At 41.8% G+C, this 144,179-nt stretch overlaps 3 protein-coding genes and 1 pseudogene across 8 annotated transcripts; 2 read left to right on the top strand and 2 right to left on the bottom strand.

Annotated features, from left to right (window-relative positions):
- Positions 1-60,743: 60,743 nt before the first annotated feature.
- On the bottom strand, positions 60,744-73,810 carry LOC130428821 (uncharacterized). The gene is made up of 14 exons (XM_056757082.1): positions 73,680-73,810; positions 66,768-66,962; positions 66,403-66,621; positions 65,485-65,579; positions 64,930-64,980; positions 64,329-64,713; positions 63,452-63,730; positions 63,224-63,373; positions 63,016-63,101; positions 62,641-62,691; positions 61,986-62,367; positions 61,678-61,848; positions 61,487-61,606; positions 60,744-60,820 (listed from the first exon to the last, which is right to left on the bottom strand). The coding sequence occupies exons 1-14, from the start codon at positions 73,792-73,794 to the stop codon at positions 60,792-60,794; spliced, it is 2,328 nt and encodes a 775-aa protein (XP_056613060.1). The 5' UTR covers positions 73,795-73,810; the 3' UTR covers positions 60,744-60,791.
- Positions 73,561-86,175, top strand: LOC130428822 (cation channel sperm-associated protein 3-like). Of its 6 annotated transcripts, XM_056757085.1 has the most exons (10): positions 73,561-73,853; positions 74,194-74,224; positions 74,324-74,416; positions 74,589-74,736; positions 74,818-75,045; positions 75,135-75,308; positions 75,594-75,728; positions 76,387-76,494; positions 85,209-85,372; positions 85,707-86,175. In XM_056757085.1, the coding sequence occupies exons 3-10, from the start codon at positions 74,364-74,366 to the stop codon at positions 85,795-85,797; spliced, it is 1,101 nt and encodes a 366-aa protein (XP_056613063.1). In that variant the 5' UTR covers positions 73,561-73,853; positions 74,194-74,224; positions 74,324-74,363; the 3' UTR covers positions 85,798-86,175. The 6 variants fall into 6 exon arrangements, with proteins under 6 accessions (XP_056613063.1, XP_056613062.1, XP_056613061.1 ...); XM_056757084.1 differs by lacking the exon at positions 74,194-74,224 and having other exon boundaries at positions 73,649-73,775; XM_056757083.1 differs by lacking the exon at positions 74,194-74,224 and having other exon boundaries at positions 73,687-73,853.
- A 1,181-nt stretch (positions 86,176-87,356) lies between these two features.
- On the top strand, positions 87,357-103,549 carry LOC130428621 (NACHT, LRR and PYD domains-containing protein 3-like; annotated as a pseudogene).
- An 11,631-nt stretch (positions 103,550-115,180) lies between these two features.
- LOC130428989 (uncharacterized) lies at positions 115,181-117,340 on the bottom strand. Its single transcript, XM_056757320.1, has 2 exons — positions 116,136-117,340; positions 115,181-116,029 (listed from the first exon to the last, which is right to left on the bottom strand). Exons 1-2 carry the CDS (start codon positions 116,139-116,141, stop codon positions 115,256-115,258), a joined length of 780 nt encoding a protein of 259 aa, XP_056613298.1. The 5' UTR covers positions 116,142-117,340; the 3' UTR covers positions 115,181-115,255.
- Positions 117,341-144,179: the final 26,839 nt, after the last annotated feature.

Here is a 144,179-nt window from a genome sequence, read left to right as displayed (position 1 = left end):
GAGACCCTGTCAAATAAGTTGTCTGTGGCATGTACATTTGTAACTTATTTAATGGGGACCTCGTAGGTAAATAATGGACAATACCTAGTTGTGTTAATATTCAATGACTTATTAAACTCAAACCAACTGTAAAGCACAAAAGAGACACTGGGCTTCGTGGTGATGTGTTTTACAGCTCACAGTTGTGCCCCATAAGCCTAAACAAGGTGTGTACATTTCAAACTTACGGGTAATGTGTCAAAAGTGTTATGAGTGGGATGCATTTGACTTATTTGGCCACACCTGTTAATTACAGCGTTATAACACCTTTATTAAGCTTAATATCGGTTTGTCCATTATTTACCTATGGAGACCCTGTCAAATAAGTTATCTGTGGCATGTACATTTGTAACTTATTTAATGGGGACCTCGTAGGTAAACCATGGACAATGCCTATACCTGTTTTACCTGTTAATTACAGTGTTATAAGATGTTTATTAAGCTTAATATCGGTTTGTCCATTATTTACCTATGGAGACCGAGTCAAATAAGTTATCTGTGGCATGTACATTTGTAACTTATTTAATGGGGACCTCGTAGGTACACCATGGACAATGCCTATATCTGTTTTACCTGTTAATTACAGTGTTATAAGACGTTTATTAAGCTTAATATCGGTTTGTCCATTATTTACCTATGGAGACCCTGTCAAATAAGTTGTCTGTGGCATGTACATTTGTAACTTATTTAATGGGGACCTCGTAGGTAAATAATGGACAAAGCCTAGTTGTGTTAATATTCAATGACTTATTAAACTCAAACCAACTGTAAAGCACACAGGAGACACTGGGCTTCGTGGTGATGTGCTTTACAGCTCACAGTTGTGCCCCATAAGCCTAAACAAGGTGTGTACATTTGAAACCTACGGGTAATGTGTCAAAAGTGTTATGAGTGGGATGCATTTGACTTATTTGGCCATACCTGTTAATTACAGCGTTATAACACCTTTATTAAGCTTAATATCGGTTTGTCCATTATTTACCTATGGAGACCCTGTCAAATAAGTTATCTGTGGCATGTACATTTGTAACTTATTTAATGGGGACCTCGTAGGTAAACCATGGACAATGCCTATACCTGTTTTACCTGTAATTACAGTGTTATAAGATGTTTATTAAGCTTAATATCGGTTTGTCCATTATTTACCTATGGAGACCGAGTCAAATAAGTTATCTGTGGCATGTACATTTGTAACTTATTTAATGGGGACCTCGTAGGTACACCATGGACAATGCCTATATCTGTTTTACCTGTTAATTAAAGTGTTATAAGACGTTTATTAAGCTTAATATCGGTTTGTCCATTATTTACCTATGGAGACCCTGTCAAATAAGTTGTCTGTGGCATGTACATTTGTAACTTATTTAATGGGGACCTCGTAGGTAAATAATGGACAATGCCTAGTTGTGTTAATATTCAATGACTTATTAAACTCAAAACAACTGTAAAGCACAAAAGAGACACTGGGCTTCGTGGTGATGTGTTTTACAGCTCACAGTTGTGCCCCATAAGCCTAAACAAGGTGTGTATATTTCAAACTTACGGGTAATGTGTCAAAAGTGTTATGGGTGGGATGCATTTGACTTATTTGGCCACACCTGTTAATTACAGCGTTATAACACCTTTATGAAGCTTAATATCGGTTTGTCCATTATTTACCTATGGAGACCCTGTCAAATAAGTTATCTGTGGCATGTACATTTGTAACTTATTTAATGGGGACCTCGTAGGTAAATAATGGACAATGCCTAGTTGTGTTAATATTCAATGACTTATTAAACTCAAACCAACTGTAAAGCACAAAAGAGACACTGGGCTTCGTGGTGATGTGCTTTACAGCTCACAGTTGTGCCCCATAAGCCTAAACAAGGTGTGTACATTTCAAACCTACGGGTAGTGTGTCAAAAGTTTTATGAGTGGGATGCATTTGACTTCTTTGGCCACACCTGTTAATTACAGCGTTATAACACCTTTATTAAGCTTAATATCGGTTTGTCCATTATTTACCTATGGAGACCCTGTCAAATAAGTTATCTGTGGCATGTACATTTGTAACTTATTTAATGGGGACCTCGTAGGTAAATAATGGACAATGCCTAGTTGTGTTAATATTCAATGACTTATTAAACTCAAACCAACTGCAAAGCACAAAAGAGACACTGGGCTTCGTGGTGATGTGTTTTACAGCTCACAGTTGTGCCCCATAAGCCTAAACAAGGTGTGTACATTTCAAACTTACGGGTAATGTGTCAAAAGTGTTATGGGTGGGATGCATTTGTCTTATTTGGCCATTACCTGTTAATTACAGCATTGTAGAACCTTTATTAAGCTTAATATCGGTTTGTCCATTATTTACCTATGGAGACCCTGTCAAATAAGTTATCTGTGGCATGTACATTTGTAACTTATTTAATGGGGACCTCGTAGGTACAGCATGGACAATGCCTATATCTGTTTTACCTGTTAATTACAGTGTTATAAGACGTTTATTAAGCTTAATATCGGTTTGTCCATTATTTACCTATGGAGACCCTGTCAAATAAGTTATCTGTGTCATGTACATTACTAACTTATTTAATGGGGACCACGTAGGTAAACCATGGACAATGCCTATGTGTTTTTACCTGTTAATTACAGCGTTATAACAACTTTATTAAGCTTAATATCGGTTTGTCCATTATTTACCTATGGAGACCCTGTCAAATAAGTTGTCTGTGGCATGTACATTTGTAACTTATTTAATGGGGACCTCGTAGGTAAATAATGGACAATGCCTAGTTGTGTTAATATTCAATGACTTATTAAACTCAAACCAACTGTAAAGCACAAAAGAGACACTGGGCTTCGTGGTGATGTGCTTTACAGCTCACAGTTGTGCCCCATAAGCCTAAACAAGGTGTGTACATTTCAAACCTACGGGTAATGTGTCAAAAGTTTTATGAGTGGGATGCATTTGACTTATTTGGCCACACCTGTTAATTACAGCGTTATAACACCTTTATTAAGCTTAATATCGGTTTGTCCATTATTTACCTATGGAGACCCTGTCAAATAAGTTATCTGTGGCATGTACATTTGTAACTTATTTAATGGGGACCTCGTAGGTAAATAATGGACAATGCCTAGTTGTGTTAATATTCAATGACTTATTAAACTCAAACCAACTGCAAAGCACAAAAGAGACACTGGGCTTCGTGGTGATGTGTTTTACAGCTCACAGTTGTGCCCCATAAGCCTAAACAAGGTGTGTACATTTCAAACTTACGGGTAATGTGTCAAAAGTGTTATGGGTGGGATGCATTTGTCTTATTTGGCCATTACCTGTTAATTACAGCATTGTAGAACCTTTATTAAGCTTAATATCGGTTTGTCCATTATTTACCTATGGAGACCCTGTCAAATAAGTTATCTGTGGCATGTACATTTGTAACTTATTTAATGGGGACCTCGTAGGTACAGCATGGACAATGCCTATATCTGTTTTACCTGTTAATTACAGTGTTATAAGACGTTTATTAAGCTTAATATCGGTTTGTCCATTATTTACCTATGGAGACCCTGTCAAATAAGTTATCTGTGTCATGTACATTACTAACTTATTTAATGGGGACCACGTAGGTAAACCATGGACAATGCCTATGTGTTTTTACCTGTTAATTACAGCGTTATAACAACTTTATTAAGCTTAATATCGGTTTGTCCATTATTTACCTATGGAGACCCTGTCAAATAAGTTGTCTGTGGCATGTACATTTGTAACTTATTTAATGGGGACCTCGTAGGTACACCATGGACAATGCCTATATCTGTTTTACCTGTTAATTACAGTGTTATAAGACGTTTATTAAGCTTAATATCGGTTTGTCCATTATTTACCTATGGAGACCCTGTCAAATAAGTTGTCTGTGGCATGTACATTTGTAACTTATTTAATGGGGACCTCGTAGGTAAATAATGGACAAAGCCTAGTTGTGTTAATATTCAATGACTTATTAAACTCAAACCAACTGTAAAGCACACAGGAGACACTGGGCTTCGTGGTGATGTGCTTTACAGCTCACAGTTGTGCCCCATAAGCCTAAACAAGGTGTGTACATTTGAAACCTACGGGTAATGTGTCAAAAGTGTTATGAGTGGGATGCATTTGACTTATTTGGCCATACCTGTTAATTACAGCGTTATAACACCTTTATTAAGCTTAATATCGGTTTGTCCATTATTTACCTATGGAGACCCTGTCAAATAAGTTATCTGTGGCATGTACATTTGTAACTTATTTAATGGGGACCTCGTAGGTAAACCATGGACAATGCCTATACCTGTTTTACCTGTAATTACAGTGTTATAAGATGTTTATTAAGCTTAATATCGGTTTGTCCATTATTTACCTATGGAGACCGAGTCAAATAAGTTATCTGTGGCATGTACATTTGTAACTTATTTAATGGGGACCTCGTAGGTACACCATGGACAATGCCTATATCTGTTTTACCTGTTAATTAAAGTGTTATAAGACGTTTATTAAGCTTAATATCGGTTTGTCCATTATTTACCTATGGAGACCCTGTCAAATAAGTTGTCTGTGGCATGTACATTTGTAACTTATTTAATGGGGACCTCGTAGGTAAATAATGGACAATGCCTAGTTGTGTTAATATTCAATGACTTATTAAACTCAAAACAACTGTAAAGCACAAAAGAGACACTGGGCTTCGTGGTGATGTGTTTTACAGCTCACAGTTGTGCCCCATAAGCCTAAACAAGGTGTGTATATTTCAAACTTACGGGTAATGTGTCAAAAGTGTTATGGGTGGGATGCATTTGACTTATTTGGCCACACCTGTTAATTACAGCGTTATAACACCTTTATGAAGCTTAATATCGGTTTGTCCATTATTTACCTATGGAGACCCTGTCAAATAAGTTATCTGTGGCATGTACATTTGTAACTTATTTAATGGGGACCTCGTAGGTAAATAATGGACAATGCCTAGTTGTGTTAATATTCAATGACTTATTAAACTCAAACCAACTGTAAAGCACAAAAGAGACACTGGGCTTCGTGGTGATGTGCTTTACAGCTCACAGTTGTGCCCCATAAGCCTAAACAAGGTGTGTACATTTCAAACCTACGGGTAGTGTGTCAAAAGTTTTATGAGTGGGATGCATTTGACTTCTTTGGCCACACCTGTTAATTACAGCGTTATAACACCTTTATTAAGCTTAATATCGGTTTGTCCATTATTTACCTATGGAGACCCTGTCAAATAAGTTATCTGTGGCATGTACATTTGTAACTTATTTAATGGGGACCTCGTAGGTAAATAATGGACAATGCCTAGTTGTGTTAATATTCAATGACTTATTAAACTCAAACCAACTGCAAAGCACAAAAGAGACACTGGGCTTCGTGGTGATGTGTTTTACAGCTCACAGTTGTGCCCCATAAGCCTAAACAAGGTGTGTACATTTCAAACTTACGGGTAATGTGTCAAAAGTGTTATGGGTGGGATGCATTTGTCTTATTTGGCCATTACCTGTTAATTACAGCATTGTAGAACCTTTATTAAGCTTAATATCGGTTTGTCCATTATTTACCTATGGAGACCCTGTCAAATAAGTTATCTGTGGCATGTACATTTGTAACTTATTTAATGGGGACCTCGTAGGTACAGCATGGACAATGCCTATATCTGTTTTACCTGTTAATTACAGTGTTATAAGACGTTTATTAAGCTTAATATCGGTTTGTCCATTATTTACCTATGGAGACCCTGTCAAATAAGTTATCTGTGTCATGTACATTACTAACTTATTTAATGGGGACCACGTAGGTAAACCATGGACAATGCCTATGTGTTTTTACCTGTTAATTACAGCGTTATAACAACTTTATTAAGCTTAATATCGGTTTGTCCATTATTTACCTATGGAGACCCTGTCAAATAAGTTGTCTGTGGCATGTACATTTGTAACTTATTTAATGGGGACCTCGTAGGTAAATAATGGACAATGCCTAGTTGTGTTAATATTCAATGACTTATTAAACTCAAACCAACTGTAAAGCACAAAAGAGACACTGGGCTTCGTGGTGATGTGCTTTACAGCTCACAGTTGTGCCCCATAAGCCTAAACAAGGTGTGTACATTTCAAACCTACGGGTAATGTGTCAAAAGTTTTATGAGTGGGATGCATTTGACTTATTTGGCCACACCTGTTAATTACAGCGTTATAACACCTTTATTAAGCTTAATATCGGTTTGTCCATTATTTACCTATGGAGACCCTGTCAAATAAGTTATCTGTGGCATGTACATTTGTAACTTATTTAATGGGGACCTCGTAGGTAAATAATGGACAATGCCTAGTTGTGTTAATATTCAATGACTTATTAAACTCAAACCAACTGCAAAGCACAAAAGAGACACTGGGCTTCGTGGTGATGTGTTTTACAGCTCACAGTTGTGCCCCATAAGCCTAAACAAGGTGTGTACATTTCAAACTTACGGGTAATGTGTCAAAAGTGTTATGGGTGGGATGCATTTGTCTTATTTGGCCATTACCTGTTAATTACAGCATTGTAGAACCTTTATTAAGCTTAATATCGGTTTGTCCATTATTTACCTATGGAGACCCTGTCAAATAAGTTATCTGTGGCATGTACATTTGTAACTTATTTAATGGGGACCTCGTAGGTACAGCATGGACAATGCCTATATCTGTTTTACCTGTTAATTACAGTGTTATAAGACGTTTATTAAGCTTAATATCGGTTTGTCCATTATTTACCTATGGAGACCCTGTCAAATAAGTTATCTGTGTCATGTACATTACTAACTTATTTAATGGGGACCACGTAGGTAAACCATGGACAATGCCTATGTGTTTTTACCTGTTAATTACAGCGTTATAACAACTTTATTAAGCTTAATATCGGTTTGTCCATTATTTACCTATGGAGACCCTGTCAAATAAGTTGTCTGTGGCATGTACATTTGTAACTTATTTAATGGGGACCTCGTAGGTAAATAATGGACAATGCCTAGTTGTGTTAATATTCAATGACTTATTAAACTCAAACCAACTGTAAAGCACAAAAGAGACACTGGGCTTCGTGGTGATGTGCTTTACAGCTCACAGTTGTGCCCCATAAGCCTAAACAAGGTGTGTACATTTCAAACCTACGGGTAATGTGTCAAAAGTTTTATGAGTGGGATGCATTTGACTTATTTGGCCACACCTGTTAATTACAGCGTTATAACACCTTTATTAAGCTTAATATCGGTTTGTCCATTATTTACCTATGGAGACCCTGTCAAATAAGTTATCTGTGGCATGTACATTCCTAACTTATTTAATGGGGACCTCGTAGGTAAATAATGGACAATGCCTATACGTGTTATTATTCAATGAGTTATTCAGCTCAAAACAACTGTAAAGCACACAGGAGACACTGGGCTTCGTGGTGATGTGCTTTACAGCTCACAGTTGTGCCCCATAAGCCTATACAAGGTGTGTACATTTAAAACCTACGGGTAATGTGTCAAAAGTGTTATGGGTGGGATGCATTTGTCTTATTTGGCCATTACCTGTTAATTAAAGCATTGTAGAACCTTTATTAAGCTTAATATCGGTTTGTCCATTATTTACCTATGGAGACCCTGTCAAATAAGTTATCTGTGGCATGTACATTTGTAACTTATTTAATGGGGACCTCGTAGGTAAACCATGGACAATGCCTATATCTGTTTTACCTGTTAATTACAGTGTTATAAGACGTTTATTAAGCTTAATATCGGTTTGTCCATTATTTACATATGGAGACCCTGTCAAATAAGTTATCTGTGTCATGTACATTACTAACTTATTTAATGGGGACCACGTAGGTAAACCATGGACAATGCCTATGTGTTTTTACCTGTTAATTACAGCGTTATAACAACTTTATTAAGCTTAATATCGGTTTGTCCATTATTTACCTATGGAGACCCTGTCAAATAAGTTATCTGTGGCATGTACATTTGTAACTTATTTAATGGGGACCTCGTAGGTAAACCATGGACAATGCCTATACCTGTTTTACCTGTTAATTACAGTGTTATAAGATGTTTATTAAGCTTAATATCGGTTTGTCCATTATTTACCTATGGAGACCCTGTCAAATAAGTTGTCTGTGGCATGTACATTTGTAACTTATTTAATGGGGACCTCGTAGGTACACCATGGACAATGCCTATATCTGTTTTACCTGTTAATTACAGTGTTATAAGACGTTTATGAAGCTTAATATCGGTTTGTCCATTATTTACCTATGGAGACCCTGTCAAATAAGTTGTCTGTGGCATGTACATTTGTAACTTATTTAATGGGGACCTCGTAGGTAAATAATGGACAATGCCTAGTTGTGTTAATATTCAATGACTTATTAAACTCAAACCAACTGTAAAGCACAAAAGAGACACTGGGCTTCGTGGTGATGTGCTTTACAGCTCACAGTTGTGCCCCATAAGCCTAAACAAGGTGTGTACATTTAAAACCTACGGGTAATGTGTCAAAAGTGTTATGAGTGGGATGCATTTGACTTATTTGGCCACACCTGTTAATTACAGCGTTATAAAACACCTTTATTAAGCTTAATATCGGTTTGTCCATTATTTACCTATGGAGACCCTGTCAAATAAGTTGTCTGTGGCATGTACATTTGTAACTTATTTAATGGGGACCTCGTAGGTAAATAATGGACAATGCCTAGTTGTGTTAATATTCAATGACTTATTAAACTCAAACCAACTGTAAAGCACAAAAGAGACACTGGGCTTCGTGGTGATGTGTTTTACAGCTCACAGTTGTGCCCCATAAGCCTAAACAAGGTGTGTACATTTCAAACTTACGGGTAATGTGTCAAAAGTGTTATGGGTGGGATGCATTTGTCTTATTTGGCCATTACCTGTTAATTACAGCATTGTAGAACCTTTATTAAGCTTAATATCGGTTTGTCCATTATTTACCTATGGAGACCCTGTCAAATAAGTTATCTGTGGCATGTACATTTGTAACGTATTTAATGGGGACCTCGTAGGTACACCATGGACAATGCCTATATCTGTTTTACCTGTTAATTACAGTGTTATAAGACGTTTATTAAGCTTAATATCGGTTTGTCCATTATTTACCTATGGAGACCCTGTCAAATAAGTTATCTGTGTCATGTACATTAATAACTTATTTAATGGGGACCACGTAGGTAAACCATGGACAATGCCTATGTGTTTTTACCTGTTAATTACAGCGTTATAACAACTTTATTAAGCTTAATATCGGTTTGTCCATTATTTACCTATGGAGACCCTGTCAAATAAGTTATCTGTGGCATGTACATTTGTAACTTATTTAATGGGGACCTCGTAGGTAAACCATGGACAATGCCTATACCTGTTTTACCTGTTAATTACAGTGTTATAAGATGTTTATTAAGCTTAATATCGGTTTGTCCATTATTTACCTATGGAGACCGAGTCAAATAAGTTATCTGTGGCATTTACATTTGTAACTTATTTAATAGGGACCTCGTAGGTACACCATGGACAATGCCTATATCTGTTTTACCTGTTAATTACAGTGTTATAAGACGTTTATGAAGCTTAATATCGGTTTGTCCATTATTTACCTATGGAGACCCTGTCAAATAAGTTATCTGTGGCATGTACATTTGTAACTTATTTAATGGGGACCTCATAGGTAAATAATGGACAAAGTGTACATTCATAACATAGAAATGGTGTGTACATGAGACACCTACGGTGGCACCGTCAAATAAGTTATGACTGGGACTTCCTGTGACTCATCAAAACACCGGAAGTGACAGTCATAACTTATTTGACAGTGGCCTCGTAAGCTGTCATTGGACAATACTTTAAATGGCTTATTTTAAGATTTTTAACAAATTTCATATGACAATCTAACAGATATGCATTCTAGAAACAACCCATAAAGATATATTACACAATTCAGTCTGTTAAAATGCTTTTTTTGCATACAAGTGAACTTTTGATAGAATTATGTCTCTGCCCAGCTTTTTATTCTTATTTATGCTTTATTTTTGTGCAAATGATTTGGGGCTTCGAATGCTAGTCCTTCACATCATTAAGTAACACATATTCAAAGGCCATACCCCTCGCAGTAGGGCAAATGCTCGAAATAAAATCACAAAAAATATTCCCAAAAAATTAACGTCTCACATTGTCCCCAAAACGGGCAATATAGCACATAACGTGGCCGTACGCACTCGGTACGCTAGGAAACGAATGAGGGGGCTGTGACTAGACATAGAATTTGAATTGGGGTCATTTGAAACTCCAGGGTCAGTTCTTTGGTCATCGTACGATAGCCACCTATGAGCACACCAGAATAGGTTACACGTGTCAGAGGCTCCCGTACGGCCCGCGCAGGCCCCAGGAGCCCGAAACCTAAAATAAAGTTGCGTCACGTGGCCCTCGACAACATACTGAGAGGGCTAGGTCGGGACGCAGAGTTAAATATTTTTCCTTATTTTTCATACATGCCATTTCCTCTCGTTGATCTCTATGGGCTGTGGGCCTGAAAATGTTTCATTTTAAGACTTTTAACAACTTTCCTGTGACAATCTCACCGATATGCATTCTAGAAGCACATTATAAAGATATATTACACAATTCAGGCTGTTAAAATGCTTATTTTGCCTACAAGTGGACTTTTGACAGAATTACGCCTCTGCCCAGGTTTTTATTCATATTTATGCTTTAATTTTGTGCAAAAGCTTTGGGGCTTCGAATGCTAGTCCTCCACATTATTAAGCAACACATATTCAAAGCCCATAGCCCTCACAGTAGGGCAAGTGCTCGAAAAAAAATCACAAAAAATATTCATAAATAATTAACTGGGTCATCGTACGATAGCCACCTATGAGCACACCAGAATAAGTTACGCGTGTCAGAGGCTACATAAAGTTGCGGCACGAGGCCCTCAACGATATACCGAGGGGGCTAGGTCGTGACGCAAAGTTAAATATTTTTCCTTATTTTTCATGCATGCCATTTCCTCTCGTCGATCTCTATGGGCTGTGGGCCTGAAAAAAGTTCATTTTAAGACTTTTAACAACTTTCCTGTGACAATCTCACAGATATGCATTCTAGAAGCACCCCCAAAAGATATATTACACAATTCAGGCTGTTAAAATGCTTATTTTGCATACAAGTGGACTTTTAATATAATTATATCTCTGCCCAGCTTTTTATGCATAATTATGCTTTAAATTTGTGCAAAAGATTTGGGGCTTCGAATACTAGTCCTTCACATCAGTAAGCAACACATATTCAAAGCCCATAGCCCTCACAGTAGGGAAAGAGCTCGAAAAAAAATCACAAAAAATATTCCCAAAAAATGAACGTCTCACATGGAACCCAAAACGAGCAATATAGCAATTAACGTGGCCGTACGCACTCCGTATGCTAGGAAATTAATGAGGGGGCCAGGACTAGATATAGAATTTGAATTGGGGTCATTTGAACCTCCAGGGTCAGTTCTGGGGTCATCGTACGATAGCCACCTATGAGGACATCAGAATAGGTTGTGCGTGTCAGAGGCTCCCGTACAGCCCGCGCATGCCCCAGGAGTCCAACACTTAGCAGAAAGTTGCGTCTAGTAGCCCTCGACGACATACCTAAAGGGCTAGTTGGTGACATGCTATTAAATATTTTTTCTTCCTTTTCATACATCTCTCTTCCTCCCATTGTTCTCTATGGATAAGGGGTTAGGCTAAGGGATTGGCAAATAATTCCAGGAAGATATGGGTCTCGGGAAGTGTCTAGAGACAAGGAACTCGAGATCCCGATAGGGGAGCCCCTGGCGGTCAAACTTTTCGCATATCCAGGCCCTGTGACCTTTTGACCCCTGTATTCTTGAGCGTACATTAGTAGTCTATTTATAGGCTGTCGGTGTCTTTTCTGGCAAACAGAGCGGTCAAATAGGTCGGAGGGGCGCGGAACTCCAAGACCCGACCCGGGGGCCTGTGACGGGCCACATACGTGAAAATTAGGCCAATCGGACCATTCTGCGGCAGTGTCCATCATGAGCCTATGAAAATGAATGGGATAGGTTACGAGTGTCGGCGGCCCCCGTAGGGCCCAAGGGGTCTCTAGAGGCCCCCAAAGTTATGTTCTGGTAGTCTATAGGCCCCTGTTTCACATACCAAAAGAGGGGCTTTCTAGAGCCAAAGCAAACATTTTTCAGTGTGATTCACATAAATCTCTCAATTAAGCCTCTTTGACTGAAAGACACAAAGAGGCTCTTTCATTGGCAAAATGAACCAGAGTGAGGTTGAATCTTTTTTCACAAAAATGGCACCTAGAAGTGACCTAGAATGACCACACTCGCTGTCAAGGTTCTTGGGACCCCCATCGTATACCTTGACGGACATCGAGGCCCTGTGACCTTTTGACCCCTGTATTCTTGAGCGTACATTAGTAGCCTATTTGTAGGCTGTCGGTGTCTTTTCTGGCAAACCGAGCGGTCAAATAGGTCGGAGGGCCGCGGAACTCCAAGACCCGACCCGGGGGCCTGTGACGGTCCACATACGTGAAAATTAGGCCAATCGGACCATTCTGCGGCAGTGTCCATCATGAGCCTATGAAAATGAATGGGATAGGTTGCGCGTGTCAGAGGCTACCGTACGGCCCACGCAGGCCCCAGGAGCCTGAAACCTAACAGAAAGTTGCGCCACGTGGCTCTCGACGACATACCCAGGGAGCTAGGTCGAAACGCGAAGTTACATATTTTTCATTATTTTTCGTACATCTCGATAGCTCGCTTGGACCTCTGAGTGCCCGCGCACGCCTGGCGCGGTCGGCGTGCATATCCGACGACTTTTTGTCAGATACCCCACGAGGGCGCGTTTCGGCACTTTCGCGGTGTTGCGCCATCAATAGGCAGCAAGGGGCGTCAAACTGCCAACTCTAGGTGCGCAACGGACGAGAGGAAGACTGTGGTAGAGTTAGTTGGTTAGGGGACGCGAAAGGCACCTTTTGGACATAATGATGAAGATTAGGCAGTTAGGGGGATGTTTAGGCGTTTTGCGGCCAAGCGCCATCAATAGGCAGCAAGGGGTGTCAAACTACCAACTCTAGGTGCGCAATGGACGGTGAGGAAGACTGCTGTAGAGTTAGGCTGTTAGGGGACGCAAAAGGCACCTTTTGGACGCAGTGATGAAGATTAGGCAGTTAGGGGGATGTTTAGGCGTTTCGCGGCATAATGGTACATTTCGCAGTACTTTACCACCCCTTGTGGTGTCCGCACGATGCCTTTGACGGAAAATGGACCCTAAACTACGATAAGGGAAAAAGTGCCACTTGCCATCGCAAAGTGCGCGAATTGGGCGTCCAAATGAGGCATACGATCCCTTCGCACCCCTAGTCGTCCAATGGCAATCAATATGAATGGGGTTTTGTCCACCGTTTACCTAACTTCCCTTACATGCCGCGTTAACGTGAGACTCTTATCGCGCGATAAAAAAAATGTCACCGTTAATCTATTCTCAAAGTTGGGTTGGGAGCTGGGTCTATACTACGCAAGCTATGATGACTTTCACCTTGATATTTTAGCGCGGATGTATACCAGCTTAACTGCACTGTACGGGGCGAGAACGAGATTTTTCAACTCGCGTGATTCGCGCAATTCTCGTCATTCGCGCCTCCTCATCATCTCATAACCAGGGCTTCATTCGCGTGATTCGCGCAGCAAGTAGGTCTATTGGCTCTTTGCATTAACATGTAAATCACTCGCGCTTGACACGCCATTCGCGTTTGGTCTGAACACAACATAACGTTACTGTGAAATTACAACATCAAACGTGACGTGCTAACATGGATGCAGCTATGAAGCCGCCTGGTTTGCTTCAGAGAATATTAATTTTTAAGAAGCTTCCCAATGGAAACATCGACAAGACTAAGGTTGTTTGCACCTTGTGCAATGCGGAATTGGTTTAAAAAAAACTTTCTCTCAACAGGTAGTGGTCTAGCTTTAGTTGAAACCAGTAACTTTGTATTGGCACCTAATGTATTATGGCTCCTGTATGACATATCGCTTGTTGCTCCCTCACTCTTTGTAAGTCGCTTTGGATAAAAGCGTCTGCTAAATGACTAAATGTAAATGTACTGTAGGAGCTCTTCCAGTCAAGTACCACCTAAACGAAAGCATCCCTTAGCTAATGCGGAAGTAAACACAAGTACATCTTATTGAACATAATTTATTTTCATCACCAATTATCATAGTAGAACGGCTTTCTCAAGCAGTTTGTGATGCATTTTGGAAACAGGAGATGAGCCCCTGGTCTAATGCGCCACCTGGCTTGAGAAACCAGTTCTCAAAGACTTACTTTTAGTCATTATTTGGGTAGCACACATATTCTGAATGCCTTCGGCAGAATTCAAATGAGCCATTTTAATCTAGATTTTTTATCTTGATTAAAAAAAAAATCTATGCCCACCACTAGTATTAATGCAAGTGAACAGAGTAAGAAGAATATTTTACCAGAAAAGGCCATCACATAGGCCTTTACGAAAATATTACGAAATATTTTATGTGCTGCTGACGCAGAAAAGCTTATTCATGCATTTGTGACCTCAAGACTTGACTATTGTAATGCTCTACTTAGTGTTTGTCCTGTATCATCGATAAACAAACTACAGTTAGTCCAGAATGCAGCTGCCAGAGTTCTTACTAGGTCAAGAAAATACGATCACATAACCCCAGTTTTATCATCGCTTCACTGGCTACCCATTAAGTATCGTATTGATTTTAAAATTCTTTTAATTATTTACAAAGCCCTGAACGGTTTAGCGCCTACTTACTTAACTGAGCTTTTATCACATTACAACCCATCACGCTCTCTAAGATCTCATAACTCTGGACTTTTGATAACACCTAGAATAACTAAATCCACCAAAGGGGGACGAGCTTTCTCATACATAGCACCTAAACTCTGGAATAGCCTTCTGATACTATTCGAGGGTCAGACACACTCTCCCAATTTAAATCTAGATTAAAGACACATCTTTTCAGCCAAGCTTTCACTTGATGCATAGTTAATGAACAGCGGCTAAATTAATTATTCTCTTTATTCTCTTTCCGCCTCTGCCTCGGGATGCGCATCTTTAGGAATGGAGAAATTCCACCAGGTCCAGATGATCGACATATGCCCATCCCCACCTAGAGATTATGCCAGCTACAGTTGCAGACTGACTGACCATCCCAGCTCCATCTAAGGCAATTCCACCACCACCCAAGAGAAATACGACCATCGGACCAACTCAGGTCAGACCATTCCATCCCAAACCAAGAGCAAAGACGGACTACTTGTCTTATTAATGCTGAAGTTACAATACTTGGTATTTAATGCTAAACTTACATCACATGACAGCAGTTTGAACTTTATAGCTCCATTCAGTGGCCCTGATTGGAGGTTGTTGGGTGGGTGTTTGTGGGGAGTGAGGGGGCTTGTTGGTTGTGGTTGGGGGGATTCATTTGCTGGGGCTGTGTGGGTCCGGTTTGGCCTTGTTTTGTGGTCGATGTCGGACAACACAGGAATAAAGTTACAATATGCCAGTACTATTTTCCCAGGTTTTTCCTCTGTTTTCTGGTGTTCGATCATGGAGTGGGACCGGGTTGAACCTGCACGGTTGTCGGCGAGAGGGACTTTCTGGGTCGCGGAAGGTGGGGTCTCCCTCTTCCTCGTGGATATTTGCACGGTGACTTTTGGTCGGGGTCACAGAGTGCAGCTATGACACGTCAGAGGGGATCTGGCCCTCCCGGTTGAGCCTGGTTTCTCCCGAGGTTTTTTTCTCCATTAATCAATCATTGGAGTTTGGGTTCCTCGCGACAGCAGGGCAGTGTTGGCCTGCTCACCGGGAGACTGCATTCATTCATTTATTTATTTATTTAGTAATTAGATATTATTTATTAGAATGATCTGGCTTGTTTTATAAACACCATGCACTTTGCTGTGTTTTACCTTTTCTGTTTTCCTGTTTGCCCCTGTAAAGCTGCTTTGGAACAATGCACATTGTGAAAAGCACTATATAAATAAACTTGAATTGAATAGACAGACAACAAAATAAAATTAGAAAGAAAATGATGAAAGTGAAGAAGCGATATCGAGTAGGCATACAAGGTTGATCCAGACAGAGAATCAATCTGGTTAATATTTATAGATGGTATTTTCTTTGATTATAAATTACACTACTGTACATATCTGTTTAGATATTGAAATGAATTCATATCGATATCAATGAATCGTTTAAAGCTATACATGTTGGTGTTTGCTTAATAACAAAAACTTTTATTTTCCATAACTCGTGATGTACGATGATGTTATCTGTTCTTAGCTCTGTTCTGGTGGTTGTTAGTGTACAGTGCCCCTTACTGGACAAAAAGGTCAAAACAGGGGCGCAAAACTGTATGCTCCAGGTCCTTTTTTTAATGAAGTTCCCAAAGAGATTCCGGCTCTGGTCACTTTTCACCTCTAGTCCATGTTCTGTTCATCTTATTTTTCCTTTTCATTGTTTCTTCTTTATAATGTGACTATCAAGTTCATGTTTCATCATTTAACTGACAGGGTTCATAGAGTCCAGTTGCATGCTTTCCTATAATATTTTTCTCTATCTTTTACTATTTGCTATTGTTAACTCTTCCTGATTCTTCAGAATGTTTTTTCATTACCTACTCTTTTGTTTAATGAATAAAAATGTCTTTCTTTTAATCCTAGCTCCCAATTATTATTTTTTTCCAATTAACAGCTGTTTTCCATATCATCTTCTTTCCTTCTGAATTGAAAAGTTTGTGTCTGTATTTTCAACACTGTCCATATTTTTCAACACTGATCCCTCTTTTACCTGAATATTTAAGCTGTGTCTCAAATGACATACTATACACTATGGCCCGGTTTCACAGACGCAGTTTAGCCAAGACTGTGCCTTAGTTGAATTTAGATATTTATGTTGTTTCATAAAAATGCTTTTATACTAACCGGACGTATATCGGTTCCCCAACAAACACAGAACGCTCCTTTAGGATTTTGTTTTGAGGTATTTGAGGATCAGGGGTGTACTTCAGAAAGCTGGTTATGTGACATACGGGTAAATTTAAGGGTTAGTTAGCTGATAACCCCAACTTTCGGTTCCAATAACGGAGATCATTTTCAGGGTATGTAAGTAACCATAGCAACTCACTCTCTGAAGATAACCTGCTCCTAGGGGGAGATCATGTTCCAGGGTTAGTTCAATTGAAAAAAAATGTTACTAAGCTTCAGGAGTTGTTGCACATGTGTGCTTTTTTGATGAGCGTCAAGTGGGCCTGAAAGCACAGATTAGGTATAATATATAATCATTTTACAGCAATATTACAATTACATTTCCAAACTCACCCATCGCAATTCAGCATTCACAACCATTTTTTTATTAACTTTATTATTTAACCTTTTAAAATGAAATAATGTAAGCTGTTATTGTTTAACTATATGTATTTATATTAAATACTGTATAAACTTTGAAATTGGTTTATTAAAACATCTCCAAATATCACTGGATAGATATACACACCTTATAATTTCAAGACTGGATGTTAATAGTTAAGTATTTTAACTCCACTGTATATCATTACTCTTGTCCACTTATTATTCAATATTGATGCATTGGGTCAAAGAAATTTTGTGCCCAAATGGTTAGAGAGACAGATTTAAAACGCAAAGGTTGCAAGATCGATTCCCAGGCTGGCAGGTTTTCAAGGCTTTATTAAGTGACCCCCAATGGGATTACATATGGCATACTGTTCACATATTTAAAGTCTTATTATAATTTTATAACCATTTACATAAAAAATACATACAAAATTAGATTTAAGATTTTCATTCTGACTGTTTTTCTGATCCTAAGCCTCCTTATACAGTTTAGTATTGAAAGACCTTTCTCCAAATGACAAGGCTTTTTAGCAAACAAAGTCAAATTAAACTAAATGTATGTGTTATTGAAAGCGATATATAAAGACTACATGATTATTATGTTTGACTGGCCCTACTAACATTTTAAACATCTACCTCTGTCCCAGCAGACCTTCATCCTCTGGTGTAAATAAATTATCATTCATAGTGAAGTCTACTGAAAAGCATTACACAGGTTTTTCCAAAATGATGACCAATGTCGTATTTTCTAGAATTAAAAGAGCCTCCATTAATATGACTACAAGCGACTGTTGCAAATAAAGCTGATACAAGGTAAAGTTAGTTTTCAGAAAACCAAATAAAGGTTGATTTTTTAATGAACATACAGAGAAGGAACAAAAAATAAGTTTTATACTGCCATTAAAATTAGCAATGTGATTAAATACGTATACATAAAACAACTGTTACAAACATCTCAACAAATCTACACTTTGTAACAAATATAGCCATGACGAGTATTATATTTTAAATATTATAGTATAAAAATACTGCATATATTTCAAATATAAACTCAGCAAAAAAAGAAACGTCCCTTTTTCAGGACTTTGTATTTCAACAATAATGTTGTAAAAATCCAAATAACTTTACAGATCTTCAATGTAAAGGGTTTAAACAATGTTTTCCATGCATGTTCAATTAACCATAATCAATTAATTAACATGCACCTGTGGAATGGTCGTTAAGACCTTAACAGCTTACAGAGAGTAGGCATTTAAGGTCACAGTTCTAAAAATGCAGGACACTAAAGAGACTTGTCTACCGACTGTGAAAAACACCCAAAGAAAGATGCCCAGGGTCCCTGCTCATCTGCGTGAACGTGCATTAGGCATGCTGCAGGGAGGCATGTCCGCACTGTGAGACGCCTAAGACAGCGTTACAGGGAGACAGGAAGGACAGCTGATCATCCTTGCAGTGGAAGACCACGTGTAACAACACCTGCACAGGATCGGTACATCCGAATATCACACCTTCGTGACAGGTACAGGATGGCCACAACAACTGCCCGAGTCACACCAGGAACACACAATCCCTCCATCAGTGCTCAGACTGTCCGCAATGGGCTGAGAGAGGCTGGACTGAGGGCTTGTAGGCCTGTTGTAAGGCAGGTCCTTACCAGACATCACCAGCAACAACGCCGCCTATGGGCACAAACCCAGCTTCGCTGGACCAGACAGGAGTGCCAAAAAGTGCTCTTCACTGATGAGTCACGGTTTTGTCTCACCAGGGGTGATGGACGGATTCGTGTTTATCGTCGAAGGAATGAGCGTTACACCGAGGCCTGTACCCTGGAGCGGGATCGATTTGGAGGTGGGGGGTCCGTCATGGTCTGGGGTGGTATATCACATCACCATCGGACTGAGCTTGTTGTCATTGCAGGCAATCTCAATGCCTTCCGGTACAGGGAAGACATCCTACTCCCTCATGTGGTACCCTTTATGCATGCTCATCCGGACATGATCCTCCAGCAGGACAATGCCACCAGCCATACTGCTCGTTCTGTGCGTGAGTTTCTGCATGACAGCAATGTCAGTGTTCTGCCATGGCCAGCGAAGTGCCCGGATCTCAAGCCCATTGAGCACGTCTGGGACCTTTTGGATAGCAGGGTGAGGGCTAGGGCCATTCCCCCCAGAAATGTCCAGGAACTTGCAAGTGCCTTGGTGGAAGAGTGGGGTAACATCTCACTGCAAGAACTGACAAATCTGGTCCAGTCCATGAGGAGGAGATGCACTGCAGTACTTCAAGCAGCTGGTGGCCACACCAGATACTGACTGGTACTTTTGATTTTGAGCCTACCTTCATTCAGGGACACATTATTCTATTTCTGTTAGTCACATGTCTGTGAAACAGTTTTAGTTTATGTCTTATGGTGTTGACTCTTTTAGTGTTCATACAAATATTTACACATATTAAGTTTACTGAAAGTAAAAACAGTTGAAAGTCAGAGGACGTTTCTTTTTTTGCTGAGTTTATATATAACAAAAGTACTTTTTTAAAATTTGGATAAAATGGTTACTCCGTTCAGTTAGAATAAAGACATTTAAGAACTAAGATCTAGTTGCAGAGAACTAAAGCAGAAGGTGGGATGGGTCTGCCTCATCATGCAACACTTCAACAGTTACAGCAAAAATGTACTCTATATAGTTCACATTTTTAAGGCTCGAAGCTTTACTCAAATTTCTCATCCTTCCCTAACCAGCCAACAGATTCACAAATGGATTCACTGTTTTTGAAGAGTCCATGTATTAAAGAAGGAATATCCATTATATGTTATAAACTATCACCGATAGAGTCTCATGTCTCACTACAGCATAAGAGAGCCGTGGCAAGAAGATCTTGAAATAAATATACCTGATAGGCAATGGGAGGGAGCACAAGAACAGGTTCATTCCTCCTGTCTCTGTTTTAGACATGGATTAATACCATTTCAAGTTCTGCACAGACATCATTTATCTAAACTAAAGCTAAGATGTTTTCTTCTGTGGACCCTTCGTGTGAGAGATGTGGTTATCCCCAGCATCATTAGGACATATGTTTTGGAAGTGCCATAAAATGTAAAACTATTGGATTTATGTCTTTCAACTATTTTCAGAAGTGCTGGATAAACCACTTAAACCAGAACCAGTCATGGATATTTTCAGTGTCAGGAGTGCCATCAACACAATAAGCTTGGAGCCGTAACCAGTACTCGAGTTGTAAAAAAGAATCAGGGGGGATGGTGGATTGGATTTAACGTTTAGGGTCAGATCATTTGTGCTGATGACAGCGCATATGGTGGGAGACCAACGGTGTACCCTTTTGTTAATTGTTTAATCACAAAGATAATTATATTATATTACTCTAAAACAACAGGCATGCTATTGATATATTACATATCTGATACTCCTGTCATTGATCTTGACCAAGGCACCATTGGAGTTGGTCCCCAGACTGGCATGGCTACCTGCTCCTCAATAGTTGGAGTAAATACAGAGGACAAACCTTCCCATTGGGTGCAAGTGCAACTTCATACTCATGATACTTATAAATCTATAGGGAATTCATCTATTAAATGTTGAAACAAAACCTCACAAAGCATTGCAAATGAACATGAATCAAGTCAATTTTAATTGAAGTGCAAGAACAAATGGACAATTTACAAAAACTGGAAAATAAAACATATAATACAAATACAGAGCATCACCTGAAAGTTCTTAAACTCAAACAAATGACACAAAAAAGGAAGCAAAATTAATAACTGATCAGTTCACTGCAATGCTGCCTACCCCATTCTCCCCTACAGTATCTCATAGAAGCTTCCAAAGATTTTCATAATGTTTTTTATGTATATTTTCCAGGCTCTTGCTTTCAGATCATTAGCCAAGCAATGGCTTTGAGGCCAAGACCTGACAAAAACATCGGGTTTGAACTTTTGTAGTGGAGGGCCAACAGACTTCATGAAAAGCAAGGCTGACATATTTTTTACCTCTAGGGTGCTTCTAGTTGTGGTTAAAATGTTCATCTGACTGAACCCACGATCGCACTCAGCTGTGGAGATGACCAGTGTGTTCACTGCTTAAAGGAGGGGTTTCAGCTCTTCTGGTGCTGGTGGATTCATTTCATCAACAGTTTTGACTTTGACCATCTAAATATATTCCCTCATTCCTCTCTGAATTTCTCTGACATTATCAAGCTTGGAAATGGAGCAGAGTTCCTGTATTTCCTTTCCGGCATAACAAACACCACACACATCTGGCCAGTTGGATGGCTGCTGTACTTTGACATTATGAAAGCTCTGGTACTCTTCTTTGCTTCTATGTTTGCCAGGCACACATCCCATTCTTGATCCCTTTCTTGTTAACAGCCTAAGCATGAAAAAACTATTTGTGGTTTATTACTCTGCTGTGCCTTAAATTATTTGTCAGTGGCACTACCTTGAATAGCTTTAAACCCATTCTAGTCTGAGCCTCTTCTGCCATTGGTCCAGGGTGCTCTGCCATTGACTTCAACATGCGGACCTGCCGACTGAGACTTGCTTCAGCCTTGGGGAGCGTCATGTTTCTGTCTTGGAGAGAGAGAATTCTGACAACTCTTCTAAAGCATCATACATGACTCCCAAGATTCTGCACAAAGGTTGCATTAGTAAGGCAATTTATTAAACCACTGAACATGCATCTCTCTGTTGAACATCTTTTAGGATCAACTGTGGCATTAGAAAAGTGCTTGTGGAGTGCAGGGTCCTGTTGCCATACATATTTATTGGTCCTGTAACTGGATGCCGCTCATCTAGTGCTGAGAATTCTCCCAATTTTCAGACACTGTAATGCAAGTTCCTGACAACATGCAGTGAGCTCACGGCGGTTTTTGGGCGAAGCATGATAGAAACTGTACACTTGGTCAAAGAAAACTCATTCATCCCTGCAACTTCTTCAACATCTCCAACACTCAACTCAAGACGGTGGGTCATGCAGTGCCACACCACCACGTTGGGAAACTTTTCTACAATTTTGGTTGCAACACCTGATTTACTTTTAAGCATGACAGAAGCTCCATGTGATGCAAAGCAAACAAAGAGCTCCCTCATAATATCTTCAGAGAAGCCATGATGTGATAGGTTATTCATTAGAACTTGATACATGTCACCTGCATTGATATCAGAAAGGTCAACTAGATCCAAGAACAATGTTAGTGGCTCTTCACTCATCCCTAGGCTTGCTCTAATATAAATGATCAAAACTGATTTTTTACTATCAGTTGTAGCTTCATCAACCATAACAGACAATTTTGTTCCACTTTGAAGGTCCTTTCCAACTACTCTATTTCGCATTTCATTTGCTATGTGTTGGCTTATTGTTGCACACAGGAATGGTCTGAATGTAAAGTTCTTCCCATGTCTAGTCCATTCAAGACTTGGAGATCAATATCGGTCAATAGATCTGTGAGAGGCCTTGCAGAAAGGCTTTTTTCCATTACTACTTCATTTTTCAGGCAGGTTAGCTAGCCAAGGTTTTTGCTTTGGCATATTAGCCATGGATATTATTTTTTTTCTCCTTGAACATGTTGGATGTCCAGCATTCAGAGATATCTTGCTCATCATCTCCCTGGTAACTTTGGCCATCAGAATCATTGGCACTATATTGCCCTGCTTCTGCCTCCTCCTATCTTAATTTTTCTTCCACAAAAACATAAAATTTATGTTACAGCCCCCCTTGGTAGGATTAGCTACATTTCCCCCTTAGAATGATCAAAAATATTCCTCTTCCAGCTCTAAGCTCCTCTGCTCTCCGTCCTGCTTCCTGGCCATGGTTATTCCCTATATAGAAAACAATGGCATTATGGTTTTGTTGGAATTAGCAGACATCAAGTATATACTGTCAAGTTAGTTTTTTTAAATAAAATAATAGGACAGTCACCTAACCCATATTCATTTAGAGAAGTGTTTACTATTTCTGTAATGGTGTGTGTTAGTTTTGTTAGTTTTTAATTTCATTTAAGGAAAACATGGCCCCTTTAAGAGATGGCTCAGGATGCATATCTGACAGTCACCACACTCCCATTTTCAGAACTCTTTGCATTCATTTAAGATTTTATGTTACACTTTAGAAGTTATCTAACTTAATCGAACATGTCAAAGCAACTGCTTCAAATCTCGCTTTAATGGTTTAAGAGCCTGTACAAGAGTAAGTACGTGATTAGCACGCTCTAATTTGAAAAAAAATATTGCATGCATTGATGTTGACAGCCCTTGTTTCAATGGGGGCCCATCAGAACCCGCGTGTGTATGTATGTGTCCCCTTAACATGTATGCGGTTGGTGTCCCATTTAAAAAGACGTAAGCAGATCATTCAGTGAAGCGAGACTGGCACTGCAGCACTTCATAGTTCTTTGTGTATCAACATGGACCAGTAGCAGAATATGGTTATGTAATGAGAATTAAGAGAGGTCGAGACAGAAAACGAGTCACCCAGTTTTTAAAAAACAAGGTGATTTACGTTACGTTTCTGTTGTGTTATGGTCCTATAAGCTGTTTTAATTAACATAACATAAACCATCAATTCTAACAATTATACACCCCAATGTTTTGCAACACAATATGCCACGGGTGTATTTTATGCATTTGAGAATCGTGTTGATTGCGAGCTTTAGAAAAGACAGAAGCGCAACAAAGTCCATTTATGTATAATTAACAGCTTTAAGAATCGATCAAAATGTATGCTGTAATCTGCTATAGTTATCCTCTCCATTTCATTTAAGTCATTGTAGAATCTGACGTGGTAGAATCGATCACTTAATGTTGGAAGAATTCACTAAAACCAAGAAGCCAAGTTTCAAGGGTTTCAATCTGTAATTTGTTCGAACAAGTCAAAGAGAGCCATACAGAGTTCATCTGAAGATGTCTGACCAATACATATCTGACTCCATCTCTTATACATTGTTCTCATGTCGTTTAAACCAATCAGGTTTCACATGACATCACCTATTTTTTTTAGTCCATCCTTTTCTGACCTTCCACAGTTAAATGTCAAGCTCCATATTTCAGTTTTTAACTGTGGCAAAACCTTTTAAAAGCTTAAAGAAATGCACATACATCCATCTTAAAATGCAGCTATATGTCACATTGTCATTTACTATACCTGGCTTAGTGTTTAAACATGTGCTTAAATCAATATAATAGTGTATACTGTGTTCGTCTGTGTACCAACTAGTGTCTTCTTGTTCAGGTTTAACCCCTTTAACAGATGCTGTTCCATCCATCCATCCATCCATCCATTTTCTACCGCTTATCCGGGGCCGGGTCGCGGGGGCAGTAGTCTAAGCAGGGATGCCCAGACTTCCCTCTCCCTAGCCACTTCCTCCAGCTCTTCCGGGGGGACACCGAGGCGTTCCCAGGCCAGCCGGGAGACATAGTCCCTCCAGCGTGTCCTAGGTCTTCCCCGGGGTCTTCTCCCGGTGGGACATGCCCGGAACACCTTACCGGGAAGGCGTCCAGGGGGCATCCGGAAAAGATGCCCGAGCCACCTCAGCTGGCCCCTCTCGATGTGGAGGAGCAGCGGATCTACTTTGAGCTCCTCCCGAGTGACCGAGCTTCTCACCCTATCTCTAAGGGATCGCCCGGCCACCCTGCGGAGAAAGCTCATTTCGGCCGCCTGTATCCGGGATCTTGTCCTTTCGGTCATGACCCACAGCTCATGACCATAGGTGAGAGTAGGAACGTAGATTGACCGGTAAATTGAGAGCTTCGCTTTGCGGCTCAGCTCCTTCTTCACCACGACAGACCGGTACAGCGACTGCATTACTGCAGAAGCTGCACCGATCCGTCTGTCAATCTCCCGCTCCATCCTTCCCTCACTCGTGAACAAGACCCCCAGATACTTGAACTCCTCCACTTGAGGCAGGAACTCTCCACCTACCTGAAGTGAGCAAGCCACCCTTTTCCGGCTGAGAACCATGGCCTCAGATTTGGAGGTGCTGATTCTCATCCCAGCCGCTTCACACTCGGCTGCAAACCGTCCCAGTGCATGCTGAAGGTCCTGGTCTGATGGGGCCAGCACGATGACATCATCCGCAAATGGCAGAGATGCAATCGTGTGGTCACCAAACCCGACGCCCTCCGGCCCCTGGCTGCGCCTAGAAATTCTGTCCATAAAAATTATGAACAGAACCGGCGACAAAGGGCAGCCCTGCCGGAGTCCAACATGCACAGGAAACAAGTCTGACTTACTGCCGGCAATGCGAACCAAGCTCCTGCTGCGGTCGTACAGGGACCGGATGGCCCTTAGCAAAGGGTCCCGAATCCCATACTCCCGGAGCACCCTCCACAAGATGCTGCGAGGGACACAGTCGAATGCCTTCTCCAAATCCACAAAACACATGTGGATTGGTTGGGCAAACTCCCATGAACCCTCCAGCACCCTGAAGAGGGTATAGAGCTGGTCCAGTGTTCCACGACCGGGACGGAAACCACACTGTTCCTCCTGAATCCGAGGTTCTACTATCGGCCGGATTCTCCTCTCCAGTACCCTGGCATAGACTTTCCCGGGGAGGCTGAGAAGTGTGATCCCCCGGTAGTTGGAGCACACCCTCCGGTCCCCCTTCTTAAAAAGAGGGACCACCACCCCGGTCTGCCAGTCCAAGGGCACTGTCCCCGACCGCCACGCGATGCTGCAGAGGCGTGTCAGCCAAGACAGCCCCACAACATCCAGAGACTTGAGGTACTCAGGACGGATCTCATCCACCCCCGGTCCCCTGCCACCGAGGAGTTTCTTGACTACCTCGGTGACTTCATCCCGGGTGATGGGCAAGTCCGCCTCTGAGCCCTCGGCCTCTGCTTCCTCAATGGAAGACGTGACGGCGGGATTGAGGAGATCCTCGAAGTATTCCTTCCACCGCCCGATGATATCCCCGGTCGAGGTCAACAGCTGCCCCCCTCCACTGTAAACAGCGTTGGTGGGGCATTGCTTCCCCCTCCTGAGGCGTCGGACGGTTTGCCAGAATCTCTTCGAGGCCGACCGATAGTCTTTCTCCATGGCCTCGCCGAACTCCTCCCAGGCCCGAGTTTTTGCCTCCCCAACCACCCGGGCTGCAGTCCGCTTGGCCTGTCGGTACCTGTCAGCTGCCTCGGGAGTCCCACAAGCTAGCCAGGCCCGATAGGACTCCTTCTTCAGCTTGACGGCATCCCTTACTTCCGGTGTCCACCACCGGGTTCGGGGATTGCCGCCTCGACAGGCACCGGAGACCTTACGGCCACAGCTCTGAGTGGCTGCGTTGACAATGGAGGTGGAGAACATGGTCCACTCGGACTCAATATCTCCAGACTCCCTCGGGATCTGGTCGAAGCTCTGCCGGAGGTGGAAGTTGAAGATCTCTCTGACAATCGATTCGGCCAAACGTTCCCAACAGACCCTCACAGTACGTTTGGGTCTGCCGAGTCTGTCCAGCTTCCTCCCCCGCCATCGGATCCAACTCACCACCAGGTGGTGATCGGTTGACAGCTCCGCCCCTCTCTTCACCCGAGTGTCCAAGACATACGGCCGTAGGTCAGATGAAACAACAACAAAGTCGATCATTGACCTCTGGCCGTATGTCTTGGACACTCGGGTGAAGAGAGGGGCGGAGCTGTGTGTCCTGGTGCCATGTGCACTGATGGACACCCTTATGCTTGAACATGGTGTTCGTTATGGCCAAACTGTAACTAGCACAGAAGTCCAATAACAGAACACCACTCGGGTTCAGATCAGGGGGGCCGTTCCTCCCAATCACGCCCCTCCAGGTGTCACTGTCGCTGCCCACGTGGGCGTTGAAGTCACCCAGCAGAACGACGGAGTCCCCAGTCGGGGCGCCTTCCAGCACCCCTCCCAGAGACTCCAAGAAGGCCGGGTACTCTACACTGCCATTTGGCCCATAGGCGCAAACGACAGTGAGAGACCTATCCCCGACCCGGAGGCGCAGGGACGCGACCCTCTCGTTCACCGGGGTAAACTCCAACACATGGCGGCTGAGCTGGGGGGCTATAAGCAAACCCACACCAGCCCGCCGCCTCTCACCCTTGGCAACTCCAGAGTGGTAAAGAGTCCATCCTCCCTCGAGGAGTGTGGTTCCAGAGCCCAAGCTGTGTGTAGAGGTGATCCCGACTATCTCTAGTCGGAATCTCTGAACCTCACGCACAAGCTCCGGCTCCTTCCCCGTCAGAGAGGTGACGTTCCATGTCCCTAGAGCTAGATTCCGCGTCCAGGGATCGGGTTGTCGAGGCCCCCGCCTTCGACTACCACCCGTTCCACTTTGCACCGGCCCCTTACGGTCCCTCATGTAGGTGGTGAATCCACGGGAGGGTGGCCCCACGTCGCTCCTTCGGGCTGGGCCCGGCCGGACCCCATGGGGGAAGGTCCGACCACCAGGCGCTTGCATACGAGCCCCAACCCCGGGCCTGGCTCCAGGGTGGGGCCCCGGCTGCGCCATACCGGGCGACGTCACGGTCCTCGAAATTGTAGTCATCATATGGGTTTTTTGAACCGCTCTTGGTCTGACCCGTCGCCTAGGACCTGTTTGCCTTGGGAGACCCTACCAGGGGCATATAGCCCCGGACAACATAGCTCCTAGGGTCTTTCGGGTACTCAAACCCCTCCACCACGGTAAGGTGGCAGTTCAAGGAGGGGGGATGCTGTTTTATTATTTAATTTTTTTATTTTGTTTGTGGTATGCCAAATGAAAACATGAAAACGTACAATATATGATTCAGACCTATTAATAACTAATAAGAGTAACATGACATTTGTAAAAGTGCTTACGGTATGCCCAGTAAAGTAGGATAAAGCTACATCAAATGTGTGCTTACAATTACAACACTTACAGGAGGTGCCATCAGTAAAATTTAAGATTACTTAATTCGTGAAATTTCCTGTTGCGCAAAAAGAGCGGCAGAGCTACCGACGTGGCTGTTTCCAAAAAGAATAACCTCATCACCAAGAGTATCACCTCTTGGGTTCTTTACTCTTTGGCTGTGTCTCAATCAGCGTCCTTGTTCAGTAGTCAGGGCACTGATCAGGTAGTCACAAAATCCTTCCAGTGCACTGAAAAGTGTGTTCCCTAAAAGGTCCCACAATGCAATGCAAAAAACAGCGAGCATCGATCCTCTCTATGTGCCCTCTGATGTGACTACTTTTAAAGCAGTTAATCTGATATCGCAGGAGTCTGCCTAATAGTGATACGCGAATGGCGGGTAATAAAAAATACATGAAGATTTATTGCGGGTGGGTCGCAGGTGGATGATATCGTATACAATATAAACAACATTTCTCTAAAAATACGATTGGGTTTTTAATGCATTTTTCATCAGGCACTAATTTAAAACACATTTAAAAGAAATTTGCGCGTGGCGGCGGTAGAGGACAGTCTATTTCTTAATGCAGAAATGTAGGCAAAACAGATCAGAGAAAAATTTAAAGAGGGAGAATTAAAAACAAAACAAAGGGTAGGAAAGAAAAGTACCGTGTGGGAGCGTTTTAGCGAAGTAGTTTAACAAGGATGAATCAAGTGCTGGGTATGTAATATGCAACGTGAGTCATTGTATGTATATGAAAGCCATAAGACTAGCACCTCTAATATGGTACATCATGTGTGTGCTAAATCGAAATATTAGGTATTTTATTAAGTATTTAAGTATTAAGACAAAGACAGTGCTAGAAAATTTACAGGGTAATTTAAATGACGTCCGGGTCGGGTGCGGATATCTGTATCAGAGAAAATTATACATGCGGGAGGGTGGCAGGTGGATCATATATTTGAAGCAGCGGATACGGGTGACATTTTATCTTATCCGCGCATCTCTACTGCCTAATAAACTTCATGAAGGGTGACTAAACAAAATAAGCATTTAGGTAATAAAGGTAAATTTAATAATCGACCAAATTAATGCACGGGTATGTAACGGAATAATTAAAGCGTTTCTCATAAGCATTTCAACCACTATAAAAGTGTCACAACGCTATTTAGCGATCACTTGTTTAAATGGTTTGTATATGGTTTCTGAGGACTGTCAATGGACACAAATTATTTATACCGTACAAATTATGTATTATATTCCCTTCTCATTAAGCTATCGGTCATAGAAAACTTTCCACATTTTAAATAAAAATGAAACGCAATTGTGTTTTTTATCAATTTGGTTAACGAGGACACAGGAAGTGTCCTCGTAAACACTATTTAAGTTATTATATACCTCACAGACCAAGTATACCAGTACATACAAACACACTTGTATATTTATGTGTATAATGACTGTATCATTTTGATTTGAAGTACAACCGTGGACGATTCGGAAGGACCTGGACCACGTCAAAGACCAGTGGAGAAATTGGTAAAAAAAAACGTACAAGGAAACTGCTACCTATCATACAGAAGTATGGCATACTGGGGAGTCAGGTGAATCACAAAAGATTCTTTGTCCAACCACAATCAGGTGCATACCCAGCACAGCGTGCATGACGCACATACAAAGAAAATATATACCGCTACAGGGGAAACCTTACTAAACATTCTCTACAACACAGTTTATGTTTTATTGAATGGAACTACTGGCTTGGGAAAGAACACAAATATGGACCCATTGGCCACTTATTTCGCGTCATTAGAAAAGTATATAGTCTTAAATGAAATAAAACAAGAATCAAGACAAGCATTGTTCATTATCTTGTTCATTATGTGCTGTTGTATTTGTATTCCTACATTTTATGTTTGCATAAGTAATGTGAATAATTTTCTTAAATACATCTTACTCTGAGACATTTGTAATACACATGGCAAATGTTTCTAATGTGGATTTTGTTTCGTCTCCTATAGCTTTTAGAATAATTTAAGTTACTTTTGTTAAGTAATCTTGAATCTTCTTTAAAAAAACATCATATGGTCGTCAGGTAGGTTTTAAAGCATGGTTGTTGGTTTGAGATGGTTTAAACTGGACATTTGCTGGTTAAAATATGGTTTAAGCTGGTCCTAAACCAGCTCAGGACCAGTTTAAACCAGTACGTAACCAGTTTAGGACCAGTTTAAACCGGCACATGACCAGCAACCATGCTTCAAAACCTACCTAACCAGCATTACACTGTTTTTTCAACAGGGTGGGTAGACTTAATGAGTTTCTCCAAATTAAGTTGTTTTAGTCTAAAAGTTATCAAATGATTTCTCTACAACAAAAGTCATTTAAATGAAATTAGGTTTAAATTTGTAATACATTTATTGCTTGAATTTGCTGGTAGATAAACATCATTAAAAATAAATCCTCTATCGTCAATCAATATGCTATCATTTGACTTCAACAATGTTGTGCATTGAACCAACCCCTGTTGGTCAATACGTTGATGTACTTATACTACACACAAAGTTGTGAATATACGTTAAATATTATATCATTACTGTGATTCTCCCAAATTCGTGTTATAGTTCTAAAAGTTGTTGTGGAACGTGTGTGGGAGAACAAGGAGCGTGAAACGAGCTGAATGCTATCCCCTCCGAAGTCCAAAACTTTTGCAAGCAGTCCACGGCCTCATTGGGCTAATGAGTTGGTGGAAAGGGGTTCGAGGACGGTGCGCGTGGAAGCCCCCAGATTTTTCAGGGGTCTGACGCCGGGGTCAATCAAAGGGGAGACCGCCCGGAGCTGACATGGGGCCAAGCGAAGAGCCCTCCAGCTGCGCTTCGGCAGTCGGCCACAGGCTGGTGCCAAGCCTGTCCACGCCCCAATTAAAGCGAATGGGGCTCATTCCATTGGTGTAGTCCCGGGGTGGGAGGTTGGTGCTTCCCCCGGCAGACCACGAACATGATATTTATCCCACTACCCAACTATCTTTAGCCGGTGGTCCCGGGACCCCATTGGCCCTCATGGATTGGTCTCTCATCTACTGGGTGATTTTCCTGTACCACCAAAGCACTATTTGACCACTAACCAACTACTTATGCCAAAGTGGTCTGGGTACCACCCTACATACATATGTTAGCATCAACTCACAGAAGGCTGAACTATGCCCTGATGTGGTTGTCCACCAACTTAAAACAAATGGTCCATTCATATAAATTGCATGTGGTCACTTCCTGTATGACTTGAAGAAAAACGGGGCAAAAGTCCACCTGCAGTTGAGAATGGGCCACACGTATTAAGTTGGAGGACACACTTTATTTGTAGCCTAAAGTGTCTTGCTCAAGGACACACTGGTGGTGGCTGCTGGGATCGAACCAGCAACCTTTGATTTACCAGTTCAGTGGTTTAACCCACTAGACCACCATCTCACATCTTTATAATAATCTTTATAATAATCTATTTTCATTAACGACCTTGTTAGTTAGTTAGTACACTTGAAAAGACGGAATTATGCCCCTAAAGTGGTTGTCCACCAATTAAATACACGTGTGCCATTCCTATAAGCTACAGGTGGTCGAATTAACAAAAAACTACAACGGACTACAAATATGGCACACGACCGGAAATATCCTCCGGTTTTGTGCCATGTTTGCAGTCCTTTGTAGTTTTCTTGTTTATTCGATTCCCCAGCCGTTTATAATCAATTATATGAATCAACAACTACCCATTTCCTCTATTAAACTTTATTAGACACACATATGTTCGCAAGAACTCGCAAAAGGCACGATAATGGCCTTAAATTTGGTTTCCACAAACCTAATACAATTGTCACATTGCTATAAACTGTATTTGGTATTTTCCACCCGCAGTTTATAGTAATAGGCATCACGTATGAAGTTGAAGGACACGCTGCTCAATCCTAAATTGTAACTTTATTTGAACTAATATGAATCACCAAAGACCGTAATTCGCTTAGTACAACTCATTAGGGTGGTCTCGGACACGTAATCAAGAAACTGAGCCACGTTTTTGAGTTAGTGCTGAATGGTTGTCTCCGTAATCCTTGATGCCCGCAGTTCGTCCATCCACTGCATGATCTTCGGAGTGTCGTTGAGCAACAGCATGTTCCCCAGACTGGATTTCCCCTCTGCCATATATCCCAAAAAATGTTTTGTACGAAAAACTTTTGAGGCAACATTGTTTTTCAATTTGGCAGAGGGATCCGATCCCTCCTGGTGGGCCTTGTACTCGATGATATAACTTCAAACTGCTGACATGTGATGTCACATTAATGCTAAAGTTTCAATACTTGGTATTTAATGCTAAATTTACAAGTAGTCCATCTTTGCTCTTGATTGGGGATGTAGTGGTCTGAGTTGGGATGGTCCGATGGTTTATTTCTCTTGGGTGGTGGTGGAATTGTCTTTGATGGAGCTGGGATGGTCAGTCAGTCTGCACCTGTAGCTGGCTTAATCTCTAGTTGGGGATGGGCATATTTCGATCATCTGGACCTGGTGGAATTTCTCCCTACTGCGCGTTTCTTAACATTTTCAGCCAAATTTAATGGCTCACAGTAAATGTTCTGTAAAGAATATATGGACAAACAATATGTCAAATGAAAGAACAGAGTCGTAGCTTTCAAACTAAATAAACCATATTGTTCTATCTTTAATTTTTTATCACTCCGTAGATGTGGGTAGGTTTCTTCAAAAATGCATCATTTTGATTAAACAGCTGAGATAATTATTGTTTTTTGTCAAAGATTCCGCCCAGATTACACTCAGAACCATCATTAAAAACCGCTAAAACATATGTTCTATTTTCTGGGATTCTGTACTTTTTCCCCAAGGTGTGTAATAGCGGCATCTGCTGTACACCAGTACAAACACTGATTGCCGTAAAAACTCGTCTTTGGCGTGGAAGCGTTTTTTTAAATAAGGAGATAGCTCGTCAATGGCAGTGAAAGAGTTAAGGGGGTCTGAATACTTTCCGTACCCACTGTATATACACTCACCTAAAGGATTATTAGGAACACCTGTTCAATTTCTCATTAATGCAATTATGGTGTTGGTGTAATGGTGTGGGGGATGTTTTCTTGGCACACTTTAGGCCCCTTAGTGCCACTTGGGCATCTTTTAAATGCCACGGCCTACCTGAGCATTGTTTCTGACGTTCTCATCCTCTGATGGCTACTTCCAGCAGAATAATGCACCATGTCACAAAGCTCAAATCATTTCAAATTGGTTTCTTGGGAGCTTCGTGCATCCCACAAATTTCCATCAACTGCAAGATGCTATCCTATCAATATGGGCCAACATTTCTAAAGAATGCTTTCAGCACCTTGTTGAATCAATGCCACGTAGAATTAAGGCAGTTCTGAAGGTGGAAGGGGGTCAAACAGAGAATTAGTATGGTGTTCCTAATAATCCTTTAGGAACGTGATTGTAGAATAATGAACGAGAAAACGAGATGCCACCACCACCAGTAGATGTATGAAAACACATGATAATCATGAAACCCTACCAAAACTCAAGTGCATTTGACATATGTATGAAATGATTCCATCGGGATTTATGGGGAGAAGTCTCATTAAATCCACAGCTGAAGTCCAGTCATGAAGTACTTAGGCTTTAGGTTCAGAGTAAATAGATGTGCTAAATTGTGAAAAAACATCATAATGCTTGTATGGAATTGTAACCAGCAGCCTCTAAGTTATAAATGCCCTTTCAATGGTTCGTAATCCACTCTTGAATTTTTTCTTCGCTAAGGGATCAAGGTCTGGCTTGGAATGTGTCTTGTCTTGACAAAAAATGATTGAATCATGTCCACACAAAAGCTATGAAAATCTTTAGAACAAAACAGTATGAGACCATGTAGACTACGATAAAAGGCACTGATGAGAAAGCAAATGTCAGTACAGATTCTGAACATCCCCATTTTCACGAGTACCAGCTGCTGCCATCAGGAAGAGACTGAGAATGATGTTTAAACAATTAGACTTCAAATAGAAAGTTTCGTTCCTGCCTTGATAAAATGTTGAGTTGATAAGGACGAAGTGGTGTGCGATCTTACGATCTTAAATCGCAACCGTCTTGAAGGTGTCCTCAATCACTTTAATCCGGGATCGCAGGGATCATGATCTTTTCTTTAGTGTAACAAGAGGTGTGTCTGCATCGTTCGGCGCCGCACAGACTCGTGCGTATGACAATGGAGCACCGTGAGTCCGGAGAGCTCTTGTATGCTATAGAATCACTCTTGCCGTGCTGCGAGCGGTATGTTTGTGTTGAAGTGTGCTTGTTTATGCATGACGCAAATCGACGGCACGCTGCCCATTCACTGGGTTTTAGTCTATTTGCGATTGAACTCGTTCCCGGCAGCATTGAATCCTGCCATAGTATTCCACCAATTACTCCGCACTGTTTAACTGCCAATCAGAGCACACTTCGCTTTAAAGAGCCATGAACTTTGTAGTGTATTTCGGGGGAAACTATGAGTTTGATCACAGTAAAAGACGTATAATTAATGATGATTAACTAAACCTGTTTTATACACTTTATCGGATTCGGCAGACCTGATAATAGCGACAAACTAAATTCACTCGTCCAGCGAGTGATCTGCAGATCGTATATCAAATCTAAGAAATATTACTTTCCTGGCCTTGGAAACATAACACTCTTACTGTATGTAGTACAGTACCGCTCCAGAAATTATAAAGAAATCAAGCAGTTTAAGTGACGTTAATTTGTGATAAAGAAACACAGCAACAATTCGAGCATGCAGACAAATGCAGGTTTATTGACCACACTAAAGGGAAAACAACCGACTAACTAAGAAATAACAAACAAACATGAAACGTAAAAGCAGTAAAGAAATGGAAGAAATAGACAAAGCAAAGAGTGGCAGTATTACAAACAACTATTCACATGTGCATGAACCATCGAGGACCGTCTCCTTAGTCAAAAGGGGTTACAGCTTAAACGCACCTATTTAGGAAATAGTTGATACTTGCATTGGTTTCCTTTTGAGTGTGCTTGGACAAGGTTTTGTGCCCATGGAAAAGTGTTCTCAAAGTCCTGATGGTTTTAAAGCAAGCGGGTGAGTCCGTCTACTTCTTTCTTAGAGCCGGGATTGGCTGACGAAGTTAGCCGAAGTAATTCTGCCGAAAGGAAAAACTGTCTCTGAAGAGAGAGACAGGTCTCAGGAGGTGTTCTTGAACTGGAACGTGTGAACACATGGAAGAGCTGAGCATCGTTTGCTCCGTTCACGGGTGTTTTAAAGCCGGGGGTGTTCCACGCCCCTCCAAAGTGAGTTGTCCAATGTGATGAGCAGATTATGGAGCGAAGTCAAATTCATTTGTTTCGCCTATTAGCTCATTTGCATTTAGGATTACTTAGGAGTTTGGTGCTGTAAAACTCTTAGAATTACATCAAATGAGTATGGTAGGAAACACCTTACTGTGCTATACATCATCTTTCAAGGAATGAAAAGAGAAACATTTAGATATAAAACATGCCAGTGTTATAAGTACATTGACCTGAAGTTTGTACAAGAATGAAAATATAAACAGAATACAACTAAACACACATGCTTTTGAGGTTATAGGCGAGGCCGAATAACATGGGGACAAACATACAATGTGGAGATATAGAGGTATATCCATTTAGAACATTCTTTTGTGGATAAGGAGAAAAGACAGACAATTTCCAGAGGAGATGAAACCTAGGCCACATTCCTTTTAGAGCAAATGGTCCATCGTTGGAGAAGCACCCCATTCTCCCCGTTGGGACTTCTTTGAAGGAGGTGTTAGAAACTATCCTGACCAAATGATGGATTTTTAAGAGAGAGCAGTTGGATCAGACTTGCTGGCACCGGTTAGACCCCTACAGAGAGGTCGTAGTATTTTACGACGACAAATGGTCACCTTTGATCCGGCCAAGATCCTACAACTTTGACAGTCCATACGTTTCGGAGAGGAGGGGCATAAAGGAGATACGACATGCGCTGTAGTGGAAAATACAGCGTTTTTTAAATTAAATATTGCAACACGTTGCCTTACATCAAAACAATTGATGACATTCGTTTAAGGTGTGTCATATGACCTTTAAATCTTACATCTGGCGGTTCCGGTAAGGTTGATTTTCCCCTCTAAAATTGATCAATCTGCCCGGCTGATGTTAACTTTTCTTCGATAAGAATATGTATGATTGCACATTCCGCGAACATGAATTCAAGGAAAACCACAGAATTTATAGCACTGACCAGCCCAACGTTGTAACGTAAAGCGAGGCCAGACGGAGACTAAATTGAAACAGTCCCTGTATCTTGCTACAAATCTGCCGTCTTAATTAAACTCCGCAGTTAAATGGCATGCAAGTATGGCCGATTTCCTCCGATCGAACAACATGACATGATGAATGCTTAAACGCTATGACATTTCATTTGAGTTTGTAGACTGGGATCAGTTGTCACGATCGTAACACTAACCATTGCTGAACATCCGCCAGAAAGGGAAAAAAACAATAAAAGAAAGTACCTTACTTTTACCCAGTGTCTTAGTAGTTAAAAACACGCAAGGGACAGTTATGGAAAGTGTTTATATGCCCTGTGTTGCTCGGCTGTTCCGATGTAACCATGTGCTATAGCCCCATCAAGACCATTGGTGGTCGGGTCTTGCACGCTTAAATCAGTTCGAAATAGGTGGTAACTTTAAGGAACAAGCACTGAAGTTGTTCATATTAAAGTACTTCAAAACCTTTAACATGAACGTATCTCGGAGTTTAAATGCTGGATGCAGCGTTTTTAGACTTTCCAGCACGGCTGTTGAACGAAACGCCTGCCATCACTATATGAGAGTTGAGTGACGGGATGTATTAAACAACCCAGACGTTCTGGAAAAGCAAGTCCTATATGAGCTTAAAAGGTTGCAGTCGAGTAATCCTATCATGATAAGCAAATAGCAGTGTAGTCATGATTATCCTCTGTAACGTCCTTGATCACGACTAGTCGGAGCACGTGAATATCAGCTGCTACAACTGTAAATACAAACAAGGGTAAGTGGCGATCTTATATACTCCAAGTTTTTTTGGTGTAAGGGTGACATGAGATTGAGTCTTCCCGGCAGAACTTGCGCTGAAGCTTACATTTCTCCATAAGTGGTTTCAAGTAAACCAAACAGCCAAGGGATCCCAGAAGTCCCGGCCATCTCAGCTCCCTACTGTTAATTGTCAGATCATATGAGCTTTCTCCAATATTATATGTATTGGCCCCATGAGTTTTCTGGCCTTAGGGTAAACGACTCTCTCACTCGCATCAAGCTCTTACACCTATGTCCCCATCGAACTGGGTCTACTTGCATTAGGTGCTAGACCATCAGTGTTTCTTGACGTTAAATATAAACCCTCTAGGTTTCTGACTCCCTGACATTAAGTGTAGGTCTAGACCATGCAACTCAGTTGTCAATGCTGTAATTTAACATCGGGATCCTGACATTAAGGAATCGTGTTTCTGCTGCCGACAGGCCACCTTTTATCATTTTCTCAAGGGACTCTACTGTTTTGCTTCACCTGTCATTAATCTCGAATGATAATTACCACCATTTGGGTTTCCGGTGTTGTCGGTGTCGGATGTTGTAGAGTCTGCAAGATGTTTGAACATCGGGCACCCGGATATGCCACTAATTGAACTCTCTCATCTTTAAACTGCAGAACCCTGGATGTATTCAAGTCTCTCACAACTAGAATTTGTCTCAAGGGAATCAAAACCTTTTTCTTTTCATCCCCAGTGTGGTCCAGTCTATGGTGGACACTGCCACCTAATCCCCCTGCTTGTTCAACAGAAACCCTTCTCAAGGGAAAAAGGGAAGGAGAAGGTGGAAGGCAACCGCTCGAACCCCCCAACAACTTCTTTGGGTCCGGTTGTTCCCCTGCATTTCTTTTTTCATCTTCTCATCATCTATAAAAATCCCTTCCAATCCTGGTCTAGATCTTCTAACACTATTGTTTGGAATTGTGGAGCCAGTTCCCCCACCGCTCCCTCTTGCAAGGGTTCATTGGCCTTCGGGAAAGGTTCTCCTGTTTGTGCCTCCTGAGAGGACGACAACTTCGGGGATAGAGATTGTGGTTCTGTGTCCCCTGGCATTAACCACAGTTCGTCTGATACACCCTGGGAATCCTGGGCCTGTAGTCTGGGATTCGGCTGTTTACGGGCCCTGGACCGCGGAGGCATGGGATTCCCAGCCTGCTCCTCCCTTCCTTTTCCCCAGTCAGACTCAGCCGGGAACTCCACCCTAAGCTCCTCCTTCAGTTCCCGGCGGAGCTCTTCCGGCCGTTTTTTTCTCTATAAGCTCCCTCTCAGCCTCTTGCGTCGCCCCCTCTCCTCCTGTGGTTACCTCCATTTCTACCTCCACCTGCTGCTCCTGCTGTCTCCCCAACTGGGCCTCCACCAGGGCCTTGATCTCAACAGACGCCCTCTGAATTGTACCTTCCCTGATATTTCTCAGGTTCCTCCAGGCCCACTTTACCGCCTCCTCCCAGGCCCTGTTGAACTCTGAAAGGTCCAACCGCTTCACCCGCCTATTCATCCCCTCAGGGTATCCCTATACTGTTTGGCTAGAATATGAATGCTGGTCCCCAGACAATTCCTGGAGTTGCCCCATAGCATATCCTGTGTTTCCTCATTAGGCTGGGCCGGTCGCACTCACTGCTCACGCACTCAAGAGCTTGGGCCCGGGTTTACCTCAGTCTCCGTCGAATGGTGTTTTGTTTTTAGGAGACGAAAGAGAACCCAGACCAATCTTTTAAAATCCTACTCCCGATCCATCTTTTAACCGGAGTTTGACCAGTGCAACGCATAAATTCTAAAGTAAAAGAAAAAGCACATACTAGTCCACACATAGTCCAGCTCGGCCATCCAATTGGCCTATAAGATTCTTCTGGGTTGATACATCAGATCCCCCGATCTCAACCCATACTCTTAACCCCACATTAAGAACCTATATCCCTGCATTGTCCCCTCACCGAACTGGGGGTAGGGCCACTCACCCACCCCGTCCCCAGAAGAAGTATCCATGGGTCAAGGTAGGTCAGCAAACAATGCATCCCCCACCCTACTCTTAACCACTCCTCAAAACCTATAAACATCTATTAGACCATCTAATGGTCTAATAGATGGTCACATCACCCGCATTGTTGACGAGGCCGACCGACAGGACTGCGCCGGTCGACCTCACCCCCACCGGACTGGGCGTAGAGCCGCTCACCCACCCTATCCCCAGGAGAAACCCCCAAAGGGGTAGCGCAGGCTCGGGCGCTGTCGGTTACGATGAAACCTCAGTGGTGCAGGGCACAACGGTGCCAAGTCCCATGCACCAGGGCCTGTATTCTCGGCCAACTTGAGCCCTTTTGGTAGTTGTGTTGGAAAAGATGCGCCGGTGAGTTGGTGTGGTGCAGACATTCTGTTGGTCGCCACTTCCCTATGCAGACATTTGGTTGGACGGCATGTCCCTACTGGAGATGGAAGCATGGATGCCTGCACGTTTTGTGATGTGGACGCGGGCGGCTGCTAGGAGGGTCAAAGTGCAGTCCCGGGCACTGTCGGTTAAGATGAAACCTCGGTGGTGCAGGGCACAACGGTGTCCAGTCCCATGCACGAAGGCCCTTGTCCCGCCCAGGATGTCCGCACCACACCATGGATCCTTCCCAAGGGGCGCCTGAACCCATCAGGTTCAGAGATGTGCCCCAACCAGTTGCTGTTCCGAGGCAGGAGCTGAGAGGCGCGAAAGTGAGGGCACGCCACCCTTGGTCCTCATTTCGAGATCGGGAGTTTGCTCCCGGTCAGGGTTGCTGGGTGATCAACCCAGTGTAGAATCGTGTCTTTCCGCTCTTTCCGGAGTCCCACCTGCCAAAAGGAAAGAGAAAAAAAATGTTTACATTATGTTTCCGGGTTGCCATTTCAGCCCAGAAGCTTTCCATTTCAGTTTCCTCCTGCAGGCATATCATTGGCATGGTCTGTTAATTTAAAAGCTCCTCACACCGATGGTCATGCTCCTCTGGCCCATGGTATGGGAAGGGATGTGGAAACCTATTTATGAAAGTAGAGTAGCAAGTTGTTAAGTTTTAGGTAAATTGTCTTCAATCAGCAGCAGTTCATATGCATCTTTGAGAAGTTGTGCAGTTTAGGAGTGAACAAACCTCATCATAAAATGCAACGTATTATAGCTAAGATGATAGACAATAATTAGAGAAAAAAAAAACTTTCAACAAAGTACAGGACATCTTCAATGTCACTTTAAACCCACTGCCATACATCTACGAATTTGGCATGTTTGATCAGTGGCTCTTCAAGTGGCAGCTTTATAAGTGCATAGTTCACAGCTCTTGTCAGGAAACACAACATTGCTTTATGGAATAAATCCACCTGCTGTGGTGTGATGTCACCCTCGTTGAGTAATCTGTTGATTTTAGCCCTGGTTGTGAACGTCTTGGTTACGGATGTAACCTCAGTTCCGTCATGGAGGGAACGAGACGTTGTGTCGAACTGACAAATGGGGTTCACCTTTCAGAACATATCGCTTCGACTGGTTTTGAATCAGGCCAAAGAAATTGGCGATTTAAATTTGCATGCCGGACACTCCGCCCCCGGATATCTGGGTATAAAAGGGAGACAGCGTCCTGCATTCAGAGCCTCTCACGACTGCTGCAGCGGTCGACATGGGTTAGTGGCAAGAACGACACAACGTCTCGTTCTCTCCATCAGGGAACTGAGGTTACATCCGTAACCAAGACATTCTCTTTCTGTCGGTCTCTCGACGTTGTGTCGAACCAACAGATGGCGCCAGTGCCCATGATGAGGCTATACCCCGGGTGGAGTGAGCTCTCACTGACAGTGGAAACAGGCTGTAAGATTCACAGGCGATTCTGCGACTGTTACGCTGTCGTGACAGCATCCACAATCCAGTGCGCTGCTGTTTGGGGACAGCTCTCCCCTTTTGCTGACTTCCAAAACAGACAAAGAGCTAATCAGAGCTCCTGAAGCTCTGCGTGCGGTCCAAGTAGAGGCGCAGTGCGTGTACTGGACACAACACGGATGGGGTTGGGTCTTCCTTCACAGTGGGGAGAGCCTGCAAGTTCACCACCTGGTCCCGAAAAGGAGTAGTGGGAACTTTGGGCACGTAACCACGCCGGGCTCTCTGGATCATGTGAGAGTCGCCGGGCCCAAATTGTAGGCAATCGGAGGACACGGAGAATGCCTCTAGGTCCCCTAGCCTCTTGATGGAAGTGAGCGCTATCAAGAGAACAGTCTTGAGAACAGGCTCACGGGGGGGAAGGCGTACTTCCGCTTGTCCTGCGGCCAGCTGTGCGCTAGAGTATCCGTGCCGAGGGGGGCCTCGTACAGGGAGTAGCATAGCGGGCAATGAGTGGTGTCCGGGGAGGCAAACAGGTCTACCTGAGTCTGCCTGAACTGCACCCAAATGAGCTGGTCTGCACAGGGGTGGAGTCTCAACTCTCCCCCAGGCGTCGACTGACGAGAGAGCACGTCTGCTGTATCGTTCAGGTCGCCTGGGATGTATGTGGCTCTCAGGGAGCGGATCACCTGGTGACTCCACAGGAGGAGGAGTCGGTCGAGTCGTGTTAACTACCGTCAGCGTATGACACCCTGGTTTTTGATGTACGGTACGGCAGTTATGCTGTCTGACTGGACCAGCACGTGCTTGTCCTGCATGAGAGGTTGTAGCCTCTTTAGTGCAAGTAGCACAGCCAACAACTCTAGGCAATTGATATGGCAGCGCAGGCGGGGGCCCGTCCATCGCCCCGACACTGGGTGCCCATTGCGCACTGCACCCCAGCCCTGCAGGGAGGCATCGATCGTCACCATGACACGCCTTGTAACCTGCCCGAGTGGGACCCCTGTCCGTGAGAAGGTCATTGAAGACCAGGGGGTTAGGGTGCATCGGCAGAGAGGTGTAATGACCATACGCACATATGCATGTCTCCAGGGAACTCGACTCTGTAGCCAGTGTTGGAGTTGTCTCATATGCATTAACCCAAGGGGTATCACTCCCGTCGAGGATTCCATGTGTCCCAGTAGCCTCTGAAATTGTTTCAGGAGGACTGCTGACTGTCTGAAATGTTTCACGCAGTTCAACTGATTGATCGAGTTGAGCGAGTTGAGTTCCATACCGAGAAAGAGGATGCTTTGCACAGGGGAAAGTATGCTCTTTTCTCGGTTGACCTGTAGTCCCAATCGACCTAGGTGCTTGAGTACCAGGTCCCTGTGTGTACACAACAGATCTCAAGAATGTGCCAAGATAAGCCAGTCATCGAGATAGTTTAGTACTTGCACGCCTCTGTCCCTGAGGGGAGTGAGGGAGGCGTCCACGATCTTCGTAAGGACTCGTAGGGACAGGGACAGACCGAAAGGGAGGACTCTGTACTGTTATGCCTGACCCTCGAAAGCGGACGGGCGATGACGAGGTAGAATCAAGACATGAAAGTAAGCATCCTTCAGGTCGATTGCCATGAACCAATCCTGACATCTGATAGTCGCCAGGATGCGCTTCTGCGTGAGCATCCTGAAAGGCAGCTTGTATAGGTGCCTATTCAGGGTACGCAGATCTAGAATAGGGCGCATCCCCCTGGCTTTATTGGGGACAATGAAGTACGGGCTGTAAAAGAGGGACCAGCTCGACCTCAACCCGTAGTACGGGAGCATCTCTGCCTCTGACCGAGGTTGAGAGAAACTTGGGCGGAGGTCTGGTGAATTGGATCGAGTAGCCGAGACGGATCGTTTGCAGTAGCCACCGTGACAGTGTGGGAAGCTCGAGCCAAGCGCCCATGGAACGTGACGGGGGACTAGGGTTACGATCTGCTTCATCTCACCCGCAGTAGGTGGTTCGATGGCCAGCAGTGCGGATCTCTCGCCATGGGGAGGCCCTTGTGTTTTCCCGTCAGAGGTGGAGGTTTCCTTTTTGACGTCGTCTTTTGGGGGGCCGACTGGTGGGGGTGCGCCAGAGCCGACATCACAGATGACCGGGGCTGTTGGGGACCAGGCGCCGCACGGGATCTCGAAGGCCTGCACATTCGAGAACTACAGTTGTGTTCAAAATTATTCAACCCCCAATGCTGTAAATGGTTTTAGGGAATTTAGTGTACATTTGTAATGGATTCAGAATGAAATCCTACAAGGACTTCTTAAAGAACCATATGCAACTAAAATGACATCAATTAGTTTTGTAATACAGTAGTAAATGTTTCTTTTGTGAATTCTTCATTGACATAATTATTCAACCCCTTAAAGACTACCACTCGGAAGAACAGAGGTTCAATGAAGTGTTTTCAATCAGGTATTGAAAACACCTGTGGATATCAGGGAGCAGCAATAAAGCCTAATAAGCACCAATTAGGCAGCTTTAAAATGACTGTGATACTCAGCTCCTTCTAGACTTTTACTGGTGTGGTTACTAACATGGTGAGGTCAAGAGAATGGTCCAGGAAGACAAGAGAACAGGTGATTACTCTTCAAAGGAATGGCAATGGCTATAAGAAGATTGCAAAGATGTTAAACATACCAAGAGACACCATAGGAAGCATCATTCGCAAATTCAAGGCAAAGGGCACTGTTGAAACGCTACCTGGTCGTGGCAGAAAGACGATGCTGACTTCGACTGCTGTGCGCTACCTGAAGCGTAGAGTGGAGAAAAGTCCCCGTGTGACTGCTGAGGAACTGAGAAAAGATTTGTCAGATGTGGGTACTGAATTTTCTGCTCAGACTATACGGTGCACCCTGCGTAATGAAGGCCTCCATGCCAGAACTCACAGGCGCACCCCCTTGCTGTCCCCAAAGAATAAGAAGAGTAGACTGCAGTATGCCAAAAGTCATGTGGACAAACCACAGAAGTTTTGGGATAGTGTTCTGTGGACTGATGAAACAAAATTATAACTGTTTGGGCCCATGGATCAACGCTATGTTTGAACAAGGCCTATGAAGAAAAGAACACCATGCCTACTGTGAAGCATGGCGGGGGGTCAATCATGCTTTGGGGCTGTTTTGCTTCTGCAGGTACTGGGAAGCTTCAGCGTGTGCAAAGTACAATGAATTCTCTTCAGTACCAGGAGATATTGGATGACAATGTGATGCAGTCCGTCACAAACCTGAGGCTTGGAAGACGTTGGACCTTTCAACAGGACAATGATCCCAAGCATACCTCCAAGTCCACTAGAGCATGGTTGCAGATTAAAGGCTGGAACGTTTTGAAGTGGCCATCGCAGTCACCAGACTTAAATCCGATTGAGAACCTCTGGTGGGACTTAAAGAAAGCAGTTGCAGTGCGCAAGCCTAAGAATATGACTGAACTGGAGGCTTTTGCCCATGATGAATGGGCGAAGATACCCGTAGATCGCTGCAAGACACTTGTGTCAAGCTATGCTTCACGTTTAAAAGCTGTTATAACTGTAAAAGGATGTTGTACTAAGTACTAAGATTGAATGTCACTTGGGGGTTGAATAAAACTGATAATGATGTGAGCTCAGAAAAGACATTTGTGGTTATTTCATTATAAATGTTATGTTATACTACACGTGCCTCTTTGATTTAATTGTAAGCAGGATGACTGAATGATCATAATCAATGTCAAACCGACCAAAACAATCAATTTCGGTGGAGGTTGAATAATCTTGAACACAACTGTACTTGGAGAAGCCCTCGACAGACTCACCAAACAGCCCGCCCTCCGCGATGGGGCTAGTAATTTCCTAGCAAAACGGTAATATTACTTATAGCACCAAAAACACGTAAACAGAATATCTCAGACTACAACCTGCAAATTGAAAGCTGCACTGTAACTCCAACAAATACAGTTAAAGACCTAGGCGTTATATTAGACAGCAACCTGTCATTTAAAAATCACATCTCAAATATCACAAAAACAGCCTTCTTCCACCTTAGAAATGTTGCCAAATTACGATATATTATATGTGTTGCTGACGCAGAAAAGCTTATTCATGCATTTGTGACCTCAAGACTTGACTATTGTAATGCTCTACTTAGTGGTTGTCCTGTATCATCAATAAACAAACTACACTCTAAAAAAAGGCTGGGTTAAAACAACTCAATTTGGGTTATTTTGGTAACCCAACGTTGGGTCAAATATGGACAAACCCAGCGTTGGGTTATTTTAACCCAGCCAGTTGGGTTATATCTTTGACCCAACTTGCTGGGTTGTTTTATTTAAATCAACTTTTGCTTAAAAATTACATTGCTGGTTTAAAACAAACCCGAAATGTTTAAAAATAATAATAACAAAATCACAGAGAAATACTCGAGGCATCAGTAAGAATCAAAAGTTTTATTAAGGATCAAAATGCAAGACAAAAGGAATTCATAAAAACATGCAATATGTTATGCTAAATGAACAATAAAATGGCATATAAAACACTTTGATGAAATGTATGTTTATACATATTTAAGGAAAATTAACTTCAATAAATTACATTAGTTTAGATTTTAACATATACATTTAACAAGGTTATTAAAGTGGCACAAGTAAATATAAATAGTTAGCAAATTAACCCTTCAAAACACTATAAAAAGTATTTTACTAAACCCTTGTTGATAGAACCGCATTTATATGATAAAATATCAGTCTATGCACAAGTTTTCTATAAAAAAAGAAATAAACAAGCGTTATGGATGTGAAAAAGGGACACCGTAACTTTCCTCTTCATATAAACTCACAAAACATTTTAAAGAGCGTTAGTTCTTTCGGTTTCAGCATTGCTTAACCTGAGATATCCACGGAGCAGTCTTACTAAAGAGGATTCTTTTCCTGAGAGTTGTAGACAACAGTGTGGTGTGCACTTTTGGAAGTGGATGTCCAGCAGGAGGGTTTCTTTATCAATTTGTTCATCTATAAAGAGACAAGAAAAGAGACAAGAGAAGAATGTAAGGAAACTGGCCTACCCAGAGCACAATGGATTATAATAAACATATAAAGAAGTACATTAACATTTTACCTAAATAATGTTTACCTTTAAGCCTGTTATGAAAACATCCAAGTTCCAGTTGACATTCTCTTGAATAGAATGTTCCATTAATATTAGCTGTTATTCTGCAACCTGTCAGTGGGGGAAAAAAGAAGAGTGGGATCTAGTACAGAAAGCGAAATACAGTCTTAAAAAATAATATTATAAACGTTAAAACAACCCTTCACTAATTCGACACACTCAGGAATAAGTATAAGTCTAAAAAGAGCAACAATTGTTCGTCTCATATACCCAAAATTAACTATATCGCATTGTTAACCACTAACGTTATAAGAGCCAGCGGCTATTCCCGAAGCAATGGCCGAGATAGAGCTGCTCTCCACGGAGACACGACCGCTGACAGCCTGAAGCTCACACCTCCGACAGCGTCTTAACAAAATCTCAAAGAGGCGTTATGTTTATATATAAATCACGTATTTGTGTTCTTAACAACTACATTCTCGTCTAAAAGACTCTTAAAACTAAGTTCCCTCACCGAACATTAGCGGTATTTATAAAAAAAAATGAGCTGGATGTTTGCTTTTGACACGACGCTCTCGTGTCGACCATAAACTAATATCAAGATGCGTAAGTTACTGAACTAAATTCCTCACACAAGTCACACATTTCAGAGGAAATGTTGACCAAAAAGGAAGTTTAAATGATTAAAAAGCTGTAAATTAGAACAACGTGGGCATAACGTTACAGACTAGCTATCCAAAGCTAACGAAGCTAGATTGTAACGTTACTTTCAAACCTAATGCGAACAGCCGAATTTTGCATACCTTTGCATTTTTTTTTACAGTAATAGTTTTATACATTAAAAACTCGTAAAACATAGCTTTTATTCTCCGAATAACAGCTTTCCGAGATGAAGTGGATCAAAATGCCCACGAAGGTAAAGTTTGTCTGATAGAGGAGTGGGAGGGGTTTACTCTCTCAACTGTCACTCAATTGGACCAGACTGGTAACCCAGCGTTTGGGTTACTCAAAAAATGACCCAACACTAAGAAAATAACCCAACAAAATGACCCAACAGGCTCAACCCAGCTGTTGGGTTAAATAAATAACCCAGCATTTTTTAGAGTGTACAGTTAGTTCAGAATGCAGCTGCCAGAGTTCTTACCAGGTCAAGAAAATACGATCACATAACCCCAGTTTTATCATGGGGTTTTATCAGCTACCAATTAAGTATCGTATTCATTTTTAAATTCTTTTAATTACTTGTAAAGTCTTTAACCTAGGGTTTACCCCCTACTTACTTAACTGAGATTTTATCACATTACAACCCATCACGCTCTCTACCTAGAATAACTAAATCCACTAAAGGGGGACGAGCTTTCTCATACGTAGCACCTAAACTTTGGAATAGCCTTCCTGATACTATTCGAGGGTCAGACACATTCTCCCAATTTAAATCTAGATTAAAGACACATCTTTTCATCCAAGCTTTCACTTAATACATAGTTAATGAACAGCAGCTACATTAATTATTCTCTTTCTGCCTCCGCCTTGGGATGCCCATCCCGCGGTAGGAAGAAGTTCCGCCATGTCCAGATGATCGACATATGCCCATCCCCAATTTGAGATTACGCCAGCTACAGCTGCAGACTGACTGACCATCCCAGCTCCATCTAAGGCAATTCCACCACCACCCAAGAGAAATACGACCATCGGACCATCTCAGGTCAGACCATTCCATCCCAAACCAAGAGCAAAGACGGACTACTTGTCTTATTAATGCTGAAGATACAATACTTGGTATGTAATGCTAAATTTACATCACATGTCAGCAGTTTGAAGTTATTGCTGGATTTGGTGGCCCTGATTGGAGGTTCCTGAGTGGGTGTTTGTGGGGAGTGAGGGGGCTTGTTGGTTGTGGTTGGGGGGATTCATTGCTGGGACTTTGTGGGTCTGGTTTGGTCTTGTTTTGTGGTCGATGTTGGACAACAGAGGAATAAAGTTACAACATGCCATTACCATTTTTCCTGGATGTTCCTTTGTTTTCTGGGGTCAGCCTAGTGAGCTTGGTTTCTCCCAAGCAGGGCAGTGTTGGCTTGCTCACCGGGAGACTGCATTTATTTATTTATTAGAATGATCTTGCTTGTTCTACACACTGTGCTGTGTTTAACCTTTGTGTTTTTCTATTTTTCTTGTTTGCCCCTGTAAAGCTGCTTTGGAACAATGCACATTGTGAAAAGCGCTATATAAATAAACTTGAATTGAATAGGCAGACACAAGAATATGCTAATTAGCTCCGCCTCCACTTTATCACAAAAACTGAAAGTGAAACTGAGAGCTGACACTGCAGCACAGCGATTGTTTCCTCCCAAATCTATGAGCCATCTTTACATTTCTATCGTTTGAACTTCTGTACACAGCATCAAATGACTTGACTGGTTTATGACATCATTATCCGGGCCAGCATTTTTTTTACTGTCTGTGGCAAACTTCAATTTTATGAAGAAAATACTTGCACATGGGGGTTTTCTTAAAGTATACTGAAAACACAACATAAATATATAAACAATATTAAACACTTTAGTTTATACAACATTTTACAATGTTGACTGTCTCAAATGTTGTGAAAAATAATTGGTTTTGGTTAAAAAAGTTTTACGGTCACTACAACAAGACTATCACATTATTATTAAACTGAATGTGTGAATAATAAGTGCTATCAGTGTGATGTGTTATTGTGTCTTCAGTGTGTGTTAATTGTGTGTCTATGATGTCACTATAGTGTCTTCATCTTAATCATCTGTGTGATCTTCTTGATATTGAAGATCACACAGACACCAGACAGTTTTATTCTTCCATCTGTGAGACTGCTGAACATTCAGAACTGACGTTTATGCGATGCTTTTACACATCACATCCCCACTCTCATGTGATGTCAAACACTTCACTGTAACTCAACTTTAACCCAACACAACTCTTAATATATCATTCACTGCTGATCCTTGAACATCTTTCATTTAACATCTCCCCACATCTGACAGAATATAACAAAACACTACTGCTGTCATCTCCATTGTTTAACTTACAACATGTATGATACGTATATTATCTGTACTTTGTGTAGCTTTATTGTGTATATGTTTTGTGTATAGTATAGCATGTTTTTATGTGTACAGCATTCTGCAGTGTCTGGAGCACTCAAGACTTTCACTCACTGTAAACACACATATGTGGCAATACTGACATTCTCAAAGTGGCTTGACATGTTTTGTTATCCTTCTGCAAAGACCATGCTAGTGGCTATATACATTGAGTGCCAAGTTGATGACATCTACATTCACCTCAGTTCACTTCACTTCTGGACAAGACACCCTCACGGACTCACAGGGACACAATCAAGTTTATATGGATTTCCTTTTTCCAGAGGTGGGTCCTGCCAGAGGTGGGTCCTGCCAGAGGTGGGGCTTGTCTAAAAGGATGCACCGGCCCTACAAAATATGCTTCACCACCTTGTATCCCCCCAACAGCATAGACTGATCAGAGTATAATATCTGCAGGAGTTCTTGGTTCCCCCATGCCACCCCATTAGAAAAATCCTAGAACCGGCCCTGCCTGTGTTAGCTGAGCTTTTCAGATTTATTTTGTACGTTGCTTCATTTTGTAATTTCTTTAAAAACAAATGTTGGTGAATGTAGAAAGGACACTCAGTTTTGTTGTACAAAATAATATTAATATATAATTATAATAATTTTGATACTGAAATGATACTGCTTTTATAGGGTGTGACCCACTTTAACTCTTTCTCTGGTAGTCCATCATCTATGCCCTTGCTGCTTTGGAAAATCTCACCATGCTGGAGGCTGATGAGATATTTCTTTAAGGGCCTGTCATTGACATATGGTATGTATGGATGCTATAAAGGAGAAATGGTTAGGCATGGCATCTTGCCGTTATTTCCAATAATAATTTTGTCTACAACTTTAAACTTAATTTTTTCAGTGAGCGTGTGTCATGATACCGCTATCATGCCATGTTTATTTTTGTTCTTGCAGCGGAGTCATGGCATAGCCTTAAGTTGTGTGGAGGGATTGATAGTTTCCCTAGGGGCATTCTCTCTCTCTCTCTCTCTCCGTGTCTCGTCAGTGTGTGTCCCGCCATCTCGTTTCCTTGTTAACCTTTCCATTTGTGCTTAATCCCCAGCACCTGTCCCTCGTTAATTATCCAGTGTTTGTTTCCCTATTTATATGCCTCATGTTTCATTGTCCTGTGCTGGTTCGTTGCATGTACTTCCGTGTATTTCGTGTTGTACTTCGTGTTCCTCTAGCCTTGAAATTACCCTGTGAACCACCTTGTTTTGTATGTACATTGTACCTTGTTCCCTGTAGCTGTATGTGTTTCACTGTCTCTGCGCCTTGGTTGTTGCCATGTCTGGATTACCTGTTACTTGTCATCATGTTCCTGGTCCTGTCTCTGTTAAGCTGTTGTGTCTAGTAAGTTGCTAGTTTAGTTAATGTCAAGTGTTTATTAGTCTAGTGTTCAGTGACTCTTCGTTCTGTACTTTTATATTATTGTCAGTAAATGTTTTACCACATTGTGGGTCTTTATTTTGTGTTTATTTGTTTAAATATGATGAAACATGATGTAGACAAAACCATTTATTTTCCTCATCAACAATAGCCTATCAAAATATTAGGATAGTCTGTATGCGTTTTTAAAGATGTAGTAACTAAATATGGCAGTGTTTCAGGAGAGACCACCAAGAGTGATTCCACATTTGTTAGCTGGTAGCTATATTTGATTTGTCCATCCATCCATCAATCCATCCATTTTCTACCGCTTATCCAGGGCCGGGTCGCGGGGGCAGCAGTCTAAGCAGGGATGCCCAGACTTCCCCCTCCCTAGACACTTCCTCCAGCTCTTCCGGGGGGACACCGAGGTGTTTCTAGGCCAGCCGGGAGACATAGTCCCTTCAGCGTGTACTAGGTCTTCCCCGGGGTCTCCTCCCGGTGGAACATGCCCGCAACACCTTTCCGGGAAGACGTCCAGGGGGCATCCGAAAAAGATGCCCGAGCCACCTCAACTGACCCCTCTCGATGTGGAGGAGCAGCGGCTCTACACTGAACTCCTCCCGAGTGACCAAGCTTCTCACCCTATCTCTAAGGGATCGCCCAGCCACCCTGCGGAGAAAGCTCATTTCGGCCGCCTGTATCAGGGATCTTGTCCTTTCGGTCATGACCCACAGCTCATGACCATAGGTGAGAGTAGGAACGTAGATTGACCGGTAAATCGAGCGCTTTGTCTTGCGGCTCAGCTCCTTCTTCACCACGACAGACCGGTACAGCGACCGCATTACTGCAGAAGCTGCACCGATCCGTCTGTCAATCTCCCGTTCCATCCTTCCCTCACTCGTGAACAAGACCCCCAGATACTTGAACTCCTCCACTTGAGGCAGGGACTCTCCAACCCCCTGAAGTGGGCAAGCCACCCTTTTCCGACTGAGAACCATGGCCTCAGATTTGGAGGTGCTGATTCTCATCCCAGCCGCTTCACATTCGGCTGCAAACCGCCCCAGTGCATGCTGAAGGTCCTGGTCTGAGCAAAAGAGCAGAGATGAAATAGTGTGGTCCCCAAACCTGACGCCCTCCGGACCCTGGCTGCGCCTAGAAATTCTGTCCATAAAAATTATGAACAGAACCGGCGACAAAGGGCAGCCCTGCTGGAGTCCAACACGCACCGGGAACAAGTCTGACTTACTGCCGGCAATGCGAACCAAGCTCCTGCTCCGGTCATAGAGGGACCGGATAGCCCTTAGCAATGGGTCCCGAATCCCATACTCCCAGAGCACCCTCCACAAGATGCCGTGAGGGACACAGTCGAATGCTTTCTCCAAATCCACAAAACACATGTGGATTGGTTGGGCAAACTCCCATGCACCCTCCAGCACCCTGGAGAGGGTATAAAGCTTTTCCAGTGTTCCACGACCGGGACGAAAACCACACTGTTCCTCCTGAATCCGAGGTTCTACCATCGGCTGGATTCTCCTCTCCAGTACCCTGGCATAGACCTTCCCGGGGAGGCTGAGAAGTGTGATCCCGATAGTTGGAGAACACCCTCTGGTCCCCCTTCTTAAAAAGAGGGACCACCACCTCGGTCTGCCAGTCAAAAGGCACTGTCCCCGACCGCCACGCGGTGCTGCAGAGGTGTGTCATCCAAGACAGCCCCACAACATCAAGAGACTTGAGGTACTCAGGGCGGATCTCATCCACCCCCGGAGCCCTGCCACCGAGGAGTTTATTGACTACCTAGGCGACCTCAGCCCAGGTGATGGACGAATCAGCCTCCGAGCCCTCAGCCTCTGCTTCCTCAATGGAAGACGTGACAGTGGGATTGAGGAGATCCTCGAAGTATTCTTTCCACCGCCCGATGATATCCCCGGTCGAGGTCAACAGCTGCCCCGCTTCACTGTAAACAGCGTTGGTAGGGCACTGCAAAGACCATGCAGGCGCCGGAGGCATGCTTCTCCTGAGGCGCCGGACGGTTTGCCAGAATCTCTTCGAGGCCGACCGATAGTCGTTCTCCAGTCGTTCTCTCACCTCTCCGAGTTTTTGCCTCCCCAACCACCCGGGCTGCAGTCCGCTTGGCCTGTCGGTACCTGTCAGCTGCCTCGGGAGTCCCACAAGCCAGCCAAGCCCGATAGGACTCCTTCTTCAGCTTGACAGCATCCGTTAATTTCCGGTGTCCACCACCGGGTTCGGGGATTGCCGCCTCGACAAGCACCGGAGACCTTACGGCCACAGCTCCAAGTGGCCGCGTTGACAATGAGGGTGGAGAACATGGTCCACTCAGACTCAATATCTCCAGACTCCCTCGGGATCTGGTCGAAGCTCTGCCAGAGGTGGAAGTTGAAGATCTCTCTGACAGGGGATTCGGCCAAACGTTCCCAACAGACCCTCACAGTACGTTTGGGTCTGCCGAGTCTGTCCAGCTTCCTCCCCAGCCATCGGATCCAACTCACCACCAGGTGGTGATCTGTTGACAGCTCCGCCCCTCTCTTCACCCGAGTGTCGAAGACATACGGCCGGAGGTCAGATGAACTGTGCTGCATTAAGAAAGCATCTCTTTAGGCAGAGCTTGAACACAAATAAGCACAAGACCATGTAAAAGCATATCAGCTAAGGTTAGTCGAAATAGTCTTGACTATATAGCGTGTATTATTTCGCGACCCGAACTCCAAATGGCACATGAATACCATTCTGCCGAACGATGGTTCATGAGAGAGAAAAAAAAACTTTTAGCTCGTGGAAAAGTAATCACACATGTACTTGACATGGATGAGTTGCTGACAGAATTCTCTGAAATGAGAGGAAGTTATAAAGCTGTGAACATTATCGTAATATGAATGGATATTTTTATGTTTCCATCAAATCTAAAGTTACTAAATTGTAAAATGTAAAATAAATATAAATGTAAAAATACATACATAAGAATTTAAAAATAAAAATGTAATACAATATTTATATTATAGACCTAAAGTAATTAAAAAAGCGAAATAGTTCTTCTGTAAATAGTTTGTTAATAGGTGGCTAAATAGTTTGGGGTAAAAAAATATATACCGTATAAAGCAAGGCATTATGGGTAATTTTGCGCATTGAGAAAAAGGTGGTTACTCAGAGTCAGTAAACATAGTAACTTACTCTGTGAACCTAAACTGATCGGGAGCAGGTTTTATTTGGTAAACCCTGATTTACTTTCAATCTCCCTTTTTAAAGTGCAAGTGGTTTCCCTCATTCATTCTTTTATCAATATACAATCATTTATGGCACACATTTTGATCGAACAGAGACCATCTTAGTGACTAAAATGTCATATATGCTTTTATAGAGGATTCAGGATGTAATGAGGCTGCATTAATTCATTTGGATGTACTTTGATTTCATAAATCTTAAAGTTTCCAAGAAAAAATGTCTGTGTACAATGCCACCCCAGCAACATCATCTCGCAGGCTAGCAACCGGATCCCCTTCATTATTTTCACGAATGGGACGAAATGACACATAGACACCAAATAAGGATTTCTGGAAAAAGACGACCCGATAGGGAAAATTACAAACCATTATTACAACCTTTCCGTGGTGCATCCCACAAGGGTATCTTTCATGTACTTATCAATAATTGATTTTAGATTTTAGTTATTTCTTACTCAAAATAACTTACGGACTGCCACTTTAAATGACAGTAACTAGTTGTGGCCAGCCGCCACCAGCATGCAGTCCTCGCCAGGTTCGCCATTTGTGGAAGTCATCTCCTCGCTCGGCGGTCTTCACCAGGAGCTATATCAGGCCCTGTTGGGTCTCCGAGAGGACCAGGAGAGACGATTCCAGGCCCTCGTCCAGACTCAACAGGAAGACCATGAGTCGTTCCGGAGCTGGGCGAGCCAGGAGAGAGGCACAAGCTCAACATCTGCCGCTTCCCCAAGGATGCCGCTCCACAAGATGGGAGCCCAGGAAGCCTTCTTGGAACTATTTGAGAGGTCCGCGTAGCTATCCGGATGACAGACGGACACCTGGTCAGCCTGACTCATCCTCCTCCTGACAGGAGAGGCCCAGATGGCCGCCCAGCAGTTACCAGTGGCTCACTTGTTCGTATAGGCGGACCTCAAAAAGGCTATCCTTGCCCGGGTCGGACTGAGTCCCGAGCAACACATGCAGCGCTTCCGGTCACTGGAGCTTGGGGATCGCGGCCAGCCTTTTGCCTTCGCTCACCAGCTCCGGGACGCCTGCCACAGATGGCTGATGGCCGACGCCAGCACCGTCGCTGACATCGTGGACAAGGTGACACTGGAACAGTTCGTGGGGCAGCTCCCCAAGAAAACCGCCCAATTGGTCCAGTGTCACCGACCAACGTCGCTGGCTCAGGCCATCCAGCTGGCGGAGGACCTTACCATCTCTTTTTCTCTCCCTCACTGTATCTCTCGCTTCCTCTCCAAAACCTGTGCCCTTTCCTTGGTCCCGGGGGAATTGGTTCCCATGCCCAGCCCCGCGCAACCGGACGTCACAGGAGAGAGGGACCCAAGGAGCCGTGAGGTATCCGGAAGGAGCCCCCCCGCCTGCAAGGCATCGGATCCAACGCCTCTTCCTTCCCTTCAGCCTCTCCTCGCCAATTTGGGGGTCTGCTTCCTGCCGCTCGGGCGGCGTGGACTTCTGGGCCGGCCTGTTGTGGCGTTATGGGGATCCGGGACATTTTATCGACCGCTGTCCCATGATGGAGGTCGGTGTGATGGTCCGGGTTCCGGACAATCCACAGGCTGCCCTCGGTCAAGACGGGCTGTATCAGGTACCTATGAGTATTAGGGGGGGTACATATCAGGCTTTGGTGGATTCAGGCTGTAACCAAACCTCAATTCATAAAAGCCTGATTCAATTTGTGGCAATGGATACGGGCCGCATGGTTAAGGTGTGTGCACGAGGATGTGATGAACTCGTGCAGCCTGAACTACCCTTTGGTGCCGCTGACCATACAATTTCGGGGTCAAAAGCATAGTGTAGAGGTGGCTGTTAACAAGCACCTCAGGCATCCGCAAATTTTGGGAACAAATTGGCCATTATTTTCGGTATTACTGAGACAATTATGTAAGGATATTTCTGGGCGCAACCAACGGCGAAGGGCAGGGGCCGTCGCGCAGGAAGGAGAGGTTGAGGCGGGACCTCTGATGACTGCCTCAAAGGAGCGGAGTGCTGTGGAGAAAAGGAATCTCTCCCAGGGCGATGATTTTCCTCTGGAGCAATCTCAGGATGAATCGCTCAAACACGCCCTTGATCAGGTCTGTACCATCAACAGCCAACTTCTCCACCCTGCGCAGCCGTTATCCTATCCGTATTTCGCCATTTTAAAAGACAGTTTGTATCGAGTGACCCAGGTCACTCAGTCAACACAGGATACAACCCAGTTAGTCATACCAAAAAGCCGTCGGGAAATGCTTTTCCAGGCGGCTCATTGTAATCCAATGGTGGGGCACCTAGGACAAGCTCCAACAGTAAATCGCCTAACGACCCGTTTTTTCTGGCTGGGCATTCATGAGAACGTGCGCAGGTGGTGCGCGTCTTATCCTGAATGCCAGTTGGTAAAGCCAACGGCCATAACAAAGGGCACCCTTGTGCCCGCTTCCCCTGATGCAGGTCCCCTTCGAACGAATTGGCATGGACCTGATCGGGCCGTTAGAGCATTCCGCACAAGGGCATCGATTTGCACAAATAACGTGGACTACGCAACGCTATACCCAGAGTCAGTGGCGTTACACAGCATCTCGGCGACGAGTGTTGCGGATGCCCTGTTTCGATTAATCTCCCGTGTGGGAGTCCCGAAAGAGGTTCTCACAGAGCAAGGCACGGCGTTCATGTCACGGACCCTCTGCGAACTGTATAGGTTATTGGGGATTAAGACGGTTCGTACCAGCGTCTCCCACCCACAAACAGATGGGCTGGTCGAACGTTTTAATCATACGTTGAAAACCATGATCCGGAAATTCGTTCACAAGGACGCCAAAAATTGGGATAAGTAGCTGGAACCACTGTTATTTGCGGTCCGCGAGGTCCCCCAAGCCTCCACAGGGTTTTCCCCCTTCGAGCTTCTCTATGGTCGTCAGTCTCGCAGGGTTTTAGACGTCCTAAGGGAATCTTGGGAAAAAAATCAAATTCAATATGTCCTGGACCTGCAAACTAAATTCCATACACTGGGGCAGCACTCCATGGAGAATTTGTTGCAGGCGCAGGACAGAAAGAGACGGCAGTATAACAGGGTCGCAAGGTTACGCAAATTTGCACCAGGAGAGAAAGTGCTTGTATTACTCCCAACTTCCATTTCTAAATAACTCGCTAAGTGGCAAGGGCCCTTTGAGGTCACACGGCGTATTGGGGATCTCATTATGAGGTAATTCGATCAGACAGGAGCGGGGCACATCAGATTTACCACCTCAACCTCCTCAAAAAATGAGGCGAGGCCAACACTGTGATGCTGGCAACGACAGTGAGCAGAATGGATGATCTCGGACCAGAGGCGAACATCAAGGTGCAATCCCACGCTCTAGCTCCAGGGGGATAATCTCTCGTCCTCCCAGATCACAGATGTTGCAAAATTAAAAGCAGAATTTGCGGATGCCCAGCCGCACAAATCTAACAGAGCACCACGTTGAGACCAAACCGGGTGCGGTAGTGTGTAGTCGTACGTATAGGCTACCTGAACAAAAAAAAAAATGTGGTTAAGAGAGAATTAGAAGCTATGCTGGACCTGGGGGTAGTAGAAGAGTCCAGCAGTGATTGGGCAAGCCCGATAGTCTTAGTACCTAAAACCGAAGGCTCAGTCCGGTTCTGCGTGGACTATCGAAAGGTGAATGCTGTGTCGAAATTCGGAGCATATCCAATGCCACGAATTGATGAATTACTTTACCGGCAAGGGACGGCTCGTTTTGATCCCTCTATCTCCCTTATCCAAAGAAAAAACAGTCTTTACAACACAGTTCGGTTTACACCAATTTGTCACACTTCCGTTCGGGTTGTTCGGAGCTCCGGCTACCTTTCAGCGTCTCATGTACCGGCTACTCCGAACTCATGCTGCATATGCCGCGGCTTACTTGGATGATATCATCATATATAGCAATGATTGGCAGCGGCATTTGAGAGCGGTTCTGGGCTCGCTGAGGGGTGCGGGGCTGACGGCTAACCCGAAGAAGTGTTCGATTGGGCGGGTAGAGGTAAGGTATCTGGGCTTCCTTTTGGGTCACGGGGAGGTGCGTCCCCAAATTGATAAGACGGCCGTGATTGGACGGAGCAGAGCCAGCAGGGGTTCACCCAGGTGAAGGCTGCTCTGTGTGGCGGGCCGTTATTGCACTCTCCCGATTTTTCTCTTCCCTTTCTGTTACAGGCCGATGAGTCGGACAGGGGCGTGGGGGTAGTCCTGTTCCAGGAGATAGAGGGGGAAGATTGTCCGGTGCTGTACATCATTCGTAAGCTCTCGCAGAGAGAGACGAGGTACAGCACCATAGAGAAGGAATGGCCAATGGCTCCACCGCATGAAGGATACCAACGCGTGGATCACTCGTTGGTATCTTGCATTACAACCCTTCAAATTTCAGGTGATCCAAAGGCCGGGGACACAGATGGCGGTGGCCGATTTCCTCTCCAGGAGGGGGGGGGTGGGGCTAGGCTCCAGGCCGGATGGGGCCCCAGCCTGAATCGGGCGGTGGGGGTATGTGGCAAGGGGGACGTGGTTCAGCACGGTCTGTGCGGAGAGAGAGAGACGGGAGAAGAACGGTGAGTAAGCAGATCAACGACATATTGAAAACACCTGCTTGTCATTGTAGTAATTGGAGAGGAGACGCTTTAAAAGCCAGCAGAGGAGATGGAAGAGCAGAGAGAGACCGGCTGGGAAAAGGACCACGCAAGAAGCCGCGAGACGTTGCGTCCAGAATTATATAAAGGAATCTTACTCGACAGAGAGTTGTTATGAAGGAATCTTACTCGGCAGAGAGAGTTGTTATGAAGTGATATATACGGGTGATATGTGTATACGGGAAGTTGTAAACCCGGAAGTGATTAATAAAAGAGAATCTGACGTTTCCCAGCCACTCCAACCCTGCCTCCTATCTTCCTTGCAAACAAACTTTGTTACACTAGTATTATATAATTTATTACATTTTGAAGGTAACTTGCCAAACACTGGTCCCTACACGCATAACAGTATCCCTGCATGGAAAATAATCTTTGTGAGACCGCATTTCTGCTTTGTGTGCAAAAACGCTGTTTACGAGCGTGTACGTAATTCTCTCTCTGCTGTCGCAACTGCTCAACACTTGCTTGCTCGACCAGTTGACTTCTGAGACTTTGGGGGCGGGACAATGGCAGACTTCTCAAACCTTTTCTTTGGTCACTTTTAACATGCAGAATCTTACCCGTTTTCACAGAAACGTTATCAAACTTGGAAAACAGTATTACGCATGCCCTTCGCTTTATGGATCTTCTATTTGGCATCGTAACAGGAAGTTCAAAATTAAATAGTTTGTTAATGTGTATTCATATTTGGTATTCATTTTCATGAAATTGTTATAAAATGAGCATTAATAAACGGATACAACAGTATAACTCAAAGTTTGTTGAAAACTGTCAAAATAACAATATGATGTACTCTCTAAAATGTCATTTTAATAATTGACTTGGTTTGTTTTGAAAAGTAATAAACTGGGTTATACCAGTAGGCATTACCAATTACCAAGGGTGTTTACACCCAGACACGCGAGTTTAATTGGTAATTTACGGACTACCACTTTAAATGATAGTAACTAGAATTTTACAATTTATTACATTTTGAATGTAACTTGCCCAACACTGGTCCCTACACGCATAACAGTAGGGTCCGAATAAATAGCTCATATCTCGTACCTTCACGTGAATGGAAATATGCATATGTAAATGACTTGCAGATGAAGTCAAACAAGTCGTTATATGCTCCATATATGGTTACATCGGGGAGGAGATTTGGTGGAGATACACGAAAACACAGTCTTCCCCGGACAAGGATTTATAAAGGGAATTGTGCGGAGGTTCTGGCGTAGGCAGGGTTCTACAAATGCTATTTCTAGCGAGAAATGAGTATTGTAGTTCTTAAATATGTTATTGGTTATTGCAAAGACGCTCTGTTTATAATTCAAATATAATTATGTTATGCTATCTTTGAAAATTGCCAGCTGCTATTTGTAATGACAAACGCCGTAAGTTTTTTTACAAAAAAACATTGTTGTCAACTTGTTAACTAACACAATGAAAACATAATAAAAAACATGATTTTTGAAGTGTTCTCATTTTGGAAACAAACTCTTCATATGTATATTCGATGGAGATGTCTGATGTGGAAATGCCCGAGTCAGCAAATTACGATCTTCAGGATCACTTGAAAATGACAGACGTGTGTTGGAGCAGTTTGGAGTTCAACTCTGAAGGACAGATGATCTTCAGGTGGGGGGTTGATTACCTCTGCTGTATATGTAAGAATTACTGTCCTGCACATCTCACAGATCAACTCTAACTTTTACTCCATCATTCTGGCACGTTATGACAGGTTCAGACTATATGAATTCAATCTTTAAGACGATCTGTTTGTCGCCGTGTTTGTCTCCAAAACCTGAGTTAGGGTTAGGGTCCTTGGTCACAAATCTTTCAAATGCAACATTGTAACATCTTTCGTTTATTCCTGAAACCTAGAAGTGCTAAGAGGCTTGAGATCTGTATGAATGAATGAGACGCTTATATTCTGTCATTAGTAACCGTGAATAGTGTTATGATTTATTTCAAATGTCACAATTTTATAAGTTTCAGGACATTTCCACAAGGGCGGCTTCGTCAGCGCATCTTCATCTTCACATTCTTCGTCCTCGCCATTTACGAAGTCAAACAAGAAAAAATTGCCTCTGAAAAATAAATCAAAAGTAAATTGTCAAAGGGATAAGCAGATATTGGACATGTGCTTCATGACAGATTGTTGTGATTTGTAACTGTAGTAGAGTAGGCGGGGCGAGACCGTGGTTCGAGTCCGGTGAGTAATTGTGAATTAGCGCCAGCTGTGCACACACTGGGCTCGAATCACGTAGGAGATAGGGAGCATATAAAACGAACGAGCGACCGGACCGTCGAAGAGAGAGGTCCGGGCCCGAAGTTATGTTAAGTTTGTATTTATGTTCTTGTGATTTGTATTTATGTTTTGTTCGCCGGCGGTCGGCCGTGAGGGGCCGCCGGCTGTTATTATTTCTGTTATTAAATGTTTAAATGTTTGCCGGTTCCAGCCTCCTTCCTTCCATGTCTGAATCGTATTACAGTAACCATTATATGTAAATATGGCCTGTTAATAATACAGCAATGCAATTTATATCGTATTATTATGAAGCAAACCCCCTGGCAACGGATTGTGGAGCACTTTGAGAACCCCTGTGTTTGATGTTGACTGTCATACTCTCAAAGAATCAACTAGCAGAATACAACAACAGATGTGGCCATATTTTAAATAATGATTTTTCATCCAGTGACGGTACTGCTGCGTCTCTCTTGTGTATTCTCTCAAACAGAGTAAGTTACACTACCTGACTCTTCTTTGTGATCCGGCAGATGGACCTGAAACCATTCATGCTCCAAAAGCTCCTGTATTGTTGCCCTGTGGATGACTTTTTGATTCAAGCAGTGGACGCTTAAATCCTGGCATTCTGTTGGTTAGAGAGTTGGTTAGTCAGGTATCATGTGGCACACTGATGTGCGTCTCATTATTGCGTCTCACCTCTGGATAAACTGCTGCGAAAGGTCAGCTTATCTGTTCCACAACCACGCTTAGTGACACGGGGTCGACCTCCATTCACCATGGTGTACAGCATACAGCCGAGAGCACTGACGACTGACGCTTCTGCCAAATATCTCTCTCTCTTCTTTAATTCCACAGGGAGGGCTTTACCTGAAAGCAATGATGATCCTCAACAATTTAGCAAACATATCACTTTCAGAATTTTCATTAGTTCAAAGTGTTAATGATGGCCCGATAAATGTGCAGAGAGTTTATAAATGATTGTAAGATACACGACACACACTCACTTCTGTATAGGCTGCTGTCGTATTCGGTGTCGACGAGCTGCCCTTTGCTGAAGTTATGTAACAGCAGCTTCTGCGTCTCCGTGTTCACCAGGAAGTTGACCAAAGTGATGTCCTCATGATACACGCCCTGGTCAAAGCAGTCTTTCACTGCCATCGCTGCTTGAACCATGAATTCACGGGCCATGTGTTCACTCACACGACCTCCCTTGCGTTTGAGGAACTTTTCTAAGGACTTGCAGGGACCCGGGTGTCTGAAAACCAAGATGTGTCCTGATGTGTCTCTAAATGCGCTCTCCATCAGTAAAACGCCGTGGCTACTCGGCATCTGTTGCATCACCACATTTAAACCCACTTCAGTATCCATGACTGTGCCATAATCAACCTAGAGAAAAGTGTTGAACAAAAGGTTAGCTGACTGTCTGTGGACCATTTGTACTGAGACACAGCGAGGTCCATAAGTCTGGCACAGCAAATGAAAATACTTGTGTTATACATGTTTCCTTTTTAATAGAGAGAAAAATGAATTTGTATTCATTTGTAGCTACCAAATGTATATGAAAAGCAACATTTATTTCCCCTTTTGCTTCATGGATTTTGCTATTGCAATTCTATTGAAAAACTATTAATTTCTTCACATTTCCTAATTTCTACTTACCAAGATAACACGTCGGTCGAAAACTGAGTATGAGGAATGTTTCATGATGAACTGCAAACACAAAATGACATGAAAGCAAAAGTAAATGTTAAGAAACTGTCACATACACATATGCTTGTGTTTATTAGAACTTACAGCAACAGTGCTTCTCTTCTTTTCTTATACAATTATTCAAGTATTTTCTTATGGAAATATCTTAACTTCATTAAAAGCCCCGTGAAATGAAGCAGGCTCACAGACATAGCAAAAATTGTCTATAAAGCTGACACATTAAAATAAAGCTGGGGATATTGCAGACATTTTAACTAAACTAGTGGACACTCATCACTATGTTAAGACTCAAAGAATAGAGGAGGTGAAAAACATGAAGCTTACCTCTTGGCCATCAACTTTCCTAGTACAGCTCCACATTCTGCCAAACTCAAGTGGCTCTCCCTTTTCATACTGCTCAGTAAATTTAGCTAAAAACAAACCAAAAGGACAGTTGTAAAGTATTGACTTTAAAGCAAGAAATGTAACGCAGCTAGGAGACGTACAAAGAAAATCAAATCTTTAGGCTAAATCATAAACAAAGTCTACTGACGAGATTTGGGAAGGGCTTTGTATTGAGATAATGGACACGGCGGTTTGGGCTCAAGTCGAACTCGAAACCACTCATGTTCCAGAATCTGTTGAAGAGTCGCTCTGTGGACTTCACTGCGATTCAAGCAGCGTTGTAATAAATCCTGGCATTCTGTACAAGAGAGAGTTGGTTAGTCACGTATCACATGGCACGCTGATGTTTGTCACATTATTGTGTCCCTCCACTCACCTCTGGATAAACTAAACCTTTCATGCTGGTTCGGTGTCGCTTTTTTCTTCCCCATCATACCTTTAAATTTCTGTTTAAAAGAATGCTTCTCCTTTTGGGTGGATGGAGCTTTGCTTGCAGTGTACTCAAAGATGAGCGTCTCAGTGGCCTTTCTATCTTCATCACAGTAAGGCTCATGTCCCACAAGCATCATATACAGTAAACTGCCGAGAGACCAGACCGTTTCCACTTCCGCGATGTATCTGGCTCTCTTCTTATACTCCACGGGGAGGCTTTTACCTGTTCATGAGAGCAAGTTTTGTACAATTTAGCAAACAGATTTATCATTACACAGTACATGTTCAGTCTAAGGCCTGTTTTTCTTATATCCCATGTTAACAGATGAAAGCATTCATATGGCATGCGTGAGCTCCTCGGCTTTGCTTCGCAGGAGCAGCACTAAAGTAGCGTTTGTTTTAGAGTTGAGCATATGACGCTCACCCTTAGTTAAAGTGACATGGCATAGGTAATGTTTTATGCTTATATTGTATGCTGTCAATCGCTCTTCTGAACCCTCCATCGTCTATTATCGTCTTCTTCAAAGCACAAGATATATCGTGATGGCTATTAATGTAAAAGTTATTTAAGTTATAAAATCTACATGGTCAGTTAAATAAGCATTTTAATGAGGGGATTCAAGAGTTTTGCTCAATGTTTTTAATATAACTTTATGCTGATTTGCATTGTGTACTGTGGTACACAGGCAGCGTGGCATAAAAGGACAATTAAACTTTCAAAATGCAGTAAACGCAGAAGTGTGCTAATCCTGATCATTTTGGATATGCTGTAGAGAGTTTGTGAAAGGATCATGTACACAGGATACAAGACACACACTCACCGCTGTATTGGCTGATGTCAAAGTCAGCAGTGTCAACAATAGTCCCTTTACTGAATTCTGTGATATGGAGCTTCAGGTTCTTGGGGTTGAACAAGATGGTGTCCAAATAGAGGCCTTGATGAAACACACCCCGATCAAGGCATTCTTTTTCTCCCATCACTGCCTGTCTCATGATTTCCTGTGCCATGTCTTCGGTCAATAAAGACTCATTGCCTTGAATAAACTTCTTTAAAGTCTTGAAGGGTTGCAGGTTTTCCATAACCATGATGAGTGATCTTTTTGTGTCGAACCACTCGCACATTTGTTCCACGTGCTGGGCTCTCGGGGGTTTCGACAGCAACACGTTCAGTGCGACTTTTGAGTTCAAAGGCTTGTCATACCCGGGCTAATAAGAATTAAATGTGTTAGCTTACTACAATCATATACTGTCATCAAAAATCATTTGTATTTCACATACGCTAGAGTTCAATTATTACAATATTTTCATTTCATTATCTGTATATCAGTTTGAGCTGAAAATGTATATTGCAGAATGTCTCCCCATTTCTTTTATTTTCCACAAAAAATTTGATCATCATCTTCAGAAGTTTTTTATACTTACAATGGTAATAAATCTGTCACTTGTCTTCTTTTCAACAAATCTGATGCCGACCTAAAAAGACACAAGGTGTGTGAGCGGAAGTAAACGGTGTACATATAAGAAACTGTGCCACATACAGTAAGCACACGCCTCTGTACATGAGGATTTCCAGCAACAGTGCTTCTCAAATTGAAAGCCACGCAAGACAGTTTATTACTTTCATCAGAAAATAATCAAACTGCCTTAAAAAACACTGTGAGATAAAGCAGTCAAACAAATATAGCAATTAAAGCAATCCTGTCATAACTAAAGGAGTCCCGAAAGATAATGTTCTCAGTCAGATTACTTTCTGATGGATGAATGAACTTTTTGAGGCATTTGAAAACATGAGCACCATTCAATGGCATTACAGAGCTGGAAGTGTCCGGATATGATTAAATGTAACCAACAGAAAACAGAAAGTCATAAATATCTGGGATGTCGTAAGGGCGAGTAAATGATGAGAGAATTTTCTTATTCTGATGAACTTTTCCTTTGAGACTCAAAGAAAAATGGGTGTGAAAAAATGAAACTTACTCGTTGGCCATCAGATCTGCGAGTTACGCATGATTGGGGGGCATCGTAGCTTTCAGGATGGTTTCCATAGCGCTCTATAAAGTCTTCTAAAAAACCTATAAAGTGAAAATTGTTCAAATATTAAAGGCTGTTTTACAGGAACTACAAAACCAGCGTTGTCAGCAAAGAAATATTCATCTAAAAAATCAAATGCAAGTCTGCTCACCTGAAACAAAATGATAACAAAACAAGAGTTTTGGAGTGGAATGATGGGAGAAAACTTTGATTTATTTGACTAGTTATCTCGTCAATAAAAAAAAAACGCTTCCCCGCCAAAGACGAGTTTTTGCAGCAATCAGTGTTTGTACAGAAGGACAGAATTCCAGAACCTAGAACGTATATGTTTTATCTGTTCTTAATGATTGTTCTGAGTGCAATCTAGGCGGAATCTGTGACAAAAAACGTCAATTATCTCAGCTGTTTAATCAAAATGAGGCATTTTTGAAGAGACATACCCACATCTAAGGAGTGATAAAAAACAAACAAATGAAGATAGAATACGGTTTCTTTTGTTTAAAAGCTAAGACTCTGTTCTTTCATTTGAGATATTGTTTGTCCATATATTCTGTACAGAACATTTACTGTGAGCCATTAAAGTTAGGTGAAAATGTTAAAAAACGCTGGCGTAGGCAACTTTTTTTTTAAAAGGCTGACGGCAAATGAGTTAATGAGACTCACTGTTTTGTCATGACATGCGATTCACCGCTTGCAGTGCTGCGGAGTTCAGCGTGTGACATTAAAAATCATCACTAGAGGAACTCACCAATACCGCTTTCTCACGATGCTCTGATGTCAGATGCTAGTCGATCTGCACCTCATGAAGTCTAGTAGTTCTTGGATATTTTAATGCAAAAATCTCGTAATAATTTAAAAACTCACCAAATGGTCTGGGGTCAGTTAAATACAATCCATGAGGGGGCTCTGGATCGGATGGATGCGGGACAGGTCTTTCGTAAAAGATATGGCGCTCGTAAGGCTTTCGTTGAAATACGCGTTTCCTGCGCTTGGGTTTGGTAAGATGTTGGTCGGGCTCTGTGCTGACGCTTTGGTTGCCCTGCCGGGAAACTTTACAAAACGTCCAAAACATACTATGCATACCTGAAAAGACACGTAAGAGAAAGCCACATTGCAGATACGTTTGCCCATTCAAAGTCTTAATAGGTTAAACAATCAAACAGTGTGACACAGTGCATTCATGCTGCCTGCAAGGAGAAAAAGTGTACAATAATTGAAAGCAGACTCACCAGCTGGACTGGGATCAGCTACACATGTGTCAGTTCTTTGTTCTAAATGAGCCGAACCAAGGCCGGATGGAACAGGCTGCGGCTCATCTTCGTTTTGGTCACTGTGTATGCTGACCACTTCGTCGCCTCTGTGGGAAGTCAAGCTTTTTTCTGTCCGCCATTTCTTCTGAAAGAATGAAACTTCTTTTTTCTCATCTAAAAAATAAGAGAACAAGTCACTCATTTCATAACTTCAAAACACTAAATATCAAAGAACCGAAAATCTCACGTTAAACACTGAATGAACACATGATACATTTTAATTCATGACAATTTACCTATAGCTTGTAAAAAATACCCAAAAGGAAAAACGTCTTGGTTACGTATGTAACCTCAGTTCCCTGATGGAGGGAACGAGACGTTGTGTCGAGAACGACAGAGGGGGTTCGCCCTTGAGAACCAATCAACTCTGACTATTATAGAAAAGGCCAATGAAATTTGGATGCCGGTGCATAGAGCATTCATTTACCTCTTGTTCTGAAGAGCCTGAGAGCCTCTCACCACTGCAGCAGAATACGATACGTGTTTGTGGCATAAGGGACACAACGTCTCGTTCCCTCCATCAGGAACTGAGGTTACATACGTAACCAAGACATTCCCTTTCTGTCTCGTCGTTGTATCGAGAATGACAGATGGGGTTGCCTAAGGAAAACGCCACAACGCTGTATCCCGTCACAATCTCTAGTGAAGCGACGGTAACAGGTCTGGGCGTGTCAGCTTGATGCTTTAGCGAAACTGTAACCTTCCAGTGCGGTAGTCAGGGGGGTTCCAGAGCTTTCTTGGAGAAAGATGGGTACAGCCCTGACCGGTAACCTTTCACGGACGGAGGCCTTAGCTCTCTACTGGCGAGAGGCCGTCCGGCTCGGGTTTACACCGGGTAAGCGCAACTTCCTTAATTAGGGATGCGCTGCAGAGGCCACCTCCTACCCGTGGGGAGGAATATGGTGGATACAGGTATGATCTCGTCCTTGGAGGAGAACATTTACATTTTACATTTACATTTAGTCATTTAGCAGACGCTTTTATCCAAAGCGACTTACAAGTGGGGTAGGTAATGGAAGCAATTGGGATAGCACAAGTACAACAAAAGCATAAGTGCAATCAAAAAGAAGACTGGTCTCATATAGCCTAACACAGTATACAGAATCATTCATACTTTTTTTATGGGTAGAGAAGAAAAGAGTAGAGAAGAAAAAAGAGTCAGAACAGATCAGTAAGATGTTGGCGGAAGAGATGTGTTTTCAGACGTTTCTTAAAGATGGCTACAGAATCTGCGGATCTTGTAGCAGCAGGTAGATCATTCCACATAGATGGAACAGATCCGGAGAAGGTGCGCGAGAGAGATTTTTTACCTTTATGGGATGGCACCACAAGACGCCATTCGTTTGCAGAGCGTAGGGATCTGGCGGGTACATATGTCTGCAGTAGCGAGTGAAGATAAGGTGGTGCCGAACCACTGGTGGTCTTGTAGGCCAGGAGCAGAGTCTTGAATTTGATGCGAGTGACTATAGGGAGCCAATGTAGCTTAATGAATAGAGGAGTGACGTGTGCTCTCTTCGGTTCATTAAAGATAACTCTTGCCACAGCATTCTGGATCATCTGTAGAGGTTTGGTTGTGCAAGCTGGAAGTCCACCCAGTAGCGCATTGCAGTAGTCCAGTCTGGACAGGACCAGAGCCTGTACTAGGACTTGCGTAGCATGCTCTGATAGGAAGGGTCTAATTTTCCTAATATTGTAGAGGATGAATCTACAGGACCGGGCGGTGCTAGCAATTTGATCTGTGAAGTTGAGCTGATCATCGATCACCACTCCCAGGTTTCTTGCCTTTCTGGAAGATGTGATGGTTGATGAGCCAAGTTGAATGGAGAGGCTGTGATGAGTCTTTGTATCGGCCGGGATTGCAAGCAGTTCTGTCATTGAAACTTTCAGCTGCAGGTGATGGTCATTCATCCAGAGCGGGATGTCGGCTAGGCAAGCTGAGATGCGTGCAGAATCTTTTCGTCTGGGCGAAAAGAAAGGTATAGTTGTGTATCATCCGCGTAGCAGTGATCGGAAAAGCCATGTTTCCGGATGACAGAGCCTAGGGATGTCATGTATACAGACAATAGCAACGGGCCAAGCACTGAGCCCTGAGGGACACCTGTGTCGAGATGTTGGGACTCAGACACCTCACCCCTCCAAGATACTCTAAATGACCTGCCCGAGAGGTAAGACCTGAACCATTGTAGCGCCATTCCGGAGACCCCCATAGCCTTGAGAGTGGATAGGAGGATGTGATGGTTAACAGTGTCAAAGGCGGCAGATTGATCCAGTAGGATGAGAACAGATGAGTTAGAGGAAGCTCTTTCCAGTCTCAGGGCTTCAATAACAGAGAGCAGCGCAGTCTCAGTGGAATGACCGGTCTTGAACCCAGACTGGTTGCTGTCCAGGAGGTTGTTCTGGGTGAGGAAGGATGAGAGCTGGTTACATACAACGCATAGAACGCATGGAACGTGTGGACTGAGTAGTTAACCGCGAGGTGGAGGTCCACCTGGGGAAGCTCATGGGTTACCAGGAGTGGGAACCATTCTCATGAGGATACATCAGACAGAACAGCCCACGGAGCGGGTGTTACAGACGTCCGGTAGCACTAGGTCGAGTTAGAGCTATCTGTGATAGTTCATATGGTATCCCGGCCTAAGGGGGATGGCTGCTCTGCCCAGCCAGTCCCCAGGGTGTGCTTGCTTAGTGATGGATGGAATGCCTGTTCTTAACCAGTATTTGGGTAAGAAGGGAAGTTGGTGATATACCTATTTTTAGCCATATGTTTGGGAAAGAAGAGAGGTAGATAGCACACTAACCCAACCTACTGGAGGGTGACCCAACCTACCTTTCGCAGGCATACGCCCCCCCGGATGCCAGTCCTACATGTCGCCACGTAGGACGTCGGCTGACACCGGGTTTACGCGCAGGTTGTTATCCCTTGCGAAGGTGTTTGGGCGTAGCCCAACCCGCAGCTCTACAGATGTCTGCTAGGGAGGCGCTTCTGGCCAGTGCCCAGGAGGTGGCTATACCCCATGCAGAGTAAGCCCCTGCCAATGGGTATGGGAGATTCTGAGATTGGAATGCCGTCGTAACAGCATCCAGGACCCAGTGCGCCAGCCTCTGCTTGGAGACAGCCTTCCCCTTCTGCTGTCCTCCAATACAGACATGGAGCTGGTCAGAGCTTCTGAGCTCTGCGTGCGGCTCAGGTAGTAGCGCAATGCATGCGCTGGACACAACACGAATGGGGTTGGGTCTTCCTCCCCGATGGGGAGCGCCTGCAAGTTCACCACTTTGCCCCGGAAGGGAGTAGTGGGAACTTTTTGTGCACGCATCCGGGCCTGGGTCTCAAGATAAAATGAGAGTTTCCAGGGCTGAATTCAAGGCAATCCGGGGACAAGGAGGATGCTCTGAGGTCCCCTACCCTCTTGAAGGAAGCGAGCGCCATCAGGAGGGCCGTCTTACTTGGGTGAGGAAGATTGGAACCTCCGAGGGGCTCTTGGGGGACCCAGAGGCCACCACGACCACTATAGGGTCCCAAGAGGGTATGGAGCGGAGATGAGGCGGATTCCGCCCTCTCGCGCCCCTTAGGAACCTGGTGATCAGGTCGTGTCATCCTAGAAACTTTCCATCAACTGAGTCGTGATGAGTGCCGATAGCGACTACATAAACATTCAATGTGGAGGAGAGATGTTAGTCTCCAGTCTCGTAAGAAGGACAACACAATCCTGATAGAGCACCTCAGTGGGTCTTTCTCGTTGAGAGAGACACCAGGACGAGAAGAGGTGCCGTCTAGAGGTGTGTAACCGCCTAGTAGATGGGGCCCTAGCCTGGGTGATGGTCTCCGCCATACAGGGGGAGTAGCCAACTCAGGATCTTCTCGTCCCGTCTAGAGACCAGACATGGGTGTTCCAGACATGGTTAGACCAGTGCGGTGTAAATACCAAATACCAATAGCGGGCAAATGGTGGTGTTGCGGGAGGCGAACAGGTTTACCTGGGCCTACCCGAACAGCATCCAAATGAGCTGGGTCACGAGGTGTAAACTGACGAGAGAGCACATCGGCTGTCTAGTTCAGTTTGCCCGGGGTGTGTGGCCCGCAGGGAACGGGTCCCCTGTTGACTCCACCAGAGGAGGCGTCGAGCAAGTTGTGTTAGCTGCTGTGAGCGAACGTCACCCTGACGATCTGATGTACTCTACAGCTATAGTGCTGTCCTCAGACCATCACGTGCTTGTCCCGCACGAGAGGCCGCAGCCTGCTCAGTGCAAGTAGCACTGCCCACAACTCTTGGCAATTGATATGCCAGCACAGGCGGGGGTTCGTCCAACGCCCGCCCTGCGTGCCCGTTACACACTGCACCGCACCCCTACAGGGAGGCGTCCGTTGTCACCCCGACTTGCCTCGTAACCTGCCCAGAGGGACCTTAGTCCGTCGAAAAGTCATGGAAGACCAGGGGTTATTGTGCGTCGGAAGCAGGGCATCATCACCATGCGCCTGCTGCTGGTGTGCCACGCTCTCCTCGGAACTCGACTCTGAAGCCAGTGTTGGAGCGGTCTCATGTGCATCAACCCGAGGGGTATTACCCGGCGAGGACGCCATGTGCCCAGGAGCCTCTGAATTGTTTAAGGGGACCGCTGTCTGCCTGAAATGTTTCAGGCAGTTCAACACCGGCTGGGCGCCTCCTGCGGACAGTCACTGGCGAACTGGATCGAGTAACCAAGACGGACCGCCCTCATTAGCCACCGAGACAGTGTGGGCAGCTCTCGAGCTCCCAGGGACTGTGACAGGGGGATCAAGGGGACGGTCTGCTTCACCATTCCCACGGAGAGTGGTTTGATGGCTGGCAGAGCTAACCATGTCACGGGGGGAACCCCTGCTTACTTACCTACCTGGCGGGACAGCTGCACCCACTGTCGGTTTGAGAGTGGTGGCAGCTGTCGTGTGTACGACCCTACGCCTCGCCAGGGCATGAGGTCAGGTTTGCCGGGCACAGTCCAGTGGAGTGTGCAATCGGCTAGAAGGAACACCCAGGGGGAACAGAAAAACTCTTTGTGAGTAAGTGGGCGCCAGGCCCTGAAAAGGGCCCAGCTTTGGTGACGAGGCAGGAGCCGTCCAGTACCGATCGATCAGAGCCGTAGCTGTGAAAGTCGGGCCCGATGTTGTTCTCCATAGGGTCTTCCCATCAGTGTCACTTCTCTTGCTGACGTTGCTGACGGGGTGGAGGTTTCCCCCTCGACCTCCGCTTCCGGGGTGCCGCCTGTGGGGGCACAGGAACCGGAGCCGATGTCGAAGGGGTCCTGGGCTGCTGGGAAACAGACACCACGCATAGTACCAAACATGGTACCCGGGTTGGGCGCGGTTTTCATCGCGCTCCGACCACAGGAACCACGTATCCCCGGGTTAGCATGGTTGACATCACTTCTGCAGTGCGGGCAAGATGTGTCAACGAACGCTGCTTCAGCGTGCTGGACGCCCAGACACCTAATGCAGTGATCGTGTCCATCCCACTCCTCGATGAGGGTGCCGCACCCAAGAGAACAGCGGGACATGCCGCGCTGGAGATTGCTCAGTCCTGAAAAGGACCTTTTTAGAAAAAATCTCTAACACCTCCGGATCCACCGAGACGCCCAGGGGAAGGACGCTGCAGGTAGGGACGATCCGCTGCTCTACATCGTAGATCCACCAATGTAGAAGGATAATTTGTTGAATTTTTTTTGTTCGTAGTCATGAGTGAAGGCTCTGAAGAACAAAAGGTAAATGAATGGTGCACGCTGGCTTCCTTTTATACCGGACATCCGGGGGTGGAGACCGGCATGCAAATTTCATTCGCCAAATTTCATTGGCCTTTTCTATAGTAGTCAGAGTTGATTGTTTCTCAAGGGAGAACTCCATCTGTCGTTCTCGACACAACGTCGAGAGACTGACAGGAAGGGAACATATATTCAAGAAGAACACCACAAACAGATGACAGCACGTTTATATCAATGTGCAGCTTCTCAAAATGCAAAGTTACCAAGCAACAACGTTACTGATTACAGTTTTGTTAAAGTCTAGGAACATGCTTCAACCTTCCTGAAATGTTTGGGGTCAAGCTGACTTTTTAAAAAAATGCTAAATATACATTTAAAACTTGATTCTTTTTTACTATTTCTAATTTCATTAAAACAATTCATAGACATGTTCATCTGATGTTACAGAGTTTTCAGAATGTCTGTACACATTTGAACCTATGTTAGTTCTTTCTATGCTAAATATTTTTTCTTCTATTTGACATTTTCTTGATGAATCTCTCTTGCCAACATAAGTAAATATTAGTTTTAGTTTGTACTTATCGTATCAAACATCACACACACTCGCACGCGCGCGCGCGCACAACACACACAATCTCCAAAACAGATTCCCAGTAGCAAAAAAATACTAACTGTTGTTAAATTGTATTTAGTGTTCAGTTTACATTTACAATTGAGCATTTTGGAGGATCTTTTTATTCAAAATGACTTGCAGTGAACTGCAGTGTATGAGACCCATGACCTAACGCTCTATAAACTTAGTAACAGGGAAACTCTTGAAGGTGTTGAATGTGTGTATATATCTTTACATATGTATAGCCTACATACACAAGTGTTTCTGTAGCTCCGGTGGTAAAGCATGAGCAGTGCAAAGGTCATTGGTTCAAAAGCCAGGGAACACATCCTGTTTATAAAACAATGTTTACTGTAGATACAGTAAAAAAATAATGTACAACCAAAATGCGACTAACTGACGTTACAGGGATTGGCCGTCTAGGCTTGGTGGCTCGTGGCTGACTTGCGTTCAAGTAAACAGCTCAAGCCCCCTCTGATTTCACAAACCTGGTGGGATGTTGACGGTCCAGGCATCTTTCGGGTGCGACTTCCGCGGCTCGATGCTGCTCACCTCCTGCTGGCTGCTGGTGGAGGACATTTTCGGCATGTTTTTACCACTCATAATAGCCTACGATGAGTAAAAACGAGTCGATGATCGTAATGCACAATCGAGTGTTGACAGTGAGTCTTTGTAGAAGTCGCAAAATGCCTGCGCTAAAACTACCACTGACTGAACTAAAGCGAACCTGCAAACGGCGTCGTTTTCGTGTTGTAATGCTTCAAGCTTATTCGATCAATCTAACGTACTTTTGTTTTTGCTTGAAATAACAAAGTACTCTTTACAATAACAAATGTCATTTTCAAGGAATTGGCTTGTTGTTAGATGTTGTCAATAGCAGATTCATCAAAAATGTAAAAGGTTTTCGATTATCTTAATCATTTCTACTTTCGTCCTCGAAAATAATATTTCAAATGTTTTAATGTATTTTATGTTACACTAACAATTGTTTATTAAGTGCAGCATATTGACGTAACAACACTGTCCACGGGAGGTGCGACTAGCAACCCATTGTAGTGACATGTATATGACAGAAGATGTCGCCAAAGCCTGTTTGTTGATTGTAATTTTGTTTTTCTAACTGTTACTATAGCAAGCAAAACTAGGACTAAGCGCACGACGGATGTCCAGAGATGGAAGAGAAAGAAGAAAGCAGCGAAATTCTGGCTGTTGGTGAAGAGGCTGGGTATATAAAAGTGTCATTTTTGTAAAGTCTGATAACAAAAAGAGAACGATGCAACGTGTGGTGTTTTTAATATGCTTCAAGGCAAACCATTTAAATGCAAATTCATCAGATCTTATTTCCCTTAAGTCTTTTTCCCTCCAGTTAACAACTAATTATATCTTTTTTCTTGCAGGAACAATAATTTCCGCCTTTACATTACATCAGTTTGCCAAAGTAGACTGTTTGCTGGATGCATTCATTTTTTCATTGCATTATGCAATGTAGCTCTTATCCTTGAAAGCGTTCTTCAGGATGTTCCTCTGAAGGAGGCTTTGTATGAGGTAAGAGACTACTAACACATTGCTCTCAAAACAGATATCTTACAGTAGATCATAAATGTAAGCGTTACGTGTTTTCCATAGATGGGCCACAACTTTTTCCTGTTGGTTTACCTCACTGAGTTCACAATGAAGGTTTTTGTCCATTGGCGGGATTACTGGAGAAGCCCTTCTAACATCCTTTCTTTCACCGTGGTTTTGGCTTTATGTATTTGTGCATGTGTGGGCATCAGATGGCAGGATGCCAGCATACTGCACGTCTTTATGTCCCTCAGACTGTTGAACACCTTACCTCACCCAGATGTTTTACAAGTCAGCATACAACAAACTCTTTAACCTTTTTAACTTCTTGATGTCGGCCGTAGACTTTTATATGGTCTTTTTTTCTGGATTTACTGTAGGCAATTATAGCAGCATACCTGAGGGCAACACAGATTTCCATAATTTTTTTTGCCCTAATATTGGAGGTGATGCTGATATATGCAGTTGTTGGACACGATTTGTTTGCTGCTGCAGACCCTGACAGCTGGGGTAGTCTCAGCGGAGCTCTCCTGACTCTTTTCCGCTTGGCAATAGTAAGATGGATCTTTAAAACTCAGCTAGAAATGATCCATTATTCTTTGGATTCATGAATGGGTTGCACCACACCACACATTTAGAAGATAATAACTTTGGATAAGGCATTACAAAATGTGAAATATCAATGTTCTGTCATTAGTTACTTACTCTCGTGTCATTTCAAACCTATTTGGCTTGCTTGCTTTCATGGAACACAAATGGAGTCGTACAGGTTTAGTCACTAATGTAATCATTTTGATTTATAGGTAACCTAACTAAGCTTTTGTCAATTTTGCCAACAGTTGGATGACTGGACAGAAGTTCAGCAGAAACTTTGGGAAGATGGCATGAGCTCCAGTTGGATCTTCACCACATCCTTCATCATTCTTGTCCACTTCTTGCTCCTCAGGATGATCTTTGCAGTCTACTCACTGAGTGTAATATTGTCTGTTGTTACTTTTCAATTTCCGATGTTCACTAGTTTAAAGCAGGTTTACAAATACTTTTTTTACAGAATTATTACACAAAAATGATTAGTAAGAATTCAGCAAAAGGCTTGCCTAGGCAGGCCAGTTCTGTTTATGATGTATACACAACATAAACAGTGTCGCCAGTTATACACTTTAAAGCGGCTGTGCAACGGTGTTTCATGCATTCTTACTTATTTACGATGTTAAACGTGCTGTCTTCTCATACTTGACATGGTCAACTTGTCAAAAAACGGTAAATAATCATACAGCTGTATCTGTCTTTTATAAATGTGATCAAACTAAAGACTCATGGATATTTGAAGATATTCAAGATTAACATGAGATATGCAGAAGCTGCCCGAGTGACTGCCACTTTAACAAAGAAGTGATAGTGACTAAAAAGCACTTTCAATAAAAGCAAAGTAGAAGGCTTATGTGTAATACAGTTTATATGGAGAATCCTCTAAAAGCTTAATGTAAATATTTTCGTTGTTACTGTACGTACACCCATATAGAGGGAGCAAACCAAATTGTGTGACTATATACAGTAATTACTTAAATGATTGGTAAAGAAGTACTTCTTCTCTCTGTTTTATATGTTCTCACAGAGTTTTATTTTTAACAGGGTGGTTGTGTGAAAATCAAGCAGAAGACCCCAACGAACACAGCAACCCAAACAAAGCTTCTATCCCTGGAGCAAGAATCAATCGCCAGAGAGCTGCTTCAGGGAGAGGTTAGCTAAAGCTTAGATTAGGCAGTTGGAAAACATGGACATTCTTAACATGGAAAATGTCTAATGCTTATTACCAGAACATAACAGCTAGTGAACTACAGTTGAAAGAAAAAGTATGTGAACCCTTTGGGCTTACTTGGATTTCTTCATAAATTGGTCATAAAATGTGTTCTGATCTTCATCTAAGTCACAACAATAGAGAAACACAGTCTGCTTAAACTAATACCGCACAAATATTATACGTTTTCATGTTTTTATTGAACACAACATGTAAACATTCATAGTGCAGGGTGGAAAAAGTATGTGAAACCCTAGGCTAATGACTCAAGAGCTAATTGGAGCCAGGAATCAGCCAACCTGGGGTCCAATCAATGTGATGAGATTGGATGTGTTGATTAAAGCTGGCCAATAAAAACACACACCAGTTTTGAGTTTGCTGTTCTGAAGAAGCGTTGTCTGATGTGAACCATGCCTCGCAAAAAAGAGCTCTCAGAAGACCTACGATCAAGAATTGTTGACTTACATAAAGCTCGAAAGGGCTACAAAAGTATATCTAAAAGCCTTGATGTCCATGTGTCCACGGTAAGACAGATTGTCTACAAATGGAGAAAGTTCAGCACTGTTGCTACACTCCCTAGGCGTGGTCGTCCTGTAAAGATGACTGCAAGAGCACAGCGCAGAATGCTCAATGAGGTGAAGAAGAATCCTAGAGTGTCAGCTAAACACTTACAGAAATCTCTGGCACATGCTAACATTGTTGTTGACAAATCTACAATAAGGAAAACATTAAACAAGAATGGACTTTATGGGAGGACACCACGGAGGAAGCCACTGCTGTCCAAAAAAAACATTGCAGCACGTTTGAAGTTTTCAAAAGAGCACCTGGATGTTCCACAGCACTACTGGCAAAACATTCTGTGGACAGATGAAACCAAAATTGAGTTGTTTGGAAAGAACACACAACGCTATGTGTGGAGAACAAAAGGCACAGCACACCAACATCAAAACCTCATCCCAACTGTGAAATATGGTGGAGGGGGCATCAGGGTTTGGGGCTGCTTTGCTGCCTCAGGCCTTGGACGGATTACTGTCATCGATGGAAAAATGAATTCCAAAGTTTATCAAGACATTTTGCAGGAAAACTTAAGACCATCTGTCCACCAACTGAAGCTTAACAGAGGATGGACGATGCAACAGGACAACGACCCAAAGCATAGAAGTAAATCAACAACAGAATGGCTTCAACAGAAGAAAATACGCCTTCTGGAGTGGCCCAGTCAGAGTCCTGACCTCAACCCGATTGAGATGCTGTGGCATGACCTCAAGAGAGCGATTCACACCAGACATCCCAAGAATATTGCTGAACTGAAACACTTTTCTAAAGAGGAATGGTCCAAAATTTCTCCTGACCGTTGTGCAGGTCTGATCTGCAACTATAGGAAACGTTTGGTTGAGGTTATTGCTGTCAAAGGAGGGTCAACCAGTTATTAAACCCAAAGGTTCACATACTTTTTCCACCCTGCACTCACCGGCGGCGCCAGGGGGGGTCTTGGGGGGTCTCAAGACCCGCCCAAAAAACGCCTTGACCCCCCATTTGACCCCCCACCGCCTCCGTGATTAAAAAATATTTAATATATATTAAAATATATATATCCGGGATAAAGATTTAACAATGGCCCTCTTCAAACTACGCAGAACAATAATAATTCATTATTTATTCGACATATAAAAAAATATAAACAAGAATCACTGCGACGCCCCATGAACGCTGCTGCCGCTGCGCCTTGCGTCATTGCGTTCAAGGCGCTGCCACGAGCCCGCAAGTGCTGCAACGCACTTTATATCTTTAAGCTAAAAATGGATCGCTTCGTCATACCTAAAAACATATTGACAGCAGACAGAAATAGGACTGAAAATATACCCATTGCAGTGGAGGGGGAGCCCTGCTTGATCGTAGAATTAGAAATAGAGGACACCGAGGAATTAGGTCAGTGGTTCTCAACTCTGGCCCGCGAGATCCATTTTCCTGCCGAGTTTAGCCCGAACTCTGATATAAAATACCTGAACAAGCTAATCAGCGTCTTTAGGAATAGACGCGTTCAACTTAATGCGGCGCTGCGCAAATCTATCAGAGTATGAGATTTAAGTACCGCGAGAGCAATTCAAGTGCAGATTGTTCTGTACGGATTTGAATCGCTCTCGCGGTACTTTAATGCGATATGCCAAACAATCTGTGCAGCCCTACATTAAGTGGCTAAACTCTGCAGGAAAATGGATCTCGCGGGCCAGAGTTAAGAACCACTGAATTAGAGGATGAGGAGGTGGGACCTGAGCAACTCGCATATGGAAGCATATGTGTTGCAAAATTCTATTTGCAATGTAATATGCAAAATGGCAATGCAGTATGTAAATTGACAATGCAATTGTGTATCTAAATATACATTTCAAATAACGTATGTGCAACATTAAGTGCAAAATGAAAATAAAAATTCAATTATATCAATTACATTTGGGAGTTCCTACAGGGGTTTTATGATTACAAATGTAATTGATATAATTGAATTTTTATTTTCATTTTGCATTTAATGTTGCACATACGTTATTTGAAATGGAAAGGATTTAACCGGGGATTTAAGCCATGGCCCAGACGAGACACCAAGACAGCCTAAATTAAAATCATAACCGTGTCGTTCTTTTGGATCGCAGGGGCAGCATCCAGGGGTTTAAGTTACTCGTGGTTCAAACAGTACCAGTGTCTTGAATATTCTGTCAAAAGACGCGGCTTTTTGTTTTGCCTGTCGTCATTTTTTTCACAGTGTGCATGGATATGGTTTTATTTGTTTAGTAGCAGTAATATGCAGTTATTAGCCATGTCCACTGTATTTTTTGGGGGTTTTCATGAGACCCCCCTTGAAATGACCAGGACCCCCCATTGCCCCCCCAATCAAAAGTGTCTGGAGCCGCCACTGCCTGCACTATGAATGTTTACATGTTGTGTTCAATAAAAACATGAAAACGTATAATATTTGTGCGGTATTAGTTTAAGCAGACTGTGTTTCTCTATTGTTGTGACTTAGATGAAGATCAGAACACATTTTATGACCAATTTATGAAGAAATCCAAGTAAGCCCAAAGGGTTCACATACTTTTTCTTTCAACTGTATATATGTTATTGTTAAAGGGATAGGGTACTTCACCCAAAAAATTTAATTCTGTCATCATTTACTCACCTTTAAATTTTTGTTCCAAATCTGTTTACATTTCCTTGTTGTGATGAACACAGAGAAAGATATTTGGAAAAATGCTTATAACCAGACAGATTTTGACCCCCATTGACTACCATAGCAGGAACAAATACAGTGGTAGTCAAAAGTGCCCCAGAACTGTTTGCTGTCCTACATTCTTCAAAATGTCTTCTTTCAACAAAACAAAAAAAAAGATGATAAAGTAATTTTTCCTACTATGGGGGTTAATGTAGGAAATTATCTGTCTGGTTATAAGCATTCTTCCAAATATCTTTCTCTGTGTTTATCACAACAAAGACATTTATACAGATTTGGAACCACTCGAAGGTAAGTAAATGTAATGAGGACAGAATTGTCATTCTTGGGTGAAGTATCTCTTTAACCTCTAAATGCACACATACATTAAAAGTCAGAATATGCAGTTGTTAACAGATTGTATAACGGGTCAATGACGCATAAGGATTTTCAACATGCCAATAACAAATAACAAACCATATATTTTGCGGTTAATCTAACATTAAGTATGTGGTGTACACATAAATTATAAAAACATTTAATTGAGTCATTTAAGTGTTTTTCAATTATGAATTGGCCATATACATAAAAAATGTTACGTGGTGCTATCGTGATTTATTTTAAAATGGATTAATTTCCTTTACATTGTTTAACATTTTTTCTTACAAATCCTTAGTATTTAAGAAACAATTATGTTTGTTCATATGTTCATATCAAGTATTGTGGCGAACCACAAGTGTTATGTTATTAAGAGACATTCACCAGGGTACTGTACCTTTAAGGGAGGGAGGAGTTAGTTAAGTGATGTTCCGGTTTTTACGTGTGTGTTTGTTTTGATCTCACTCGCTGTTCTGCGTGAGGAATATTAAAGTGGATACTAAGCTGACTCAACGCATCTTCGTCTTTTGTCTCCTCATACTTGTACTCCACAATTGGTGACCCCGACGCGTGTTGGATACGGCTTACTTATGTCACACCACGAAGGTAGTGAAAATGCTATTGCTAGCAGCGCTGCTAACGACGGTGCTACCTGCGCCGCGACCGTAAAATTACCGGACTTTTGGAAGCACAACCCACGGCCGTGGTTTCAGCATATTGAGGCTCAGTTTCAGCTGAGAGGAATAACGCAGGACGTTACAAAATATTTCCACGTGGTAGCAGCATTGGATGCCTCGACCACGGCCAGGGCTATGGCGCTGTTAGAGGCTCCTCCGGTTGACCGTGAATACGACGCACTCAAAACATTCCTCTTGAAACTTTTTGAACTGTCGGAGCTGAGGAAAGCAGTTGTCTCTGAACGGCCTTGGTGAAAGCAAGCCGTCCGAGTTAATGGAGAGGATGCTAGCTGTGCTGGGCGCCGCGGATCCTTCTTTCCTTTTTCGCACACATTTTCCTGCGGCAGCTCCCAGTACCTGTGCGTACCGCGCTGGCCAGTTCCACCCTCCCTTCCTCGAGTGACTACCGGGCGCTGGCTGTGGAGGCATACAGGATTTTTCTCGCCAACCGGCAGCAGTTTGTCCATGCGCTGTTGCCTCCCCAGCACACCGCTGCCCCGTTTGGACCAACGGAGGATGACCTTGACACTGCAGCTGCCGTGACGGCCCGCCGACAGCGTGAGGACGGTTATTACCATTGTTATTACCATTCCAGGTTTGGGGCCAAGGCCAAGCAGTGTCGCCAACCTTGCAGTTTCAGAGCCCAGGGAAAAGCCAGGGCTGGCGCTCATTAACAGCTATGGGCGCTGGCCGTGACTGCAAGCTGTTATTCATTACTGACACCTTGTCTGGCCGGCGGCTGCTGGTTGATTCTGGGGCTCAACGCAGCATCCTGCCGGCGACAACTGTGGACACTATGGTTGGCAGGCACGGCCCCCCGATGGATGCTGCCAACGGCACACCCATTCGTACCTATGGTACAAGGTATGTGGAAGTGTATTTTGTAATGGCCGCCGTGTCTATGTCAATCCTTGGGGCAGATTTCCTTTGCGCTTACAGACTGTTGGTGGATGTTACAAACTGCCGCCTAATCGACGCCCTATCTTTTGCTTCATACCCCTGCACACTTGGAGGGGTGGGGGCGCTTTGTCTGTCGAACACGCTTGCCACCGGGGACTTATATCCACGCCTGCTATCTGAGTTCCCTGATATCACCACGCCCACTTTTTCATCGGCGGTGGCTAAGCATGGCGTGGAGCACTACATCACCACTGTTGGTGGTGGGCCCGGCGCCTCGACTCTGCCAAGCTTGCGATCGCCAGGGAGGAGTTCGCTACCATGGAGCACCTCGGCATCGTGCGCCACTCTAACAGCCCGTGGGCCTCCCCCCTACACATGGTGACCAAGGCTGATGGCGGTTGGGGTCCCTGTGGTGATTTTCGTCGCCTGAACAACGCCACCACTCCGGACCGGTACCCAGTGCCGCACATACAGGATTTCTCCGCTCACCTAGCTGGTGCCACCATCTTTTCCAAGGTGGACCTGGTGCGCGGTTACCACCAGGTGCCTGTCCACCCACAGGATGTCCCCAAGACAGCAGTCATCACACCCTTTGGCCTTTTTGAATTCGTTCGGATGCCTTTCGGCCTCAAGGGTGCAGCGCAGACGTTTCAGCGCCTCGTGGACTCTGTGTTGAGGGACATGCCATTCCTTTTTGTTTATTTGGACGATATTCTTGTGGCCAGCTCGTCCACAGACGACCACCTGACACATCTCAGGCAGCTATTCGGCCAGCTCAATGAGCATGGTCTCATCCTCAACCCGGCTAAGTGTGAGTTTGGCCGGTCGTCCATCACTTTCCTCGGCCACCACGTCACCCCACAGGGGGCTGTTCCCCTCCCTGCAAAGGTGGACACAGTCGCCAGTTTCCCACGCCCACGCACTGTGAAGTCCCTGCAGGAGTTCCTGGGTATGGTAAACTTCTACAACGATTTCCTCCCCCATGCAGGCCAACTCATGCGACCCTTATACGACGCCTTGCGGGCTGGGAGGCCGGCGGACATGTTGGATTGATCCCAAGAGATGACTGATGCTTTTGAGGCTGCCAAAGCCGCGCTAGCCAACGCTGCTCTGCTGGCGCACCCGTCTCCGACCGCCCCTGTTGCTCTTACTTCGGACACTTCTGATTATGCCGTGGGGGCGGTGTGTGAACAGTGGGTGGGTGGAGCTTGGCAGCTGCTTGCCTTTTTCAGCAGGAAGCTCCGTGACAACGAGAAGAAATACAGCGCCTTCAACAGGGAGCTTCTGGGTCTTTTCCTCGCCACCCGTCATTTCCGGTTTCTGTTAGAGGGACGGCGTTTGACGGCTTTCGTTGACCACAAACCGCTAACGTTTGCTATGGCCAAGTCTTCGGAACCATGGTCTGGTCGACAGCAGCGTCAGCTCTCTGCCATCTCAGAGTTCAAAACTGACATTCAGCATGTGGCAGGTAAAGACAATTTCGTTGCAGACTGCCTTTCCCGGGCTGTTGCTGGGTCCGTCCATTTAGGCCTCGACTACGCTACGATGGCTGTGGATCAGACCGCGGACGCTGAGGTGCAAGCATACAGGACGACCCCCACGGCGTTGCTCATGGAGGATGTGGTTTTCGATACGCCAACGCTACACTCCTCTGCGATGTCTCCACTGGACAAAAGCGCCCTAAGGTACCTGCTGGCTGGAGGCGTAAGGTTTTTGACGCCATCCACAGTCTTTCCCACCCAGGGGTGAAGGCCTCTACAAAGCTGGTGGGGGCCAAGTTTGTCTGGCCGGGCCTGCGGAGGTATGTCAGAGCCTGGGCTGCTGCCTGTGTGGCATGCCAGCGAGCAAAGGTGACCCGTCCAACCAAGGCCCCTTTGGCACCCTGCAAAGTGCCAGAGAGACGTTTTGATCATGTGAATGTGGTCCTGGTGGGCCCATTTCCCCCCTCCCGTGGTTACACCTACCTCCTCACCATGGTGGACAGGACCACCAGGTGGCCTGAAGTGGTTCCCCTGTCTTCCACTACATCAGCTGAAGTGGCCCGGGCGTTTATTTTGGCTTGGGTGGCCCGTTTTGGCACACCATCCGACCTCTCCTCGGACCGAGGTCCGCAGTTCACATCAGAGCTTTGGACTGCGGTCGCCGAGGTTCTGGGGGTGAAGGTCCACCGTACCACAGCCTATAACCCAGGGAGCAATGGACTTTGTGAGCGGTTTCATCGCGTCATGAAGGCCTCGCTAAGAGCTCCGACTGGGTTGACCGCCTCCCATGGGTCATGCTTGGCCTTCGCTCCGCCCCCAAAGAAGATCTTCAAGCCTCATCGGCCGAGCTTGTGTACGGACAGCCTTTGCGCGTTCCGGGGGAGTTTCTTCCTGATGCCACGGCTCAGTGATTGGTGGCCTCTCATCGTGCTAGGTCCCGGGACATTGCTGATGCTTTTGCTCCTATTCCCACATCTCACCATGGCCTCCCCCAGTCCTACGTGCCCAAGGATTTACTGTCGGCCAAATATGTTTTTATCCGCCACGATGGTCATCGTACCACGCTGTGGCCCCCCTACGATGGACCCTTCCGCGTCCTGGTGGGGGGGTCTAAGAACTTCGTTGTGGATATGGGGGGCAGGCCTGAGCGGGTGCAATAGATCGTCTCAAGCCTGCTCATGTGGATATTGGTGCACCGTTTCAACTGGCCCAGCCTCCACTGCGAGGGCGCCCCCCTGCGGCGGCCTCGGCCCCTGCCCTGCTCTGCCCCTGGCCCTTCGCCCTTCTCCTGTTAAGCGAAGCCGTTATGGCCGTTATGGCCGCCTGATCCGCCCCCCTGTCATTGATTTTCCTTAAAACTGTAAAATCTGTTCAGTTGTGTTATTATGTATAGAGACCTATGTTTTATTAGGGGTGAATTCTGGGGGGGGGCATGTGTGGCGAACCACAAGTGTTATGTTATTAAGAGACATTCACCAGGGTACTGTACCTTTAAGGGAGGGAGGAGTTAGTTTAGTGATGTTCCGGTTTTTACGTGTGTGTTTGTTTTGATCTCACTCGCTGTTCTGCGTGAGGAATATTAAAGTGGATACTAAGCTGACTCGACGCATCTTCGTCTTTTGTCTCCTCATTTCTTGTACTCCACAGTATGTTCATTTCTTTGAATTTTGGTAAGTAAACATCATCTCATATTTTTGTTCTATAATTTTGTCTTCTTAAATGAACAAAATTAACAAACTTATTTTTCCTGAAAATTGCACACAACTGTTAAACTTTTTTAAAAATACCATTCACTTAAGCATCAGAGATTCATATTTCAGCCACAAAAATGTGAAATATTTTATTTTTAATGTATTACGAATATTGATATTATTGGTCGCACCACACAAGTGGTTGTTATATGTCATTGACCCTAACACAAAAGAATAGTGAAATATTCAAATAATGGTACATACACTAGATATAATCAGGCATTCATAAAAAGAATAATACTTAGGTCAATACTCCTTGCAATACAGAGAGACGTGGACATTCAGAAAGACATGAAGAAACTGTTGAAGAAGGTGGAGGTGTCTGTGTCTTTGCACAACAAAACAGTTGTGACCAAAAGCTGGTCCACTACGCCAGAGTACATCGCACAACAGATCGCACTGCTGAAAAAAATGAATAAAATCAGAACAGAGTGAGTAACTAATTCAGACCACCTTTCTACCATTGCTATCACAATACATCTTGTGTGATCACTCCCTTTAGTCTAATAGTTTTCTTTTTTTTTGATGATTGTATTTTTTATCAGTACAACTTTTTCATATAACGCATCCTATTATCTTCCTTTGACAAACATCAATCCAAACTGCACTAAAATATTCTGCATTACAAAGTACAATGTTAGCTGTAATATGTACAAACTGTTTGTATGTAAACACAAATGCACTAATGATTCAACATAGAAACGATTGCAATGATAAGTGTAATTTTAGGCAAAATCTTGTCTTCTTGTCATAACTTTGTTGTAGGTTACAGGCGTTAAACTCTGAAGTGTTGCTTGTTCTCAAGGAGATGCTAAACCTGAGGAATCTCCCCGATGGTGTTGAAACGTCCAACTAATGAAAAACTGTGAAATTTCAACTTTTTTGTAATTGTTCCTTGTTGTTCTTTGTATGCTCTTTGTTAATATGTCATCTGACCTCTGTTCTTGATGTTTATGTTTATTTGATTTTGTTCTTCAAACTCTACTTTGGCAGGCGACCTTTGGTTTTGAAAGGGCGCTATATAAATAAAATTGATTATTATTATTATTATTAACTCTGTCTTATGGCATTGGCCGCTTGCTTCTTCTTTCTCTAACACTTTCTCAGTGCAAAAACAACCAGCTTTTATTTCACATCCCGCATGCACTTTTCCTCTATTTGCAGACTTATTAATGTTGTGCTATTATATTGCAACTATTGTAGATATACTGGAAAATGACTACACAAAGCAAAATAAAAAATTGATTAAGCAAATAAGAAGACATCTCATCCTATTTTTGCTAGCCCACAGATCATTTTGGTGTCTGAGAATTGTATGTAGACCCTCATCAGGAAAGGTTCAGTAAGAGGATAGTTAGGGCTCATAGGCATGAGAGTCATGGATTTGGATCACAGCCAGCAATAAGGTCGATGTGTCCGGTAGGGATGACTGGTAGTGGGTGTTTGATTCACCCTCTTTGCTCCAGTGTCATGAGTCAAAACTCAAAACATAAGTCCAGGCAGGAATTCATTATGTCAGAGAATGTTGGACACACCGCTGCTGCGTGGCACCACAGCACACTTGACAAGATATTGCTTAGTGAAGTTTGATCTGTTTGTGTGTGAGGGAATACCTACTGCTGTTGCCTAGCCCCTGTAATGATTATTAAATAATCGTCTCCTCACCATTGTTTGACCTCATTTATTGCACATCTCTATGGAGGACACAAGGGGGAGCAGCAGTGCCTGCATATATATTCATCAGATCATATTTTAGTGTATATATTGTAACTTTAGTATGATGATACTGGTAAAATATACCAACAATAATTTTTAAAGCATATACCACAAAAACCTGTAGTACAATTTAATATTATTTAAGCTAATCTCAACGTGAAAACCAGCCTACCAAAATGTCATTAACATAGACGTAAAATTTGACTGAAGTCTTTTAAGTTAGAAAAAAACAGACTAGAAGCTTTTCTATGACTGATAGCAATTCAATGGGAGATTCAATTCACTCCTGATAAAACTAATTTTACACGTACATTTAGTCATTTAGCAGACGCTTTTATCAAAAGCGACTTACAAGTTGGGTAAGCAATGGAAGCAATTGGGTAATAAAAAAAACGCATACTTATATTCATAAAAATATCCTTGTTTCAAAGCCGAATATAAATGAATGAGAATTAAATGTCAAAGCCCAACAGACAATCAACGTCAGCCAAATTTCATAATCGTGACAGCTCTACTGTGGGTTATCGTGCCATGGTTGGCAGCAGCAGGGAGTCGTAGGGTTGGGATTTGGGGCGTGGCAGTCTTTACCACGACAGGAAAAGTCAGAGCGGACCTGTGCCATCATACCCCAAATTCATAGAGGAGGAGGATGGAGAAGGGACATTCTACTTGCCGGAGGAGATTCTGGTGGTGTTGGACATGGACGAGGGAAGGCTCGGGTTCTGCGCTGATGGGAATTACTTGGGCCTGGCGTTTCGTGGGATGAAAGAAAAGAGGCTGAACCTCATTGTCAGTGCCGTGTGGGGTCACTGCGGGGTCACCATGACCTACATCAACGGAGTGGACCATGCGTATATCTCACATTATTAAAATCTCACACTGTAGTTGTTCAGTTTTGTGTTGCTTTCCCTGTTTTCTTTTCTTTCCCAAAATATATTTATATGTGAATGTTGGTATCTCTTTATTGACTTTTATGGACATTTCGCAAAATATCTTCTTTTGTGTTTCATTGAAATCAGTCAACTACAAGTTTTGAACCACATTGGGGTGAACTTTCCCTTTAAGATTTGAGAATGTGTCTTGGTGGATATCTGATATCCTGTTCTTTGAGCCTAACTTGACCCCACAGCCGAAACCCTGCCCCTGATGGAGTTCTGCAGAAGGGCCGTCCGGCAGGCTCAGGGTCGAAAGCGGATTCATCACATCCAGATTTTCCATAGATGCTCAAAAACTTCCTGCAGACTAAACACAGGGTCAGTGATGTCATGAGAAATTTTGTGCTGTGTACAGACGTCTGAAGAGCGTGTTAGAGTTGAACGCTACAGAAATGACTCGCTAGAGGAAAACTATCAGGTTTTATACCAGAGGTTTCATTGGAGATTTATCTGAGTGTGAGACAAGTTCATGTCTTCCATGGAAATCATTTTCACAAACTGACCTCTTCACATGTTTTACTCTTAACACTAAGAGCCTGTTTCTTCAATGTGGATGCATTGTAACTTTATATAAAATATGATTTTGTTGCTGTTTCAACTAATGCTTCTTGTTACTGGGTGTGTTATCAGAACAGAGGTCCTTAATATATGTGTTTCTGTGAATGAGATCTTTGAAAGCATTTGTTGCTTGTGTTTAGTTTTAGATGATGAAGCTTGCTTCAATTGGTTCTCAAATGTTTTTAGCATCGGAACTTGAGTATTGCTACTTTCTGTAAACTACTGAAGTATGTGTGAGGCTGATTTTTAGAGGTTGGATTTGTATATGATGTTTGACACAACTTTGTTCTTGTATGACCTTTGAATTATTCTTACGTCTATAGTATAAATATTGTATTACATTTTTATTTTATATTCTTATGTATGTATTTTTACATTTATATTTATTTTACATTTTAAAATTTAGTAACTTTAAATTTGATGGAAACATAAAAATATCTATTCATATTACGATAATGTTCACAGCATTATAACTTCCTCTCATTTTAGAGAATTCTGTCACCAACTCATCCATGTCAAGTACATGTGTGATTACTTTTCCATGAGCTAAAAGTTTTATTTCTCTGTCATGAACCATCGTTTGGCGGAATGGTGTCAAAACCATCAACCGTCAGGTAAACCACTAATATTTGATGGTGGAATAATTATTCATGTGCCATTTGGAGTTCGGGTCGGGAATTAATACACGCTATGTAGTCAAGACTATTTGGACTAACCTTAGCTGATATGCTTTTACACGGTCCTGTGCTTATTTGTGTTCAAGCTCTGCCTAAAGAGATGCTTTCTAACTGCAGCACAGTTCATCTGACCTCCCGCCGTATGTCTTGGACACTCGGGTGAAGAGAGGGGCGGAGCTGTCAACTGATCACCACCTGGTGGTGAGTTGGATCCGATGGCGGGGGAGGAAGCTGGACAGACTCGGCAGACCCAAACGTACTGTGAGGGTCTGTTGGGAACGTTTGGCCGAATCCCCTGTCAGAGAGATCTTCAACTTCCACCTCCGGCAGAGCTTCGACCAGATCCCGAGGGAGTCTGGAGATATTGAGTCTGAGTGGACCATGTTCTCCACCTTTATTGTCAACGCGGCCACTCGGAGCTGTGGCCGTAAGGTCTCCGGTGCCTGTCGAGGCGGTAATCCCCGAACCCGGTGGTGGACACCGGAAATTAAGGGATGCCGTCAAGCTGAAGAAGGAGTCCTATCGGGCCTGGCTGGCTTGTGGAACTCCCGAGGCAGCTGACGGGTACCGACAGGCCAAGCGGACTGCAGCCCAGGTGGTTGGGGAGGCTAAAACTCGGGCCTGGGAGGAGCCGTCCGGCACCTCAGGAAGGGGAAGCAGTGCCCTGCCAAAGCTGTTTACAATGGAGGTTGGCAGCTGTTGACCTCGACCGGGGATATCATCGGGCGGTGGAAGGAATACTTCGAGGATCTCCTCAATCCCACTGTCACGTCTTCCATTGAGGAAGTCGAGGCTGAGGGCTCGGAGGCGGATTCTTCCATCACCCGGGCTGAGGTCGCCGAGGTAGTCAAGAAACTCCTAGGTGAGAGGGCTCCGGGGGTGGATGAGATCCACCCTGAGTACCTCAAGTCTCTGGATGTTGTGAGGCTGTCTTGGCTGACACGCCTCTGCAGCACCGCGTGGCGGTCGGGGACAGTGCCTTTGGACTGGCAGAATGGGGGGGTGGTCCCTCGTTTTAAGAAGGGGGACCAGAGGGTGTGCTCCAACTATCGGTGGATCACACTTCTCAGCCTCCCCGGGAAAGGTCTATGCCAGGGTACTGGAGAGGAGAATCTGGCCGATGTTAGAACCTCGGATTCAGGAGGAACAGTGTGGTTTTCGTCCCGGTCGTGGAACACTGGACCAGCTCAAAACCCTCTCCAGGGTGCTGGAGGGTGCATGGGAGTTTGCCCAACCAATCCACATGTGTTTTGTGGATTTGGAGAAGGCATTCGACTGTGTCCCTCGTGGCATCTTGTGGAGGGTGCTCCTAGAGTATGGGATTCGGGACCCCTTGCTAAGGGCTATCCGGTCCCTGTTTGACCGGAGCAGGAGCTTGGTTCGCATTGCCGGCAGTAAGTCAGACTTGTTCCCGGTGCATTGTTGGACTCCGGCAGGGCTGCCCTTTGTCACCGGTTCTGTTCATCATTTTTATAGACAGAATTTCTAGGCGCAGCCAGGGGCCGGAGGGGGTCGGGTTTGGGGACCACACGATTTCATCTCTGCTCTTTGCGGATGATGTCATCGTGCTTGCCCCATCAGACCAGGACCTTCAGCATTCACTGGGAAGGTTTTCAGCCGAGTGTGAAGCGGCTGGGATGAGAATCAGCACCTCCAAATCTGAGGCCATGGTTCTCAGTCGGAAAAGGGTGGCTTGCTCACTTCAGGTAGGTGGAGAGTTCCTGCCTCAAGTGGAGGAGTTCAAGTATCTGGGGGTCTTGGTCACGAGTGAGGGAAGGATGGAACGGGAGATTGACAGACGGATCGGTGCAGCTTCTGCAGTAATGCAGTCGCTGTACCGGTCTGTCGTGTTGAAGAAGGAGCTGAGCCGCAAGGCGAAGCTCTCGATTTTCCGGTCAATCTACGTTCCTACTCTCACCTATGGTCATAAGCTGTGGGTCATGACCGAAAGGACAAGATCCCGGATACAGGCGGCCGAAATGAGCTTTCTCCGCAGGGTGGCCGGGCGATCCCTTAGAGATAGGGTGAGAAGCTCGGTCACTCGGGCGGAGCTCAGATTATGTCCGCTGCTCCTCCACATCGAGAGGGGCCAGCTGAGGTGGCTCGGGCATCTTTTCCGGATGCCCCCTGGACGCCTTCCCGGGAAGGTGTTCCGGGCATGTCCCACCGGGAGAAGACCTAGGACACGCTGGAGGGACTATGTCTCCCGGCTGGCCTGGGAACGCCTCGGTGTCCCCCCGGAAGAGCTGGAGCAAGTGTCTAGGGAGAGGGAAGTCTGGGCATCCCTGCTTAGACTGCTGCCCCCACGACCCGGCCCCAGATAAGCGGAAGAAAATGGATGGAGGGACGGACAATTTCACTAACGCATTTACTAGAGACATAAAAAATATTTTTCAATCTAAGAAAAAGGTGACCCAATTTATTGTTGATAACTTTCGCTAAATCTTCTTCGACAGCAGGCTCACATAAATTACTTCCATAAACATCAGCGTCATCATCATCAGCAGGGGTTTGACATGGGTATTTCTGAAGGATTGATGGTTTGAAATGTTCTTGTAAATGATGAGTGTGCTTACGAGTTTTGTGTGATGCAAAAGTTGAATATATATTTGTTTATTAATCAAAATCCTTAAAAACGCAGGTCACAGTTTCGTACTTTCTCAAACGTCCACACAGTTGCTCGAAGAATTGCTTTTCTGAATGATAATGGCCTAAATCGCAAACACTACATCTAAAAGACAGGATCTGCCCTGAGTCCAAAGAATTACTATGATTTCTGGACAAATGGGAGTACAGGGCATTCCAGGTGCCAAAACAACAAGGACAGTCTAGGTATACACAGGGAACTGACTGGTTTCGTGTACTGCTGCAGTACTTGAGTCTAAATGCTTCAAAAGTTGCAAAACGTTTTGATGCAGTAAAAGGACATGTTTTGCAAAGCCACCTCATGCAAAAAGAAATGTGGGGTTACAAATCGATTCCTGAATTCCACCTAATACAGTCTGTCAGGGGAAAGTTTTAATCTGACGTCCAGTCCTTTTGAAACCCCCCTCAATCTCAAAAAATAAAGAGAATAAATGTGAACTTCTATTGACCTCTTTTTTAAATACTTTAGTTTTTTCTTGCCTTAAGGCAAAGAATACATAAATTTCTTAGCAGGTCACATTTACAGTATATAAAAGGATGTATTTAAAATAATTTAATATCTAAAGAATATTAATTATAGATAATCCGTGCAAAAATTAATACATGAGTATTCATGAACATGTAGAAATGACATATATAAACATGTAAAGATTACATACAAGGCAGATCTGTACAGATTACAGAACTTCAGATCAGACTGTAAATGTGACCGTTGCTAGAAGTTTCAAAGTAGGCCTATGTCTCTCTACACTTTCTATTTTATAACGTTTATTTCCAGCATTTTAAAAGGTGTGGTCAATAGCTTAGTTTTATTCACAAAAAAGGACAGCTAAACCTATGCAACCATCGATATGGATTGTGTACCAATCAACAGCAATGTAAACGTATGTGAAGAAACATTTTGTTGCTACAGTCGGCCAGGGACTATTTATTCCAGCGGAAGGATGGCCAGTAATGATCTTACTTCATGAGAAAGCAAAGAAGGGGTAGCAGGCACCACGCGAAGCGGGAAAAGCCCTTCAGACATGATTTATTCACGATACAACAGAGCCTCCTCTAACTTATTTGCTTACTTAGGCACACTTTAATGCTCCTTACCTGATCAAATGTATTACTGGATGATCAATCAGACACTGTGCCGCATCTGAAGAGATAAGTCCATTGATCAACCGATGCACTTGGTTGAGTAAACTGGTAATCTTGATGCCATGTAGGAGGTCTCAATGTCCATTTTGGTTTAACAACATCCTCTTTATCCATCCTAGCAGCCTATCCGGGTCGAAGGATCATGTGAAATATATTTAGGATAAAGGGATGGTTCAGGATGGCGTGTCCATTAAAGCACAATAAATCCAGATAATCCAGTTGATTCTATAATCGTAATTTATTATTGACAGAAATGGATCAGGTCATGATCCTGTCCTTCTTGTCAGGAGTTTTCTAATTCTGTGGACAGGGTGGTGAGAGTTTCATGTCTTTTGTGCTTGTTCTGTGTTTGTGGGGAAGCACATAGCCTCTGTTGTTACTTTGCGCCACGTGTTCTCCTGTCGCATGCCTTAGCCCCACACAGTAGTTGTCTTCTCAGATGGTTTATATTCCTTTATAAACACACTTGAGAGTTCTGATCTCAAAACATTACGGTAGGATTTTTATAACTTAATACATTTACTTCTTTAATTTATGTCATAATCTGTTTGCAGTTATTCCAGTCAGCGTGCTAGAGTGCAAATCACACTCAAATCACATCTGAGGAAGAAGTTTGAGTGTTTGTATGAGGGAACATCACCGCAGAGAAACCCAACACTGCTGAATGAGATCTACACAGAGCTCTACATCACAGAGAGTGAAAGTGGAGAGATCAGTACTGAACATGAGGTGAGACAGATTGAGACACAATCCAGGAGAACAGCAACAGAGGACACACCAATCAAATGCAATGACATCTTTAAAGCTTTACCTGCACAAGACAAACCCATCAGAAGTGTGCTGACAAAGGGAGTCGCTGGCATTGGAAAAACAGTCTCTGTGCAGAAGTTCATTCTGGACTGGGCTGAAGGGAAAGAGAATCAGGACGTCCACCTCATATTTCCATTTCCTTTTAGAGAGATCAATCTGATGAAGAACCAAACACTCAGTCTTTTACATCTTCTTCATCTTTTCTTCCCAGAGACAAAAGAAATGGAAATCTCGAGCGGTGAATATAAAGTGTTGTTTCATCTTTGATGGTTTGGATGAGTGTCGTGTGTCTCTGGATTTTCACAGCATTGTGAGGTTGTTTGATGTCAGTGAATCAGCCTCAGTGGACGTGATCCTGACAAACCTCATGGCGGGGAATCTGCTTCCCTCTGCTCTCATCTGGATCACCTCCAGACCAGATCACCTCCAGATCATCGCCTCTGAGTATGTTGATCGAGTCACAGAGGTACGAGGCTTCACTGACAAACAGAAGGAGGAATACTTCAGCAAGAGAACCAGTGATGAGAGTCTGAACAACAGAATCATCTCACACCTGAAGTCATCCAGGAGTCATCCAGTTTTCTGCTGGATTTCAGCCACTGTTCTAGAGAGAATGTTCAGTGAAGCAGAGAGTGAAGGAGAGATCCCTATGACTCTCACTCTCTGCTTGTATGTACACTTCCTGATCATTCAGACAAACGTCAAACATCAGAAGAACTATGAGAAGATAGTGAAGAATGTTGAAGACATGATCTTCAAATGAGCCAAACTGGCTGTTGAGCAGCTTGTGAAAGGCGATGTGATCTTCTCAACTCAACTCAACTCAACTTTATTTATATAGCGCTTTTTACAATTTTCATTGTTACAAAGCAGCTGTACATGAGACACATTTAATACAAGTATGAATTCTAAAGCAGCCCCCCGGCCAGGCAGATAGTGCAAAACAATATGCAAACGGTGGTGAGGAACCCAAAACTCCCATCGAGAAAAAAAACCTCAGGGGAACCCAGGCCCAACCAGGGGATTCCAGTTCCCCTCTGGCAAAAGCTGCTGCCTCTGCACAAGCTCATCAGTGCTTGCACAACAAGGCTTAATAAAAATATAAAAATTAAAGATTATCATTAACAATCTAATAGCATTTGAAATGTTGTAGAAAAAAACAAAGTTGTCGCGTCCTTTATCCAGCTCTATCCTCTTAGCACTTGTCAGGTCACCGCTTCCCATTCTCAGCTCTGCCATCAGGTCTGGGCATGAACTGCATCCTGCGGTAACCTTGGAACAAAGAGACAAGACTGGCTGAGAGTAGAGTACTGTTCTGCACTCTTTGATGCAACAAGTACATCATTTGTTGTTGGATGTGTTCCTGGTTCCGGTTGATCTAAATAATGCAGCCTAAATCCTCTGAGGATTAATATTATGGAGGTGTAGTGTATGCAAGATTAAAAAGATGAGTCTTTAGTCTAGATTTAAACTGACAGAGTGTGTCTGCCTCCCGGACCGTGCAGGGAAGAATATTCCAAAGTTTAGGCGCTAGATAAGAAAAGGATCTACCACCTGCACTTGATTTTGAAATTCTAGGTATTACCAACTGACAGGACCCCTTAGAACGTAATGTACGTGGTGGTCTGTAATACAATAGAAGTTCATTCAAATACTGCGGCGCTAGACCATGTAGGGCTTTATAGGTAATAAGCAAGATCTTAAAGTTAATGCGATGCTTTATAGGTAACCAGTGCAAGGTTGACAGAACCGGGGTTATATGCTCATACTTTTTTGTACGTGTAAGAACTCGAGCTGCCGCGTTTTGAACCAGTTGCAGTTTTTGTAATAGGCCCGCAGGGCAACCACCTAGAAGTGCATTACAGTAATCTAGTCTTGATGTCATGAATGCATGAATTAATTTCTCTGCATCTGACAGTGACAGCATATGTCGTAATTTAGATATATTCTTAAGATGGAAAAATGCAATTTTACAGGTGTTTGCGACATGGCTTTCAAATGAGAGAGTACTGTCAAATACAACGCCAAGATTCTTAGCTGATGACGAGGATTTTATGGAGCATCCGTCAATCGTTAAGCAGTATTCTTGGTTGTTACGCATAGCAGTTTTCGGTCCAGTAAGTAACACTTCTGTTTTGTCCGAGTTTAGTAGTAAAAAATTGTTACTCATCCACATTTTTAAGTCAACTATGCAATCCTTTATTCGATGAAACTGCTGGGTTTCATGAGGCATCGAGGAAATATAAAGTTGAGTATCATCAGCATAACAGTGAAAGCTAATTCCGTGTCGCTTTATTATATCTCCTAGAGGTAGCATGTATAATGCGAAGAGCAGGGGTCCCAAGACTGAGCCCTGTGGTACACCGTACTGGACTTGTGATTTGCGGGACACCTCATTGTTTATTGCTACAAATTGAAAACGGTCGGATAAATAAGACTTAAACCATTTCAATGCTATTCCGTTAATGCCGACGTAATTTTCGAGTCTATGTAGAAGTATGCTGTGGTCAATGGTGTCAAATGCAGCACTGAGGTCTAGCAGCACCAATAACGAAATACAGCCACGGTCAGACGCTAAAAGCAGATCATTTGTAACTCTGATCAAAGCAGTCTCTGTACTGTGACATGCTCGAAATCCAGACTGGAATTCATCATTAATGTCATTCCTTTGGAGGAAGGAGCATAATTGAGTTGAAACTACTTTTTCCAGAACTTTAGATATAAAAGATAAATTCGATATAGGCCTGTAATTCCCTAGTTCTTTGGGGTCGAGTTTGGTTTTTTTTAAAAGAGGCCTTATAACAGCCACCTTAAATGCTTTAGGCACATGTCCTAATGTCAGAGATGAGTTAATAATACTAAGAAGAGGATCTATAATTTCGGGGAGCATTTCTTTCAGTAGTTTTGTAGGTATAGGGTCTAGCATGCATGTTGATGATTTAGATGATTTAATGATTTTAGACAGTTCATCGTGATCTACTGTAGAAAATAATTGCAATTTCTCCTTAGGGGTGCTGTAGTTAGTTTGTTCAGCGGATTTCACTACAGGTTGCATTGTTATAATTTTTTCTCTTATATCTTGGATTTTACTTGTGAAGTAGTTCATAAATTCATCACTGTTATGCTGATAATCAGAATCTGACGTCGATGACGACTTATTTTTTGTTAATTTAGCCACGGTGTTAAATAAGAACCTAGGGTTGTGATGGTTTTCCTCTATTAGTGTTGAAAAGTAGGCGGATCTAGACGTTTTTATTGCATTCCTGTAATTTCGAGTACTATCCTTCCATGCTATACGAAATACCTCTAAATTCGTTTTCTTAAAGTTGCGCTCCATTTTACGGGATGCTTTTTTTAGAGTCTGAGTGTGTTCATTATACCACGGTGTTGGGCTGCTATTTTTAATTTTCTTTAAACGCAGAGGAGCAACTGTGTCTAATATTTCCGAGAAAGTAGAGTTAAAATTTTCAATAGTAGTGTCAAAATCGTCAACGTTATTACTCATGCTGGATATTTTAGACAATTCAGGCAGATTATCGAGAAACGCATCTTTGGTAGTTGAAGTAATCGTTCTACCATATTTGTAACAAGGAGTTTGATTTGCAGCCGTAGGCCATTGAAGCAAACATAATATCAGATAATGATCCGAAATATCTTCACTCTGCTGAACGATTTTAACATCGTCCACATTTATACCATAAGAAAGTATTAAATCTAAAGTATGATTACGAAGGTGAGTGGGTCCTGACACATGTTGACTAACGCCCATGGAGTTAAGAGTGTCTTTGAAAGCCAGTCCCAAGGCATCTGTATCATTGTCTACATGGATATTAAAGTCACCAACGACAAGGACTCTATCTGCGGCCAGTACTAGTTCTGATAAGAACCCACCAAAATCTTTAATAAAATCTGTGTGGTGCCCTGGAGGCCTATATACAATAGCTAGAATAAATTTTAAAAATGTTTTGTCCTTAGTATTAGGTGTCGATACGTGAAGTACCATGACTTCAAAAGAATTGTATTTAAAATTAGACTTCTGAGAGGTAATAAAAGAATTCTTGTAAAGTGCAGCGACACCTCCCCCTCTACCTTTTAGACGAGGCTCGTGTTTATAGTAATAATCATGGGGAACGGATTCATTTAGAGTAATAAAATCATCTGGCTTTAGCCATGTTTCTGTCAAACAAAGCATGTCTATTTTATGATCGGTTATCAAATCGTTAACAAAAAGTGCTTTATTTGAGAGAGATCTAATATTAAGCAATCCGAGTCGTAACAGCTGATTATCTGTATTTTGTTCATGTTTGATTTGTTTAACGTTTATTAAATTACTTTCAAGAGGTTTACGCAATATCTTATGTATGCTAATCCGGGGGACAGACACAGTCTCTATTTTATGTTGTTTGTAAGAAGGGATTATTACATGTTGTATATTTTGTGTATTCTGTAACGCGAGACGGCAAGCAGACAGTTGGTTAAGCCATTCTGTCTCCTTCCTGACCTGGGCCCTAGGTAGTCAGACTTTAGCATTATTAAGACTGTGTGCCAAATTTCTAGAGAGGAGGGAAACCCCATCCCAGGAGGGATGGAGACCATCTCGTTTAAACAGGTCAGGTCTGCCCTCAAAACTCTTCCAGTTATTTATAAAATCTATATTATTCTGCAGGCACCACTCAGACAACCAGCCATTTAGTGATGATAATCTGCTATAAATCTCATCACCACGGTAAGCAGTAAGGGGGCCAGAGAATATTACAGTGTCTGACATCGTTTTTGCGAGCTCACACACCTCTTTAATATTATCTTTAGTGATCTCCGATTGACGGAGTCTAACATCATTTGTGCCGACATGAATAACAATCTTACTGTATTTACGATTAGCCTTAGCCAGCACATTTAAGTTTGACTTGATGTCAGGCGCTCTGGCTCCCGGTAAACATTTGACTATTGTGGCTGGTGTCTCTATGTTAACGTTCCGGACAATAGAATCACCGATCACTAGGGCACTTTCAGCAGGTTTCTCAGTCGGTGCGTCACTGAGCGGGGCAAACCTGTTCGAGACTTTAATCGGAACGGTTGAGTGATGTTTTGTCCTGCGACTATGCCGTCTCACCGTCACAAAGTTTCCCAGCTGCAGGGGATTTTCAACCGGAACCGAGCTGTGTGCGCTAACATTGCTCGCATCCGAAGTGTTTTCTACGGTTCTTACACTCTTACTATCCTCAAATAAAGATTGGATGCGAGACTCTAATTCTAAAATCTTCTCCGTCAGCCTAACTACTTCCCTGCATTTATCACATGTAAAACCCTCGCCGCTGACAGAGAAGGCTAAACTAAACATATGACATGAGGTGCAAGTAACAACAATAGGAATAGAAGCCATAACTCACCGGGTATGAAGTGCAATCCTAACTTACCAAGGTTGCTTGATGAGTCTTAGTATATACACTTAAAAAGAGAAACAGTTAGCACACTGGACAAATAGGGGGAGATGATATTCCACAATGTAAACAGAAGGCAAGCTAACACGCTAATATGCTAGCGGCGTTACGTTTCAATGAATATAGGTTTAAAATATAAAGTTATAAATAATTCGGCAACGACAGTGATATGTAACGATAGTAAAATACACTAATAATAAGACCAAGAACAAATGTGAGGTGAAGCAAGTGTCAGAGGATACAAACTAGCCGCCGGCAGCGATGCAATCAGGAACCGGAAACCGTGCCCTAGTGCCACGCGCGTGCAGGTAGTGAACTGATGCGTGACTCTATCTTCTATGATAAAGACCTTAGAGTGTGTGGCATTGGTGTAGCAGAAGCATCAGTGTACTCAGAATTGTGCACTCAGATGTTCAGAGAGGAGTTTGGCTTGTATCAGGGGAAAGTTTACTGCTTTCTTCATCTGAGCGTCCAGGAACATCTGGCATCTCTTTATGCTCACGTCTCATTTACAATCAACAACTCAAATGTGTTTGAATCTGAACTTGTTGAACCTGAACCTGGTTGTTTTTTCAAAAAAAATGGAATTAGTGAAACCTAAATCATCAGATCAGATTTTATTATCTGAGTTTCATCAGAGAGCCGTAGAAGAAGCTTTGCAGAGTAAAAATGGACATCTGGATCTTTTCCTGGGGTTTCTTCTGGGTCTCTCACTGGAGTCCATTCAGACTCTCTTACAGATGAGAAGATGCTCCTACAAGAAAACAGAAACTGTTGAGTACATTAAACAGAAGATTGAGAAGAATCTGTCTCCAGAGAAATTCATCAATCTGTTTCACTGTCTGAATGAACTGGATGATGATTCACTGGTGGAGGAGATTCAACCAGATGTGAAATCTGGATCAGTTGGACACTCAAAATGTTCCTCTTCTCAGTGGTCAGCTTTAGTTTTTGTGTTGCTGGCGTCTGAGCATCATTCGTGTGAACTTGTTCTAAATCAATTTATTGGAAGAGAAAACAAAGTATATGAAGTTCTTTTGAAACTGCAGCCTGTGATTAAAGAATCCCCAAAAATCCAGTAAGTAACAACAATGAGTTTTAACATATTAATATTGTGACAGGCTGAACAAGACACAGACACAGATATTCCAAAATTAAGCCCCGGAGGGTGATTTAATGAGCACACAACACAGTGCCACACGGTGAGAAATACAAATGGGGAAAATAACTCTGAGGTGCTTCGTGGTAGCTGTGGGGGTGCTCGTACCTCGTGGTGCAGTGTGTCCAATCTCTTTGGTTTCCAGTGTAAAGATCCTGGGGTCGTCAGTTACTGGTCTCTGTCAATAAACCACAACAACACGTTAGTCAACCAGACATAGAACTGAGAGCAAACTCACCTTTTCCTCTTCTTCCTGGGTTTATAATGGATGAGCTTGATTGGGACCAGGTGCTGACGACCCGCTCGTCACAATATATTTAGTGTAATTATTATATTTTACCATTCTTATTTGAGAGAAACCATTCTTACCAAGATATCAAGGCAGAGACTGTGTGGAGTTAAAGCACTGTGTTGTTCTTCAACAAGAACTCAATAACTCTGCATGTTTTTCATTTACCTCTTTGCAGGTTAAGTCATTGTTCTATCAAAAATGAAAGTTGTGTTGATCTGATTTCAGCTCTGATATCAAACCCCTCACGGCTGAGAGAACTCAATCTGTATAAGATTCATTTTGAAGAGACAAGTTTGGACCTGCTTTCAGGTGGACTGGAGAATCCTCACTGTGAACTGACGTCACTCAGATACGAGAAAATGAATGAAAAATTTAAAAGGTGAACAGATTGTGAATAAATGTGTAAATAAAAGAGGATACTGTATGTGTTGGAGCGCTGATGTTCGTTGATGTGCTTGTCTTAATATGTTTCTCAATCCTCTCTGTTGCTTCTCGGTTTTCTCATTTCTCCAGCACATTTCAAAAACAATATCATAACAATTAAGTGAATGACATTCAGGCATACTTCCCTCTTTCATGTTTTGGCTGCTTTGTCACAAACTTGCTGATTGCAGTAATAGTGTTTTTATTGAGCTGATTTGTGTCTTCATTAAGGGAAGTGTGTGTCTGTTCTCCACTGGTTGAGTCATTGTTCTGTCAAAGATGAAGATTATGTTGCTCTGTCTTCAGCTCTGAGATCAAACCCCTCACAACTGAGAGATCTGGATTTGTCTGAGAATAAACTAGGAGATTCAAGAGTGAAACTGATCTCTACTGTACTGGATAATCCTCAGTGTTATTTGGGTTCTCTCAGTTAAGATGAAATATTAGAAAGGCAAATAAATTGTTTCCAGAGGAAAGTATGTAGATTTGTGGAATAGATCAGAATGTAACACCTCTGCAATGACATTTAGCTCTTTGGTACACACATGCATTGGATGTGATGGACACAAGCAACATCTATAGACAAGTGCACATGTAAACAATTAATGCAGATTGAGAGTACATTTACACGATGAAAACGTAAAAGTTTTTCCTTATCAAAACATTCTGCATTTATATGGATCCGGGAACCCGAAAAACCCTGATGTATAATGCATGCCAGGCCAGTGGATGGCGCTGTTACGCCATAAAGAAACCCTACACGCCTGCGCACATCCACATACACTGTTTTTATCCAAAAGCGCTTTTAATACACTTTTTCGTGTGTATGTGTGTATATAGCAGTGTGTATATAAATAATATGTCACCGCTGGTTGTATTGGTGCAGTAGTCTCGCATAGCCAGACCTTATCGGCAAGGAACTTATCGGCACTTTCTTTGGCCAAGCCCACCCAATAGGCCATATGAGTGACAGATAAAGCAACCAATCACGTTTCGCCGAGGCGTGGAAATGTCCCCACAGTAAGTTAACATCTTTTTGCTGGAGAAATGATAAAAAGTGTGTCACATGCACAAACATACAGCATGGCGGCCGCCATCATTGTTTGGGGAATACTCGCGCATGCCAACAGACTGAACACTTAATACACATGCGTGTGATGTCATCGTTTTCTAATTCTTGCGTTTTCGGGGTTCACATGGATAGGAGAACGGTGTCGTTTTCAAAACTTGCACTTTGATAAAGTTTTCAGTCCCTTAAAATACAGTTTTCCTGTAAACCCACAGCCAAAATGCATAACTCGAAAAACCTCGTAAAATAGCAAAAACAATAGGCAAATTCAGTCAGGTGTCCATTTATATAGTTGGTTATACTCAGCAATGTAATTTCTGACCACAGTTATGTTTGAGGTGTAAGTTATTCAACTTTTAATGAGCTGATCTACAGTAGAATATGTGTCTGAAACCGAGAGAGTGAAGTGTGTCATTATTCACTGCAGATTGGAGCGTTGTAAGATCGCAGCTGAAGGTTGTGTTGCTCTGTCTTCATCTTTCAGATCAAATCCCTCACACCTGACATATCTGGATCTGTCTAATAATAATGTAGGAGATTCAGAGCTGAAGCTGATCTCTACTGTACTGGAGAATCCTCTCTGTAAACTAGAGAAACTGAAGTAAGATCATGAACTCTCAAAAACAAATAAAAATAGAATATATCTTATAGTGAGTCTAGATTATAACACCTCAATTTAAGCAGTAATGTGAAGTTGATATTATTGAGACACTTTACCGAATCCTGAAAGTAACCTTTTTATACATAGATAAAACAGAAAATGAAATATAATGGGTAAAAAGTTAAGGTTTTTCAGAAACAGATCTCAAGAGAAAAGACTGTCATGTTTATAAGAGAAGCACATTTTATTTACTGTTGTATAAGTAAAGCACTGTTAGTTCAGCTCACTGTAGATTTGATCTGTGTGAAAACCGACTGTGTGTCTTTACAGGTTGAGTCAGTGTAACATCACAGATGAAGGTTGTGCTGCTCTGTCTTCATCTCTGACATCAAAGCCCTAACATCTTAGACATTTAGATCTGTCTAATAATAATAATCTACGAGATTCAGGAGTGAAGCTGATCTGTGATGTACTGGGAAATCCTCACTGTAAACTGGAGAAACTGGTGTCAGATAAAATAAACATTCTTCTCCACTAATGACATTGAATCTTATAATAAAAAAACATGCGTCCGCGACTGAGCCAAAGTGAACCGTGTGTGTCTCTGTTCTCTACAGGTTGAGATGTTGTAATATCACAGATGAAGGTTGTCTTGCTCTGTCTTCAGCTCTGAGATCAAACTCCTCACACCTGAAACATCTGGATTTGTCTTGGAATAAATTTGGAGATTCAGGAATGAAAATGATCTCTACTGTACTGGAGAACTCTCTGTAAACTTGAGACACTGAGGTAAGTTTGTCTGAGTGTAAACGCAGTTACTAGGTTCTGTACGTTTAAACTGTTTCTTGCTGTGTTAGTTTGATGTCTCATAATCCCTTTGAATACATGACTGCTAAACAAATAAATAAAATAACGAAATATTGATAAAATTATTTGTTTATGAGAAATAGGCAATAAGAGATGAATGAAACAATCAGTGAAGTTTTCCAGAGAATCTGATCTGTGTGTATGAACTGAATTGTGTGTTGTTATTCTCTACAGTTTGATATTTTGTGGAATCACAGATGAAGGTCGTGCTGCTCTGGATTCATCTGAGAGGTCAAATACCTCACATCGGAAAGATCTCAAACTTTGAATTTTCTGAAATATTATAAAGCATATTATTCGCATTAAAGGTGGCATGTCTTGTTTATTGTTTTATACTGTTGTATGAGGTCTACTTATGACGTTCGCCTGGACAATAAGTCAATGAGTAATAGGCTATTTTTTTCCGGGTTTTGAGGCGGCTCGACAAACGCTCAGTTGGAGCCTTCTGTGAATTTGGTTAGGGATGTAGCTTTAGTTTACACATTCCGTATTACACATCTGTATTTCATGTGGTTCATTGAAGGGGAAACATTTCCAGAGCGCTTGTCTGCAGCTGCACTGCGGGATAATTTGCCATGTTTGCTTACTTGTTGCTTGTTAATCTGTATCTGTGTTAAGTGTCTGGAGAGAAAGGAGCACGGGTGGAAAGACGAATAAGAAATTTGAGAGGAAAGAGCTCTTGATTTTGATTGTTTGGGCGATCTGCATGTGTGGATTACGTGTAACAACACTCTAAAAATGGCTGGGTTATTTTTTAACCCATACCGCTGGGTTGAGTCCGTTGGGTTGTTTTGTTGGGTTATTTTTCCACATGTTAAACACTTTTTGGGTAGTTTTAGTTTTCAAGGTGTTGGGTTAAACCCGCTGGGTTAATGTGCTGGGTTGTTTCTGCTCACCGCTGGGTTATTTGAAGAGTCTCGAGCGCTTACCGCCCTGAAGACGTTGAGTGTACTTCGCAACTTTCATTTTTATAAAGAACAAAGGGGCAAAGTCACTGGCTGGAGCAATTTAAAGCTACGTTTTTACGTTTTAATTGAATATTTATTGAAATAAGCATAATTTGTAACGTTTTGCAAGGCAACAGTGTCTTAACTAACATTAGTGATGTAATTTAGACGACCAGCAATTTACCTCAGATCACCATTACAGATAAATTAACTCGCATAGTCCTGTGAAGATGTGTGAAAATGCGAATTAATAAAATTTTAGTGTACCCCATCACATGTAAGCTAAGTTTATGAACTTTAGTGAGAATTTAACAAAATTTGAGTCAAACCGGCGAGCATTCACGGTTCAGGAACGCCTCTCTCGGTGTTCACTCTGGATATTAAGCGGCCAGTCAATTATGTTGCTCCCTCTGTTTTAAACCAAATATTTAAAGGTTTGTGCACATATTAAAGAAAGACGAGTGTGGTAGCATGTATTTAATGAGTTAATTTGCTGCACGTGTGGTTTCTTAGTGTATTAAGTGGTGTAATTCATAATGTATTATACATCATTTATATGTCTACTATGTTTTATTAATTGACATTTGTTGCTACATATTGTGGAGTATGTTTATTAGTCATTTATAATGTTATTTATAATGCTTGTTAATGTTTGATATGAAACATTTTATTTATTATAATTAAACTGTTTTCTTTTAATTATGCAAATCTAAAAATAATGCTGTTACTGGGTGTAAAAGTTGACATTTTTATTAACAATTACAGTCAAATAAAAATTATTTTTTTTAAAACACATGTCAATTTTCTTGATTGACAATGAAGTACAGAATAAATTAAGAATAACCCAGCAAGAATAACCCAGAATTAAACACATGAATAGTTAAAATTACTACATTTTGGGTTTTTTCTCATGTGTAACCCAGTGTGCTGGGTTACTTTAACCCAGCATGTGTTCTGTCCAATATTTACCCAGCGCTGGGTTGCCAATTGGGTTGTTTTTAACCCAGCCATTTTTAGAGTGAATACAATCTCCAAATGCATATGAACCTTTATGGGGACACGAACACACGAACGCCGATATTTTCAAAACCGCTGTGTTTTCTAAACTGTTTGACAATTCCTCCACACGCAAACGCAGTACCCGAAGACTTTTCAAAATTTAAGCACAGAATTAAAAAAAACGTATACAGATCCCGTATGACCCTCGTATTGAGTAATGTAATATCCCACTGAAATGAAAATAAAACTGCACATCATAATTTCTGTGAGTTAAGTCTAATAATCACATTGCAGGGTGATTTAAGGTGTGCCCTTAAGGTTTTATTTTTTGATTCTGTAGTGAGTCTGAATCCTTACTGTCCTTTCCAGTGCCCAAATTCATACCTGATATTCTAATTCACAACCTAGGGAGTAGATTGAGATGCAGCTATGGTGGAGTAGATAGTCATTTTATAATAGAGGTTAATTCCAGGGCTAACTCAGTTGCATTTTCTTATGAATTTTAATTGAAGATTTTTTTACATCATTTTCTTTTGGGTAAAAAATGTTTTAATGTTATACAGCATTGAAGCTCAATGTTGGTCTCTTCGTTTGTCATGTTTTTTTTTTTTGTTAAAAATGCATTTCCCAAATGGAGAACAAGAAAATTGCTTCTAACAGTTAATTAATTGATCTAACAACTTCCCCAGTAAACTTTAGGATTTCACCTATAATATGGTTTGTAGCACCCTGAAGGGATGCTATGTTTTTGTGTATTTGTCACTGTCTTGTAACATTCGGGCTGAAACTTAGGGTAAAGTCTAACCAACAATCTTTACAATGTGTCTACAGGATTCTGCTGATCATACTATCATTGTGGAAGAGGAGTTGGCAGAGGAGGCTATTAAAATCTACATCCTGCAGAGCAATGGGGCAGTCACCGATGTAGGAATAGTGATTGAGGGCATCACTGTCCTCAAAAATCTTGCCAATCTCATAAGAGCTTGCTGCCATCTTTTGGGTCTCACTTACTTGCTGGATCGGAGATATCCCAAGACTCACAGATACTCATTTGAAGTGTTCCAAAAACTTCTTCTTGAACTGGATCTAGCAAAACTGTCTGTTAAGGTTCAGAGACTAAAAAAACCAGCTGCTTGGATAGACTATTCAAGATCATCCCACAAAATGGGTACCTGTTTGAAAGTTTTACAATATTATCGATTGTCTCCAAGTGATAGTTCTTGATCTTGAACAGCTTTAGTATTCAAGATCATCGCAATGAATGGGTATCCCTGTTGAAATGTTTTTGATTGATTGTCTTAACGGATAGTTTGCTTAAAATTTTGTTATGTTTTCATGAAACACTCACCCATAAATTGTTCCAAACCTGAACATGTTTCTTCTGTTGAACACAAAAGAGGATATTTTGAACAATGTTCGTAACATTCTGATATTTGATGAACATCATTTACTTTACATAGTATTATTTTATTACCGTGGAAGTCAATGAGGCCCAACCATCTGTGTATAAACATTCTCCAAATATCTTCCTCGGTATTTAACAGAAGAAGACAATTATACAGGTTTGGAACAACTTGAGGATGAGTACATAATGACAACAGTTTCATTTTTGGTTGAACTATCCCTTTAATGAGGCAGTTACAATAGTAATTAATTTATTGCTTTAAAGTTGGGTGATATGGTTGGTATTCACCAGTAAGGTTTATTCTATAAGGCTATTTTACATGCAAAATACTTAAATGTTATGATGATTTTTAGAATGATTTCACATTGTCAAATGTTTAATTCACAAATACATTTTGTAATTTAAATAATGTGTGCACATGTGCTTTCTTTATAACTTGGTTTTATTATTCATTGTAAAGTACTCTTGGAGTAAAGGGTAAATACAATTTAAACAAGTTAATGCAACATTTTGATAATTGATAGTCCAATATTACATTAAAGCACATTGAGTAAATAGTGAAAATTTTAACAAATAATTGCTATATTTTCTATTATATCTATTCATTTATTTTGGTGAAACAATTTACACTTAAAAAAATTAGTAAATTTTATAGCTGCAAAATCAATGAAATTTACTGTTCAAACAGAGTAAATGCAATAACAAAATAAGTAAATCTGAATAACTCTACTCGATTTTATTTTTCATATAAAATAATTAAGTTCTTCAGATATCAAAAATAAAATAAAGTAGATCTACTCGATTTTATTTGTCGTATATATAAATGGAGTTACTCAGATTTACTTAATGTATTTCATTTGATTTACTCAATATAAACAGTATATATATGATTGAATTCACCGCAATAAAATTTACTCATTTTTTTGTGTAAATTGTTTCACCAAAAAAAATGAGTAAATCGCAGTAAAACATTTTAGAGTGTGTAGGATGTTTGTGCTTGATGGCGCCGCAGATGGCTGCCTCTGTGTGGAGCTCTCCGGTTGTTTTAGTGTTTTTGTTAGTTTGTCCTGTTTGCTGTTTTTCCCATACAGTCACTTCCCAAGAGATGAACTGCTGAACATTCGGCAGTGCACACCATCTGATATTTTACCGGTTTTTGATGATTCGGATGTTTTATTAAACATCGTAGTCGGAGGCGCAGCAGCACTGCCAAAGCACTCCAGGACGCGTGAGCGTGTTAAGCGAGCGGCTTTAAAACTGCTCAGCCTAGCATACATCTGGCGAATCTGTGCTCTTTGCCAAACAAACGGACGAACTTCTTCTACTCTGCCGAACAAATAAGGATTTTTCAAACTCTGCTGTTTCGTGTTTCGTGGAAACGTGGCTGAATGACTTTATACCGGACAGCGCGTTACATCTGCCCGGCTAACGGGAAAATCGCGCGGAGGTGGGGTATGTTTCTACATCAATGAAAAGTGGTGTATAGATACAACAGTGATGAAGAAGATGTGCTGTCTCGACCTAGAAGCACTCTTCATGAACGGTAAGCCCTTTTACTCGCCGAGAGAGATTTCCTCTTCATTCTCGTGTGTGTTTACATTCCCCCTCAGCATATTCGAATTATTCGAGTCTCACCTGCAAACTTCAATACTGGAAAATGGCCACTAGGTGGCGGAAAAACACCATGATAATTGGAGGACGTGTTGGCGGTGTCTATAGCAATTGATTGACAGCGCTCTGCACTCATTGTTTAAAAATGTTACAGAGTGGGACGCGAGGGTCTCGATCAAGAGAATAGAAATGGGATTAACACATTCCTGGTGAGTTGACTTTTAAAAGTCTCTCTCAGCACAGCGCAAATATAAAGGAAGTGATTGTTTGGCCTCGGTAGCGGAGGTATGCTGGGTTTGGATTCGTGGCGGAAGAAAGTAGTTCCCTATTTCCGTTAAAACCGGAGGGGTTTAAAGACACTCCGACGTTGTTTCTGGTTTATCTACACACTTGTGCGGTCGAACTGATGTATTCATGCAATATCGCTCGTGTATGTTGTGTTCTTATATCTGCGTGACTGTGATTGCCTCGTGCCTCTGGCCTAATCACAGCCATGATGATATAAAAACACTACACGCACTCCTGCTCGAGCGATATTGTATTAATACAGAAATAAATTGTCATGTATGTCTACATGAGCCTCACACATGAACATACAGGACTAAGAAAAAGGTTTCTATGAATAAATGGATTTGCCGATCGAAACACATTCATTAAAATTGAAATAAATTTTAACCAAAATTGACACACAGACCGCGTTTCCACATTTGACCACGAGATGGCGCTGTTGTGAACAGTTTTGAAAAGCTTCGAGTAATGAACCATTTTATGATACACTTGAGGGAAAAGCTTAATTTCAACATCACTAGTCTGGGTTCTTGTCAGAAAGGGGCATCAGCTGCATTCCCCAATAAATAAAATATCGAAAGTTTCTCTCGTGATTTACTGTTTGAACTGTTCATTCGTTCAAATTCCTTCCTTCAAGGGCGCCGCCGTGTTTGTTTACGCTGCAAAGCATTCTGGGAACTGGAGTGTAGGGATATGTGAGGGGAACGCAGTAAATCATTGTTTGTGCACGTAGTCCAATGCACATTCGCGATATATAAATATATTTAGTAGTTCATTATATATACGTTGAATAAAAAGCGACTTGCTGACCTAACGCACGGAGGTACTACAATTCCCAGAATGCTGCCGCGTAAACAAACATGGCGTCGCCCGTGCCTGAATGACAAACAACCCACAACACAACTTTAAGGTAAGAATCATTTGTTTTAGTGAATGTCGAAAATAAAAAAACACAAAGAGCACAACATGAACTATGAATCTTTCTTGTGTTAGGTTATTGTACTTGTTTGTTGTTAACTGTCATTGTCCCGTATATGGGAAACATAACGCGCAGTTTGCGTCAATATTGTGCGTTAATTTCTAATCGAATCACGACAAACTATATATTATTGGAAAGCTCTGAGACTCTTGAATACACATCTGATCAGTGTCTCGAATAATAATCTATTTCTGAAGAGAAGTTGATACAGAAATGATAATTGATTCATAAATTAATGTGCATCAAAAGTATAGTTTCATACACATGTATTGTTTTATATTGTTTCTGTGCTGTTGTATTTTTTAATGTGTCTTTTAATTGGAAAATTGGAAAAAGTATCTTAATGTCTGTTGAAATCAAATTTCAGACCAAGTGTTTATACCAGGGTTTTTCAACCGGTGGTCCGCGGCGGCATTGCATGTGGACCGTGACATGCATTCCAGCCTACCTAATTTCACTATTAAAATCACTTTTTTTCCATAATTTATTTTTCCAAACATTTTCATAATATTTGCCCATTGGTGTGAATTCTAAATTTAATGAAAATATTTAAAATAGTTTGAGTTGCGATTCAAACTTACACAGGATAGGCTAGCTTTGCACCTATCAGGTCTATATTATGCTTTGCTAACGTTGTGTTTTGCGTCCCCAACGTCATATACGTACAGATTCATTTTGTGCGTGAAATAGACCAGCATCTCGGATTAAAAGAAAAACATTATTGAGGTGAATTTAAATTTGAAGTGGAGCTGTCCAGCATGGATCGCTTTTTTTGTGAGGAAAGTGACAGGTGTCAGGACAGATGGACAGGCTTCTGCTGCATGCTCTTCAGAAAAAGCTACAACTTCGGAGGAAACAGGGAAAAGTAGTGGGAAACGAAAAAGAAAATACAGTGAAGATTATGTTAAATATGGATTTACAGTAGGGATGCACCGAAAGGAAAATTCTTGGCCGAAACTGAAAAATAGGAAACCAAGGCCGAAAGCCGAAACACCGAAAGAAATTTGGCCAATTATTAGTACCCTTGCATTCATGGCTATTACTGTGTACTAACTTTACTAAAATCAAGGCATTGCAATTGCATAAATATTAAAGTTTCAAAGAATAAATCAATTACAATTTATGCAAATATTTATGTAGCACTTTGCAACAATGCACAGTATAAAATAAAATTCAACTAAGATGTTTAACTTGACCCCAGTCATGTGTATATTAAATAATAATGTACTGGGTACTGGCCTGCTGAAAAGTTGTACAATTAAATGTTCTCTCATGAAAACAAAGTGCATTTAGGTCAAGTGCATTTTACATTTTTCTCTGTAGGACTACTACAAGAAAGTCTATTCAGAACAAGTGCAACTGCTTAAAGATACAACAGTATTTTCTCTGTAGGCCTTCAACATAATAGTGTATCAAAACAAAGACTCCCATAGCCCATATGTTAACTGTATAACTTTAACAACAACAAATGCACCAAGAATTGCAGATGTGCAAAGTTGATAATAGACTTTTGGCATTTGTGCGTTACGAGGATAATAGTATGATGTGCGAGGAATTTCTCTTTTGCAAACCACTGCCAGGGCCAACTTCAGGTGCCGAGATCTTTTCAGCCATTGATGACTTTTTCAAAGAACACAATATTTTGTGGCAGAAGTGTGTGGCGCTATGTACCGATGGAGCCAGAGCAATGAGTGGCAGCCAGACTGGATTGATTGGGCACGTAAAGAAAGTAGCTGCATGATTCATAGAGAAGCTCAGGCCGCCAAAGATCTCAGTGTTGAGTTCAGTGAGGTGTTTAATGCTTAGGAAGTGAACACGCCTCTCTCATTTACCATTCAGAGGTGAGATGGCTGTCTCGCGGCGCGGTGCTCTCCCGTGTGTTTGAACTACGTGACGCTATCTATACTTTCTTGTGCGAGAAGGAGTGCACTTAACTGGCTAACATGTTCAAGGACAGCCACTGGTTAACTAAGCTGGCGTATCTCACCGATGTTTTTGCAGAGCTTAACAAGTTGAACAATTCAATGCAAGGGAGAGATTCAAATGGCCTGCAGCTCTACGAAAAACTAGAGGCTTTGTTAAAAAATGTCAAGATGGATAGAAAGAGTGGAGAGTGGTAACTTGGCTATGTTCCCTTCAGTTGAGGAATATCTGACAGCACTGACATCAAAGACATTGTGTGTGAGCATTTGAGGAAGCTTGTGCTTCAATTCCGAAAGTACTTAAATGATTCTGATGAGTGGCGCTGTGACAGCAAATGGATCCTGCTCCCATTCAGTGATGATGCAGCAGCAGGGTCAAGCTTAACTACTGTAGAAGAGGATCAGCTCATAGAGATGTCCACAGACTCTGTCAGGAGGCATATGTATGATAAACAACCACTTGTGACGTTCTGGACAAGTTTCCAGACAGAATTTCCAGAGCTTACAGTAAAAGCAGTGAGGTGTCTTTTACCCTTTCCAACTACATACCTCTATGAGAGCGGTTTTTCCACACTGGCATATCCGAAGGACAAGTACAGAGCAAGGCTGGAACCAGAGAATGATATGAGGCTGTCACTATGTACCACTGTTTCACCACGAATAGACAGACTGTGTGGAGGTCACCATGCCCAGAAATCCCACTAACAGGTAAGGAGTACCCCCCACACACACAAACAATAGTGGGCCGCCGATTACTTGTTAGTCAGAATGATGGTCCATGGCACAGAACCAGTTGAAAACCCCTGGTTTAAACCAATGGAAGCCTATGGGCCCCCTAGTGGATTTTGGTGGTAGGGCGGCTAAAAGACTCTCAGACAACTCCAAAAATGTGATGTACTGTTTCATGATCAAACTTGATACAACACTTGGTGACCCTTTGTTCATTAGGTCCAAAGTCTGGTGAAACTGAGGCTCATGTGCACTCACTTGGTTTGGTAAAATTTATACAAAAAAAGTCACTTTAACAAAAATACAAGTATATGTACTATAAATTAATTTCACTTCATTTTAAAACTTTTTTGAAACTGAAATGACTGATGAAGCCCCTCCCAATTTCAGACCCTCCCTCTCAGGTAGATATAAACGAGGAGACCCCACAGGACCAGTCACCCACTTTCTGCTAGAACATCCGACGCAGATTCTTTTGCTGCAGTTTTTGGATTTTGATTTTGGAAAAAAATCTTCTTCAATCAAGAATGCTTCTCAAAGGTAAGTTGACAAGATTTGTATAGCATTTTTGTCTTGTTTCCTAGCAAAAATAAATAAAAGCTCAAGAGTTTAAAAGGGTTTCAAATGGGTGAAAGTAACAAACTTTTTTTTTCTGTCAAGATAAATATTTGTCGATGTTTAATGTTCAGTTATCTTTGAACAAACTACTGCCAGTAATACTGTAATGTCTACAGAAATGGTTAACAGTGTTTTTAATTCATTTATTTAAGAGCCGTAAATCAGTCATAATTTGATCAGCCCTGGCCCTGGACTGATTCTGACTCGCTAATGTCTCCATTCACATGATCATTATATCAAGCTGCAGCTTCATTCACACATCTGAGGCCATCGCTGAGCTGGTGGAGAAGGCCAAGGCCAATTCTCTGGAGATTCTGCAGTCTGGCATAGTCTTCAGTTCTGGCCACTTGGCAAAGATCATGTTGTACTCCAGTCCCATCGACAGGTTGGTGAAGCAGAAATGTGTCGTCTTGCTTTTTGTTTGTGTGATTTGCAGGAGCTGTGAATTTAGCTTTGTTTCAATTCTTTCTAAAAGGTGGATTGAGGTGGTGGTGACTGATGTTCCTCCAGCACTGACGGGTGCAGTGGCGCCAATGTCGTCCACGGGCACCACCCCAGAACCACCAGCTGTGGCAGAGACTGAGGAGACTGAGCCCTCTGAAGTTTGCAGTGACCTTTCAGATGTGAGAATAAAGCTCTTTGTTTTGAACGTTGTTCTACTCACTTATATGCACTTTTATAACATGCTTTGTTTTTCACATTTCAGCGAGCCCGACATGCAGTGGAAGAGTCATGCGAGGAAGCTGATGGCAGAGAAGGGACTGTATCAGAAACACTCCCTGGATCATCCGCTCCTGAAAGACTTTGCCACGTACCTGGAGAAAGACCTCCAGAATGAAGATTTCAAACAGGAGGTGAGAATATCATTTGAAAGTGTTTCGTTTTAACATTGCAAAAAGTCTCATCTGTGTGGTCATGTCAAATCCTTTTCTTTCTTTTCAGGTAGATAATGTGGCTAGTTTTCTCCCCTTCATGGACCCACAACGGCCGTCCCTGTTGTCTGTGAGGAACAGGGAGAAATCAAAGCTTGATCTCTGTGAGCTCACTGAGGCCAAATCGACCAAACAGACTCCACTCAAATACCTGAAGAGCCTGAAAAGGTTAGTATGTCGGATGTTTTTTTATATTTGGACACTTCATTGGGCTTAAATGCGTGTCATGACTTTAACACTTGTCATTCTTTCTCCAGTACCACACGGTCAACACCGACCTCATGCACAGCAAAGAGCTGCCGTACATCGAGTACATCGGGTCTCTGCAGAAAAGCTGTGCAAAATTGGTCAGCAAGGAAATCGTCCAGAAGAGTTAAGCATCAGCCCTCGTGTGCAGCCCTCCTTGTGTGAAGACCGACGAGTGTCAAGACCTGCGACTCTTCCAGCGCGACTCCACCGAGCTAAGACACAGGCAAGGCACATCAGTATATTTAAAGGGGTGATTTTTTTTTTCTAGTTTTACACAAATGAAATATAAATCATAGGGGTCCACGTAATGTGTCTGAAAAGTTTCGGCTCATAATACACCACAGATCTTTTAATATACCATGCGCTACATTCCCACTTTTGCATGTGTGGAGAAACACACTGTTTTGGTGTGCGTCTCCACCCCTTGTCTCCGCCCCCTTTTCAGCAGAAAACGTGCTGTGAGCCTGTGCTTCCAGCGACAAATACAATAAAGTTGAGTCACATAAAGTGAACGAGAAACAAGGTCTCGTCTTTGAAAACCAAACACATTGTTTTCGAAAAGCTCACCGGCTTACCCCAGGGCCATTCGTGAAGCCCCTGTGGTTTCCGAGCCGCTCCCGTCCGGCCTCCCTATGTGCACCTGGACTCATCCCAAATATTTTTTTGGGGGGGCGCCATACGGGTGGGATGGCCTGATCGGTGCAGCCGCCACCCTCCAGGCCTCCCGAGCGGCTAGCCCCCCAGGATTAAAGAAAACCTGTTTTGTTATCTGCTGGTTTTGAGAGTTTCCTGCAGGAACAAGTGACAGTAGTGTGCCGTTTCACTGAGGGTTTGCGCGTTAAACATTGACGGATGTTTCATCCTCATTTATTCATTTTTGGTTGGATTATCCCTTTAATGCATAATTGTACTAATTATAATAGTCTCTTTTTGCATCTTTGTCCATTTCTTTATTTCTTTTAATTTGACATTTTCTTTCATCTTATCTGTGCGCAAAAGACAGTTCACCTAAAATTCATAAGAGTAATTAAATTGTGTTTTTTACCTCTTCACACAAATACATACTTTATGATAAGCTACTTGACTATTTTCAATGTATTTGTAAAGTGATTTTATTGATTTTGAATCTTTTTTTTTAATCGAATATTCCAACAAGTAGTTAAGTTGCAATTGTATGAAATTGTATGAGAAGGTTGAATATAAATAAGACAGATTCATAGTTATAAGGAACAAACATTTATTCAAGAACTATGTACATTATAGACACTAAATATAATCTAGGATCTGCATGGATGTCACAGGCAGGGTCTCTTCCTCTGTGGTGCGTATGGCAGGGGTTCACCACTAATGTCCACATTTATACGAGGGGCAGATCTCTTTAGGCTTGGTCTGGAGAACATCTCTTTAACTTGGATGAGTCCATCAGGCTGCTCTTCTTCAAGCATGGTGGGGCAGTTTAGAGTTTTCCAGAGGCGTTGCTTCACACGAAGCCCTAACTGTAGGCTGTAGTTAAGAGGCTTGCCAGAGGATTTCTTTAACATAGAATCCACCACAGCACGAGACATTCTTTGATGGTCTTCTGTGCTGTTCCCATGGATTAAAAGAGGTTCCTCTGGGCTGGTGTGCACCAGATGGGCTACGGTGTGAGTCTTTGTAAGTTCTGGGCAAAACTCAGGAATTACAGCTGCGTTATTAAAGAAGTGCTTCTCTAGCTTCATGCCCTTTAGTTGTTTCGAGTGAGAGCTGCCAGACTTAGAGATGTAGTTGTGGTCCAAGCTGACTGTATGTGCTACAAAATGGGCTTGTGTTGGAGTGTTTGTATGTACTGGAGATAACTCTGGAATTACAGCTGCGTTTTTAAAGAAGTGGTTCTCTAGCTTTATGCCCTTTAGTTGTTTATGTGTCGAGTGAGAGCTACCAGACTTGGAGCTGTACTTGTGGTCCAAGCTGACTGCATGTGCTATCACTGCAAGGTTGTCAGACAGGTTGGGATCCTTCAGAGGGCTCGAAGGTTTTCTGCTCTTTCTCAGGTTATAGCCTGGACCAGAGAAGGTACCATCTGCACTTCGCTTTAAAAGTGAAGCGACAGATTGAGTACAGATTGATCAAGGGGATATATCTTTTTTTTAAGTGCCTTAGTATTTTTTATGTTACCACAAGGTTGGATTAACATACCTTCATGGTGTTGAAAGTAAACTGCTCAGAGAAAAGTAGTGATTGTTTGTAAAATCTCAAGGGATATCTCAGAGAAGATGCTGTATGCTCTTTCTTCAGTGTGCTTTAGGTCATGAGTGTGGTGGCTTCCAGCAAAACGACACAGTATTTTAGAACACTGTTCAGCCAATCACGTGGGTGCTTAGAATTCTCAAATATAAACAAGGTTATTAAATAACCTTAAGGTTCATTTAAATGTAAACAGGAAGTGATGTCACCTGAAAGCGAAATAAACAACACTGTTCAGCCAATCATGTGGGTGCTTAGAATTCTCAAATATAAACAAAGTTATTAAATAACCTTAAGGTTCATTTAAATGTAAACAGGAAGTGATGTCACCTGAAAGCGAAATAAACAACACTGTTCAGCCAATCATGTGGGTGCTTAGAATTCTCAAATATAAACAAAGTTATTAAATAACCTTAAGGTTCATTTAAATGTAAACAGGAAGTTATGTCACCTGAAAGTGAATTAATCAACACTGTTCAGCCAATCACGTGGCTTCTTGGGATTTCCAGGTATAAACTGGGTTATTGTCTCTAATCTTGAGGTTCATTTAAATGTATAACTTGATATCACATGAAAGGTGAAATAAAGATTCATGAGTTATAAAATAACTTCTGTGTCACATTTTCTAAAAAGCCTGCATTTAAAATACAGACGGACAACACCAGTATTACCGATTACACAGCATAAGAAAATAAATTCATTATTGACGTTCAGGTTCTATGTTCTAATTTTGATCTTTTATTTCAGTTTGTTACACATTTCTCTTTCTTTGATCGAACCAAATGGGTTGAAAGATTGATTTTTTGTTTTTTTTATGAAAACATGCCATTAAAGATCTTTTATTAACAAAACGGTTCGTGAGGTTTTGTTTTAGATGCTTGTGCATCTACAGCATGCAAAAATGTTTTACCACCAACAATTACTACAAAGTAACCAGAAATGAAAGTTTGATGAAAGGATATTTAATTTATGTTTTAAATAACACTGTGGTGGCTTAAAACAAGCTTTACATTAACTAATGGTATACAGCCTAAATACAGAAAATAAAACCGCTAAAAGAAGCATTAATTATATATATTATATTGCCAAAGGTTTTGGGTCGCCCCCTCCTAATAAACAGGTTTGACTACTTAAGGCATTTCTGTGGGTACCAATTTTAACGTTATAGCATATAATGATATTCTATGGAATTGAGTGCTTCTAATTTTATAGCAACAGTTTTGGGAGTGCCCTTTTCTTTTCCAACATGACAATACCTCTCTGTGTATAGGGCAAGGCTCAGAAAGAAATGACTGATTCAGTCAGTGTGTAAGAACTTGACTGGTCTGCATAAATCCATGTCTTAAACCCAGATGAACAACTCTCATGTCTCACAGAGATGTCCACTTCTCTCTCTGTGGTGGCCTTCAGGTCGTAAACCAAAAGGCCCAACAATGCATTTATTCTTGCAGAAGGAAAGTGCTTTGTGGCCATTGAAGAGAGAGATGAGTCGGATGATTCAGGTAAACCGTTGCTGATGTGAAGATGTTTTGAAAGATCTGAACCACTTTTCAGAGATCCACTAGACTCTTGGATGTTTAAAACTCCAAACAAGACATTTAGTGATGAAGCTCATACCAGAACGCAAGCTAACAAAAATTGCCATCGTGATAGAAAAAGGCCAGAAGTTGATTTTCTTGGCAGTCCTGCATGATCACTGAGCACAGGAAAATTTTCTCTCTCTCACTAATGTGATGTGTATTTTTTGTGGTTATATTTTTTATCGGAATTATGTTGTAATGTATAAGAATTGTAAAATAAATGTTTTGTTAAAATGTTGTTTTGTTCAAGTTGTGGGCATCAAATCTTGTCGGCATCTAGGATGAACAGTGCTTATGTTTTGTTCCTAGATGACGTGAATAAGGTTAATGATTTAGTCGCTAGTGGAATTGTGCTGAATGATTCGTACACACTGGTAATGCCTTTGATGCAACCGGCGAAAAAGATCTTGTTGTCGAATGTTCCACCTTTTATAAAAGATGAAGTGATCCAAAGAGAACTGGTCAGGCACGGAAAAAAATTTTCACAGTTAAAAAAAATTACATTAAATTGCAAAAGTGTGAATCAGTGAGTTCAGCTGACTCTCAAAGAAGATCTGGGAGGAGTACTTACACCCTTGAAAAAATGTAATTTTTTTTGCAGAACACAAAAGGCATGAGTACAAGAGTACACTGTAAAAAAAATCTGTAATTTAACAGTTAAATGATTGTATATTTTAACGGATATTTTCCGTACTACATGTTTCACGGGTGTTTTTACATATTTTAACAGAAATTTTCCGTACTACATGTTTTACGGGTGTTTTTACATATTTTAACAGAAATTTTCCGTACTACATGTTTTACGGGTGTATTTCCGTTTATATACATTTTCGAATTGCATTATGGGAGTGCACTGTAAAAAATCTGTACATTAACAGTTAAATGGCTGTATATTTTAACGGAAATTGTCCATACTTATATGTGTTACGGGTGTTTTCCGTTTATTTACATTTTCGAATTGCATTTTGGGATCGTGATCGAGGCTCCAACAACTTTTGATGGTCATGGACGCATAAGCACAGCCAACTCAACATTTTTTCCCAAGTTTTTCAACTGGTAAGTAATGTTAATAGAAGTCAACACGACATTTCAATCAAGCGACTGCCTTATTTAAATTTTTTTACTGAACCGGTCATGTAAATTGCAAAAGTGAATTTCGTTTAATGAGAACAGATTTTTTGTTAATTAACAGTACAATGAGTGATTATTTGTTGTACAAATGAGCATTTACGTATCGATTTTTATTTGTTTATGCCTGCTCCTCATCAGTAAATATGCTATCTGTTAATTTACAGATTATTTGTCCGTATTTTTTATCTGCTTGTTGCGCGGGTAGAAACGTCCCTCCCATTCCCCGCTGCACTGTCTGACAGACATTGATCTCGGCACTTCATCTTGGCTCTGTTTGTAAAAGGTATGTTAACTATTAATTGGAAACATAACATTACTGTTTGTATTGTACTATACAATTAATAATGGCTCGCATTGAAAGATAGCGATATTAGTTTGGTTGACAGTTGTTGTGCTGGTGGTGTATTTCAAATTAATTAAAATGAATGTTATTTTAAACGTTACGCATACATTAGGCCGTCTGTGTTTCTGTTTGCATATTAATAACTTACTTTATATTTTAATTACATAATCTACTGTTCGCTTTAGTTAGACTTGACAAGTCCCTCTATCTGAGGCAAAGTTCCAGTGCGAAAAGAATGTTGATTTTTTTTTTCAGTAGGGACTGGAGTGCATTGTAGACACTGTGTGATGCTAATGCTATATGGGGGAAATACACACACGTAAGGTTAATATTATAACAAAATAACCACAGACAGGACATCTGTGTGTAATCGGACATCGACGCGAGGTTCTTTTTTGTTTTCTTCCCTGTTTCCTTTTCGATTTCAACATGGCAGCGGAGTGAAATCAGAACAACCCTTTCTTACTCCCGACTCGTCACACATTGACGCTCGGTCAGCGAAAATCGGCGAAGCCTTTGAGGTATTTTTTAGACGAACGGGGAACTACGTTGCTGTAGTACGTGACCCAAACCCCAAACACTTCTAAGCCTTGTAAAAAACACGCGAATAAAAGTAGTCACAGGTATTTATTGAACAAACTGACAAAAGCATTAAACACAACTCGTGTCGCAGACCTTTTTGCACCAAAGTCGTACGATAGCTAAACTTAGGCTTGCATGAAGGTGTCTGTGGCTTGAATGCATAAAGTTTGCTACCGTTTAAAGATTACCCGCAGATGCAATCAGTCGCGGGAGCCAATCAATACCGTTTCTCTTTCAATGCCAACGAAATGACGCGATCAGTCACGGGAGAGCCAATGTCATCGAAGGTAACATAACTGTTCCTCTGGCGGCAATTTTTGAACATGGTTTTCTGTCGCCAGAATCAGAAATTTTCAACGGACGGTGACAAACTGTTACACTATCTATTAAAACTGCCTGAAAAGCGTCATATAAACGCAATTATACTGGCTATTAAACTTGAATTAAACCCCAAAGCACCATCATTGCAAATTATATCAAATAAACATTTTCATGTGGATGCCCTGCACGTCAAATAGCGATGCCAGAGTGGTACCCTGCACGTTAAAAAAAAGACCCCGAGGGGCGCGGACCGCGCATCAACATGTGATGAGTCGGGAGTGAGAATGTGTTAAATAATGTGTGATATATTGGAGTAAGAGTAAATGTACATGCATTTCAGTCAGTAAATAAGAAAATATGTAACATATGGCATATTTCAGTGTTATTTTCAGAATTATACCAGCAGAAATTTTTGGATGCCCTGATGACACATACAGAACCCATACATTCTTTATTCCCTTCAAATCTGGCTCTGTTTGGGACTTGCCTGCTTCCACTATGATATTTTATTGTGATATTTATGTATCAAATATATACATTTATGCATTTGGCAGACGCAGCGACTTACATTGCTTCATCCTATTCATTTTACGTAGGTAATTGCAATCCCCTGGGAACGAACCAACAACCTTGCGTTGTTAATGCAGTGATCTTACCACTGAGCTACAGGAAAGCTGTTGACGAAGTTTCAGTAAACAAAAACAGTGGCTGTTCCTGATTGCTCTCAGCTACATGTTCAGCCTCTTTTATGTTCTGAACTTCATGAATCCAAAGGGAGCAGCCCTGACTCTGGAATTTATCCAAAGGTGTTGTGACCATTTAAAGTTTATTTCATTTTTCCAAGCCAAGTAAGGTGATACTTTTTTGTTGTGTTTTTAACAGGAGCCTATTGAGTATTAATCCACAACGTGGGTCCAAAGCTGAAAAGAAGGGTGCAAAGCACTACAACATTGGTCCTAATGTTACATGACTTTCAGAATCCTTGGAGGCTTTAAAGGTCATCATGCACACTTCTTTCATCATACTGCTTCTGTCTTGCCCACCTACATTGTTCCATGTACTGTTGTCAAAAGTACCTACCAAAGATAATTATGTCATCATTTTATCAACCTCTTAACATATCAAACCTGTATGACTTTCTTTCTGCAGCACACAAAATAAGATGGTCTGAAGAATGTTGGAAACTGACTAGTGGTGGCACCCATTGATTTCCATTGGTTTTCTCTCAGTTTGTTTAAAAAACATCCTTTTGCATGTTCATTATTGCTGTTGTTTTATGTTATTGTAAATGTATAAGGTGATGTGTAGTGTTTTATGTTTTCATTTGGATAACTTAAAGTATCCATATTAAAAAAAAAGATTTACTATTTTAAATTTTAAGCCAATTTGATATTAAGTTACCTGTTCAAGACCTTTCACACATGCACACACTCACATTCTCTTTATCTCTAACACACACACACACACACACACACACCAACTCACTTTCTGCATATCTAACATACGTAACATTTAGAAACAATAAAAAAATTGAAATAAAGTTATTTGTTCAAGACCTCTTTTACTTGTTTCTTAATTGCGGTATTTGGAATTATAAATGATTTGTATTAATTAAAGATTCTGTTTTTATTACAAAGTTGTTGTTTTGTAATAATAATTAATATAATCCTTGTAAGTACGAAGTTAACTAACAATTCTTGACGGCTTCTTTACACGTATGTGGGTCAATGACGTGACATGTATTTTTTGTGTCCAAATTCATTATTTTCCTAAAATGAATTTGAATAAATACATGTCATATATCAAATGAATCTACAATATGTCCTTTATCAGAAACCCTTTTCATTTTATTGAAATTCAATAGATTTTTTGAGTTTTGGTGTTTGAAAGACCAAAAATGTCAGGTGGTGCGACCGTCCGAACATACAAACAGAGAACAAAACTGAGAAATAAATGTTAATTTTCTCAATAAAATTCTTAATAAAATATTTTGGCATGATTTTATGTTAAATTTCTTATATATGAGGGGAAAAATACTCAGTGCTAAATACATTAAATGTATATTATTTTAAATTAATATATGGTCGCACCACCTGACATTTTCTTATTTGTTATTGACCCATGTACTGATATACAGTAGAAAAAATGGTTTTGTTTTACTGTAGACAAACCATAAATTAAGAGTATTTTCCATTTTAATTAAGGGAAAGTCAGTGAGCTAATATAATTAACATTTGCCGTTTGTATACTGTTGGTTTTTTTAACATACATAAACTTTTAAATAATAGAAAATGTTTCGTGTTTTTACAGTAGTTATACCTTTAAAAAAACAGATATTTTTTTGTTATTTTAATGTGGCCACTCCGTCAATTAACAGAATATAAGTTTTTTTATGGATTTTTTTAACAGAAAATTTCCGTTTTAAAATTACGGTAAAAAGTCTGTGTAATTTGCTGCCAGTACTTTTTCCGGTATTTTTCCGGATTTCTTTTTTACAAAAGAGTTCTTTCCTAATACTGAAATGTTCATAGAGGCTGCACGAATGTCAATGAAAGAAATTGGTTTAGGAGGTCTCACAGAACAGGAAGTATATAGGTTAAAGAAATTAGTTCAAAAGGTGAGAACAAATAGATTAAAAGATGAAAAGGAAATGTTTAAATTTTTCTTTTTTCTTTGTCATTTTCTTGTTTTTGTTTTGCACAGTTTCTTTTTTTTCTTATTTATTCATGAGTAATTTAAGACTGGGTAGCCTGAACATGAATGGTGCAAGGGATTGTAGGAAAAGAGCAATACTTTATGAGTTGATAAGACAAAAAAAGATTGATGTTATGTTTCTTCAAGAAACACATAGTGATATAAAAAATGAAAGTGAATGGATGATGGAATGGGAAGGAAAGGTGATAGTGAGCCATAAGACTACCACTAGTGGAGGTGTAGCAATTTTACTAAGAAATAATATAAATCCAGTATCATGTGAAGTAGAGCATGTAGTTGGGGGACAGTTGCTGAAAATACGGCTTGTGTTTGAACATTTTTCTGTTGTGTTTATAAACTTGTATGCCCCAGTATTGGGAAGTGAAAGAGTGTTGTTTTTAAACAAAGTTAGAGATATTGTAAAGAGTTGTAAATCTGAAGAGTTCCTATTTCTAGGGGGGGATTTTAATTGCACAGAAGAGGATAAAGTTGATAGAAATCACAAAGAGCCACATTTGCCTTTGCAGTGTGTTTTAAAACAAATGCTGAAAGAATGTGAATTGTATGACATTTGGAGGGCTCTAAATAAAACACAGAGGCAGTACACATGGACACAAGTAAGAGAGCAGTATGTGACAATGGCTAGACTAGACATGTGGTATTGTTTTAAACATCATTTTAACATTATTAAACAATGTGCAATTTCTCCTGTGGGCTTCTCAGATCATGGTTTAGTCCGTTGTAATGCTTTTATCACTAATGTAAAACCAAAAAGTGCTTATTGGCATTTAAATACGGTTTTATTGCAAGATAATTTTTTTCGTGAGGTGTTTGGCCAGTTTTGGCAACAGTTTAAGAATAAGAAGTCATCCTTTGAATCTTTGAAACAATGCTGGGACATTGCAAAAATAGAGATACAGCAACTGTGCCGTATGTATACTTTCAATACTTCGAGAGACATTTCCCGATCCATGAAAGATCTAGAGAAAGAGATAATTGAAATGCAAAATTTAATGAAATCTGTCAGAGACAGAGAATGTGTCAAAGTTTTAAAGGATAAAAAGAAAATGTTAGATGATTTGTTGGGGGTTAAAGCACAGGGTGCTCTGGTACGCTCGCGTTTTCAGAGTGTAGCACTGATGGATGGCCCAACCAGTTTCTTTTTTGGACTTGAAAAGAAAAATGGCCAAAATAGAATCATGCATTCATTGTTATTGTTGTGGCGAATCGGCCTTCCATCGCAGAAAGAAATCTCAGAGACAAGGGTTCCAGGTGCCAAGAGTTTAAACTTTATTTGCCCGGACAAACAAAGTGGGATATTCAGAGTTCATCTGAAGGGATCCAACGAATACATATCTGACTCCATCTTTTATACATTGTTTTCAAGTTGTTATCACAGTTTAAACCAATCATGTGTGCATGACATCGTCTTCTTCCAATCAGGTTTCATATGACATCACATTTTCATTAGCCCGTCCCTCTGAGCTCATAGTTCCGGCCTACCATATTAGGATTTAATGGTTGCGTGAGCCTCTCAAAAACAAGTGCCTCTTTATCTTGACACTTTCCTGGGGGTTTCGGACGATACATGATTTAACCATGTTTTTATCAAAGATGAGCTCATGGTTTAGCGATAATGAGCTACCGGTGTCCTCGGTTGTATGCCATTTAATTAAACTTCTCTACAAAAGTGTGTGGGGAGTTCGTCTTAGTGTTAAAAGATATTTGGTGTGTGTGCAGATGTTCAAGTGTTCAGACTCTTGTTAAAATGAGCTCACTGTTTAGAGATACCAGCGTCCTTGACTCTATGAGACAAACCAAACTTCCTTATTAAAACTTATTTGTGGTGTACGTGCAGCTAAGATAAGATGCTTGTTGTTCATGCAGGTGTTCATGAGCTCATACTTATACACGAGGCCCAATCTTGTTTCCTAAGAATACATGAAACCTATAACTAACTAAATGTATTATTTTATATAAGAAAACTCAATACTATAATAGAAAAACCACTATATTATCTGAATCGGGCACAGAAATTATATAGGATAAGGAAATAAGAAAAAGAGCGGTAGGTTTTTATTCCGAGTTATATAAGAGTGGACACGTGGAGGTGAAGGATGTAGCCAGTAAGTTTTATGTGAGTCTGCCTAAAGTTCCGGATGAAGCGAACGCTGAGCTTTTACGAAAGGTGAACTGTATAACGCCTTTAAAGAGTATGGAGTGTGGGAAAGCTCCAGGGATCGATGGAATTCCTGTTGAGTTTTATAAATCACTCTGGGCAGTGTTGGGTTATGACTTTCTGGAGGTGATTAATGACAGCTTGACCAGAGGGTCGCTGCCGATAAGCTGCCAGAGAGAAGTAATCACCCTGTTACCCAGACCTACTGTATTCCCAATAGATCGATCTTTGACAACATTCATTTAATTAGAGATATTTTGGACGTCTCTAGATCATTGGGTTTAGATGTTGGCCTTATTTCCTTGGACCAGGAAAAAGCTTTTGACCGGGTTGAGCATAAGTACCTCTGGAAGACTCTGAGTGAGTTTGGTTTCAGCCTGGGTTTTATCAAAATGATTGGAGTGTTGTATGCAAACATTGACAGTATACTTAAAATTAATGGACGGTTGAGTGTTCCTTTTAAAATTACAAGAGGTATTAGACAAGGGTGTGCACTCTCTGGCATGTTGTATGCTTTAGCCATTGAACCTCTGTTGTTAAGGATTTTGGCAAGCAATGATGGGTGGAGTATACCGCAATCTGAGTGTAAGAGTAAGCAATCAGTGCATGCTGACGATATTGTGGTTATGATAAAAAATCAAGAAGAAGTAAACACTTTACAGTCAATTCTAAATGAGTTTGGTCAATTGTCTTCAATCCTCAGTAAACTGGGGATAAGAGTGAAGCCATTGTAGGCGGAAAATGGGAAGGTAGATGCCTTCCAAAACTACCAGCTGGACTTGAGTGGAAGAAAAGTGGTTTTAAATATTTGGGAGTTTATCTTGGGGATGATTCAATGTTGCAAAAAAAACTGGGAAGGGGTTTTGGAAAAAACAGAAGGATGTCTGGAAAAATGGAGATGGTTGTGGCCAAAAATGTCCTTTAGAGGACGTGTGACAATAATTAATAATCTGGTGGCTTCAACGTTCTGGCATCGTTTGGCATGTACTGAGCCGCCGAATGGACTTCTCGCAAAACTGCAGGCTGTAATAGTGGATTTTTTTTTATGGACTAAACTTCACTGGATACCGCAGAGTGTACTCTATCTTCCTAGAGAGGAAGGGGGACAAGGACTGATACACCTGGTCGGCAGAGGAGCAACCTTTCGTTTACGGTTCATTCAAAGACTTTTGACGGGTCCGGAGGATCTGGTTTGCAGAAATGTTGCTGGGTCTATTTTGAAGCAAGCTGGAGGTCTGGGTTTGGACTTTTTAGAGTGTGGAGTTTTTTTAAAAAGAGAAGAGGGGTTTCTGAATCATCTTTATTTTGGTTATTAGAAGAACCAACTGTGTTTGGAGCCAGGTTGGATGTATCAAATGAAATTGCATGTGGATTTGAAAATGTAATGTGTGCTTCAAAAAAGGTTAAGTTGGGTGATCTGATAGTTGAGGGGGGTACTGATTTAAGTAACTCGCAAGGGGTAGCATCTGGTCTAAAATTAAAATCGGAAAGATTGGCAAGAAAATTGTTGGAGGTTTTAAAACAGAAACTTACGATGGAAGAAAAGTCTCTACTTGTGATTTATGGGGAAGCGAAAGTTACTCCAAACAAAAAGATCCCATTCCAGAAGTTTTCTTTACTCCTGATCTTAAAGGAGCTAATGGGGGGATGTTGGAGAACCTGGAAGATTTAAGTATTCACGAGGCTGACCATAAGAAATGGTATCGAAACTGTGTTAAAGTTTTAAATAAGAAAGTTTTAAATGGAAGAGTAGACACTGTTTGGAGAGACAAATTTGGCTTGGATCAGAGTATAAAACCTGTGTGGAGAGTTTTGTATAAATCTCCTTTGGGAAAAAGAGTGGGGGATCTTCAATGGAGGATTTTACACGGGGCAGTTGCTGTGAATGCTTTTATAAGTGTTATTACTCCTAATGTGTCTAATGGGTGTCCTTTTTTTAAAAAAAAGAGAGACAATCTTTCATTTCAAGATGATGAACGACTTGACGTTTTTTTTTCAAATCAATGGTGTTACAATGATGCAGTTTGTTTTGTTGTAGATGATCTTTTAATTTGTTCTTGTGCGTTACAATAAGCATCACTAATGTGATGTGTATTGTTGTGGTTATATTTTTATCGGAATTATGTTGTAATGTATAAGAATTGTAAAATAAATGTTTTGTTAAAATTTTGTTTTTCTCTCTCTCTCTCTCTCTCTCTCTCTCTCTCTCTCTCTCTCTCTCTCTCTCTCTCTCTCTCTCTCTCTCTCTCTCTCTCTCTCTCTCTCTCTCTCTCTCTCTCTCTCTCTCTCTCTCTCTCTCTCTCTCTCTCTCTCTCTCTCTCTCTCTCTCTCTCTCTCTCTCTCTCTCTCTCTCTCTCTCTCTCTCTCTCTCTCTCTGTGCGCATGCGTGAGCGTCTGAGCTGAACGAGTGTGGGAAGTGCGAGAGCGTTGGCCTGCGGGCAGTGTGAGTTTTTCAATCTTTTCATTCTTTCTTTCTTTGGCAAAGTTTGTATTGGTGTATTTGTGGAGGTTTGTTAAAGTTTAGGGAGAGTGTTCAGCGTGTGCTGTCGGAGATGGCAGCAGCGGAGAGTGTGCAGCTTGATAAGCTAACACGGCGGAATGGCATTAAAGTTATCTCCGCGGAGCGCTGCTCTATAGAGGACTGCAGCATAGCAGTTGCTCAAGTTGTGGGATATAAAAGCATCTTGTCGGCATCTAGGATGAACAGTGCTTTTGTTTTGTTCCTAGATGAAGTGAAAAAGGTTAACGAGATAATCGCTAGTGGAATTGTGCTGAATGATTCGCACACACCGGTAATGCCTTTGATGCAACCGGCGAAAAAGATCTTGTTGTCGAATGTTCCACCTTTTATAAAAGATGATGTGATCGCAAGACAACTGGTCAGGCACGGAAAAATTGTTTCGCAGTTTAAAAAAATCACCTTAAATTGCAAATCGGCGCAGTTGAAGCATGTTGTTTCTTTTCGGCGGCAGGTGTATATGATTCTGGAAAACGAGAGTGCGGAGTTGAATCTCGCAATAAAGTTTAAAGTTGATGAGTTTGACTATGTCATTTACGCTACATCGGAGACAATGAGGTGTTTTAAATGTAGACAAGGAGGTCATCTTGCTCGTGATTGTCCTGAGAATGTGGAACAAGATGTAGTACGGAATAATATTGAAGGTGAGGGACAGAAAGATGGAACGGAGAATGGAAATCAGGAAAAAAGAGGGGAAGGTTTTGAGAATGGTGAACAAACTAACCAAAAAGAAAATGTGAACAGGAGTAATGGGGAAGTAGCAGGAGAAGGGGAAATTGAAAAAACAAATGATGCTTCTGGCCCTTATGTGAATGTAGAAGTCTCAGGAGACATTGATATGGTGGAGGGGGGAAATCTGTTCAAAATACCGACTTTAAAGAGAAAAACAAGTGGAAAAAGTGAAGGAAAAAAAGCTAGGAAAGAGCAGGTTCAAGAAGACCAGACAAAGGAAAAAATGGTTCAAGAAACCATGTCTGACATTGAACAAAGTAATTCAGATGATTCTGGGTCAGGAAGCGAGTGTGAATCAGTGAGTTCAGCTGACTCTCAAAGAAGATCTGGGAGGAGTGTTTACACACTTGAAAAAATTAAATCTTTTTTGAGAACCACAAAAGGCATGAGAGGAGTTCAAGTACAAGAGTTTTTTCCTAACACTGAATTGTTTATAGAGGCTGCACGGATGTCAATGAAAGAAACTGGTTTAGGGGGTCTCACAGAACAGGAAATAATGAGGTTAAAGAAAGTTGTTCAAAAGGTGAGAACCAATAGATTAAAAGATGAAAAGGAAGTGTTTTAATTTTTCTTTTTTCTTTGTCATTTTCTTGTTTTTGTTTTGCACAGTTTCTTTTTTTTCTTATTTATTCATGAGTAATTTAAGACTGGGTAGCCTGAACATGAATGGGGCAAGGGATTGTAGGAAAAGAGCAATACTTTATGAGCTGATAAGACAAAAAAAAATTGATGTTATGTTTCTTCAAGAAACACATAGTGATATAAAAAATGAAAGTGAATGGATGATGGAATGGGAAGGAAAGGTGATAGTAAGCCATAAGACTACCACTAGTGGAGGTGTAGCAATTTTACTAAGAAATAATATAAATCCAGTATCATGTGAAGTAGAGCATGTAGTTGGGGGACAGTTGCTGAAAATACGGCTTGTGTTTGAACATTTTTCTGTTGTGTTTATAAACCTGTATGCCCCAGTTTTGGGAAGTGAAAGAGTGTTGTTTTTAAACAAAGTTAGAGATATTGTAAAGAGTTGTAAGTCTGAAGAGTTTCTATTTCTAGGGGGGGATTTTAATTGCACAGAAGAGGATAAAATTGATAGAAATCACAAAGAGCCACATATGCCTTCACAATGTGTTTTAAAACAAATACTGAAAGAATGTGAACTGTATGACATCTGGAGGGTTCTAAATAAAACACAGAGGCAGTACACATGGACACAAGTAAGGGAGCAGTATGTGACAATGGCTAGACTAGACAGGTGGTATTGTTTCAAACATCATTTTAATATTATTAAACAATGTGCAATTTCTCCTGTGGGATTCTCAGATCATGGTTTAGTCAGTTGTAATGTTTTTATCACTAATGTAAAACCAAGAAGTGCATATTGGCATTTTAATACGGTTTTATTGCAAGATAATTTTTTTCGTGAGGTGTTTGGCCAGTTTTGGCAACAGTTTAAGAATAAGAAGTCATCTTTTGAATCTTTGCAACAATGGTGGGACATTGCAAAAATAGAGATACAGCAACTGTGCCGTATGTATACTTTCAATGCTTCGAGAGACATTTCCCGATCAATGAAAGATCTAGAGAAAGAGATAATTGAAATGCAAAATTTAATGGAATCTGTCAGAGACAGAGAATGTGTCAAAGTTTTAAAGGATAAAAAGAAAATGCTAGATGATTTGTTGGGGGTTAAAGCACAGGGTGCTCTGGTACGCTCGCGTTTTCAGAGTGTAGCACTGATGGATGGCCCAACCAGTTTCTTTTTTGGACTTGAAAGGAAAAATGGACAAAATAGAATCATGCATTCATTGTTATCTGAATCGGGCACAGAAATTATAGAGGCTAAGGATATAAGAAAAAGAGCGGTAGGTTTTTATTCCGAGTTATATAAGAGTGGACACGTGGAGGTGAAGGATATAGCCAGTAAGTTTTATGTGAGTCTGCCTAAAGTTTCGGATGAAGCGAACACTGAGCTGGAAAAACCTTTTACGAAAGGTGAACTGTATAATGCTCTAAAGAGCATGAAGTGTGGGAAAGCTCCAGGGATCGATGGAATTCCTGTTGAGATTTATAAATCACTCTGGGCAGTGTTGGGTGATGACTTTCTGGAGGTGATTAATGACAGCCTGACCAGAGGGTCGCTGCCGATAAGCTGCCGGAGAGCAGTAATCACCCTGTTACCAAAAAAAGGAGACCTCAGAAACATAAAGAACTGGCGACCGGTGTCACTCTTATGCTCTGATATAAAAATCTTATCTAAAGCCTTAGCAGTTAGGTTGAGAGAAGTGATTGGTGGGGTCATACATATAGACCAGACATACTGTATTCCCAATAGATCGATCTTTGACAACATTCATTTAATTAGAGATATTTTGGACGTCTCTGGATCATTGAGTTTAGATGTTGGCCTCATTTCCTTAGACCAGGAAAAAGCTTTTGACCGGGTTGAGCATAAGTACCTCTGGAAGACTCTGAGTGAGTTTGGTTTCAGCCCGGGTTTTATTAAAATGATTGGAGTGTTGTATGCAAACATTGAGAGTATACTTAAAATTAATGGAGGGTTGAGTGTTCCTTTTAAAATTACAAGAGGTATTAGACAAGGGTGTGCACTTTCTGGCATGTTGTATGCTTTAGCCATTGAACCTCTGTTGTTAAGGATTAGGGCAAACATTGATGGGTGGAGTATACCGCAATCTGAGTGTAAAATTAAGATATCAGCGTATGCTGACGATATTGTGGTTATGATAAAAAATCAAGAAGAAGTAAACACTTTACAGTTAATTCTAAATGAATTTGGTCAATTGTCTTCAGCTAAAGTAAACTGGGGTAAGAGTGAAGCCATTGTAGGAGGAAAATGGGAAGGTAGACGCCTTCCAAAACTACCAGCTGGACTTGAGTGGAAGAAAAGTGGTTTTAAATATTTGGGAGTTTATCTTGGGGATGATTCAATGTTGCAAAAAAACTGGGAAGGGGTTTTGGAAAAAACAAAAGGATGTCTGGAAAAATGGAGATGGTTGTGGCCAAAAATGTCCTATAGAGGACGTGTGACAATTATTAATAATCTGGTGGCTTCAACGTTCTGGCATCGTTTGGCATGTACTGAGCCGCCAAATGGACTTCTCGCAAAACTGCAGGCTGTAATAGTGGATTTTTTCTGGACTAAACTTCACTGGATACCGCAGAGTGTACTCTATCTTCCTAGAGAGGAAGGGGGACAAGGACTGATACACCTGGTCAGCAGAGGAGCAACCTTTCGTTTACAGTTCATTCAAAGACTTTTAACGGGTCCGGAGGATCTGGTTTGGAGAAATGTTGCTGGATCTATTTTGAAGCAAGCTGGAGGTCTGGGTTTGGACTCTATTTTGTTTTTAATGGATTCCAACAGGATTCCAGTGAATGGACTGACACCTTTTTATAAGGGGATTTTTAGAGTGTGGAGCTGTTTTAAAAAGAGAAGAGGGGTTTCTGAAGCATCTTTATTTTGGTTATTAAAAGAACCGACTGTGTTTGGAGCTAGGTTGGATGTATCTAATGAAATTGCATGTGGATTTGAAAATATAATGTGTACTTCAAAAAAGGTTAAGTTGGGTGATCTGATAGCTGAGGGCGGTACTGATTTAAGTAACTCGCAAGGGGTAGCAGCTGGTCTAAAATTAAAATCAGAAAGAATGGCAAGAAAATTGTTGGAGGTTTTAAAACAGAAACTTACGATAGAAGAGAAGTCTCTACTTGTGATTTATGGTGAAGGGAAAGTTTCTCCAAACAAAAAAGATCCCTTTCCTGAAGTTTTCTTTACTCCTGATCTTAAAGGAGCTAATGGGGGGATGTTGGAGAACCTGGAAGATTTAAGTATTTACGAGGTTGACCGTAAGAAATGGTATCGAAACTGTGTTAAAGTTTTAAATAAGAACGTTTTAAATGGAAGAGTAGACACTGTTTGGAGAGACAAATTTGGCTTGGATCAGAGTATAAAACCTGTGTGGAGAGTTTTGTATAAATCTCCTTTGGGAAAAAGAGTGGGGGATCTTCAATGGAGGATTTTACACGGGGCAGTTGCTGTGAATGCTTTTATAAGTGTTATTAATCCTAATGTGTCTAATGGGTGTCCTTTTTGTAAAAAAAGGGAGACAATCTTTCATTGTTTTATGGAGTGTTCAAGGTTGGGGTATTTGTTTGATTTTCTTGGATTGTTGTTTAATGAATTGAAGGAAGGTTTTACTGTTCAGAGTTTTATTTTTGGTTACCGTTATGTAGCAGAAAATAGAATAAAAAGTCAACTTTTAAACTTCATTATAGGTGAAGCAAAAATGGCAATATACTTAAGCAGGAAGAACAAAGTTGAAGGGTCGGAAGGATGTGAAGTTGTGTCTATTTTAAAAAACAGGATAAAATCAAGAGTGTGGATTGATTTTAAATTTTTTAAGATGATGAACGACTTGACGTTTTTTACAAATCAATGGTGTTATAATGATGCAGTTTGTTTTGTTGTAGATGATCTTTTAATTTTTTCTTGTGCGTTACAATAAGTATCACTAATGTGATGTGTATTGTTGTGGTTATATTTATATTGAAAGTATGTTGTAATGAATAAGAATTGTAAAATAAATGTTTTGTTAAAATTCAAAAAAATTCTCTCTCTCTCTCTCTCTCTCTCTCTCTCTCTCTCTCTCTCTCTCTCTCTCTCTCTCTCTCTCTCTCTCTCTCTCTCTCTCTCTCTCTCTCTCTCTCTCTCTCTCTCTCTCTCTCTCTCTCTCTCTCTCTCTCTCTCTCTCTCTCTCTCTCTCTCTCTCTCTCTCTCTCTCTCTCTCTCTCTCTCTCTCTCTCTCTCTCTCTCTCTCTCTCTCTCTCTCTCTCTCTCTCTCTCTCTCTCTCTCTCTCTCTCTCTCTCTCTCTCTCTCTCTCTCTCTCTCTCTCTCTCTCTCTCTCTCTCTCTCTCTCTCTCTCTCTCTCTCTCTCTCTCTCTCTCTCTCTCTCTCTCTCTCTCTCTCTGCATGCTGGGAGTGTGTGGAGGTGCTGAGCGCGTGTTGAGAGTGAACGTGAACTTTTTCATTGAATATCTTTCTTTCTTTTCTTTTTTCATTTAATTAGTTTTCCCCTCGTATGTTAGATCACTTTTAGCGTAAGAAGGGAGTTTTTCTTTGTGTGTGTGCGGCTCTTAGCCGCCGGAATGGCGTCTTCTCATCCCCAAGGTTCTTCAACTCTGTCACTCAGAAATGGCTGCAGGTGTGTCCCTGAGCCTGGAGTGACAGTGGAGGAACTACTCGTGATAATTGGCGAAAAACTCGCGTTTGAAAATATTATCTCGGCCTCGCGGATGAACAAAGCAGTAGTTGTGTTTTTAAAATCGGAAGCGTTGGTTAATGAGTTGACTGTTAGCGGAATATGGGTGAAGGAGACCTTCGTCCCAGTGACCTCGCTATCCGCGCCAGCAACTAAAGTCACAGTTTCTAACATTCCACCTTTTGTTTCTAACGAAGTTATCGTTAAAGAGTTGATGAGATTTGGTAAGATCGCTAGTCCCGTCAAAACTGTGCCCCTAGGATGTAAGAATGCCGCCCTAAAGCATGTGACTTCTTTTAGGCGACATGTTTACATGTTTCTCAATTCTCCAGAGCGAACATTGGAGGTTTCTTTCCGTGTTACTCACGGTAAAGATTCTTTCATGGTGTATGCAAGCACTGAGAATATGAGATGTTTTGATTGCGGTTATTTGGGACACAAGCGCTTTGCGTGTCCGCATAAAAACGTACAAAGTGCGTCCACATCTGGTGCTGATGGAGACAATACGGATCAGATCAATAAGGCTGAATCTCAGAGAGCTGAAGAACAGGATCTAACAGTTACACAGGAAGTGAAGGGGCATCAAGAGGTGAGTGTTATTAATGTCAATACATTCAGTGTGGAGAAACCTGAATGCACTATTGTGCCTGATAAAGCTGTTGTGAGTGTTGATAATGTTAATGATGAGAGAGATGCTGAAGATGTGTGTGCTGACAGTGAAGTCGCTCAGTCAGGTGTTTCTGAGGAGAATATGGCTGATGAGACTGAGAGTCTATCACAATACACTGATGATGGAATAAGAGATGATGAGCAATGGTCTGATGTGTCTAACAGGGTTGAGACAGATCTGTACACTATTGATCAGATCAATTCATTCCTTGATAAAACTAAAGGAAAATCAGGTGTAGAAGTCGGTGATCACTTCCCTGATATTGAAAAGTTTATTGCCTCTGTAATTCGAGCTAAGAAAATAACAAGTAATGATGAACTTAATCAACAAAAAAGATTTCGTTTAAATAAATATCTAACTGTACTCAGAACAGGTAGAAAGATAAGTAAGGCGAGGGGAAAATCTAATAAAAAATAATGGCTGTTTACTCTTCTTGTCTGGGTCGACTTTCTTTTCTGCTTTTTTCTCTCTTTCTCATGGAGTTTTTGAGGTTGGGATCTCTTAATATCAACGGAATGAGGGATGGGAGAAAGAATGTACTTTTATCAGAAATTATAGATTTAAAAGATTTGAGTGTCACTTTTTTACAAGAAACTCATAGTACTTGTAGTAATGAAGTAAACTGGGGATTATGGTGGAAAGGAGAGTATGTTCTGAGTCATGGGTCCAATTTAAGTGCTGGTGTAGCTGTTCTTTTTTCTCCTTCTTTAAAAGTGAATATTTTATCTCAAACTGAAGTAGTGCCAGGAAGGTTTTTAGCTGTAAAGGCCGAAATTAATAACATTACATTCTTGTTTGTAAATATTTATGCCCCTAATGTTGGAGCAGAAAGAAGACTATTTTTTACTAAACTGGCGAGTATAGTTAAAGAAGAAAAGGAAGATGTGTTTATTGTTGTAGGGGGGGACTGGAACTGCACTCTTGACTTTACACTAGACAGGAATGGAGAAGAACCTCACACACAATCAGCCTCAGTTTTAGCTGGTGTTTTAAAAAAACTAAGTCTCTTAGATGTATGGCGAGAACATAATCCCTCTACAAGGCCATACACATGGGTGAAAATTTGTACTGAAAGGATTTCTGCTGCACGTTTGGACCGTTTTTACATATCTTGTAATTTAAGAAATAGAGTTTTTAGTACAGAAATTATTCCCAATGCTCTTTCTGATCACAAACTTATTACAGTTGGTTTTACCCTGTTTCAAAGCACACATAAAAGTTGTTACTGGCATTTCAACACTAAACTTTTAGAAGATACTTTTTTTGTGACGCTTTTAAGTCTTTTTGGGAGACATGGCAAACAGAACAAAGTCTTTTTGAAAGTATTATTCAGTGGTGGGAAGCGGGCAAAGCATATATAAGGGATTTTTCACAGAAATATGATGCACACTCCTCTGTACGCATAAAAAATACTTTAAAGTGGCTGGAAACAGAGATTACCAACATTGAATTGAATATGACTGTTAATGATTCTGCTAACTTGAAAGATATTTGGACGGAGAAGAAAAGTCACCTGAGCTCAATTCTAAATGAAAGAGTTAAAGGAGCCCTGCTAAGAAGCCGCTATTCGTCACTGAAGGATATGGATGCTCCTACGGCGTATTTTTTTAACCTGGAGCGGAAAGTGGGTCAAAAGAAACAAATGTTTTCCTTGAAAGACAATAGTGGACATGTTACAACAGACCATCTGGAGATGAGAAGAATTGCCGTTGGTTTTTACTCTAATTTATACGCTGCTGAAATTTCTGATGAACTTTGTCGAAATGAGCTTCTAAAGGACTTACCTGTTTTATCTGAAGAAAAAAAAAAACTGTTTAGAGGCTGACATCTCGTTTGAAGAAGTTACCTTGGCTGTTAAGGGACTTTCACTAGGTAGTAGTCCTGGATTGGATGGACTACCATCTGAGTTTTACAAGACTTTTTGGACTACCATTGGAAATGACTATTTTAAAGTTTTACAAAAATGTTGCAGTGAAGGAATTCTCCCAACCAGTTGTCAACGTGCTGTTTTGTCTCTGCTCCCAAAAAAGGGAGATTTAACACTGTTAAAAAATTGGAGACCCATAGCAATTCTGTGTTCCGAATATAAAATTTTATCAAAAGTTTTAGCCAACAGACTAAACAATGCATTGGACGAGATTGTACATAAGGACCAGTCATATTGTATAACAAATAGATCAATTTCAGACAATCTTCATTTAATGAGGGATGTTGTCGATTTTGCTCACTATAATGATGTCAATATGGGATTGGTCTAATTGGATCAGGAAAAGGCCTTTGACAGGGTTGATCATGTGTTTCTGTTTGATACTTTAAAAGCTTTTGGGTTTGGGGCTGAAGCTATATGCATGATTAAAATGGCTGACAAGGCTGTCCTATTTCAGGTCAACTGTATAAGATTGCAATTGAACCCTTGCTGTGCAAATTGAGGCGAGAGCTTACTGGACTGCATATAAACACTTCTAACTGTTCAATCAAATTATCTGCGTATGCAGATGATGTCACAATTATAATCCGAAAGCAAAGTGATGTGCAGTTGCTAACAGTGGCTTTAGAGTGTTATGCAAAAGCCGCCTCAGCAGCAGTTAACTGGGGTAAAAGTGATGCGTTATGGTGTGGAAGAGATCTTAAAGTTCCAATACTTCCTGGTGGGCTCCAGTGGGGAAAAACAGGTTTTAAATACTTGGGTGTTTTTATAGGGACAGAAGAGTATAGGAAGAAAAATTGGGAGGGCCTTGTGGAGAAAGTGTGTGCTCGGTTGTCTCGCTGGAACTGGTTGCTACCCCAGTTGTCCTACAGGGGGAGAGTTCTGATTTGTAATAACCTGGTTGCCTCTTCATTATGGCACAAAATGTCAATAATCGAACCACCAGAGGATCTGGTGAGAGGAATACAACAGCGATTAGTGAATTTTTTTTGGTCGGGACATCATTGGTTGAAGGCGGCGGTGTTGTACTTACCTAGACAAGAAGGAGGCCAGGGGCTGATTGATATCAGATCGCGACTAAAGGCCTTCAGGATTCAGACGGCAAAGAGACTGCTCTACGGAGTGAATGTGTGCTGGACTGAAGTGGCCTGCGCCCTCCTTAGAAGAGCAGGAAAAATGGGTCTGGACCGCCACCTCTTCCTCATGGACATTAAAAAACTGGATTTGAGTGGACTGAGCCCTTTTTATAGATCACTTTTAAGCTCATGGACGCTTTTTAATTTTTCTCGAGATGCAAGCAACACCCTCAAACTGTGGATGAATGAAGAGCCATTATTTTTCAACCCTGCTCTAAATTTGGATGTTTTTAAATCGGACACCCTCAGAAAAGCCATGTTGGCAGCAAATATTACGAAGATTGGACATTTAAGAAATAAAAAAGCATGGATAAACCCTGAGATTCTTGCTGAAAAATTGGGAACAATATCAATCCGGGTGATACAGACCATGATGACACGGATGATAGAATCTCTGCCTCAGGAATATAGGCTTGCATTAGAAACCTTTGATGAAGAGGCAGGGAAAAAAGTTTTTCCAGAGTTGTTTTTTTCAGCTGGGATTGGACTTTGGGAAGAAAATCAAGGCTGCCTATTAACTTTTAAGACGCCTTACCTGAATTCTTTTATTGATGCTGACAAAAAGGCTATTTATATTATGTGCTTGAAACTAGGTCATCTTAATGCATTAGAGAGTGTCCGAGAGTCCAAATGGCAGGTTTTTTTTGGGCCAGGTGTCTCCCCCAAAGGAAGCTGGAGGGCCCTGTACAAACCACCTATTGAAAAAAGATCTGGAGATCTTCTGTGGAGAATTGTGCATGGGATTATAGCTACAAACAGATACAGAACACGCATTGATCCACAAGTAGGGGAGGGTTGTTCTTTTTGTAGTGAAGAGGAAACTGTTTTTCATTTGTTTTTAAAATGTGACAGACTTCAGTCAATGTTTTACATATTAGAAGAGTGGTGTCATACATTAGGAGAAGTTTTTACGCCAGTCCTTTTTATTTATGGGCCAAAGTATTGTAGAAGTAGTAGGGAAACACACATGTTAGTTAATTTTCTTTTTGGGCAAGCAAAGTTGGCTATATGGCTGTCAAGGAAAAATCAATTGAATGGTACTGGGTCAACAGATAACGTGTCAATTTTAAAGGGCCTACTCAAATCTCGTATCAAAATTGAGTTCACTTACTATAAACTGGTTAATAACATGGAAATGTTTAAATATAAATGGGCTGTAAACCGGTGTCTGTGTGATGTGAATAATGATGGATTTCTGGAAATGTATGTCTAGGTGTTAACTGTTAATATTACTATTTATTCCTTTATTTTTTTTATTTTTTATGATTTTGGACTAATGTATTTTTAATTTTTTTGTAATAAATGGACTCTTAAAGTCAAAAGTCTCTCTCTCTTTCTCTCTCACTCTCTCTCTCTCTCTTTCTCTCTCTCTCTCTCTCTCTCTCTGTGAGTGCATGCTGGGAGCGAGTGAACGTTGGCGTGAGTGAGAACCTCTCTGTTGAAGTGAGAGCTATCTTTCTTTTTCTTTAAAGTTTAAAACCTTTATTTATTTATTTATTTATTGGGTGTGTTAGTGTAGGTTTACAAACATAGCCTTTGCTGGCTGTGGTCAGCGTGTGGGGTGATGGGGTCGGATGTAAGAGATTTCTCGCGGCTGACAATCGGGCACGGCTGCAAATGCATGCCTGATGCCGCGGTGTCGGTGGAGGTTTGTCTGATAGCCTTGAGTGCGGCGGTCGTAGGCGCTAACATTAAAGAAGGCGGTTGAAGAGGCGGCCGGGCCGAGTCATACACCTGCTGCTCAGGTGGCAGAGACGAGCACTGAAAGGGTGTTCCCGCAGTCTGTACCTGAGACCGTTACGCTTCATGAGAAACAAACACAACCTGACAAAACTGATATTCAAGCCACCGATGACTCAGAATTCAGTCAGAATGATATTTTATTTCAAGAGCTCATGGATTCAGAGCCTCAAATACATGATTCGGATAACGAATACGAGGATATTGAGTTCAGTGGAAATACCGCGATGGATTTAAAACCTGCCTATGAAGGTAAGATCAAATATTACACTGTTCAGCAAATAAATCATTTTCTTGATGCCACAAAGGGGTTTCGCAAACCCAAAATAGAGTCTTATTTTCCTGATTTGAAACTGTTTTTAGTGTCTTGCACTGTGGCTATGAGAAAGACTACGTTTGATGAGCTTGATAAACCTAAACGGTACCGCCTTAAGAAGCTGCTCAGCACTGTCAGAAGTATCCTGCATTCACGCAGTAAAACATGAATATGGCCCGATTACTTCTGACGCATTTTAACGGATTGTTATTATTGAGTGTTTACTTTATTTCCATTTTTATGACACCGTTGAGACTCAGTTCTTTTAACATCAATGGATGTCGTGATGCGGTAAAACAGGCTTGTCTCTTTGATTACATAATGTTAAAGAGCGCCAGTGTAGTTTTTTTGCAGTAAACACACACTGATGATAAAAACCAGATTCAGTGGATGACTGAATGGAAAGGGCAGGTTATACTGAGTCATGGCTCTAGTGTGAGTGCAGGAGTCGCTATACTGCTGGCACCTGAGTTTCAAGACCTATCTCTGAGTGTTTTTGAGCTGGTTTCTGGTCGTTTGTTAAGAGTTGATGCAACAATTCGTGGTGTAAATTTTTCATTTGTTAATGTTTATGCTCCCAACGTTGGTTCAGAACGAATCAGCTTTTTTGAAAAACTTAAGATGGTTCTAAGCGATGTTTCACCTGATAGCATTATTGTTCTGGCTGGAGATTTTAACTGTACTCTAAATCACACTCTAGACAGGAATCATGATGAACCCCACAATAAATCAGCTGATGTGCTTAGGTCTTTGATCACATGTCATAATCTTATAGATGTTTGGAGAGAATCTTTCCCCCTGGATAGACAATACACCTGGTTAAAAATAAATTCAAATAGGGTATCTGAGGCCAGGCTGGATAGGATCTATATACAAAAAAGGACAAGAGATAAATTCTTTAATTGCTGCATTTCTCCTACTGCCTTATCTGATCATCATTTGATGTCTGTTAATGTTACCACTGCACAGAGCACTTTTAAGCATCCTTATTGGAAATTCAATAGCAGGTTGTTGCAGGATCACATCTTTGTGCACTCTTTTACTCACTTCTGGGAGGTCTGGAGAGAGAGAAAAACACAGTATAAATCCCTGAGCCAGTGGTGCGACATCGGGAAAGTTCAAATTAAACTGTTTTGTCAAAATTATTCTGCTTATAACAAGAGCATTCTGGACAATAAATTGGCACATCTCGAGCAGGAAATCCTTCGTCTTAGTCTTGAAAGAGATGTTGTGGAGTCTACAGAGGCCTTGGAACGTAAAATATTCATTTTGCGGAATTTGCTGGAGGAGAGGGCCCAAGAGACGTTGGTCCATGCTCGGTTTTTAACTTTTAACAATATGGATGCCCCAACTTCATTTTTCTTAAATTTGGAGAAACAGACTGTGGAGAAAAAAGTCTTATGCTGCTTGAAACGTTCTGACGGTGGAAAAATTACTGATAGTCATGAGATTATTTCCCATGCACTGACTTTTTACGAAGATCTTTATAGGGCAGAACCCTGTGATGAGGAGATGGCTGACCTACTCCTTCAGGACCTACCACAGTTTTCAGAAGAGGAAAAAGCGAGCCTTGAAAATCTGTTCACTTTTGATGACTTGTCTGTTGCGGTTCAGGAATTGTCCTCCGGCAAAGCTCCAGGTCTGGATGGATTAAACTTTTTATAAACGGTTTTGGTCGGTCATTGGAAAAGATTTGTTTTTAGTTTTTATGGAGAGTCTTAAACAAGGTACACTACCACTTAGTCTACGAAGAGCTCTGATCACGCTATTCCCCAAGAAAGGTGATCTCGAGGACATCAGATGCTGGCGTCCCATCTCACTTCTTGGAGTTGACTACAAGATACTCTCTAAGACTTTAACAAACAGGATCAAGCTTCATATCTCTTCAATAATTCATGCGGATCAGTCGTATTGCATCCTTGACCGGTCTATTTTTGATAACATTTTTCTGATTTTTCTGACGTTACCGTTATTCTTAGATCTGTTAAAGACATTAAGTATTTAAGTGAATCTCTTGAGGCTTACCAGAAAGCCTCATCCTCACGAATTAATTGGCAAAAGAGTGCTTTTTTTTACTGGGGGAATGGAAAGATGGGGGTCCTCCTGAACTTCCTCAGCAATGTTCCTGGAGTATGGATGGGTTTAAGGTGTTGGGTGTTTTCCTCAGAACTTACCAGTTTATGCAAAAGAACTGGGATGGCGTCTTTGAAAAAGTTTCTGGACGTTTGCAGAGATGGAGATGGATACTGCCCCAGTTGTCATACAGGGGAAGAGTGCTCATTGTGAATAATTTAGCAGCTTCCATGATGTGGCATCGCTTAAATGTGCTGGACCCTCCAAAAGATCTGTTGCAACGCTTGCAGAAGATTTTTGTGGACTTCTTTTGGGATGGTTATCATTGGCTCCCTCCAGCGGTTCTGTATCTATCAGTCAATGAAGGGGGTCAAGGGTTAATTGATTTAACAGCTAAGGTCAAAGCCATGAGGTTAAAGACTGTCCAAAACTTACTGTACCCCATTGAATTCAGGCCATGGGTGTCTTTTGGTCTGGATTTGCTCAAAACTGTTGGCGGGTTTCGTCTTGATATGCCACTGTTCTTAATGTCTTGTCAGGGTGCATGTTTTTTGTCTGATGTGACCTTTTATGATTCAGTGATAAAATCTTGGGCACTTTTTAAGATATTTAGGCAAGAAAATCAACATTATGGCCTAAATGAGCCACTGTTTTATAATTCCTTTTTAGGTAATGATTTTTGTGCATCCAACAAAATGGTGCAATCTTTTATGAATAGAGGATTGACCAAAGTGCCACATTTGGTTGATTTTTCCTCCAGAACGTGGAGGTCAATAGTGGACATCTGTGGTCAAGTGGGTTTCAGATCAATCAGAACAGTAGAGCGGTTCACAGAGGGGTTGAAAGCAGCCTTTCCCCCCTCACTCCTCCAGTTTGTAAACTGCTTTCTGTCAGGAGGTTCCTCCAATTACATTTTTCCCAAATTGGTTGTGTCCCCAAGAGTCTGTTGTTCAGAAGATGATCGCAAAGGGAAACTGTTAACGTTTAAAAGGTTGCAGGATTTTGATTTCCAGACAGCAGGAAAAAAAGAACTTTATTTGACTTGTGTTAAAGTAGATTATTTTGAGAGCATTAAGGACAGATGTGATACAAAATGGAGGGATATTTTAACAGTTTCTGCTGACCTTTCTCCTTCCTGGAGGCTTTTTTATAAAGGCCCACTTCCCAAAAGATCTGGGGATTTACAGTGGAGAATACTGCATTGTGCTTTGCCCACAAATAATCATGTTAGCAAGTTTAATCCTAATGTTTCAGCAGCTTGTTTTTTCTGTTCTGCACCAGAAACGGTTTACCATGCTTTTACTGAATGTTCTAGATTGGATTCTCTGTTTACATTGCTGGAAAGAATACTTGGACAATTGGGTTTTCTTTTTAACAGGACACTTTTTGTGTATGGCTGTAAATATTCAAAAACGTACAAACAGCAGAGTACTGTGGCAAATTTTGTAATTGGCCAGGCCAAGCTGGCCGTTTGGAAGTCTTGTAGGCTGGCTGCTGAAGGGCGAAATATCAATGTTCTTCAACTGTTCACTGCTCTAGTTGAATCCAGAATTAGAGTAGAACACAGTTTTTTTCAAATGACAGAGAACATTCTTGAATTTGAGTTCAAATGGTGTATAAATGGAGAATTATTGTCCCTCGGGGAAGATGGAGATATTTTGTTTAACTGGTGATATGTGTGATGCTGGGATCTATTTATCTTGTATATATTTTTTTTTTTTTATTTTTTTTTTGTTTGTTTTTTATTTTTTATTTTCCTTGACATTATGTTGCACTTTGTCTGGGGGATAATTTAATGCCTGTTTTAATAAAGTGTGTCAAAAGTCAAAAGTCTCTCTAAGAATCCAGTATTCAAGAGTGTAATTTAATAATTTAAGTGTGAATAAGTAACTTATTTACGATAAAGCACAAGCATCAAGTATGTTAATGCTTTTAAAAAACAATTACTAAATATTAAAGTCGAAAAATATGAATGAAAAAATGTAAACAGCAACAGAATATTTTGTTGCTGTTTACATTTTTTCATTCATATTTTTCGACTTTAATATTTAGTAATTGTTTTTTAAAAGCATTAACATACTTGATGCTTGTGCTTTATCGTAAATAAGTTACTTATTCACACTTAAATTATTCAATTACACTCTTGAATACTGGATTCTTAGAGAGACTTTTGACTTTTGACACACTTTATTAAAACAGGCATTAAATTTCATATTGTATCCATAAAACAACATCAAAACACTATGCACTTTTCATACATACATAAAGCAAGAGTTTCTGCATCTATAGGTTGAAAAAGAAACAGTGGACACCACAAGAACAAAAAAGAGGGCACAGAATAAGCCAAAGAGATTTCTGTCAGAAAAAGATTCCTCCTCAAGTGGTAACAATTCAAATCACTTCCAAAACCAGTATTCCCACTCTTCAAAAGACTGAAACATTTCTTAAAACTATAAACAGTATGAAACAAGTCACTCATTCTCTAGTTTACTAAATGCTATTAAAAAATATTTTTCCCTGAAGCACATATTCACATAAAGCTTTCTGAGAAAACAAAATTTAAGTTGTGACATTTTGGGCACTTCAATAACCCTAAAATAAAACCTTTTACCAATTGTGATTTGTTTGATTAAAAATAAAAAATATATATTAAAGGAAAGAATGTCATTGTCCAATAAAGACAAGTTTCTTTGGAGAAATCGTATTTTGCTACTTTGTTTCAGATATTTAGATTTGACATAATTAGATTTAAGATACAATTTGAACGGTATTTG

The sequence above is a fragment of the Triplophysa dalaica genome, chromosome 9 (assembly GCF_015846415.1).
Source record: "Triplophysa dalaica isolate WHDGS20190420 chromosome 9, ASM1584641v1, whole genome shotgun sequence".
NCBI lineage: Eukaryota > Metazoa > Chordata > Actinopteri > Cypriniformes > Nemacheilidae > Triplophysa > Triplophysa dalaica.
This window is presented reverse-complemented; position numbering and strand designations above follow the sequence as displayed.

What these genes read in the sequence shown, in the direction of transcription:
- LOC130428821 (XM_056757082.1), bottom strand. Translation starts at nt 73,794, where the DNA reads ATGAGTGGTAAAAACATGCCGAAAATGTCCTCCACCAGCAGCCAGCAG. An exon ending in GACCGTCAACATCCCACCAG is followed by an intron (nt 66,963 to 73,679) that starts GTTTGTGAAATC and finishes CTTATTTTTTAG; the next exon opens with ATGAGAAAAAAGAAGTTTCA. An exon ending in GTGACAGATTTATTACCATT is followed by an intron (nt 64,714 to 64,929) that starts GTAAGTATAAAA and finishes AATTCTTATTAG; the next exon opens with CCCGGGTATGACAAGCCTTT.
- LOC130428822 (XM_056757085.1), top strand. Translation starts at nt 74,364, where the DNA reads ATGGAAGAGAAAGAAGAAAGCAGCGAAATTCTGGCTGTTGGTGAAGAG. An exon ending in CTCACCCAGATGTTTTACAA is followed by an intron (nt 75,046 to 75,134) that starts GTCAGCATACAA and finishes GATTTACTGTAG; the next exon opens with GCAATTATAGCAGCATACCT. An exon ending in GAGAGCTGCTTCAGGGAGAG is followed by an intron (nt 76,495 to 85,208) that starts GTTAGCTAAAGC and finishes CTTGCAATACAG; the next exon opens with AGAGACGTGGACATTCAGAA.